This window comes from Onychomys torridus, chromosome 13 (assembly GCF_903995425.1).
Source record: "Onychomys torridus chromosome 13, mOncTor1.1, whole genome shotgun sequence".
NCBI classification, from domain to species: domain Eukaryota; kingdom Metazoa; phylum Chordata; class Mammalia; order Rodentia; family Cricetidae; genus Onychomys; species Onychomys torridus.
In genome coordinates this window covers 38314251-38445847 of record NC_050455.1, presented here as the reverse complement: position 1 = coordinate 38445847, position 131597 = coordinate 38314251, and the positions used below count along the sequence as shown (strand labels likewise).

The 131597-nt window shown below is 40.0% G+C and overlaps 1 protein-coding gene across 1 annotated transcript; it reads left to right on the top strand.

Annotated features, from left to right (window-relative positions):
• Positions 1–10992: 10992 nt before the first annotated feature.
• Dtwd2 (DTW domain containing 2) lies at positions 10993–72063 on the top strand. Its single transcript, XM_036205010.1, has 6 exons — positions 10993–11306; positions 35091–35181; positions 38336–38430; positions 38730–38922; positions 65541–65669; positions 71673–72063. The coding sequence occupies exons 1-6, from the start codon at positions 11107–11109 to the stop codon at positions 71841–71843; spliced, it is 879 nt and encodes a 292-aa protein (XP_036060903.1). The 5' UTR covers positions 10993–11106; the 3' UTR covers positions 71844–72063.
• The last annotated feature ends 59534 nt before the right edge of the window (positions 72064–131597 follow it).

Here is a 131597-nt window from a genome sequence, read left to right as displayed (position 1 = left end):
CAAAAATAAAAAACAGTATGAGAGATCAAGGCAGTATTCACCACCCCCAGCTCCCGGCCTCCCCAGATCCAAAAGTTCTATAAAAATATTTGCCATTAAGAATTACCTAGATAAACCCCAGACATAAACTTTTTAAAAACATCATAAACTTCATCAAAGAATTCAGGGAGTTTATAGAAGACACAAACAGCTCAATGAACTCAAAGATAATGGGTATAAAAAAAAAATAAATTGAGTGATGCTCCAGAAAACAGACAAAAAGGCTGACAGAAAGGATAAGGACAATCCAGAATTTGAAAATAGGATTCAAAAGAAAGAAATGTTGAAGGGAACTCATGCTGAAGTGAAAATAGAATTGAAAAATCCAATAAGTCAACTAGAAAACTCAGGGAACAGCTTTACAAGGAGAATGGATCAAGCAGAAGATAGACTCTTGAGACTCAGAGGATCTGGATGAAAGAAGCAGAGAATATGAAAAGTATAAAACCAAAACACAAGGAACAGTCAAGAAATGCTGGACACCATTAAAAGCCCAAACCTTTGAATTCTAGGCACAGATGAGGGAGAAGACTCCCAGGTCGATGGCAGAGACCAGATCATAAACAAGGTTATAGAAGAAAACTTCCCCAAACTAAGGAAAGACACAGCCATACAGATACAAGAAGCTCACAGAACACCAACTAGATAAGACCAGGAAATAACTGCCTGCCCCCCCCCCCCTCCAGCTCGTCATAGTTAAAACACTAAGTATGTGTAAAAATTAAAGTGTTTTGAAAGCTCCAAGAGAAAAAACACAAGTTATACATGTGGTAATATATTTCGTTCCCTAATAAAATTTGCCTGAAGATCAGAGAACAGAACAAGCTACTAGATTAAACCTAGAGGCCAGGCAGTGGTGACACACATCTTTAATTCTAGTACTTGGGAGATAGAGATCCATCTCTGAGTTCAAGGCCATCCTGGACTTCATGAGATTGACTCAGTCTGGGAAAGAAAACAGAGACAGGCAGTGGTGGCATACACCTTTAATCCCAGTACTGGGAAGCACACACGTCTTTAATCCCAGGAAGTGATGGCTGGGCAGAGAAGGTCTATAAGGTGTGAGGAGACAGGAACTAAAGGCCTTTTTGGCTGAGGAAGCTCATTTGGCTAGAGGCCTAATATTGGCTGAGGCTTTTTCAGGCTGAGGAGTTTTAGAGATAAGAAGTGGCCTGTTCCTTTGTCTCTCTGATCTTTCAGCATTTACCCCAATAACTGGCAATGGGATTTTTTTTTTTTTATTAAAAGACCATCTAGCAATTCAAGCAACATATATGTAAAAGGAAACCCCATCAGAGTAACAGCTAATTGCTCAATGGAAATAGAAAGCTATAAGAGCCTAGAGCTATACATTCCAGGTCCTCAAAGATCAGAACAGCCAACCCAGATGAATGTATCCAGGAAAACCATGTGCTATAGTTGAAGGAGAAAGAAAAACTTTTCCATGAAATAAACAGCTTAAAATTTATATTCAACAGGAAAAAAAAACCTAAGGAAAATAGAGGAAGCAATATTTCAGGCTGAAAACGGGAATGGGCATAGCCAAGAGATTGTAGAAATAAAACTAACAAAGCTTTAATTGCTGAAACATAAACTACCTCTGAGAACATAAACTACAGCACCAAAAATCAACAACACAATCACTCCAATCAGCACACAGCTTTCAAATAACTACTGTATTAATGGCCTCAATTCTCCAAGCAAAAGACACAGGATAGATGAATGGATCAAGAAACAAAACCCAAGATGGACATGGTGATGCATACCCTCAATCCTAGAACTCAGAAGGCAGAGGCAGGTGGATCTCTGTGAGTTTGAGGCCAGCCTGGTCTACCTAGTGAGTTTTAGGTACTTAGGGCTATATAGACTGTCTTAAAACAAAACAAAAAAACCAACTGACCAACCAATCAACCAACCAAACAAACCAAACCAAACAAAAAATGCACCTATCTGCTGTCTACAAGAAACACATTTAAGCTTTAAAACTAGGCACTGCCTTAGAGTGGAAGGACGAAGGAAAACACTCCCATCAAACAGGGTCCAGGAGGCAAGCAGCTGTCACTCTTGTAATAGCTGACAAAACTAAACTTCACGTGTCTAAAGAGACAAAGACGATACTTCATTTGATTCAAGGGAATAATTAATGAAGCAGACAGTCCCATCCTTCATATATGTGCAATAAACTTTGATGCATCCAATTTCATAAAAAGTTCACTTCTGCTGGAACTAAAGGCACAGATTAATATCAAACAGTAATAATATCATCAGTACCCCATTCTCTCCAATAGACAGGTCATCTGGACAAAAATAAGCAGAGAAACGTTAGAATGAAAGGGCATGATACATCGAAAATCAGGTGGCTGTAGGATGGTGGGCTTTTTTCTGGATCCTCAATTCTATTCTGTTGACTACTTTGTCTGTTTTTAGGACAGTACCGTGCTGTTTCCATTAGCTATGTAGTGTTACTTGAAATCTGGGATGGTGATACCTCCTGCAGTGTTTATTGTTCAGTATTCCTTTGGTTATTCTGGGTCTTTTGTGTCTCCATATGTTTTAAGATTAGGTTTTCAATTTCCTTCACAAATTGCACTGAAATTTTAATGAGGAGTGTGTTGAATCTGTGGATTGCTTTTGGTAACATGACCATTTTCACATTGGTTTAATGAACCTCTGATCATGGGAAGTCTTTCTATCTTCTGGCGTTTCCTCAGTTTCTTCTGTGTCCAAAAATAATTTCCACTGTACATATTTTTCCCTTCCTTGGTTAGACTCAGTCTGATTTTTGAGGCTATTGAGAATGGAATTGTTTCTCTCCTGCCCCCCCCCATCAGTTTGTTATTGGGATACAGGAAGGTTGTTGAGACTTTTGTGGGTTAACTTTTTAATCCTATTGCTTTGCTGAATGAGTTCCATTCTAGTGGACCATTCTAGTAGAGAATCATATCATCTGAAAATCAAAAACAGGGATGTTTTCCCCTTCATTTTTTTTAATTCAGACAGCATCTCATTACAGAATCCTGGATGATCTGGAGCTCACTATGTAGTCAAGGATGACCTTGTGGATCTCTGAGATCCAGAGACTGTCCAAATGCTGTGATTGAAGGTGTCAGCCACTATGTCTGGGTCCTTTCTTTTTTGTATCCTCTTTATCTCTTTCTCTTGTCTCATTGTTTAAGGTGAGGCTTCAAGGACTGTACTGAACAGGAGTGGAGAGAGTGGACAACCTTATCTTGCTTCAAGGTTTCATGGAAATGCTTTGTGTTTTTCTCTGCTTAGCAAGATGTTGGCTGTGGGCTTGTTGTATATTGCCTTTATTATTCTGAGGTCACTCCCATGTGTCCCTTGATTCTTTAGGACTTTTAACATGAAGGGACAAAGGACTTCGTCAAAGACTTTTTCTGTATCTAATGAAATATTCATGCCGTTTCTGTTCTAAAATAGCCGTAAGATATGGAATTTCCCCTGTGCTCATGGGCCTAAACCAGAGCCAAATTTGGTCCCATCTAGAGTCTGCTGCCTCCCCTGAAGCTGCTGGGGGCTGTGGAGCTCTTCAAGCATGGTACTTCTTACCCTGCTTCAGGACTGTCCATCATCTTCAGTTTCAGTCAAAATCACTGGGAGATAGGAACTTCCCAAGAGTTGGCAGAACTAGCCTGGAGTGAAATCCTGTCTCCATGATGGGTCTGCACCTTCTCTGAAGTTGCTGTAAGGTTCGCTTGTGGGTTTTACATTCTTCATCCTGTTTTAGTTCTTGGTTTTGTATGGTTTTGCTTTTTTTTTTTTTATTTTTTTTTTTTAAACCGGAGCTGAGGACCAAATCCAGGGCCTTGCACTTGCTAGGCAAGCGCTCTACCGCTGAGCTAAATCCCCAACCCCTGTTTTAGTTCTATGTACTGCAATAAATCATCTGCCAGAGCCATCTATTCTGTTTTTTTGATTGATCTTAATTATAATAGTGCCACACTCATTCCTATCTAGGAAGAGAACAAAATGCCCTCTGGAGTTGTTCAACAGGCAGTCTTCTCTAGAAGGGACCCATGGTTTTGAACTTTATCCATGCCCTGACTTGGGGAGCCTGCCCCCACATTTCCCCCCACCCCCATGGTATTCTTGAGCAGGAAGAATTGAAAAAATAAGTAGATAGAAATATATAAAGAGACAGTTAGAAACATAGGATAGCATTGGGAGGGCCTGGGTCAAAATCCACCAGCCCCTTCTGTCTCTACTAAAGGGCTTTTAAAAGAATGGCAATGAGTGGAGCAAAGACCCACCCCCCCAGCATAGCCAAGTGCAGGCCATCCCAAACACCTGCCAACCACACAAATGGTCAGTCCATCCCCTAATGCAGCCTTGCTGTGCAAAGCAAGCTCAGATCTCACTAGGAAGCTTTTTTGGGCTCCCACACCCTGAATTTCTGGAAAAGAAACAAAATGAAATCCTCTATTATTCCGTGTTTTACAAAAGGCTTTCTGAAAAGATGCATTCTTTCCCATATAATTTAAATAAGCCTCATGAAAGCACCCATTGTTTCCTTAAAAGGCCAGCATAATGCTCAAACCAGAGAATCCCTGATCTTCTCTTTCCCTTCCTGTTGGTCAGCACTATTATTTGTGTGTATGTGCTGAGTCTAAGCATGTGCATGGCTTGTATGCAGGTTCCCACATAAGCCAGAAGAGGGCATTAGATCTCCTGGAATGGGAGTTAAGGTAGAACCTGACTCCTCAGCAGGAGGAGCAAGTGCTTTTAATTGACAATATATTCTGGTCATGTTTTCCCTTCCTCCATCTCCTCCCAGGTCCACCCCACTTCCCCGCCCACTCAGCTCCACATCTTCTTTCTCTTTCTTTTAGAAAACAAACAGGCACATAAAAAGTGAACCCAAACAAACCAGAATAATGAATAAATAAGACAGCAGAAAAAGCACAAGAAAACACACACACATACACACACAAACCCCATAAAAACACAAAACCAGAAACCATAATACACAAGCAAAAGACCAATGAGATAGAAAAAAAGCCCGAACAAAGCAATATGAGACAAACAAGACAACCAACCAATGAAAACATTAGTGGGTTCATTTTATGTTGGCCATCTACTACATACAGTCAGGCATGAGACCTGCCCTAAGGGTGGTTTGTATAGCCAGTGAGAATTTCAGTGAGTTTATTTCAGAGAAGTAAACAATTTCTGCCTATTGGAGAAAACATTTTTCCTTTGCAATCCATTGTCAACGGGAGATAGCTTCTTAGATCATATCTACTCCCCCTTCTCAGTGCTAGGACCCAACCTGGCTTGAACGAGTGTAGGTTTGTGCATGCTGCCACAGTCTCCGAGTTCAGATGTGTGTTAGGCCTGTTGTGTCTGGAAGAAGCTGTTTCCTTGGAGTCCTCCATCTCCTCTGGCTCTTACAATCTTTCCGCTTCCTTTGCATAGCTCCCTATACCCTGAGGGGTGGGGTTTGATGAAGACATCCAATTTAGGATTGGGTGTTCCCAAGTCTCTCACTCTCTGAACATTGTCCTCTTGTGAGTTTCTGTGTAACTCCCCATCTACTGCATGATGAAGCTTCTCTGATAATGGTTGAGACAGATCTGGGTGCAGGTCCAGTGTGGCCTGTGCTCTTGGCTACTGAGCCGCTCTCTAACCTCCCAACTAATTTTTTTTCCATTGATGGACTGAACTTTAATTTCCATCATTTGTTTGTTCCTTGTCACAGACCTGTCTTGCTTGAATAACTGTTTCATAGTAATTCATCTAGCTATTTGTATTCTCTTTGAAGTTGCTGATCATTAAAATAATTCCCCAATTCTTGATCTGGCCTTTCATCTACTTTGAAAGCTTTTGATCAGTTACAGGAAAGTTAAGAACTTTTGGAGGGGTCATGTTAATTTGTTATTTTTCATATTTCTTATGTTTCCATGGTGATATTTATGGATTTATTGGATGTGATGGATCTCTCCCACTTGCCAGTTTATATAATATTTTGAAGTTTAGGAAATGTCTTAGTTCGGTTTCTATTACTGTGATAAAACACCCTTACCAAAAGCACCTTGGGGAGGTGAGGGTTTATTTCATCGTACACTTCACTGAAGGAAGTCAGGGCAGGAACTGAAGCAGAGATCACGGACTAACATTGCTTACCTGGTTATTACTCCTGGCTTGCTCAGCTTGTTTTCTTATACATCCCAGGATCAACTCCCCAGGGATGGTACCACCCACAGGGGGCTGGGTCCTCCCATATCAATCATCAATCAAGAAAATGCTCTACAAACTTGCCTATAGGCCCATCTTATGGAGGCATTTTTTTCAACTGAAGCTTGCTTTTCCCAAATGACCCTCGGTTGTGTCATAAAAGTAGGTGACACAATAGAGATAGACCCTATATGCTGGCGAGAGCCGACCTGCTTTTTTTCTAGAGTCAAGTTGTGCTAAACAACTTGGTTTGAGGAAAATGATCTGGCAGGGTGGCGACTGGACACATTTCAGACACAGGACATAGAGAGATGAATGGTTGTGCTCAGCTCTCTTTCTCCTTTTCATTCAGATCAGGATCAAGACATGGTGCCATTCATATTTTGGGTAGGGTTTTCCACCTCAGTTAAGCCAGTCTATACTATCCAGCCACAGGTGCCCACACAGTTGTCTCCTAGGTGACTTTAGATCTGTTGACAATATCTACCGCCACAGAAGTAGTATCAGAAACTTAGGGGAAAGAGAATCTTGACAGCAGTGGTCTAACTCAGAAGGACATGGACTGTTAGATCTTGGTGACAAGTTGGGTAAAAGGCATGAAGCTGTGAAGGAAGGCCTGACTCAGAAAACAAGAACAATCACAGGCTACAGGAAACAACTAAGTGCCCAGGAACTTGGGGTTTAAGAAAGAGAGGACCATCTTTCTATCATTTCCCAGGTTACTAAAGAACAATTTGTCAACATAGTCATGACAGTTGGACTTAAGGAAGTTGCATTAAATGTAAGCATCACTGTACTCATTACTAACTAACATAGAAAAAATCAGAACTAGTTCTTATGGAAAGAGCATCAGGAATGTGGAGTCAACAGGAATGGGTATCAGGGTATCAGGATGGAATAGACAAGAAGTGTCTTTCTGGTATAGTACTGGTAATGCTAAGAGAATTAGTAGATCTGGTATCTTTATTCATGTTCCATGTTCTTCCCAAAATACTGTTTTCACAGTTCTTGTGTGCAGTGCTTGTAAGCTACGAGAAAAGCATATCTTGACATTAGGTGACTATCATTTTTAATTAAAAAAATAATGATTTGTTTACTTTTATCTTATATGCATTGGTGTTTAGCCTGCATGTAAGTCCATATGAAGGTGTTGGATCCCTGGAACTGGAGTTATAGACAGTTGTGAGCTATCATATGGGTGCTTGAAATTAAACCTGGGTCCTCTGGAACAGCAGCCAGTGCTCTCAACCATGAGCCATCTCTTCAGCCTCTATATTTCATTTTTTACATGCAGTTTGTGTGACTATGAAACCACTAAATTTGGTGAGCATATATAAGGTGAACAGAATCTTGGTTCCCATGACATTTACCTTCAGTCATAACGTTTATGTGTATAACACTATATAGCTGAATGGAATCAAAGTTGCTAACTGACTTCAATACAGCAAAATATTCCTGGGTTATCTGAGTGGAAGAAGTGTTGAATAAAGACTGAGGGTTGTTCAGAGAGGGAAGTTCCTGAAAAGGCAGTAAAAAGTAGAATGATGAGCAAGAATCAACCCACAGTTACTGGCTTTGAAGATGGAGGAAAGGGGGCTCTGAGCCAAAGCACATGAGTAACTTCTAGAAGCTGGGCACAGCTGATAGCCCTGTAAGAAAATAACCCCAAGGAACCGAATCCTGCCAACAACCCACAGCCAGAAACACATTGTCATGGATCCTCCGAAAGAATGCAGCTTGACGTGAAAGCCATGCCAAAGCTCTGACACAGAGATGTTTAAGAGAATACACGTGTGTTTTATTAAACCACTACATTTGTGGCAGTTTGTTGCAGTAGCAATGGAAAACAAAATGTCAAAAATGTCCCATCTTTCTTTTTGTTCGAATCAAAGCTTATCCACTGTTGGCAGTTCCACCTCCTGGATCCGCAGGGTATGTAATTTTTGGCATTACTGAGGCCCTTGCTTGATGTGGTCCCCTCTTCCTCTCACATCAGTGGTATGATGATATTAAAGCTCCTTCAACAACCCCTATCATAGAAACTCTTGAGGGGAAGAAATATAAGAATCTGGTTATCTGCATAAAGAAACACCTAACTGCATTATCCTCTTGCTAGTAAGTTGTTTCTCTTTAAAAGACATTTTACTACCTGTCTTGGTCACTGTTCTATTGCTGTGAAGAGACTCTAGACTAAGGCGACTCTTCAAGAGGAAAGCTGGCTTACAGTTTCAGAGGTTTAGTCCATTATCACCACGGCAGGAAGCATGGCTGGCATCCATGGCACTGGGGCTGTCTCAAGAGTGCTGATCCTAATCCACAGGACTCAAAGCCCACCCCCAGAGATACACTTCCTCCAGCAAGGCCACGCCTACTCCAACAAGGCCGTCAATCCTAATCCTTCTCCAATAGTGCCACTCTCTGATGACTAAGAATTCATACAGATGAGCCTCTGGGGCCATTCTTACTCCAACGACCACTTCCCTTCTTTTGGTCCTAGTCTTTTCTAGGCAGGTTACTGCTAGCCTTGTGTTATCTTTGTGTGCTCCAAGATGGTGACTGCACACTTGGGTTTCCTCAGATGGCTCCAAGTCAGAGTTTGAAAACATGGGCATAAGGGTGTATATCCCACTTCCCTGAGGGCAATAGACACCTGTTTTTGATTGTGTCCTTCTTTCCCCCCTCCCCCACCAAAGAATTATTTGCTGATTAGTCTGTTTTGTTTTAGTGTTGCTGATTGAATCCCAGGTCTTGCTCACACAAAGGACACCTGTCTGTTACCACTATGTCAGTCCCTTGGGAGGTTTATGTATTTGTTTATTAACCATTTTTTATTCTAGTCAACCTCTGGGAAAAATGGATGTAGATGTAACTGTCTTGTTAAATAAGAAACACAGAGCCAATTGCAGAGTTAAAAGCCAAGAGGTCAGAGCAATAGTTAAGAGCTATAAACCTTACCCTTCACTGCTGCTTCTTTCCTTCCCTCAGCAAGAGCTACTTCTGTGTGTATTTCCTTTTTATAGACTTTGTTCTGCCTTCTCATTGGCTGTAAACCCAACCACATGACTTCCTCGTCACTGACCGTCTGTATAGACCTCCAGGTCTTCTATGGTTGGTATTGAGATTAAAGGCATGTGTCTCCATGTTGGCTGTATCCTTTAACACACAGAGATCCACCTAGCTCTGCATCCCAAGTGCTGGGATTAAAGGCGTGCACCACCACTGCCTGGCTTCTGCTATGGCTTGCTCTGACCCCAAGGCAACTTTATTAATATACAAATAAAATCACATTTCAGTACAAATAAAATATCACCACAAATGGACTTGTAGAGAGTTTTCTTTCAAAAATAGAGTCGAAGCAGGACTCGTTTGTGGCAATGGAAATAATCTACAAAAGAAACATGGAAAATTGAATGGGACAGAGGTAGAGACACAGATGAATGGCTGGATTCTGCATCCTTTGAAGGTCAGAGCAAGAGATATGGTGTGGGTTTACTGAGAAAGCATGGGTTTATGGTTGTTAGCACTCAGCTGTTCTCAGCAGATTTGACAGTGCAGAAAAACCTTACCCCACCTACTAGTGCTTTCCCTGTCTTGAAATGAAAGCGCAGGAATGTCCTTTCATTTAAACAGAGTCAACAGAATTGAATTTGGCCATTAAAAAATCGCTCGTCCTCCAATCTACACCTGTAGCCAGGATTTCATTATTTTCTGACTCACCCTCTTTCCTACAGATTCTGGGTTTTATTCACTTCCCAATTTAAGCACACGTATGTGCCAGTTTGTTTCTTATCTTACACCCACTCACCAAGTGGACTGTCCCACCCTTCCCCCTTCTTTTAAAGCTATCCCCAAATAAAAGAAGGATACTGTTTTCAGGGGGAAAAGAATTAAGAGTACTTTAAAATATAGCCCTGTATACCACTCCATTTTGTTTTTAGGTGACTGGAAATGGAAAATGGAATGCTAAAATAAATGATAAGAGCTGCGAAATTTATTTATTAGTTTTTACTGTTCCTAGTTACGTCCAGTCTATTTAGAGCATCAAGGCAGTTGTTACTGCAAAACAACTCAGAGGACTGATGAGAACCTAGTTTTTTGTTTAAATGTATATTGTTAGAATTAACATTAGTAAACATTAACAAATACAATCACTCATTTTCTGCAAGCAACATTTCTACCTCCGTTTATGGCTTTTAAAAGCAGAGCTGCCAGGGTTTTTTTTGTTGTTGTTGTTAACTGGATGTTGCGAGAACTTCGTTATGGTAGTGCTTGTTTGCAGTGTTTCCTCAACCACACAACGTGTACTGTAGCCATTGTTTGGCTTGGGGAGTTAAATACATCACCTAACAATCATTTGGTGTCAAATGTGAAATGGTATGTCCGATGGCTAGAAGAAACAAGAGTTCACACCGTCATTGGAGCAGTCCTGGGATCAGTTTCCAGTGGTTGCAACGGCTCCTTTGCAGCTTTTAGCCATCAAGGGCGCGAGGGACCTAAGGCTGAGCGTGCACTCGTCCTGAAATCCAGCACTGCTGCATAGAACCTCACGTTATCTTTTAGACACACAGAAATGCACTAAGACTCGGTGTCTGGGTGGCTTCTGGAGGTGACTCCTTTCCCGGTCCCAGGAAACCTATTCTTACCAGCCTAGCCACATAGCTCACGCCTTCCTTCCTGCCTATAGGTGAAGCACTCCCGTCCTGACCAATGGGCTCCTTTCTTTCTGCAACGGGGCGGGACTTCACGGCACCTCTGGGGCCCGCCCCTCACGTGACGTACGTGCGTGCGTGGCGCAGACCGCTTCCTTCAGCGCGTGGCGCCCCCCGGCGGCGGCGCTCCTCCAATGCGACGGCCTGACTCTTAACATCCAACATGGAGTCGCAGGAAGAGGCGCCAATGCTCGGCGAGTCTGTGCCTCGGCCTCCTGGGGCCTTGAGGTCGCCGACGCCGGACGGCAGCGCCCCGCTGGCGGCGGCTCCCGCAGGCGCCGAGGGGGACAGCGCGGGCGCCGACGGGCTGTGGGGACTGCCGGTGGAGCACGCCGAGCGTAGGCCCGAGTGCAGCCGCTGCCGGTGAGTGCGGGGGCCGGGGGCGGGGCTGGCGCCAGTGCGGCCCGGGAGCCGCGGCGCCCTCTGCCGGCCAGGCGGACTCGGACGTGCCTGCCACAGCAGGAAACCTTTCATCCAGGGCCATGATTATTTAACCTGCAAGACTTAGTGTTTTTTTTCTTTGTTGTTGCTGTTAGTTTGTTTTTTTTTTTTCAGACACGGTGTCTCTGTGTAACATAGCCCCGGCTGTCCTGGAACTCACTCTGTAGCCCAGGCTGGCCTCGAACTCACAGAGATCCCGCCTGCCTCTACCTCCCGAGTGCTGGGATTAAAGATGTGCACCACCACCGCCGCCTGCTTTTTATTGTTTAGGGTAAAAATTTAGGTATCCTGCAAATTTAACTTTTTGTACATCTAAAAAGCATATTGCTAAGGAAAATCGTTAATTTGTTCTTTCCTGTTTGCATAGAAAATGTGTTTAATCTTGAAAATGGTTTGTTCATGGTGAATGAGCAAAGCTGATTTGTAAATTGTTATGTAAGCTAATCATATGTTCAAAGTTGAGCAATAATATATGCCAAGAGGCATTTCCCCCTTAATCTTAATTAAATCTTTAATGAGTGACCAGTTAAAAATAAGACACATTAGAGTTTATTAAATGTTTGATTTACTTTCCCCTCCCCAAAAGAATTACAGTATTATACTCAGACATTTTCTTCAAATATCAAACCACATTAATTCCTTAAGTTAATTTGCCCCAAATTAATAATTTATAGTATTAGTATTGCCTATGGAATTAAGGACTATGTAATCAAGTAATATTCTAGTTTAAAATCTGGTATTATTTAAAAGGAGTTCTTAAGTTACAAAGTAATTGAGAAAAAGGTGTGTATGTGTGTGTACATATGCACACCTGCCAGGCATGAATATGGCAGAGAGAGGACAATTTTGTTTCTCTCTTTCCATCTTTAAGTGTGTTCCTGGGATCAAACTCAGGCCTATGGGCTTTTGTAGGAAGAGTGTTTAGCTGCTGACCGCACACTGGCCCCAAAGTTCCTTTTGTACATTTTTATTTAATGAGATAGCTTTGTGATTTTAATAGTGTTTTTTTTCTCTGTTTTAACACCACCACCCCCCCCCCCCGCGCGCATGCGTACATACACGTGTGTGGAGAATAGAGGAAAACCTTGATGTTGGTCCTCATTGTAGTCCTCTTTGAGGCAGGTTTCTTGCTTTGCTACTGCATATGCCAGGCTAAGGACTGTAAATGCATGTTTCCTGTCTTGACTGCCCGGTCCCAAATAACTACTCAGAGGCTTAATGTGTTACTTATAATTGCTCAGTCAATAGCTCAGGCTTGTTATTAACTAAATCTTACACTTGACCCATATTTCTGTCTATGCTTTGCCATGTGGATCATGGTTTGTTACCTCATTTTAAAAATAATTTATTTATTTTTATGTTGTGTACATTGGTGTTTTGCCTGCACATATGTCTGTAGGAGGGCATTGGATTCCCTGGAACAGGAGTTACAGACAGTGGTGAGCTGCCATGTGGGTGCTGGGAATTGAACCTGGGTCCTCTAGAAGAGCGAAGTACTCTTAACCACTGAACCATCTCTTCAGCTTTGTTACCTCATTTTTTTACACGTCCTGCTTGTTCCGTGGCTGGCTGCCCTTCCCCTTCCCATCATCCTTAGTTTGGCTGCCCTGCCTATACTTTAATAAAATCACCGTTTTATTAAACCAGTTTTAGTGACAAATCTTTACAGTGTACAGAAGGATTATTCCACAGCAAGGGGCCCCTGATCTGAGATTATACTCTCAGCTACAGAGCCTATCTTTTTGTAGGCTCGGGGGATTTGAACTCAGGTCATCCCCCTGAGTGGCAAGTGCTTTACCCATTGCCCTGTGTCTCCTGCCTCAGTGCTTTTGTTTTTTAGATACTGTCATTGTCAGATGCTTAGTGACAGGGATAGCTGCTCTGGCGCTAATGTTTCTGTTGCTGCTGCACATAGTAACAAACTGCACAAAGGAGCATATGGGCCCTTAGCTTTCTACTGTATGTGGGACATATTTGTAACAAGGTGTTTCTCTGCCGTTTCTAATGCATAGATTGTTTTTCATATCTTTGGCTGTGGCCATTTGTAATTATTTTGAGATGAACCATTTTTATTTATTGTTTTTTCAGTTCTCTTGCCAAGTGCTGGGATGACAGTTGTGTCCTACCACGCCCAGCTCGTTATTGCCCACGTTAAGGTCAGGCTCATATCTGCTGAATCCTTTTCCTTCCTACGACCAGATTCTTACTTCTCTTGATGGCTCTTCCTTTTTCAGTTAGAAAGGCAGATTTGAAGGTGGTACTGGCATGTATTTACTTTTTTCCTCTGCTGAGGGTTTTTTTTTTTCCTTTTCTTTAATTTTTAAAAAAAATTGTGTTTGAAGCCTAATGAAAAGATGGGGAGAAAGGACATTGAGATGGAGTGAATAGAAGTTTCAGGACCATTCAAGGAAAAAAAAATTCAGAAAAAAAATATATCAGTACAGCAATAAAGGATGAAAAAGTGTTCTTCCTCTTGGAGTATACCAAGAGCAAGCCCACATTTGAAATCTCCCCTCTCTCCCTGTGTCTTCCATCTGCCCATTTGTCTTCTGTCTGTTGTCTGTGTCTGAAGTCTGTCCCTAACAAAGGGCTTTTCTCAATATTTATTGAATAGCACAAAAAAACATGGAATGGGAAAAAAAATGAGGAATGCTTTTTTACAGAAAATTTTAGCAGAATCTTACAAGGAAATGAATTATTTTACTGACCTCAAATGACCCAGAGTAATACTTAAAACCACAGAGAGATGTTATTAAACTATATCTACATGTTGCTTCCATATGGTAGATACTGTTTTTTATAAAATTACTTTTAACCTGTTGGCTGATTTCAATAAATGATTCCTCCTCCTCCCCCATCTCTGTCTCTGTCTCTCTGTCTCTGTCTCTCTTTCTCTCTCTCTCACACACACAACTATTCTGAGGCATGGAAGAATGCATAGTTTAATATTAAAGATCAGAGTTTAGCTTATGTTGTAAAAACTGATTGCTTGTGAAGTTCAAGGCAGAGTTAGGTTCTAAGGGTTATATTGTTTTTTGAAAGGCAAGTTAACAGAGTGAATATATAGTAGGGAAACAGATTAAGTATATAGTTTTAAATGGTCTCAGGGCATATTATTAACTTGGTTGCAAGATCTGGCAAAATTTTATTTCTGAAAAGCAAGAGATATTTTCAGAAAAAGCTATTCCAACAAACAAAATAAAAATAGGTATGCAATAAGCCCACTGGCCTTGCAAAAAGGATTAGAAAAATCAGCTCAATAGAAACATATCTGGTTTGTTTGTTTATATGGGTAAGTTTCTTGGCAGATTTACCTTAGTTTTTGCGTTGGGATAACATATTTAAGAACATATTCATCATTTTAACTGTGTTGTAAGTTTGCATCCTGTGGTAGTTTGGATGAGAATGGTCCCCATAGTCTCATATATTAATGTGTGGTTCCCAGTTGGTGGATGTTTAGGATTAGGAGGTGTGGTATTGTTGGAGGAGGTGTGTCACCGGGGGTGGGCGTTGAGGTTTCAAAAGCTCACACCAGGCCCAGTCTCTCTCTTTCTCTGTCTGCTGCTTGTGGATTAGTTGTAAGCCCTCAGCTACTGCTCCATTGCCATGCCTGCCTGCCTGCTGCCTTTCTCTGCAGTGTGATGGTCTTGGACTTTACCCCTCAGGAACAGTAAGCATGCCTCCAGTTAAATATTTTCTTTTGTAAACTGCCTTGATCATGGTGTCTCTTCACTGCAATAGAACAGTGACTAAGACACATTTTGTGGCATTTAGATTTGTAGTGTTATCATAGTCATCAGCACTATATGAACCCAAAACCTTTTCATCATCTTAATATAGATTCTGTGTCTCAGGTTTCTTTTGCTGTAATGGAACACCATGACTAAAAGCAGCTGGCAGGGCAGAGCATGGGCTTATTTCAGCTTACACTTCCAGGTAATATCTATCACTGTAGTAAATTAGGGCAGGAACTCAAGCAGGTCAGGAACCTAGAGGCAGGAGCTGATGCAGCGTCCATAGAGGAGTGCTGCTTACTGGCTTGCTCCTCACAGCTTGCTCACTCTGCTTTCTTATACATCCCAGGGCCCACTCCCCAGCTGTAGCACCACCTACAGTAGACTGGCTCCTTCCACATCAACCTCAAATCTAGAAAATTCCACACAGACTTGCCTACAGGCCAATCTAATGGAGGTATTTTCTTTTTGGTTTTTGTGTTTTGGTTTTTCAAGACAGGGTTTCTCTGTGTGTAGCCCTGACTATCCTGGAACTCACTCAGGAGACCAGGCTGGGCACTCACTCTGTAGGCCAGGCTGGCCTTAAACTTATAGAGATCCGCCTGCCTCTGCCTCCTGAGTGCCGGGATTAAAGGTGTGCGCCACCACCACTGGCTTAATGGAGGCATTTATTTTCTTTCTTTCTTTCTTTCTTTCTTTCTTTCTTTCTTTCTTTCTTTCTTTCTTTCCTCCTTTCCTCCTTTCCTCCTTTCCTCCTTTCCTCCTTTCCTCCTTTCCTCCTTTCTTTCTTTCTTTCTTTCTTTCTTTCTTTCTTTCTTTCTTTCTTTCTTTTCCTTCCTTCCTCCCTCCCTCCCTCCCTCCCTCCCTCCCTCCTTCCTTCCTTCCTTCCTTTTTTTCTTTTTGGTTTTTTTGAGACAGGTTTTTTCTGTGTAGTTTTGGTGCCTGTCCTAGAGCTCACTCTGTAGACCACGTTGGTCTTGAACTCACAGAGATCTGCCTGGCTCTGCCTCCTGAGTACTGGGTTTAAAGGCATGTGCCACCACTGCCAGGCCAGTGGAGGCATTTTCTAATGGAGGCATTTTCCCAATTGAAATTCCTTTTCCCAAATGACCGAGGCTTGTGTCAAGTTAACAAAACACAAACCAGCATACTATCTCTAGTAATTTTCCATTTACCCCTCTCGAGGACTCTAGTAATTTTACTTTTTCTTTTTGACTCTGACAAAAAAGCAAAAATTCAAGATATATATATCATATATATATATGATATATATATATGATATATATCATATATATGATCTTATATAATGCTTTAATGCATGTGACATTCTAAAATGTTTGAATCAGCATATTTCCGCAAACACTTCTTTATGACGGAAACTTTTAAACTCCTTTCTTCTCGTATTTGAAATGCACAATACATCATCATTATTATCTTCTCATGGTTCTTAGAGCTTTACTTGTGCTTTATGATTTTGATGCTTTTGAAGGACACTGGTCAGTTACTTTGTAGAATGTTGTTTAATTTGGGTTTGGCTCATGCTTTCTCATGACTAGTATCAGGTTATACATTTTTTGAAAGGATAACAGCTGCAGAGCAGTGTGTCCTTGGCACATCACATTACAGTTTCATAACGGGGATGTTTATTTAAAAAGAACTGTGTGTGCAGGTGCAGGTGCAGGTGGGTGTACCTGCTGAGTGTTTGTGAAGGTCAGAGGACAAGGCAGCTGTCTTCCTCTACCTCATGGGTTCTGGGGATCAAACACAGATTAGCAGGCTTGGCGGAAAGTGCCTTTATCTGCTGAGCCATCTCACTGGCCCACGGGCTACTTGAAAATAATTAAATGCATAAGGATGTTCTGCTTGGCTGTATTTCTGCACACCATGTGACTGACTGTGCCTATCTGCCTGGTTCCTGAGGGGGCCAGAAGAGGGCATCAGATGGTATCTGGAACTTGAGTTACAATTGTGAGTTGCCACATGGGTGCTGGGAATTGAACCCAGGTCCTCTGGAAGAGCATCAGATTCCCTTAGTTAATGAGCCATCTTTCCAGCCCCATTGTTACCTTTATTTATAAATTTTAGTTTACATTTTTCACATTTAATTTATATGTATTTGTTAAAACACTGCAAAGATTATTAGAATTGATGGTTTAATTTGAAAATTAAACTTATTCATAAAATTTTTAGTCTTTTGAAGTAGCAGCTTAAAATAAAACAGGTAAACAAAAATATTTTCTTTCTTCCTATTCTTATTTTAGCTATTTTCTTTCTTTCTTTCTTTCTTTCTTTCTTTCTTTCTTTCTTTCTTTCTTTCTTTCTTCCTTCCTTCCTTCCTTCCTTCCTTCCTTCCTTCCTTTTTTTTTTTTGCTATTTTTTTTCTATTTTGAAAAATTTTGGTTACTTTCTAAAAAAGTCCTGTCCCACCAGAAGTCTTCCTGGGCAGTACCACCCCAGGACCATTCATCTACTGTGTGAGCAGAGCCTCTGGAATTCTTCCCCAGGACTTGTCCCGGCCTTTCTCAGAGAGTGTTACTCTTTTCAGAAATGTCCACATGTTGACTAGCCTCTTCTTCCCCCTCCTCCTCTGCTTCTTTTTCCTCCTTCAATCATGGATTTCCTTAACAGTAGAGAAAGTATCCTAACAGTTCTCTTAGTGGAAACCTTTGTTAGGTACTTCCTTGGGGCTTTTCAAGAAGTGTTTTTAGTTATTTTGCAACAGAATGACCAACACAGAAGTTGGTCTCAACTGTTTGGCTACAGAATCCAGAAAGTAAGTATAAATTGAAGACTTGATACTTGGGTTTGAAATCACCAGGCATCACATAGCAAAGTTGCCTCCCAGTGGGCCAGCAGTGGTGATAATTCCTGATTCTCTGTATGCTACTTTTTGTCTCACTGATAGGGTAGCTGAGAAAACCAACTTAAAAGGGGAAGACTGATTTGGTTTACTGTTTTTAGAACTTTCATGGTCATTTTGTTCTTTTGCTTCTGGGCTTGTAAGTGGTGAGACATAACTTAATGGCTAAGAGAGCAAAGTGGCTGCTTCATGGTGGGTGGGAGGCAGAGAGAGAAGCCAAGAGAAATGGGCTGGAGACTAGAAAAGTCTTTCAGAGTCATTACCACCCCGCCCCATCCCTGTAGCCGGAATTTCTCCAGTCCCACTCTGCCCCCCCCCCCAAGGTCCCGCAGCCATTTATAAAATAATCACTCAGAGGCTTATATCCATTACCAACCGTATGGCTTGTGGCAGGCTTCTTGCTAACTGGCTCTTTTATCTTAAATTACCCTTTTCTATTAATCTATGTATTGTCGTGTGTGCTGCCCCTCTCCTTCTCCTCTCACTGTCTCTCCTGGGTTTTCCCTCCTGGCTCCATCCTGCCCCTCCATAGGCCAATGCAGCTTGACGTATCAACCAATCAGAGCAGCACATACTCACAGTGTACAGAAAGACATCCCCCAGCCTCCTTTGTCCACCTGGGCCACTCAGGATACAGTGACCTCTCTAAAGTCCATCAGCTGGCAACTAACCCTTTATATATTCACCCTCAAACCATAACCCTTTTCTCCCTGGTGATTAGTATGTGGGATATAAGTGACACCAGTTGAGCATGATCATAATGGGGCCCATCTTCTTTTTCATCTTAGCTTTCACTTTTTATTTATTATACTTTTATTTTTGACATAGACTTTCTCTGAGTAGCCCCAGATATCCTGGAAGTTTCTCTGTAGACCAGGCTGGCCTCGAATTCATAGAGACTTGCCTGCCTCTGCCTCCCAAGTCTGAGATTAAAGGCGTGCATCACCACTGCCCTGCTGTGGACCCATCATCTAATGCCTCTGTAGCCCTTGACAAATGGGATCTGTCCAAAACAGAGACTGTTGGAATTTCTGTAAGGACAGCCAGTGGTCTGTTACAGTTATGAATGAATTCTGCATGACTCTCTTGGTTTCCATACTTAGTGTTTCTTAATTATGCCCCCTCCTCCTCCAGAGGAGGAGAAAGCTGAACATTGCTGGATCTTTTAATGGGACATAAGGGAACACCTCATCATGTCTCATGACAGCCATTACCTACTCTCATATGCCAAATAACTGTCCACTGACTTAAGAACAATAACAAAAGACATTATTTTATGTGTCTAGCTGGTTTGCCTGCATGTCTACCTGTACATCATGTCTGTGCCTGGTGCCTTTGGAAGCCAGAAGGGTGCATCAGGCCCCCTGGAACTGGAGTGATACACATTGTGAGCTTACTAGGTGAGATCTGGGAATTGACTCCAGTCCTCTGGAAGAACAACCAGTGCTCTTCAATATTGAGCCATCTGTTCAGCCCATCTTCTTGGCTTCCCTACCAAGTAGACTTTAAATCTAAAGATTGAACCCAGGGCCTCATGCATGCTAGGCAAGTGCCCTCCACTTGCTACACCTACAGCTTTTTTCTTAAACTTGTAATTTGCTTTTGTAAATTTTCCAGAGTATTAAAGACACAGCCAAATCCTGCTGTATATCTAGGAATTTAAGTGGCATCATGGAATTTTGATACTCTTAAATTAGTTTTCTTGGCAGGAATCCTGGTGACTTCTTTAATCTGTGGTTGACATCATTGTGAGTTTTGGCAGAGGAAATGCCAATCTGTGTATAAAGCACAATACAAGTGGAGGATGAAGTATTATGAGACACCTGTCCCAGGAATCATGGCTTCCTGGGCTGCCATTGCAAACCATCACAACTTGGAAACTGAAAACAACAGAAATTTGTTCTCATATTTTGGGAGTCAAGAGTTGGAGCTTAAGTTGTCACTGGTGCTTATCTGTCTGAGATCTTGGGGGAGAGCTGTTCATTGTTTTTGTCTTCTGGCTGTAGGCAGTTCTTAATGCTGTTAGATAGTGGCCCTCCCCTCTTTCATCCGATCTGCCCTTTCCTTATAGCAGCCATTCTAAGACATCCTAGACTGATCCCATTCTAAGATTCTTAATTGCATCCGCAAAGGGATGATATTCAAATACCACCGCATTCAGAGGTATTAGGGGTTTAGGACTTTTACATGTCTTTTTAAGGGACATTGTTTAACCCACACACTGTACTATTTATATCTCTCAGGATATTCTGGTAAGATTTTAGAACATCAACATTTTTACCTTTTTTAAGGGTAATATTTTCTCTTAGTTCAGATTTTTATTGCTGTGAACCACGACAACTCACATAAAGAAACGTAACTGGGATGGCTCACTAGCAGTTTCAGAGGTTCAGTCCATTGTCATCATGACGGGGGGCATGGCAGCATGCAGGCAGATGTGGTGCTGGACCTGAGAGTCCTACAACTCACAGGCAACAGGAAGTCGACCTATAGTCACACTGACGGAAGCTTGAGTAAAAGAGGCCCCAAAGCCCACCCCCACAGTGATACGCTTCCTCCATCAAGGCCACACCTCCTAATAGTGCCATCCACTCCCTTTGAGGGCCACCACATATTTGTACTAAGCAATCATGAGAGATGAGATCTTTGTTCCAACAAAGAGGAGGTTTGTATACCATTTAAAATCAGTGATTCCACAAGCTCTTTGTTTCTCCTCTGTAACATAACCCACTGATCACTCACTTTATTCTTGTAAGACTTACGGAGAAGGGGGGACTGCTGTGAGTATTTGTGAGCACCACAAATACTACACTTTGCTTCTAACTTAGAACCCTCACCTCTTCTGTTAGACTTATTGGCCTCCAATGGGGTAAAATACTTTCAAACTTGGCCAGGAGGCTTTTGTGTTGTCAGATTCTTAGGTGCTGTAATTCCTTGGGCAGAACACTCTTGGAATTTGGTCCAGAGCATGTGACTTAGACAGAGAAAGGACTTTACCCCTTGTCTAACTCAACTGTTACCATCGGAGGATCAAAAGGATAGCCCCAAGCCCAGAATAAAAGAGGGTGAGAATGGCCAATTTTGTCTCCAGGAACAGCTGCCCAGCTGGGGATAGACAGAAGGCAGAGAAGGCCTCTGAGTGTTGGACCCAGTGCTGCTTAGTGACTCAGGTCCTAACAAGTGTAGCTCAGTCCATGTCTTAGAATCTAGGTAGATGTGACTCAGTAGTGTTTTCTCTTGAGAGTTCAACAGTCCACTCACTTCATCGCTGTAGCCTTCTGGGAAGCAGGGTTTAGACTCTAGCTTGTTCTTCAGTCATATCTCTAACACAACTCAGACGTTGTGTTCTGCACATGTTTGTCGTATGGCACCTTTCACTAAGCCAGACACTGGCAGAACGAAGATGAATGAACTTGGCTGTTACCATAGGAGCCTCCAGAGGAGAAGCACATAAGGTAGTGATTGTGTGCAGCGCGAAGGATGAGGTTGAGGAGCACAAAGCAGGCTGGAGGGACTTACTGCCTCCAGCTTCACAAGAACCAAGCTGCTTAAGCTACTCCTTGTTTCTTGTTTTTTGCTCACCGACATTACTGTGTGATTTTCTCAGTTATGTGCTAATGGTTCCCAGCTCGCATTTCGTTAGCAGTCCACCTCCCTTTTGTTCTTTTCCTGGAGATCTGGCCTTGTATTTTAGGTAAAGGCAGGGGTTCAAACTCCTGAGTCTACTGCCCAAAGGCCAGCAGCTTAATCCCAGCCAGCTGGTTTGTATCTTTCTCTGCCACTCGGTACATATCCCCACCTTGTTATCCAGAACTGTTCCTCCTAAACAGTTACTTTATGTTTGACTCTTTTCCTTTGTTCTGTTATTTTTTTTTCCTTTGAGAATCTCTTTCCTTCTCTCTACTATATGAAATCCTGCTCTATCTCAGGGTCCAACTTAATTGCCATGAAAGCTGTTTCTATCCTTTCTGTTTTTTTTTTTTTTCCAAATTTAAACTAACTCGCCCCTCCCCCTCCCTCTGTATTCTTTCTTTCTTTGCATATATGTGAATAATGTGTGTGTGTGTGTGTGTGTGTGTGTGTGTGGGTGTGTGTGTGTGTTATGTATATGTGTGTTCATGTCTGTGAGTGTGGGTATGTAGGAGCTACAGTGCATGTGTCAGAGGTCAGGGGACAACCTTGGGTGCGGGTCCTCACCTGTTGTTCTGAGACAGGGTCTTGTTTGCTGTTGTGTAGTCAAGGCTAGCTGACTGCACTTTTCCAAGGATTCTCCTGTCTTTCCTCCCCTCTCCCCTTAGGAGCACTGGGATTATAGATGTGTGGTACTGTGCCAGGCTTTGTGTGGGTTCTGTGATTCTAAACTCAAGTCTTCTTTTTTCATAGCAAGTGCTTCTACACACTGAGCCGTCTCAGCCCTTGAATGGTTTCTGTAACTCCTGTTCTCGCTACTGTACTGTTTACTTCCTTCATCTATTCTGATATCCAACCTCATATCCTCAATTACTCTTAGCCATTTTATACCTGTTTTATGGATGCCTGGGCACTGACCTTTTTCTTCTGGCTCTCTTGCAGTGTCTAGGGTTGATTTCCAGCTGTTTTGGTTCTAGTGGTATCCGTGGTAGGACCTAAAACAGTTCACATAAAGTTGTACCTTAAAGCTTGACGAACATTAGACCTATGGACTTCATACAGTGTACTGATTAAAGGCATCTATTCTGGAGTGAGAGCTGTTGTAGCCTCTGCTGTATTCTTGAGGAAGTTATTAACCTGTGTGGGCCTCTGGTTTCTACCTGGAGACTCGGACGGTGACACTACCTCCTCTGACAGGCAGAACATTTGCATTGTACCTGTAACGTAAAGTGTGTGCAGATGTGAAGTCCTCCCTCTATTGCCCCTTCCTCCTCTCTTCTTTTACTTCCTACCCCTCCCTTTTCCTCTGTGAAATATCACTCTTATTATCATTGGTAAATTAGTGCTTTGGCTGGAATTCAACCTTTTAATTGCCAGGGTATTCTCTCCCCACCCCCCCCCCCCCAAATCCAGAGGCTAAGGGAACATTATGAATTTGTGTTAACCTGCAGATCAGTTACCCCTTCTTGGAGGTGTCACCTGCGGCTCAGTGGGTCTTCATTTAACGCAGATGTTGAGTTGGTCAGAACTACTTAGACAAACAAACAAACAAAAGCACTTTTGGGTGAGATGGCTTCAAATCTATGGGTTAATTATTACATTAAGTTCTCATGCAGTAAACTAACACTAAACTAAGCCTTAAGAGAGACTCTAAAAAAAAAAAAATCAATTCCCTTTATTATTATTTTATTTTTTTAGGAAATAGGCATGTAAATAAAATTAGGAAAATAATAAAAACTTCCTATTTAAAAATATAGGCCACTTTTGGAAAAGAGAAGATGAAAGGATAAGCATAAAAATCAAAGTGTTTTCTAGTAACACGATCCTCTCACTCTATGCTGGTCTTTGGAAAATAGCTTTTCTTTTAACTTTCGGCTCCTTGCTGGTGAGGATGGATATTTCTCCCTTTAATTAGCCCAAGGGAGGGGACCTGGGCTTCTGCTGTATATGTACACAGAAGGAGGCTTGCTTTGTGTCATGTATGGGCTGCAGATGTGGCTCAGGGGCACCACTTTAGCATGCACACACAGAGCCTAGCTTTGATACTCAGTACTAGAAGAAAATAAAGAACAGTTTTTTGGGGTGTGGGATGAGGCATGTATATTTAAAAAAAAAAATCCCGTCATTATTTATTCAGTATCTAGTATCTGATAAATAATGAACACTTGATGGAAAATTAAATATGGAAGACAACGTATAAGTAATATTAAAAATTATGGAAGTATAGAAGAAGCATTTGTGGAGGGGCACTGATTAATTTCCTCCCAGGACGGCTACTTGCCATCTTCTTTGTTTCCTGCCTTAGGCATCAAAACCCGGTATTGTGGATGCTTGCTTACTAGGTGAAAGCTCTCTCTTACTCACATCCATCCTCCAGACTGTCCCTTCCATCCATCCATCCCCACTACTGTCTGTATATCATCCATCTATTTCTCTTAAAAGAGCAGAAAGGAAAGCCTAGCTAACTGATCAGAATAACTGATAATAAAGTCCTCAGCCCCTTTTTGGTTTCTGTTTCTGTATTTCAGTGTGGTGGTGGGGGGCTTTGTATAGTTGTTGTGGTAGTTTGAATGAGAATGGCGCCCACAGGCTCATGTGTTTAAATAATTGGTCCCCAATTGACAGAACAGTTTGGAAGGATTAGGAGGCGTGGCCTTGTTAGAGGAGCTACTGTATTACTGGGGGCAGACTCTGCCATTCCCATTGTCTCTGCCTCATGGTTTCATTTCAACACATGAGCTCTCAGCTACTGTTCCAGTATCTGCCTGCTGCTGTGCTCCCTGCTGTGAAGGTCATGGACTCTAAGCCTCTGGGACCACAAGCTCAAATGAAATGCTTTCTTCTATGACTTGGATCTGATAGTAAGAACAAACTGATCTCCACGGCTTTTAATGGAAGTTTCGTGGATCACATTCCATAGATGATTAAAAAAATTAGTATCTATTTCTAATACATATATTTATTTGTAATTACATACATTTTATTTATTAATACTACATGTGTCTCATAAACATACATAACATTGATATTTAAAAGGACGAAATAATGAGGAAATAATCTGTTGAAAATATATTTCCCAGTAATGATAGTAAAATGTTATCATTTATTGTAGTTAGGTGAGGCCTACGGTAACCAAGAGTAAGATGCGCGTTCACAGTGCATACACTTACTTCTCTACAGCTGTAGGCATGCCTTCTAGGCAGGTGTTGGAAAATCTCAAGATACTTTCCTCTCTTTGTGGAGTTTCTACCTGTCTTACAACAGTAAATTTTTTGTCTTAAAATATGTTTTAAGGGCTGGGCGGTGTTGGTGCATGCCTTTAACCCCAGCACTCGGGAGGCAGAGCCAGGCGGATCTCTGTGAGTTCGAGGCCAGCTTGGGCTACCAAGTGAGTTCCAGGAAAGGCACCAAAGCTACATAGAGAAACCCTGTCTCAAAAAACCAAAAAAAAAAAAAAGTTTTAAATTGAAAGAGTATTTTTATATCACCCCCTGCCCCCATTTCCTACGCCTAGTCCCTCTCAGGTATCTTCCCTCCAACCCTTCCCACTGCCCTCCCACTTCCAGGTTCGTAGCCTTTTTTCCTTTGATTATTATTGTTTATGTATGTATGTATGTATGTATGTATGTTTGTATGTTTGTATACAAGTATATAAGTGCAACTTGCTGAGTTCATTTTATTGTTTGTGTGTATATGGTTTCAGAGCTGAACACTGCATTGGACACCAAAAAAGGGGCTCTTTCCTAGGAAAGGCTAATTCTCTTCCCAGAACTCATTGTCTGTGGTTCTTTGTCTATGGATGGGGCCCTATGAAAAATTCCCCCTTCTACATTAATGTGTCCACTGATGCAGCCATTGTCCCAGTCCTGTTTATGCAGCCATTTCTAGTAGGGGCTCTTTCACAGCTGACTTCTTGGTGTTCTGGCTCTTATAGTACTTCTGCACATTCTTCTTCAATGTTTTCTAAGCCACGATATAGGAGCTATGATATAGATGTGTCTGTCGGGGCTGGGCTCCCATAATCTTGTTCTCTCCATGTTCTGTCCATTTCTGGCTTTCTATAATGATTTCCATTTGGTGTAAAGAGAGTCTTCTGTGATGAGGAGTATGCACTTATCTGTGGCTATAAGAATAAGTTTTAGAATATGGTAAGGAATTATGCTTTTTTAGCAAATGGCAGAAGTAGATTCTTTTCTCATGTCTATGACCTCACTAGCTGACTAGGTTTCCAGTACTAGGCTTGATTTCTCCCCTGTTGAGTGGACCTTAAGTCTAATTAGACAGCTTACAATAGTAATTTTTTTCTTTTTCTGTTTTTTCTCAACTCCTAAAGTCAGTTATAAAAGAATCCAGTAAGAAAAACAGCTGGGGGGGGGTGTATAATAGAATATTATAGTTACTTAAATATGAACTAGTCATACATGGAAGAGGTTACCTATGTATTGGATGAAAATTTTAATATGTTAAACATTTATACAGGTGTATTCTTTTCGTTGGTCAAGCTGAGTGTGTAGTTTAGAAAGAAGTCGAATAGCTAGCATTCATCTTCCAAATCGTTCTAGTTTCTTTACAAGACAGCAAGAAGAAGAGTGGGGGGCTGGAGAGAAGGCTCAGTGATTAATTGTGCATGTTGCTCTTCCAGGGGAATTGGATTTGGTTCTAGTACTCTAGTGCTCACAACTGCCTATAACTCCAGTACCAAGAGAACTGATGCCCTCATCTGTCCTCTTGGGCACCTGCATACAGATTACATGCAGATATGCAAGCATGTGCACACACATGGATAAAAGTGAATAAATCTAAAACAAAACAAAACAAAACAAAACAAAACAAAACAAAAAACAGCAGAGGGCACTGTGGGATTTAGTTTTCTAAAGCCTGTTTTAAAATGAGAAAGTTGTTGCCATTTTTGTGTGTGCTGTGTTATAGACTTCAGTTAATGTGGTAAAGAGCTGTGGAGTTCTTAACTTTCTCCCACTTTGAGAACATTAAAAGAAAACTGTTGTGTTTTGGAAAATTAGAGTTAAACTAATTTTTTTTGTAGGTTTGTGTGGTTTGATATATTGTATATCCTAATAAACTTATCTGAGGGTTAGAGAACAGAACAGCTACTAGATAGACATAGAGGCCAGAAAATGGTGGCACACACACCTTTAATTTTATCACTCAGGAGGCAGAGATCCATCTGAATCTCCGTGAGTTCAAGGCCACACTGGAAACAGAATCAGGCATGGTGTCACACACCTTTAATCCTAGTACTTGAGATCTCTTGTCTTGCTTGGGAAAGACACACATCTTTAATCCCAGGAAGTGATGACAGGAAGCAGAAAGGTCTATAAGGCGTGAGGACCAGGAACTAGAGGCTTTTAAACTTTTAGGCTTTCAGCAGCAGTTCAGTTGAGATCCATTCTGGTGAGGACTCAGAGGCTTTCAGTCTGAAGTTTTGTGGAAACAGGAACTGATGAGCAGTTGTCGAGGTGAGGTTGGCTGTGACTTGTTCTGTTTCTCCGATCTTTCAGAATTCACCCCAATAGTTGGCACTGTCTATAAGACTGTTTAAGATTCGTGTTATAGGTTGGCATTTGTGTCTCTGTAGTGAGTAAAAATCCTTTAAAATAGTAATGATTCTAAATCTATTCATTTATCTTTATAGTTTACTTTTACTTATGGGAGATGATCTTGATTAAAATCAGTACTGTAATAGGAAAAAGCTTTCAGTGACTAGTATACAAGTGACTTAATTAGGTTGTGAAGATATTTTTGTAGGTCCTAGCATCTCAGATCTATGTCAGATACAACACTATTATCCCACAGACTGTGGGAGTGTGTGTGCTTGGAGTGATGGATTACCCTGCTACTGCCTCCTTCACTAAGGAAGCCAGTCAGTCTGTGTCTGACAGGTGGCCTACTATTCATTCCTACGTCTCTAGTGAGAAACAAAGAAAAAGCTTATTTCATTCAGTTCCCTTAGGGAAATTCCTTGTAGTTTCCATTCATATTTTAGGAATATAATTACAATTTATTGGGTTATATAGATTTTTAAAGAAGATAAACCCCAATGAGTGGAAAAACAATAATGTGTTTACAATGCATTATAAAAGTAGTGAATGGAAAAATTCAGTTCTTTGGTCATTCTGTTATAGTTAGATGTGTAGTGCATATTAACATAAGAATTGATTGAATTTATTATTTAATACATTTATGCAGTTATGGATTTTTGTTTAATGTATTATCCATCCAAAATATAATATAAAATAACTTTCAGGTTTAAGTTTAGATATATAGAGTTTTTATTCTTTATTTTTCAGATATTCAGAGTGAAGATGGTTACTCTTCACTTACTATTGTATTAAGAGGTAGTTTTACGGCTGAACAATTAGTCACCATTACAGCATGCACTGCAGAGAGGAGAGTGTTTAAGATAACAGACACAAATTCCCGTTATAAGTAACTCGCTAAATAGATAGCAAAAGGATAAGATGTTGTAAAGAGCTGTAGTTTGGGGCTGGAGAGATGGCTCAGTTATTGAAGTGCTTGCACGAGAGCATGAGAACCCAAGTTTGGTCCGCAGAGCCCCGTGAAAAGCTAGTTGTAGCTGGGAGGGATGGTGCACAGCTTTAATCCCAGCACTGCTGATGCAGATGCAGGTGGACCTCTGTGAGCTGAAGGCCAGCTGGGTCTACACAGAGTTCTGGGATAGCTAGGACTACATAGAGACACCCTGTGTCAAAACAAAACCACAACCAAACAAGCAAGCAAAACAAACAGACACCAAAGCTAGGTGTGTTGGCACATGCTACTTTCAAGCCCTGGGGAAATGGAGATAGGAGGACCCTTAGGCTTTCTGGGCAACTTGGCAAGGTCCAAGCTGATGGAGACCATGTCTCAAAAACCAGTGTGGATAGCTCCTGAGGAATGATGCCTTAAGTTGTCAACTTTACTCCATGTGAATATGTATACTCTTGCATGTGCACCTGCACACATATGTGCTCACACATACATTCACACAAAACAACTAAATAGTTAGAAATTGTAATTAGAATTAGGTTATTAGAGACTAATGTTAAATACATTAGTAATGATGTTTTATGAGGTTATCAAAGCATGAGGCAAAGCAATTAATTTTAGCCTAAATCATGCTTATAGTGTTTACTCAAAATACTTAGCTGTTTTCTTCATTAACAGTTTTGCCTCTTACATCCTACCACTTATTACGTTGGTCATAGACTATTCAAATGGAGATCAGAAATACGGGTTTTATTTATAATAGAAATGGATTATTTAAGTACTGTGGAGAACATGAAGGAGGTATGAAATACGATGTGTAAGAAAATGAAAGGATGGGATAGGAAATTGTGGAGGAGAAGAAAAGCATCTCAGAGTGGAGGTAAGAGGGAATGTGCAGATATTCCTTCGTACACTAAGCATCATTTGAGATCCTGCTATGCCAGTGTTAGAAACAACAACACAAAGAGGAGGCCAAACCTTGTCCTGTAGCCAACACTGGAGCAAAACCCTGCATTATATTAATATGATCTCTGTTGGTGATCAGGTATATGAAGGGAAATCAGGATAAGGGGCTGAAAAGCAATAATATGAGAATCAATGGATTATTTTAGAATGGTGTATTGGAGCAGATAAGATAAAGAATCAAGTCCTAGAGATAGGTGGGGTTAGTGAAACGTTCTGGAAAATAGACAGCTATGGCTCCCCGACAGCCTTTGGTTTTTCTGTATTTCTCTGTGTGGCCCTGATTGTCCTGGAACTCACTCTGTAGACCAAGCTGGCCTTGAACTCAGAGATCTGCCTGTCTCTGCCTCCCAAAGTGCTGGTATTAAAGTTGTGCGCCAGTACTGCGTGGCTATAGGCCATTCTTGATACCAGAAACATACAGGACAAGAGTGACAGCTTGCATCAGAGCTGGCCTAGGTATTTCTTTTTTGCCATGATCTTTGTGGTGGTCTAGCATAGCAGTTGGGCTCAGGAGCAAGGCAACTTATACACAGCACAGCTATAGATGATAGCTTCATACCCACAGGAACTAACAGCTCATAACTAGCAAGTTTCTAGGCTCCATATTAGGGAAGCACAAAGTATGGTGTGTTGATCAGGTCTTTATAGTTTTCCAGGCAATATGCATTCTATCAGTTGTGGGTTGTTTTAGTCATATGCAGGTTGCCTAGTGATAGAGTTGTCAGGGCAGCTGAACTGGTTGGCTAGGAAAGGTCATATTTTCATGAAGAAAAAATGGTTTCACTGGTTTGTTCGTTCACTGTTCTGTTGTTTGTTCTTTGGTAACTGCTTCTTTAAAAATTCAAAAGGCTTTGACAGTCTTCAGATGCAGGGATGGATAAGTTGGCAGCATTTAGACAGGAATGCATTCAAGTCATTCAGTGGGAAAGAAAATCCTGCAGAGGTGCATGCTTATAGGGAAGTGCATCTGAGACCATCCTCTGTTATCCATCCCCATCTGCAGCATCAATATCACCCACCAACCACCAACTTGTCAGAAATACAAATTCACAGGACTACTCTGTCAGAAGCTCGGTGAGGTGATGGTTAGGCTCAGCAATCTAGCTTGATGAGCCTCTTAGGTGATGGTGATGCAAGCTAATATTTATGACATCACAAATAGCAAATAGGAAGTAGAGAGCATACTCAAAGTCCACCCTCAATGACATACTTTCTCCAAACAGCCATCAGCTGGGGACCAAATATTCGAATGTCCAAGACTTACTGGGGGACATTTCATTCAGATCATCATATTTCACTTCCTGGTCCTCATAGTATTATAGCAAAATGAAGAAATAGTTGCAAATAGGGAGTGTTCTAGAGCATACATGTAGTTCTGGTTAGATACCATCTTTAAAGTAATGTACTAAGTAGTGTACGGATTGATGGCTTAAATTGACCAGGGATCTTACCAGTTCCAGAGAACCAATTTTATTAATAGACTTTTAGAGCATACTTGGTAAATGTTCTTAATGGTTCCTCAAATAGGAAGATAACTTGATTTTTGTACTTAGTTGTATTTAATATTCAATTTTTCAAAGCTAAATTTTAAAAAGGCTACAGTACTTTGGTTCAACTTATTTTTTATAAAATTAGTCTCATGTAACATTTTCACTGAGTTCTTTGAGGGAGTGTTTATAAAAGGCAGCTTGAGTAAGTTGATTTCACAGTGCCACTAAGAAAGTTTAGTGATGCCAAGGTTTTTTAAAGGTCTAAAAATGTCCATAAGAATTGAAATAAAACCTAATAATAAATGCTGCACAACACAGCTGATGATAGTTATAAAAATGTAGTGTAATTGATGATTCATTTACTAAATATTTGAAATGAATACTCACTACTATGGCAGCACAGGGTGCTATAATATTAGGATTTTATTTATAAAATACTAAAGTTAATGTTTGTAAAATCATAGCTGTTCTTTAGCCAAAATTTGTATGTTTATTAAAAATTTCCAAATTGAATTCTACCTTACCTATTGGATTACAGTTAGAGTCTAACTTTAAATTGTCTGATGTTATGCTAGAGAAAACAAACCAAACCAAAAAAAAAAAAAAAACAAAACAAAGCAAAAAATTATGTATTTTATGTATTATGTTTTGCCCTCATGTATGTCTGTGTTCCGCTTGCACGCCTGGAAGAGGGCATCAGATCCCCTGCTACTCTAGTTAAGGATGATTGTGAGCTGCCATGGGGGTGCTGGTAATTCAACTTGGTTCCTCTGCAAGAGCAACAAGTGCTCTTGATCGCTGAGCCAGTTCTTCAGCCCAAGATGGTGTGTTTTTCTCCCTGAGCAAGGTACCATCTAGATCAGAGCTTCTTAACCCCCTTCCCATGATTGGGGTTGGAGAGATAGGTTGGTGGCTAAGAACACCTGCTCTCTCTCCAGGTTTCCCAGAACCCACATGGTAGATTGCAGCCTTTGTAATTCTAGCTCCAGGGAGTCCAGTGGCCCCTTCTGATTTCCAGGGGCACCGCATACACACGATGTACATACATACATATAGCCAGAAATACATAAAATAAAAATAAATCATTAAAAACGATTTATTTACTCCCCTTGTTACTCCTCTTTTTTACTTAAAATTTTATGCACCTTGAACATATAATATAGCTATACAAATCAAACATTTACTGATAATATATCAAGAACTTTATTTTAAAACAATTCTTTGGAATATATCCAAATTTATCATTTCTTAAAATGAAAGCAAATCTACATACTAATGAGATGGAAGTGTTTGCTTTTACATAAAGAATTAAGTCTTAGCTGAATATTTGATACTGTAGAACACGCGGCATTTTCAGTATTTTTCAGAGTGGATAAATACTTTTAATTTTATAATTATCACTATGAAATATGCATGAATAATACACAGTATAAAATGGTAAAAGTATGTTTGGAAATGATTGGAAATTCTGTTCTAATTTCCTGACAAAATTATTATTTTTTAAATTTGAGACAGTGTCTCTTGTGTCCCAGGCTAATCTTAAACTTTAACTTTCTATGTAGCTGAGGTTGACCTTGAATTACTGATTTTCCTGTTTTCATTCTCCTAGTGCTAGAATTAAAGGCACGTGCCACCATGTTGCATGCTGAAATTCATTTAGTGATCTTTATATAAGACACATGCCAGCAGCTCAGACAGCACTTTTTACAAAAATCAAGTGTAGCTGAAGTTTTCTCTAAGTCTTGTCCAGCCCCACAGACCCCACAGCTGCTTATGAAATAATTACTCAGTAGCTTATATTAATTAAAACTGCTTGGCTGTTACCTCAGGCCTACCACTGACTAGGTTTTACTTAAACTCAGCACATTTCTGTTAATCTGTATGTTGCCACGTGTTCCCTGGCTATACCTGTGTGCGGTTACATGCTGCTCCCCTCTTCCTGGCTCAGCCTTCCACTTCCCAGCATTCTCCTTGTCTGTTTATCCCATCTATACTTCCTGCCTGGCTACTGGCCAATCCGTGTTTTATTTATCAACCAATCAGTACAACACATTCACAGCATACAGAATATCCCACAGCAATCAAGCATTGTAATACAATATTAATTTAATACTTTAAGTGCTGAGGGATGATGATAAAGTATTGTTTGTTTTCAGTAATTAAATCATTAAGTTTCTATAAGAACAACAAACTTCATATATACAGTAAAAGCACTGCATTTCCTAACATATGGTAGTCTGAAATTGAGCCAGGATGTTTTAAAGAGCAAAGGTTTGTTGGTGCTGTATGGTTTAATAGCATGTGCATGCAAAGTTTGCATATTATATGTTCAGAACCAAGGCTGTAGGGAAAACACATGCAATGATATTCAGGCAGGTGCTGCTAGGCACACCTCAGATTTGTTACATGTTTGATTTTGTTGCTTTTTGCTCATTGTACCATCAGAACCCTTTGCTGTTGACAGATTTTTTGTGACTCACTCATTGAGATACTTGACCTCACAGTGGTTTGTGACTCATAGCCTGAGAAGCTGGCATCTAGATAATGTCTTTAGCAGGAGTAGAAAGAGTTGGTTGCTATAATAGCTATTTCAACCCATTTGCCCACACTCTGTAGTTTAGCATAAACATTTCTTACCTTGTGTTACATTACATGAGTAGAGGTAAGATCTGACAGTGATCAGTCCTGTACGTGTACTGAGGGTTTTCACTTGTTTACTGCAAGAACACATGGCAGTGTCACTTGCCAATATAGCCATAAACACGCCTCAAATCATTTTTGGTTTTTGTATTTTTTCTTTGAAATTGTTTATTCACCTCACCTTGACCTTTTGCTTATTGGATGATTTGGTTTTCTATTTTTGCCGTTCTTTATAGATTATAGATATTAATTTCCAGTCACATGTTTAGTTCTTGAAGATTTGTTCTGTAGTCTCAGTCTTTACTCTGCTTATCATTTCCTTTGCTGTTGAGAAGCCTTTTAATTTCATGTAATCCCAGTTGTCAGCTGTCAGCTCTTGGGTCATTTCCTGGGCTATTTAAGTCCTTTTCAGAGGGCCCTTACATATGCTTCTGTTTCCTCTAGCACTTTGATTCTCCGGTTTAATGAGGGTCTTTGATGTATTTGAATTGTTTTGTATGGGAACAAAGAAACAGATTTGCTTTCATTCTTAAAATGTCAGTGTCCTGTTTAGTACCCCTGTTTGTTGAAGAGTGCTATCTTTTTTTCCCAATGTATATTTCTGGCTCCTTTGTCAAAGATTGGGTGGCTGTTGACATGTGAGTTTATTTATGGGTTCTGTATTCTGTTCTTTTGGTCAGTGTATTTGTTTTTGCACCACTACAATGCTGATTGTGTTACTGTGCCTTTGTAATATAGTTGGAGATCCAGAATTGTGATACCTTTGATGTTGCCTTTTCTGTTTAAGATTGCTGTGGTTGGGACTGGAGAGATGGTTCAGCAGTTAATAGCACTTGTTCTTTTTTTTTTTGGTCTTTGGTTTTTCTTGCTGTCTTGAACTGCTCTGTTGACAAGACTGAGATCTGCCCGCCTCTGCCTTGTAGTGCTGGGATTAAAGACGTGTGCCACCACTGCCTGGCTACTGTATCTTCTTAATTAATTACTTCTCCTACTAATATGTGGTGGCCTAAACTCTACTGGCTAATTTGGTTTGGGTTTTCTTTTACCAGATATCAGCCATGATTTTGGTTTCTGTTCTTTGACACATTGCTTTTAATCTTTGCCTCTCGGTCTGTGGATGTCTTTCCAGTGGGGTATGTGTTTTGGAGACGAGATAATTAGATCTAGTTTTTATCCGGCTATCCAGTCCACGTCTCTTTACCTGTGAGTTGAACCCATTTACATGTAAGGTTGTTAGTGAGAGGTATTTATTTACCGAGTCCTGCTGTTTCTTGTCTCTGCTTGGCTGGGTTATTGTTTTTTATTTTCTCACCTGCTAAGATTAGCGGTTTCCTGGTTTATTGTTATAGACAAGTTGTTTGCCTTCCTAGCTTTCCTTTGTTTATTTTTTCTCTCCTGAAATTTATTTCCTGTGCTCTTAGGATCTGAGACTGTATTTTTTGATGCCTCTGGGTCCATTTTTTTTTTTTTTTTGTCATAACTTCTGTTCTTGATGTTCAATGAAAGATGTATTGCTCCATGAATGAAAAGGCCCTAGTGACTCAATAACTATTTTTCCATTAAAGACAACTAATATTTATTGAAATTCTTTAATATTAGCCAGTGTGTCTTGTAGTGGATTAAACCTGTGGCCTTGTAAGCACTAAACAAGTACTGCCAAGTCCAGAATTTCTGTGGATGGGGAAAATGTACTTAAATCTCCTTCATAATTTCCATGTCTAAAATGTCTCAATAGATCCATTAATGGGTTTCATTTGGAAAGTATGTAGTTTTTCCAAACCTCTTTAGATATAAAATTGTCATGATGTTGATGTATTTGGATGTTGTTATATCACATTTTAAAAATTCACTGCTTCTCTTTGCTTTTCTTACTCTTTAGCCGGCCCCAGAAAGTGTGCTTGTGTCCATATCTACCAGTGCACCCACTCCAAATCTCTACCCGTTTGTACATCATTCAGCATCCAGCAGAGGTGAGTTAATGTTTGTAAGTGATATGTCTTACCCATGTAAACATGCTCATTCCTCCTGGCTGCATAGTGTTTCAGAAAAACCATTATTGATAAGTATTTACTTTTTAAGGAAGAAAGCTTTATTATTTATTATCATCTGTTAGATGATAATAGAGAGTCACATACTTGAGACAATGTTTCATACAATTCTATTGTAAGGTAGAGATTTAGAACTCCAGCAGATTTGTATGATGTAAAGATGTAAATAAAGAGCTGAGAAAAATGACTGCTTTTAAAGCGCGGGTCATAGTCTTGGCTTCCTGATAGCTTTTCTTGCTAGAGTATATACTGACTTTGGCATTTTACTCTTACAAGATGGATATGCAAGTAAAATTTTCTTTCTGTTAGGTGGCTAGAACAAACACTTTTACTTTGTACTGTGCTGTCTCGAAGGCTTTTTAGCTAATGCTCTTCTATTCTGTTTAGTATTAGATATGTGCCAGTGTATATGTGTGTCTGTGAGTTTTGATTTGTGATGAGGTGATGTAAGGAAACCATAGGATATTATAAATTAGTTAATACAAAACTAGACAGTGCATGATGTAAACGGAATCAGTGGTAACCCAAGTGAGAAATCTTTTACCTCTTTTTAAAAAACTTTGTATAGCTTATTCAAAGATACAACAAAGATGTAAAATAAATTAGTCCTTTCTGTTTTCTGAATGATGAATACTATTTCTTTGCAAGTTATTTGTTGACAAGTCTTTTTCCAGACTTGACAGCAGGCTCTTATGATTCTGGCAATTTTGTCACTGGATTAATTTACCGCAGTTAAAATTGTAATACTTTACAACCTACATTTACAGAAAACAGTAGAGCTCTGGTTATAGAGGATTAAAACCTGAATTTTTGGTAAATATAGTTTCCATGTTATAGTGCAGATATGGTACTTTTCCATTGTTAATGTTGTTCTAGGGTATTAGATGGCCTTCAAAATGTAGTTATAAAATTTTATTTGTGGTGATTTTTATATTTTGAAATCTCTTACAGTTTTTTTTTTTAAACCACAGTTAATCCTCAATTTAGATGACCTATTTAAAATTGTATCTACTATGGATGTATTTTATGAATAGACAAGTACATCCAAATTGATTTTCCCTATCAGTAAAGGAACTTTCTGGTCTTCACCTAGTTCACTAATACTAGGCTGCTTGTGTGTAACTTTAGCACACTACTTTGCATAAACAGATTTGACAGTTTCATGGTTCTCCCATAAAAATGAGGTTGAGAACTCTTTGGATAGGTTCGAGGAGGGAGATGTGGAGAGAGGTGTCGTAGAGAGGATTGCATGGAAGTGATGTGATGGACATTGCAAGGAGTAGGTTTATGAATGGAGACAGTTGTCTAAAACAAGAAGTTATCCCAAAAATAAGAAAAAAAGAAGCTTTAAAAGGAAGAAGTGTTCTACTAAATTGCATGGCCTTGTGAACAGTGTATATTTAGCTATATATATATATATATATATATATATATATATATATATATATATATATACACACACACACACACACACACACACACACACACACTGTTTATTGATTTTTCTATAACCATTATCAGATATGAGAGTTAGCTGCAAGGTAAGAGTTCAGAATGTTAATTTGTTATGAGATGCTGTACTTGTAAAGTTAAGGATCAGGGTTCTAGAGCAAGGTTGTCCAAGTTTCAGATACTTACTGGCTATGTACAGTCTGTGATCCTGTGCAAGTTAATACGTCTCTCTGGGCTTCAGTCTCCTCATTGGTATTATTGACATAATCAAAGTTTCATTTTTTAACTGATTTGTTGTGAAAAATAAACGGGTATTTATATAATTCTATCTATATGTCACACTTGGAATTGTCTGTGTTACTGTTAGCTATGATGGTGATCATTTGTAGTTTGTAAGTAATATAGAAAATTCAAAAATCAAAATTGTAACACACATTATAGGAAATATGGAAATAATTCCTAGAAAAGGCTAAGAGTTAAAGTGATTGCTTCTCGGAAGTGGTGCTGGGGAGTATACCTGGGAAAGTTATGGCGTTTTAAATCTTTGTGACTGTTTAATTTGACATATATACATGTATTACTTAACAAAAGTTTGGAAAGCAAAGGTCTCCATAGTGAAAAGAAGGGAAACACTAGTCTATGAAACACTGGCAAATTTCCCTAGCCCCTTCTAAGGCACAGTGGCTAACTGCTTGCCTCCATAGGACTAACGGTAGAGCTGTGGTAACAAGAAAACCTGTTCTTAGCAGGGGAAGCTAGGATGCCGAAGAAATCCACGGATGGTGGTCAGCTTTGTGCTTGGTTCTTCTGACTCCTGAAAGTGCAGCCCACTCCATGGGAGGGAGAGAAAGCTTTCTGGAGTAGGCAGTTCCACTGGGCATTAAAGTTGTGCAAGAAAACTACTTCCCTTTCCCTCATTTGTTATTTAGTAATTTGCAGGTAACACTGTGGAGACTTGTGTATTTTGGAGGACAGTCTAGTATTTGTTTTGTTGCTTAGGTTGTTCCCCTTGCTGTTAGTAAGTCTCTAAACTTGTGGCTCTGTCGTTTGCACTGCCTTTGTTTTCTTTTTGGCGCATGTTGCTGCTTTTTTGGTATCGAGATATAGGCTATCATCTGCAAGCGGACATGTTCAAAATGTAATTACTGTTGAAATAAAAAGCTCATCAGAATAAATTATTCAGTTTAACACAAATTTATATGCATTTATAATTTATAATTCATTTAGTTTATTACTGATATTTATTAATTAAACATAGAAGTAGATTTCATTGTGGGATTACATACATATGTATAAAGTATTTTCCCCCTATAATTTATAATTCTAACCATTAGCCTGTAAGTGTATCTAAATAAGTTTAAAAAATGTGCTTGTGTTATGCTTAATACTGATAAGTTAGAAAACTGTTACTGCTTCTTAGAGTCTGGTCTTGAGTAAAAGATTTGTAAAATATATAAAGTTATAAAGCAAATGTTTCTCAGAAGGGTTTTTCTTTCTGCAGTGCTGATGCTGACACTCAGTTCCCTGTATCTGATGAGCAAGCATTTATTACTCAATTCCAGAAAAGTTTTAAAAGAGTTCCCCTGGGTAGTAACTAACTCCCTGTTCTATTTTTTCATTGAAGGAAAGCAAAGTGTTGCGCACAGTCCCTCTGCTAGCGGCATGCCTTCCCCCTGACAAGTGCACTGTAAAGATCGGCCGCCGCTTCAGTGAAGAGCGGTGAGTGAGCTGACTGGCGGGCAGGTGGGGCTAGTTCTTTCCTTCATAGAGGTTTCTTTGGGAGGGTAAAAATTATCTCACTGGCCATTGGCTAGGAAAGCCTTGGCAGGAAATGATGAAGAGGAAAGTGGAAGAACTCTGGCTGAGGAGACAGCATGCCAATCACCAGATTCAGAGGCTTCTGTCATTTGATTAGACAGATTCGTTGAGAGGGAGCTTTGCTTAGGCATTCACTAAGTGTAGTAAAACTTTTGTTTTCCCCACACCTAATACAGATATCTTAAAAATTATTGTTTTAGAGATATTGAACTTTCAACTGTTTGCCGGGACTCTGGTACATTAATATTATATCCAGGGGCTGAAGCTACTAATTTGGAAGAATTTATATTAGATTCTCCTGTCTATCCTTCCACAATCATCCTCATTGATGGTACATGGAGCCAGGCTAAGGACATTTTCTATAAGAATTCCTTGTTCCGACTTCCCAAACAGGTAAACTAATACTTTAACAAAGAATAACTACAATTGTATAATTACTTGCTATATACACACACATATATATTTACCATATACTCTAGTAATATGAATTAAATAGTATTTATGTGTATGCTGTAAGTACATATACTTACATTTGTATATAGAGCAAATTTCAAATGTGTCATCTCTTTTTATATATATAAGTGATTTTGTTAAGAAATGTTATATTTAAATAGTTACTTATTAGTAATGATTAAACTTTTTGCAAGGTACTTTATTTAAATATCATGGTTCATCCTTCATTTTTCATGTTAAAAGCTTTTTTTTTAACATTGTGTGTGTGTGCGCGCATGTTTGCGTGTGTGTATGTGTGTATGTGTTATGTGTGTGCGTGTGCGCGTGTGTGTATGTGTGTATGCGTGTATGTGCACGCATGCGTGTGTGTATGTGTGTATGCGTGTATGTGCACGCATGCGTGTGTGTATATGTGTATGTGTTATGCATGTGCGTGTGCGCGTGTGTGTGTGTGTGTGTGTGTGTGTGTGTGTGTGTGTGTGTGTGTGTGTGTGTGTACATACAGCTCCTGGGTTCTGGGAATAGAACTCAGGTTGTCAGTCTTGGTGGGAAGTGCCCTTACCTTCTGAGCCATCTCCCTAGTCCCGATCTTCAGATTTGATATAATTTGTTGTAATCAAAGATTTTGAAGTATTGAACCATGTTTGTGTTTTTTGGGTGAACTTTCCTGACTGTTCACATTTTTGTATTCATCTGGAACTTGGATTTTGTGTAATATATTGAGCTGTAATACACATGGTTTCCATATTTTTTCCCTGGCAAGTTTGGGTACTAAAGTTATTCTGATTTCACAGGATAAATTGAAGAAATATTTCTCTGTGGCCTACATTAGTTACCTATAGAATTAGATCCTTCATAAAAATTAGAAGGAATGAATTGGTAAAGCCATCTGCTCTAGTCTGCTCTGGTCACTTAAAAAAAGTGGCTTTTAAATCCTTCAAACTCTTCTGTGGAGACTTCAAACTTTCTGTTTACATTTGGCCTTCCTTTCTCTATTTCTCTAGGGGATTCTCTCCTCCAAGTGAGCAGTATATAAATTGTTAAACAGTTAGCTTGTCCTGAATGAGTTCTTTCTTGTTTCTAATAATACTTACTCAGATACACACCTACATATACACACATACACAGATGAAGGCATACTTTTTCTCTCAAGGTTTCTCTATTTTATGAGCTTTCAAAAGCTTTTATATTGTTTATAATTGCTGTTATATTTTGTTTTCACTTCAGTAATTTTATCTTGATCCATTTTTCAGTTGTATTTTTAATTGACATAATACTTGCACATGTTCATGGAGTACCTATGATTCTCTGGGGCATGTATACATTGGCTTAATGATGAAATGAGTGTCATTATCTCAGGTGTTCCTTATCTCTTTGGACTGAGAACATTTCCTCATGCAGCTATTGTTTCTTCGTGGTAAGAACATTCAGATTTGATTTCCAGCCATTAGAAGATTGGCTGTTGTTGACTGGAGTCACTGTGCTGTGTGACAGAGCCTGAGAGCTCACTCCTTCCTTCTCACTCTTAACTTTGTTCATTGGCCTCTTTCCCTCCCTTTCTTTGCCCATTATTATTTTACCTCGGATTCTGTGATAAACTTTTTTAGGCTTCACAGGAGTTGATCATAATGTGTGACTGGTGGTTTCACTTAGGATGGTGTTGTCAAGGTTCACCCACGTTCCCCCAGATGACAGGGTTTCATTCTTCTTTGTGACTGACTCATATTTCACTATACATACATACATACATACATACATACATACATACATACATACATACATACATTCACACACACACACACACACACACACACACACACACACACACACACGAAACTGTCTTTCTTCCCTGGATAGTAGTCTTTGGAGAATTTTCTCTGCTGTGGCTTGGTTGCCACAAAGTCCCTTAATTTGTGTGTATCTTGCTCAGTTTTTAAAGCTAACATTATTGGGTATAGTGCTTTTGGTTCATAGTTATTTGCTTTCTGAGGTTGTAATATTTCACTTCATATTTTCTGGCTTTGTAGAGTTGCTGATATAAGGTCTAGTTGTTATGGTGTTTCTGCTTTTGTCTGTAACTTGACAATTTTTCTCACACTACTTTTAGCATTGTTTCTTTGTATTTTTGACAAGCTATCTTGACTGTGATATATCATGGAATGTTCTTCTCTGATTCTGTCTGTGGTTCTTCTGTGTTTTGATGTGTACTTTTTTCTCTAGGTTTGGGAATTTTTCTCTATATTTTCATTATAACTTCTGCTGTATCTCTGTTCCTTCTTTTATCCCATGAATTCTTAGGTCTGGATTCTTGAATATATCCCAGACTTCTTGGAAATATTGGCTGTCTAAAGTAATTTTGCTCATGTATGTATGATATATATGGCTTCCAGTTTGAGGGAGCTGGGAGATTGGGGATAGACTGAGGTGGGTAGTTGTGCCACATTTTTTTTTTGTGGTGTTTTGCACCTCGGTGGAATGAATTTATGTTACATTTTTAAACTTCCTCTTCTTTCATCTCTTTGGTTGTTTTGTATTCTGTGAGTCCTTCTAAAGGGTTAGATTTTGTTTTCTGTTGCTATTTATGCGGAGTTGCAGTGGTTGCATTTTTTATTGGCAGACCTTGGTTTGTGTAGCTATAGTAGATCCTTTTACATTATACTTGCTGTGTTCCGAGACATCAGTTGGGGTACTAGTTAGAGAAGGTGTGGTGTGGTTGTTTTTTTTTTTTTTTTTTTTAAGAGCTGGATGTGTTAGTATTTGGGTAGCAAAGTGCAGAATCAATGGGGAAAGGAAGAGAGGCCATCCAGTGTGTTTGAGAAGCTGTGTGTGGGTGAAGGTATGAGAGGCAGTAAGGGAGGACAATTACAGATGTGAAAAGATTAGGGGGGTGTAGAAAAATGAAAATTGCTTGATTAAGGACAATTCTGGTGAGATAGAGATTAAAACTTGCTGCGTTAATAACTAATGTACAAATTTACAATAATTACATAAAAAGTAAAAACTGGAGAAGTAAAACTACAAAAATGTTAGAGAAAAAGATAAAAGCAAAAACAAAGATAGAACCAACCAAAATAAAAACAGACAAAGAAGCCAGGCGGTGGTGGTATACACCTTTAATCCCTGCACTTGGGAGGGAGAGCCAGGCGGATCTCTATGAGTTTGAGACCAGCCTGGTCTACAGAGCAAGCTCTAGGACAGGCATCAAAACTACACAGAGAAACCCTGCCTTGAAAAAACAAAAACAAACAAACAAACAAAAAGACAAAGAATGAAAACCTACAAATAAACCAGCCACCCAACTTGCTGACAAACCACAAAAGCACACTGAAGAAGCAGCTAGGTGTGGTGACATACATCTTTCATGCCAGCGCTCAAGAGACAGAAGTAGGTGGACCTCTGTGCATTCAAGTCCATCCTCATCTACACAGCGAGTCCATGGCCAGCCAAGTGAGCCTTGTCCTGAAAAACCAAAACCAACTATGCTAGCTAGTTTAATGTCAATTCCACATAACTGATAGTCATCTTGAGAGGATGGAACTTTGAGAAAATACCTCCAGACAATCAGGGTGTAAGCAGACAAGCCTGTAGGACATTTTCTTAATTAGTGATTGATAGGGGTAAGGTCCAGTCTGTTGTGGGTCATGCCACTCTTGGGCTGGTGGTCCTGGATTCTATAAGAAAGCAGGCTAATGACTTGAATTTGTGGGAGCTCACAGACTCTGTATGGACAGCTAGGGAGCCGGCATGGGACTGACCTAGGCATGTGGGTGACAGTTATGTAGCTTGGTCTTTTGTGGGGCCCCTAGCAGTGGGCCCAGTACCTGTCCCTGGTCTTTGGAACCTATTTTATATAGTGGGGTGCCTTTTTCAGTCTTGATGCAAAGGGGAGGAGCTTGTTCCTGCCTCAGCTTGATATGCCATGCTTTGTTGATTCCCAAGAGAGACCTTATCCCATTTGATGGAGAGGGAGGAGGAGTGGATGGAGGGGGTGGGGAGTGGGGGGGGGGTGGGGGGGTGGCAGGGAGGTAAAAGGGAGGTGGGGGGAGGGAATTGGAGGAAGAGGAGGGAGGAGAAACTGTGGTTGGTAAATAAAATAAAGGAAAAAAAAAAAAAAAGAAAAGAATCAGAAAGCCAAGATGACCAAGCCAGTAAGCATCACTGCTCCATGGTCTCTGCATCAGCTCCTGCCTCCAGGTTTCTATCCTGCTTATCCTTACTTCCTTCAGTGATGAATGTGATGTGGAAATATAAACCAAATCCTTCCCAAGTTGCTTTTGGGTTAGTATACCCTAACTAGAATAGAAATTGGTACCAGGCTAGTGGGATATTGCTGTGACAGACCTGGCCATGTTTTGGGAGGATTATGGATGGGCTTTGGAAGTTGGGATAGAAGTCATTGAGTGTTGAGACACTGGGCTCTTCTGTTGGAGCTTGGAAGATTAAGAGGGCTGAGAGCAGTGCAGATGGAGGCCTGGCTTCAGAAGTCTCAGAGCAAAGCAAAGACTGCCAGGGCATGTGTGTGAACAATTTATGGTGTTTGCTTAGTTGGAGCTGAAGAGTTGGCTGTGATTAACAGAATGGGGATTGCATTGAATCTGTAGATTGTTTGTGGTAGGATGGCCGTTTTTACTATATTAATCTGACTGATCCGTGGGTATGGCAGATCTTTCTCCATCTTCTGATATCTTCAATTTCTTCAGTGTCTTAAAGTTTCTTTTTATACAAGCCTTTTATTTACTTGGTTAGAGCTACACCAATATATTTTATATTATTAGAGGTTATTTGTGAGAAGTGTTGTTTCCCTGGTTTCTTTCTCAGTCCATTTGCCCTTTGTATATAGGAGGGCTACTGATTTTTTTTTTTTTTAGTTAACTTTGTATCCATATTTTGCTAAAAATGTTTGTCAGCTGTAGGAGTCTCCCCATGGAATTTTTAGGGACACAGACACATACACATGCTCACACACATACACATACATACTATCATATCATCTGCAAATAAAGATACTTCGACTTTTTCCTTTCCAATTTGTATCCCCTTGATCCTGTTGTCTTATTGCTCTGTGACTTCAAGCACTATAATGAATAGGTATGAAGAGAGTGGACAACCTTGTCTTGTTCCTGATAATTAGTGGAATTGCTTTGAGTTTCTCTTCATTTAAGTTGGTGTTGGCTATTGGCTTGCTATAAACTGCCATTATTATGTGGAGGAATGTCTCTTGTATCCATAATCTCTTTAGGACATTTATTATTAAGGTGGTGTTAAATGTTGTCAAAGGCTTTTTCTGCATCCAATAAGATGATCATGTGGTTTTTCTACCAGTTTGTTTATATAGTAGATTATAGTTACTGACTTTTATATATTGAATCATCCCTGCATTTCTGGGATGAAGCCTACTTGATCATGGTGGATAATCTTTTTGATGTGTTCTTAGATTGTTTGTGTTTTATTGAGAATCTTTGCATCTTTGTTCATATGGGAAAATGATCTGTAATTCTCTTTCTTTGTTGGGTCTTCATGTGGTTTAGGTATCGGGGTACCTGTAGCCTCATTAAATGAATTAGACCATGTTTTTTCTGTTTCTGTTTTATGAAAAAATGTGAGGACTATTGGCATTAACTCTTCATTGAAAGTCTGTTATAATTCTGTGCTAAAACCACGTGGGCCTGGACTTTTTTTGGTTTGGAGACTTAATTACTGCTTATATTTCAGTAGGGGTTATAGGTCTGTTCAATTACTTATCTGATCTTGATTTAACTCTGGTAAATGGTATGTATTGAGAAAATTATCCATTTCTTTTAGAAAATTATCATTTTCTTTTAGATTTTCCAGTTTGGTGGAATATAGGTTTTTAAAATATGTCCTTATGGTTCTCTGGATTTCCTTGGTGTCTGTTGTTACGACTCCCTTTTCATCTCAATGTTAATTTGGACATTCTCACCCTGCCCTTTAGTTAATGAATACGAGTTTGTCAATCTTATTGATTTTCTCAAAGAATCAACTCTTTGTTTCATTGATTCATTGTATTGTTTGTTTCTATTTTATTGATTTCAGCCCTGAGTTTGATTATTTCTTGCAACCTACTCCTTTTGGGTGTGATTTCTTCTTTTTGTTCTAGAGCTTTCAGGTGTGCTATTAAGTTACTAGTATGAGATTTCTCCAATTTTTTTTTAGATAGACCCTTAGTGCTGTGAACTTACCTCTTAGAACTGCTTTCATTATGTCCCATTAGTTTGGGTATGTTGTATATTTATTTCTATTAAATTCTAGAAAGTCTTTAGTTTCTTTCTTAATTTATATCTTGGCTCATTTCTTTTTCCATTTAGTAGTGAGTTGTTCAGTTTCCATGAGTTTGCAAGCTTTCTGATGTTTCTGTTGCTGTTGTTATCCAGCTTTAGTCCATGGTGGTCAGATAGAATGCAGGGTATTATTTCAGTTTTCTTGTATCTGTTGAGACTTGTTTTGTGTCAGAGCATGTGGTCAATTTTGTAGAAAGTTCCATGAGGTGCAGAGTAGAAGGTATATTCTTTTGTGTTTGGGGAAAACCTTCTGTAAATATGTTAGGTCCATTTGGTTTATAGCATCTGTTAGCTACAGTATTCCTTTTTGTCTGGATGACCTGTCCATGAGTGAGAGTGGGGTACTGAAGTCTCCCACTATTAATGTGTGAGAGTCAATATGTAATTTAAGCTGTAGTAGTGTTTCTTCTATGAACTTGGGTTTCCTTGTGTTTGGTGCATAGAAGTTAAGAACTACAATGTCCTTTTGGTGAATTTTTCTTTTGATGAGTATGTAGTGTCCTTCCCCTTCCCTATCTCTTTGGATTAGTTGTGGTTTGAGATCTATTTTATCAGATATTAAAATGGCTATACCAGCTTGCTTCTTATGTCAGTTTACTTGGAATATCTTTTTCCATCTTTTCCCCCTGAGGTGATGTCTATTCGTGATGTTAAGGTGTGTTTCTTGGATGCAGCAGAAGGATGGATCCTGTTTCATATCCATTCTGTTATTCTGTGTCTTTTGTGGGGGAATTGAGACCAGTGATATTGAGAAATATCAGTATCACTGAGCAGCGTTTATTGATTCTTGTTATTGTGTTGTTTGCTTTCTGTCTCTGTCGGTGTGTGTGTGTGTGTGTGTGTGTGTGTGTGTGTGTGTGTGTGTGTGAGAGAGAGAGAGAGAGAGAGAGAGAGAGAGAGAGAGAGAGAGAGAGAGGGAGGGATCTCCTTTAATTGCTGGTGTGGGATTATTTATTTCCTGTGTTTTCTTGGATGTTGTTATCATCCTTAGGTTAGAGTTTTCCTTCTCCTGCCTTCTGGGGGGGGCTGGGTTAATAGACATTACTTAAAGTTTTTTCATGGAATGTCTTATTTTCTCCTTGTGTTGTGATTGAAAGTTTTCAGGGTCTAGTAGTCTGGGGTGGCATCTGTGGTCTCTTAGTGTGCATAGAATATCTTTCCAGGACTTTCTGGCTTTTAGAGTCTCTGTTGAAAAGTCAAATAGGTCTGCCTTTATATGTTATGTGGTATTTTTCCTTACAGCTTTTAATATTCTTTCTTTGTTCTTTGTGTTTAATGTTTTGATTATTATGTGCTGAGAGAACTTTGTTTTCTTGTCTACTTGGTGTTCTTGTACCTTAATAGGAATCTCCTCCTTCAGGTTAGGGAAAGTTTCTTCTATGATTTTGTTGAAAATATTTTCTGTGCTTTTTAACCTGGGTTTCCTCTCCTTTCTCTATTCTTATTATTCCTGTATTTAGTCTTTTCATAGTGTCCCAGATTTCCTGGGTGTTTTGTGCCAGCGTTTTCTAGATTTAATATTATTTTGACCAAAGTATCCATTTCTTCTGTTGAGTCTTTAATGCCTAAGACTCTTTTCCATCTCTTATGTTCTGTTGGTGAGACTTCCGTCCGAGGTTCTGTTTGAGTTCCCCAATTTTTTATTTCCGGATTTCCCTCAGTTTGGATTTTATTGATCCTGTTTCCATTTTCAGGTCTTGAAGTGTTTTCCATTTCTTTCCACTATTTGTTTATGATTTCAGAGCTTTCTTTAAGTGATTTATTAATTTCCTCTTTGTGGAGTACTACTATATTCATAGAGGCTGTCTTAAGGTTCTTTTCATGTGCTTCAGCTATGTTGCAATACTCAGTCCTGCTGTGGTAGCTGGGCTCTAGTGGTAACATACTGTCCTGGCTGTTACTGTAGTCATTTCTACATACTACCTTTTGATCATTTATATTATGAGTCTGAATGCTGTTTGAGGGTACTAATTACATGAATATTTACAAATATGGAGCTATGGCTGGATTCCTGGGAGGAACCTTCTTTAGTTAGCCTGTGACATCTTTTTATCACTTTTCTGGATTTTTTTTTTTTTTTTTCTTTTCAGTACAGGGTTTCCTTGTGTAGCCTTGGCTGTCTTAGAACTAGCTCTGTACTATAGATCAGTCTGGGCCTCAAACTCACAAAGATCAGCCTGTCTTTATCTTCTAGAATGCTGGGATGCTACCACTGCCAAGCTTGATTTCTTTTCTTGTTTTTGTGTATTTACTTTTTTGTTTTTACATCCTGACTACAGTTACCCCTTCCTCATCTCCTCCTATTAACACCCCCACCCCATTCGCTGTTTTGTTTCTCTTCAGAAAAGGGCAGGCCTCCCATGGATATCAACCAAGGATGGCATATCAGATTGTAGTGAGACTAGGCACCTCCTCTTCTATTAATGTTGGACGAGGCAACTGGGTAGGAGGAAAGGGTCCTAGAAGTAGGACCAGAGTCAGAGACACCTGCTTGTGTGATTTTTTTCTTTTTTTACTTTTATTGATTCTTTGTGTATCCCGATCCCACTCACCCCCCCTTATCCTCTTTACTCTCCCTCTACCCTTACACCCTCCCCTCCTAAAAAAACCCAAATTTAAAAGAAAAGAAAGCAAAAAACAAAGCCAAACAAAGAAACAAACGAAACAAAAGAATCTTACCGTAGAGCTGTGGTGTGGCCCGTTGAGACACAATTAGCCCTTCAGTCCATTCATCCTTACTTGCAAGTGTTCACTGCTCTGGCTCGAGCCTCTGGCTTCTTCGACAGCACTAACAACGTGCTCTCATTGGGGCTCCTCTTGGAGAGCCTGGTGCCCTGTGTCATGGAGACCCTGCTGTTTTGAATCTGTAGGTTTGTCCTTTTCATATGCTCCAACAATTCATAGATAGGTACATGTTGGGGTGAGTTAACTCCTAGCCCAGGTTCTGGTAGCTGGGTTGGTCAGCTCCCTAGCTAGCTTTCCCTCATCATCACTACCTGGGTGAGCTCTCCAGCGCTGCATCAGCTAGCTCACCCAGTGCAGCCCACAGCAAGGAGCAGGGCCAGTGCTCCTGCTCTCCAGCCCTCTCCTGATTGCTTTAGGGGCATATGAGGAAGGTCAGTGTTGGCTCTCCTGTTTTCATACAGGACTGGCTCACCTGTGACCCTGACAATTGGGTCAGTTTTAGCATGCTGCCCAGGTAGGAATCAGGACCTGATGTCCTATGTGCTGTAGTTGGTGTAGGGCAGGGCTGGTTCTCACAGTCTTGTGACCCCGAGGTCAGCTCCTTTTCCTGCCACAGGCAGCAAAAGATGGAGGACATCTTTCTCTTGCCCATGTCACCGCATGGCAGTTGAGGTGTAGGGGCAGAAAGGTCAGCTCTGTTGCTCTCATGCCCTCAGTCTGGCTCATCTGCACTCCTGACCACAGGGTCAGCTCTAGTGTGCTGCCCAGACGGGAAGCAGAGGTTGCTTTCTTGTGCGCTGCAGCTGGTGAGGGTCAGGACTAGCCCTCTTGCTCTTGTGACCCCAAGGCCAGCTCTCTCATCTGCCACAGGAGGTAATGGGTGAGGGGGGGTGGGTACATCTTTCCTTCACCCATGCCACCACATGGTAGATGAGGGTGGGGAGGGTCAGCTCTCCTGATCTCATTCCCTCAGGGTCAGTTCTAGTGCTTCCCAGGCAAGGTGGGTGCCCCCGGTGAGGGATTGTCCTGAGGAGAAGGGCCATCTTGCCTGTTGTAATATCCAGCAAGGGGTTAGGACCAGCCATTCCAAGGCCAGTTAAGGGTGAGGCTGGCTACTGAGCCCTTCACTGGCCACAGCATTGTTTCAATGATCCCTGTGCTAGCACAGGCCATGGACATCACCCCAGACCCCCACTGCAGCAGGACCATGGACCCAGACATGACTCTTGGCAGCCACATGGTCCATAGGCATCAACATGACCCCTGGTGGTTGGCCAGACCCCAGGTACTTGCAGAGCCCTTGGTGGCAACTGGAGCCATGGACACCACCCCAGATTCTAGCTTCCACAGACCCAGATGTGGCCCTAGGCAATAGCCTGTGCCCAGAAGTCTCCATAGTTCCAGGTGGTAGCACTAGTCACCCAGATCAGCATGGCCCAGGGAATGGCAGTCTTCAGACACTGACATGGTCTGAGGTGGCTGATCAGAACCTGGTCATCCGCATGGCCCTCAGTGACAACAGGAGCCCTGGACATCAACTCAAATCCTGGCTGCTATAGGGCCACAGACCCAGGCATGGCCCTCTGCAGCAGCCCTGGCCTGGATGACACCCAGTGCCCCTGGTGACAGCACAGACCACTTAGATCAGGATGTCTCTGGTGGCAGCATGGCCCCTGGACACCTTCATGGCCATAGATTGTGGCCCAGAACTTGGTCATCTATGTGGCCTTTGGTGGCAACATGAGCTATAGACATCAATACAAACCCTGGCTGTGGTCCTAGGCAGTAGCCTGGGCTTAGATGTCACCATGGTCCCAGGTAGCAGCACAGGCCATCCAAGCTGGCACGGTCCCCACAGCAGTGTGGCTCTCGGACACCAACATGGCCTGAGATGGCAGCCTAGACCTCTGGTATTGGCATGGTCTTTGATGGTCTCAGGAGCCACAGATATCAACACAGACCCTGGATGTGGCAGGGCCATAGACCCAGACATAGCCCTTAGCTGTGGCCCTAGTTTGGTCAATACCATGACTCCAGTTGACAGCCTTGGCAATGTAAATTGGCCTGGTGCCAGCAGCTCAGCCTTCAGATGCCAACAGTGCCCAGACCACTGACCTCCACATGGGCTCTGGTGTCAACATGGACCAGGGACATCAACAGAAACCTCAACCATGGTAGAACCATGGACCCAGACATGGTCCTCAGTTGTCACTGCGGCCCCATGTCACTGTTCAGGTGACCCAGATTGGCAACAGTTTGGCCCTTGGATACCAACATGGCCCCAGGTGGTGGCTCAGACCACAGGCCCTGTACAGTCCCCCAGTGACAACAGGAGTGACAGATATCAAGTCAGGCCCCCTCAGCTGCTCAAAGGCCCCAGATCAAGACCTTAGTCATAGCCCAGGTCCAGACATCTCCCTGGACTCAGGTAGCCTGCTGACCATTCGCACCAGCCTGTTCCTCACTTCCCTCACATCTCCGAATCTGCTTCTCTTTCCCTACCCACAAACCATTCCACCTCTCCCTCTCTTCCACCTCTCCACCTTGTACTATCTCAAAACAATGGTGCCCAACCACTCAGTGCCAGGGCTCTTGGTGGGAGTCACAGGTGGTGCTTGGTTGTGTACTGCCCACCCCAGCTACAAGGGATGGTACAGAGCTGTTGCCTTTCCTCACTCCCATGCCCAGGCCTGGAAACCTCAGGCAGTACTTGGTATAATGGCTCCAAGTCTGGGAGGTTGGTGGGGCATCTGTGTCCATCACAGATTCAGGCGTGGGTAGAGCTGGTGGCTCCTGGGTGATTGTGGCCACCACAGATCCAGAAGTCTGGTAGGGTGGGGTGCCATCTGTGTCCATCACTTGCATTCTTTATGTTTATGTTTCATTGTATTTTTTTTTTTTGTTGTTGTTGTTGGTAGATTACTAAATCCATGAGAAGAGAAACTGTGGTCTTCTTATGTTGTCTTTAATAAATATTTTATTTGCATTAATGGGAATTGAGTCTAAGATCTCCTCCAGGCTAGGCAACTGCTGGATCACTGAGATATATTTTTAGCCCCTGTGGTAGTTTAAATGTAATTGATCCCCTTAACCTCATAGACAATGGTATTATTAGGAAGTGTGGCTTTGTTGAAGTAGGTATGGCCTTATTGGAGGAAATGTGTTACTGTGAAGGTGGGCTTTGAGGTCTCATATGCTCAGGCTATGCCCAGTATTGCAGATCACTTCCTGTTGCATGCAGGATCAAGATGTAGCTCCTCCTCTGTTTTCATCTCCTTCTCCAGCACCATGTGTGCCTGTATGCTACCATGTCCCACCATGATGATAATGGACTAAACCTCTGAAAATGTAAGCCACCCAATTAAATGTTTTCTTTTATAAGAGTTGCCATGATCATGGTGTCTCTTCACAGCAATTGAAACCCTAACTAAGACAGAAATTGGTACCAGGGACTGGGGTATTGTTGTGTTAGGTCTGACCATGTGTTTTTTTGGAGGAATTTGGACTTTTATACTTGGGATAGGAAAGCAGTAGAATGCTTTAAGCACTGCTTAATCAGCCATACTGGTAGGAGCATGAAAGACAATGGTTCTGGGAATGATTTGAACTGTAGGGGACTGGTTCAAGAGGTTTCAGAGGAGAAGAATTTTAGTATGTTGCCTAGAAATCATTCTTATGATAGTTTGGTGAAGGACGTGGCTGCCTTTTGCCCTTGTCTGAAGAATGTCTGAAGCTAAAGTGAAGAATTTTGAATTCTGTTGGCAGAGAAAATCTCAAAACATCCTAGTATAGACTCTGTTGTGTGGTTATTAGTGGTAACTCAAATGAAAAGGAACAGCTGAGTACCATGAAGTAGAATGGAGATAACACCTATGTTTAAGGAGATAAACAGATTAAGATATGGAATAAAGAAAGTGGTGACTTCATGGCAAGATTCCACCCAGCTAACTTTCCAACTTGTGAAAAGGAATTGAAGAAAAGCTTAGAGCCAGGTGTGGTGGTGCATTTCTTTAATACCAGTACTTGGAAGGCAGAGGCTGAGAGATATCTGAGATTGAGGCCAGCCTGGTTTACAGAGCAAATTTATGGAAAGCCAAGCCTAGACAGCAAAGGAAACTATTGAAAACAGAAAGCTGGTGAATATGTAATTGAACAAGGGGGTCATGGTCTAGGCCCCCTTCACCGCCCCCACAAGCAGAAGAACTTGGCAGCTTTGGCTATGTGGTTTTGGCTTTATAGTTAAAGACAGAAGAAGGGGTTACAGAATTTGCCTCCACACCAAGGAAAGCAGCTAAGGTCTGGAGTGTCCCTGAATGGAGGCCTAGAGAGGCCATTGTATAAAGCTGTGAAGTTGAAGCCTGGATTGCCTTGGAGACCCCAAGATAATGTAGATGACATAGCCATTGAATACCTGCTGAGGAAAGGTGCTCACAGGAAGTGGAACCAGTATTGGTGAAATTATTAAGGCCACTCCATGTAGTTAAAAGGGAGGTTTATTTTGTGGGGTAACTTACAAATGAAGGGATAGGTAGGTTGTAGGGTCTGACAAAGGTATGGTGCAGTCTGGCAGTGTTCTCTGGAGAACTCTGCTCAGTCTACTTCCAGAGTCCAGGGTCCAGGCACCAAAAGATCTTGGGTCTTCAGGGTCCTCTCTCAGCCCTGCCTTGTAGGCATGACCATTGCCAAAGCCTCAATTGGGGTTGGAACTTTCAGGCCAAGGCTGGAATGGCTACCCACTACAAACCAGCCCAAGAGAAAGAAGTATGTTGCAGTCAACAAATCTAAAAGGAGTTGGAGATCTCAAGAGTGTTTTGACATCATACATGGAGATGCAGAATTTGGAGTTCACCCAGATAGTTTTGGGCCTTGCATTGGTCCAGTGTTTCCTCACTGTACTCCCTTCCCTATGTTTTGGAATGGTAATGTGCTATTATTTGTTGGAAGTATGTGATCTGGTTTTTTACTTTATTTTATAGGGGATTACAGTTAAGAGATTTCATGAATCTCAGAAGAAATTTTGAACTTGGACTTTGAAACATTGTTGAGACTGTAATAGACTATGCAAACTTTTGATGTTGAACTAAATGCATTTTGCATTATGCTGTTGTTACAAACTTATGGGGGCCAGGGAGTGGAATGTAGTGGTTTGAAAGAAAATGGCCCCCAAAGGGAGTGGTGTTGGGATAATAGAAGTTAGACTTGAGGACAGCCTAGTGAAGCATTAAACTTAAAAAGTCATAAAATAGTTAATTTACTTCATTTATATTTATTTTTAATATATATTTGGCTTGTACCTTTTTAATGCTCTTTTGCTTTTTATCTTCTTACAAAATAAGAAAAATCTATATTAGCAGCCCAATTGGCAGTTTATGTTGGTCATGTTATTTTGTTTTCATTAAATTTATAATCATCAAATTATTTTTATATTATGTGGCATCCTTTGAATAATTACAATTATATTTTATTTCATAATTGCATTTTCTGCAGTCATTTAAATTATGCTTAATTTATTGTTTACTCTTGTGTTGCTTTTGTATTTCGGTCACAAAACAACCCAACCTAAACAAGGGTGAAAGATTGATTCCAGGTTCTCGGTTGCCTGGAATCATTGCTTTACTACTGTGGGCCTGGTCGGCTGAGTATCATGATGGCAGGTGTGCAGGGAAGGCTGGCTATTAAGAAATTAATTGTTTAATATTTTATTAGTAGCATGAAGATAGATCATATCAAGGTTTACCTAGGAGACTACAATTAAGAATTAATTTTCAAACATTAATTTTACTCTGAGGTTTTCTGTAGTGATGCATATTTTAAAAAGACTGTGACTTACCACTTTTTAATTTGATGCTGATTTCTGTGAATTGCTTTTAATTTCCTCACACGAGTGTGAGAAATGCTGTTTTGTCCCGCCCACATTGTTCTTCCAATGCCTGTGTTAGTGTTGGTTGTCCTCTTTGCCTGTTGGTGCCTGTGCAGAGAGCACCTGACACAGCAGGGCTGAGACTGCTCAGAAGCATGCACTGATGGACGCTTCCCTGAAGAGATGAGTTGTGCATTGTGCTCTAACGCTAGTACACACAGTGTGCTACCAGACATGCACCAGTCTCCCCAGGGAATCTAAAATTTTGGTATGTGTGAGGAAGGGGTCAGAGAGAACAGCAAAATGGTGCAAAGCAGGTTTTATTTGAAGGTCATTGGGTTTGTGGTCTTTGAGCTAATACAAGCTATTTAGAATAACTGGGAACTAGATGCCCTTGCTTGAGGCATTTAACCAGTTGGAGGTAGATGAGGGAGGTGTTGGTTTTCCTGATAAATAGAAACACATCTGTAGGCTTCTGTTTACTCAATAACAATCCTGTTTACCTGTTCAGAGATCTTCTATTGAGGACCCTGTGGTGGCCCACAGAGGCTATCTAGTGAGACCTTACTAAGGGTCAGAGAATCTGAGCTTGCTTTACCCAGCAGGATTGCTTAATGGAATGATTTGGCCATGGGCATGTTTACCAGGTGTTTGGGAGGGTCTACACTTGGCTGTATAGTATGCTTTAATCTTGCAAGGGGGAAGTCTTTTGCTTCTCCCCTTGGCATATTATATATATAAAGCCCTTTTGAACAAACCTCTGGGTGGCTGGTTATTGGCCCAGGGCCCTCCCAAAGCTATCCTGTGTCTTTGTCTTTCTCCTCATTGTCTAGATCTATCATCCTACCTAATATTTCCTTATTCCTTTCTCCTCCACCCAAGAACCTTTCGATAGATGGGAACAGGTTAGAGCTGGACTCTGGCAGACTCCCACAGGTCCTTGCCTTTTGGGGGCTCTATTTGGACCTTACTGTAATTCCTTTCATCTCTTCCCCAACTGCCTTTTTCAAATTTTAAGGAACATCTTTCACTCTTTGAATGATTCTGTGTTCGTGTTATTTGTATTTTTGGTTGTCTTATTAATATACAACATTATCTCTGGCTCTGGTGTTTCTAAGATAAGCAATATTCAGATTATATACTCATTATAGAGTGTCTATTTTATTTTATCTTTTTAAATCTCAACCTTTTTAGGTTCATTTTTTTTCATTTGGAAATAAAAATCTGGCCAGCATATAGAATTAAGGGCTAACATGCACCATAATGTTTGTTTTCAAGAATAACTATGAAGGGAAGAATTCTTTTTATAGAAATATTACAGGTTCTTATGACAAAAATGGGCTGTACTTAATATAGAAACATTTTCGACATATGATGAGAAATATTTCTTGTTTACTCACTCATTTGTAGCTCCTGAGAGTCTTTGTAGCCTTTCCTCTGAAGAACATGGAGAATCTTCAAGTCTTATACACATTCTTTACAGATATAAATTCATTCACTGCCCCATGTGAGTGTTGGTTGGTTTATTTTTAGTACTTGTGTCTGTACTTTAGTATTTATAATGAAATGACAACTTTATGGAGGTATTAGTACATGTTAGAAAATGATTTTCATCAATTTTATTTCATTCTTTAAATAAATTTTGAGGAGTTATAAATAAATACTGCTAATTACTTCATGTCATTATAAATTGAAACTCTGGGAACTTAAGCTTGAGAAAGCAGAAACTGGAATGAGAAAAAGGGTCTTTTGACTTCAAATCTCTCTGCCAGTCTTAATCTTTCCGAGGTGTCTCTTTGGTTTTTAGGGGCAGCTATGTGTCCATCTCTGTCCTGAGATTAAATTTGTTTTGTTTCTTTTTTTCCTTCACTTTGTCTTAGTTGAGGCAGCAGGGTACTTGACTTGCATTGGAGTTTGGATGATCTTAGTTTTGTATTTGGAGACCTGGGTGAAGCAGAACACTCATGGTTGAATCTGTGTTCCTTCATTTGTAATACTGTCTCTGGGTGAATTAATTTTAGCCCTGAACTCTGAGTTCACAATCTGCTTATGTCACTAGTGTCTTAGGTCACAGTACTCCACCCACTTGTTCAAGAAGTAGCACAATGGACTGACTCCCTCTAACTCTTCTTACCTGTCCTCGTCACTAGCTAGAGTGATTTTTGGCTGACCACTCCTTAGGTGTCACTGAAGACCTTGGAATAAGAAGTTTAGGTCACCTGCTTTAGGTGCAACTGGACAATCACACTCATTCATTCTTCCCCTTCCTTTCCTCAGTAGTGTATATTTACATTGGGGTTCTTAATGCTCTTTCATTTATGTATGCCACTTCATTATGATAATCCTAAACTATTAATTAGATACAGAATTGTTTGCACATAATGTTTTCCATTCATTTTTTTGCACTATTCTTGTTTAAACAACACTGATAATTCAGAATCTCTTAAAATCAATAATTCTCAATCTTGCATTTGTAGGAGCAGCTAAGACCTGCCAGTCATTTCCAGATAGATGGCAAGTTAAGTGAGGGTATGCATATTATTTTCCAGAATTAGAACATAGATTGAAATAAAGAAAGAGGTGGTTGGAGATTTATCTCAGTGGTAAGTACTTGCCTAGCAAGCACAAGACCCTAGGTTTGGTCCTCAGCTCTGAAAAAGGAAGGGAGAAAGGGAGAAAGGGAGGGAGAAAGGGAGAAAGGGAGGGAGGGAAGGAGGGAAGAGAGAGAGAGAGAGAGAGAGAGAGAGAGAGAGAGAGAGAGAGAGAGAGAGAGAGAAAATGAATTTAAGATTGGCTTTGAGAAACTGAAGTACTTAATGTAAGGGAGAGCATACACTGTAAAGGACACTGTGAATGTGCAGCCTGATGGATAGAAGGAACCAGGGGACTTGACAGCAGAGCAAATATATATATTTCATTATAGTTTCATTACAGTTGAACGCTGCTGTCAGATCAGTTAAAATGAGGACAGAAGTGTCGTCAGTTTTAATGACATGATAGTTGCTGCAGTGTTGTTTTAGTAAGAACAGTTTTAACGGAGTACAGAGATGGAGCCCACACAATCTGGCTTCAGAGGCAGTTGGACATGAGCTAACATAGAACACCGATATGGACAGTTTGGAGAGGAAAGGAAGGAAGTAGAAGCTGGTGGAATTGTGAGACTGGTGGGGGGGAGGTGTGTTACTACTTTATCCAAATAGGAGAGGCTTAAGCTTGTTTTTAAGTCAGTATGAAGGATTTAGTTAAAAGAGATCAAGGTAAGAAAAGGAATGTTTGATAGCATGATAGTATGTTTCTCAGAGAGTAGAAAGGATGAATGGAGGTGGTTTGAACATTTTCTTTTACAAGTGTTTTGGGTCACATGCATCTATTTTTTTTTTTTGGAGTAAATAAATACCTAAAAGTGAACTTTGTTTCTTATTTAGCTCTTTTCTTGGTTTTAGTCATTCTAACTGCAGTAGCTTATCCCTCATTGTGGTTTGATTTGCATTTGTGGTTTGATTGTGCCCCCATTATGATCACAGATGCCAAACATCCTTTTGTTTTTCTTCAAGTGTCTATCTAGCCTTTCCTCCTTGGGGGAGAATTTTTATTATTGAGATGCAAGACTTTTAAATATATCTACAAAGCACTTGTTAGATTTTTGTATCACAAATACTTATTTCAGTCTCAGACTTGCTTTGCACTTATTAATATTGATTTCTTAATTTTAATGAAGGCCAGTTTGCCCCATTATTAAGGTTTATATTATGATAATGTATTTTGATTAGCACTGAGCTATATTGTTTTGTGTTCTTGTTTATATAAAATTTGTGGATAATAGTGTGTGTATATGTGTGTGTATGTGTGTACATGATGTGTCACTGTGTGTCTGTAGAAGTAAGAAGGCAACTTCTGAGAGTTGGTTTTTTCTCTCTACTGCATCCTGGGGTCCTGTGGATCAAACTCAGATTATTAGGCTTGGCAGCAAGTGCCATTCATTACTTAGTAAGCCATATTGTCAGTCTCATTTTGTTTATTTATTAAATATTAGTGCCTTGATCCTATGTATCTTGTGAATTGCAGTCATACCTGAAAGGGTTTAGTAATGTGAGATGACTTGGCATTTGTTTTTAATCAACTGTAACTTTTAGAGAGCCATATTATTTTCTGATGATACATAAGCCTCTGACTGTCTACATTTTTGGAGGAGTACATTATTCAGAAATGTTTTGCATATCCACAATGAAAATAAGCTGTGCGCAGCAGTGTATGCGCTGTAGACCTCCATGCAACAGCTGTCACAGCTGGCAGCGTCATCCTAGAGAAGTACTGCATTAAATTGGTCCAGTGGACACAATTAATTCAGAAAAAGGAGCTATTTGCATGACAGGCATGGTTGGCATAGTTAGGCAGCTGGTATGATTATGTTCCTCAATTATGGGGCATGGTGGATAAAATTGTTTATGAAAAGATGAGGAGTGTATAGTATGAACAGATGGCTAAGAATACCCAACTCTCTAAGAATACCTTGCCATATTACTAGTAATTTTTTAAAGAATTGGAAATTTTTTTATATAGTTTGAGAAATACACTGAATACAAATGGAAGAAATTTATACAATAAACTGATTAAGAAGAAAAATGACATTAAAATGTATTTCATTGCTTTTAGAAATTACTAATGAATTTCATTGTTGGTTGGTTATAATAACCATGCAAGCAGCCTTTTCATTTCATAACTTTCATACTATTTACTGTAAAATACAACACTTTAAAACATTTTTCTTTTGTAGCCCATACAGTTTTCTGTCTCTCAGAACACACAAATGCACACACATGCACGCACGAACGCACGCATGCACGCACGCACGCATGTGCACATTCATAGATGCACATTCACAAATGCAGCCTGTATAAGCCACATTTTATGTACTTTTTACTGATTCTTAACCACTTTTTAGTATGCTCTGAGGCTACTAAAGGTTCTTGCTAAGTATGTATGTCCCAAATCAACTTAAAAGCAGTTCTTGCTTTTCAGATTTATTGAACCAAAAGCAGATAGGTTATATTCTATAATTTATGGGAAGAATGAAAAATTTACCATTTTCTAAAGGTTTAGTCTGAATCTGTGAGATAAAATTAGACAACTTTATGTCTCATCAGTGTTGGAGCATCTGTTTTAAAGTGATCAGTGTTTCTAGCCTAGATTAAAGCTAGGGAAGGAATGTTTATTCTTAAGTTCAGATTCAGATCCAAATGTATTTCAGAAGTTCTAAATGGTCAAGAATGAGTGTGTGTTAAGCTTTTGAGATGAATAGTTTGAGGACTGAAGGGGATGTATTTAACTTTTCATTAGCACTGTAGGGAAGTCGTGGATCTTGGAGGAGAATCATCACCTTACTAAACCAACACAATCCCTACCTACATTCTAAATATTTGTCCTGAAATTGACAGATGATTGTATTTTTCACCCCTCATTAAGGAAACTTCTCTTTGCAACAGATGGAGACCATTGTATAAAGCCACAGCCCATTAAAATGCTGTCATGGAGCCCAGTCTCAACTGATATGTCTGTAATATAACTCCTACACCTGAGGTTCAGGGATCATTGCAGAAAGGGGAGTGGAAAGATAGTAGGAGCCAGCGGAATAGGAAAAGAACATCAGTAGACATTCCGAAGTGGACTGGATGTGTGTGTGTGGGAGGCAGTATCATGAGGTCTCAAACCTACACAAAGAACTATAGGCAGTTCAGGAATGCTGAGAGCAGGAGACTGGGAGAGAAAGTCTTCCCCAGGGAGAGCACACCAATTGGTTATTCAGTACCAAATGGTCATATAGCGCGCACACGTAACCACATGACATGAGCAGGTTGTATTTATATGTTTAGGAACACACACCCACCACCACCACACCAACAACAACAAGAAAACAAATAGAGGCCATGAGTTTGAAAGAGAGCAAGAAAGGTACAACACACGTGGGAGGGTTTGGAGGGAGGAAAGGGAAGGGGGAAGTGATATATTATTATTTCAAGAAATAAAATTGTTAAATTTTCATTAGCAATGTAGTAGTCAGGTGTCACTGAATGACTTTTTCAAACCGTACACACACACACACACACACACACACACACACACACACACACACACATATACACACATATATAAATTTACAAGGGTTATGAGATTAACAAGGGAAACAACAACATATTTTTGGAACCTAGCAATTAATAGGGGCATTTAATTTTTTTTTTTTTTTTTTTTTTTTTGAGACAGGGCTTCTTTGTGTAGCTTTGCACCTTTACTGGAACTCACTCTGTAGCCCAGGCTGGCCTCGAACTCACAGAGATAAACTTTTTATTTTATTGTTTCTTTTTTTTTTTTTTCCTTGACAGGGTTTCACTGTATGTCCTTGGCTGTCCTGGAAATCATTCTGTAGATCAAGCTGGCCTTGAACTCAGAGATCTGCTTGCCACTGCCTCTCCCAGGTGCTGGATTAAAGGCGTGTGCCACTACTGCCCAGCAATGGGGACATTTTTATAAATGAGCCTTATAACTACTAGGGACATAGCACTGTTCAGTTTTTCTATAATGTATCTTCTAGAAACTAAGAATTAGGTAGGCAAAAAATCTTTGTCTTTGTTTTTTAGAAGAGTATATGCTTCTCCTTTGCCACCAGTATTTTCTGTGGTCTTTTTAAATTGTAGTTTTATTTATTTATTTATTTTTAAGACAGGGTTTCTTTGTGTAGCTTTTGGAGCCTGTCCTGGAACTCAATCTGTAGACCAGGCTGGCTTCAAACTCACAGAGATCCACTTGTGCTGGGATTTAAGGCATGTGCCACCACCGCCCGACTTGTAGTTTGATTTTAAAAGGAATTTGTTTAGTTACACCATTATCTATTTTGATAATCTTACTCCGTTTGGGTAAAAGGGCTAGATTAAAAATATATTTTCTAGTAAGTTTTGAATACTACTTTTGGATTTTGGATTTGAGGTGTGTTTAGGCTTGCAGATACTAGTTTAAATTGTTTTTCAGCCTAGAGAGCAAAAAACAAAATCAAGTAAACAATGATCCCTAATAATTTTTCAGTCATCTTAAGTATAAGTTGGCTAATAAAATACGTATTTAAAAATACACTTAAGACTTGATCTGTTTCCTAGTTGTTAGAATTCTTCCTCAAGTAGCTGCTGTTAAGTCATCTTAAGTATAAGTTGGCTAATAAAATATGTGTTTAAAAATACACTTAAGACTTGATCTGTTTCCTAGTTGTTAGAATTCTTCCTCAAGTAGCTGCCGTTATGTCCTTGTATCTTCTGATCTTTCTAGATTTCCAGTTCCTCTTGGATTAGAGTCATATATATTAGTACTAGTGAATACTTGATCATTTGCTATTTTACATGCATGTTTACATTCAACAGAACTCTAAATTCATTATAGTATACCCTTTTCCTGTGCTTTATGTTACATAAGCAGTTGACCTGAACTTTTAGATGGATTGTTCAGGAAACAAAATAAAAGTGCTTGTATTGGTAGAAAAGATTTAAATGTAGCTTTTAGTTCTTTAATAATATAAGAAACAAACTTTCTGAACAGAACACTGATGGCACAAACACTAAGAACAACAACTAATAAATGGGACATCATGAAACTGAGAAGCTTCTCTACAGCCAAGGACCCCATTGACGATTTAGACAAAGCAGCAGGCTATATAATGGGAAAAGACTTTTACCAGCTACACATCTGACAGAGGGCTAATACCCAAAATATATAAAGAACTCGAAAAACTGGACATCAAGAAAACAAACAACTCAATTTAAAAATGGGGTGTAGATCTAAACAGAATTCTCCAAAGATGAAAGACAGATGGCTCTGAAACACTTAAAGAAGTGTTCAACATCCTTAGTCATTAGGGAATGTAAATCAAAGCTACTTTAACATTTTTGTCTTACACCCATCATAGTGGCCAAAAGTAGTAAAAAAGTGACAGCACATGCTGGTGAGAATGCAGAGTAAGGAGAACACTCATTCATTGCTGGTGGGAGTACAAGTGTGTACAGCCACTATGGATATCAGTGTGATGGTTCCTCAAGAACCTAGGAATTGATCTACCTCAAGATCTAGCCATACCACTTTTGAGCATACACCCAAAAGATATTCCTAACTTGCTCAGCTGTATTCATTTATGCCCTATTCATACATAATAGTCAGAAATTGGAAACAGCCGAGATCAGTGGATGAATGGGTAGAGAAAATGTATATTTACATAATGGAATATTATTCAGCTGTTAAAAAATGAAATCATGAAATTCACAGGCAAATGGATGGAGCTAGAGAAACTCATCCTGAGTAAGGTAACTCAGACTCAGAAACACAGATATGCTATGCATTCACTTTTATGTGGATGTTACCTGTTAAGTCTTCAAAAAGCATGCTATAATCCCTAGAACCACAGAGGTTAGGTATAGAGTAAGAGTCTAGTGGGGAGGGCTGAATCTCCCTACAAAGAGAAAATGGGTAGATGTAGTGGGGGCCTGGAATCAGAAAATCAAACAGGAAGGCAGAGTTAAGAGGGGTTGCAGGAGGGAATATAGGGAGAGACAGTTAAAACTAAGGGCCATCAAGTAGGTGGTATGAAAACCTAATATAGTAGATGCTTCCTGAAATTTATTCATGTATGAAGGTGATTTAATGAAATGGCTGAATAGCAGGGGAGATGGAGTGCAAACTGGACAGCTCTCATCACCAAATGAAGCTCTTAGTACTGGGAATGGGTTATATCTAATTGAGTTGTTGGCCACAGGGACCCCAAACAATATAGGCTATTGCCAAGGTAATTGGTAGGTCTCCAAAAACTGATGATAGGGTCCTCCTATTGCTGAAGACAAAACTTACACAATTCATTGAACATGGAGAAATCAAGTTGGTTCCTACAGAATAGTGTTCCTCGTACTGAGAGGTACTCTGCACACCACCAATGGAGAAAGGTAAACACCAACCTAGCTACAAAGCCTGTCACCTACAGGAATGACCTGCCTGCAAGATATATTGGTACAATGGTGGCATAAAGCTTATGGACATAACCAGTATCTCATTGGATTTAAGATCTACTCCATGAGCTGGAACCCATCCCCAACAGTGCTCAGGTGGCCAAGAACTTAAGACTGGATAGGTCAGGGACCTAAAGGAAAACCAAATACCACTGTCCTGCTAAAGGAATAGTGCAATGAAATGACTCCTATTGACTTCCTGCTATACTCATAGACCAGTGCCTTGTTCAGCCATCAGCAGAGCAGCTTCTTCCTGCAATAGATGGGAACAGTTACAGAGATCCAGAGACAGACAATGTGCAATTGGTATACTCAGCCTTAAACAGATGCCTTCATCAAATCCCTCCCCATCTGGGCTCAGGGAACCCCATGATAAAGGAGGAGGAAAGAGTATAAGAGCCAGAGGGGATGACACCAAGGAAACTCCTGAATATGATAGGACAGATGTGTATATGAACTCACAGAGCCTGAGGCAGAATACATAGGACGTGCAGAGGGCTGCATCAGATTGAGTTCCAGCACAAAGAGAAGCAGTCTTAAGCCCCTGTCACTAACCCAGAAGCTATCTCCAAATGATAACCACTCACAAATGAATTAAACTTATTTTGAACATGTAAACACAGAACATTTACATGGAAGTTCACAATGTAGGAATTTACCCCCAAAACTGAGAGGTTAAAACTTATATATGGAAGTCATCAAATGTATTCTTCATACAGTTAATGTAAATGCTGTGACATCCTCTCTCAGGAAAGAAATTCTGAATCATATACATGAAAAGCTCAATCCCCTGCATTTTCTTATGATTTTCTAATTGATACTATATAGTTAAAAAGTATTGAGGAACAGAATTTTTCTTTTTAAATGCCTGAACAGATAACGTATTTTTTCTCCACACTGAGTTTTGCTAGTATGAGATTTTAATTTAGTCAAAGAAGTAACATGTTTATTTTTATTTATTTTTTATTGTTTTTTTTTCCAGTAACCCTCCACACACACCACATACCATACCACACAACACACACACACACACACACACACACACACACACACACACACACACATACGTTTAAATCTTTATCCTGCATATGGGAGAAAACATGATGTATTTGTTTTCTAGGCCTTTTTTTGCTTAACATAATGATTTTCATTTGCATCTGTTTTTCCTACAAATGTCATGATTCTATTTTTTTAAGCTGCATAAACTTCCATTGTATATATATACACCACATTTTAAGTATACAGTAAGTCCTTTGTTTTACATTGAAATTCTTATTTTTTCCTTTTATTGAAAATAGATTTTTCTTACATAATATATACAGTTTCCCCTCCCTCTACTCCTCCCATTTCCTCCCCATTTTCTTTACCATTCAGATCTTTCTCTTTCTCTCCTATTAGAAACAAACAGGCTTCTAAAGGATAATAAAATATAGTAAGATAAAACGAAAACAAACACGTTGAAATAGGACAAAACAAACAGAAAGAGAAGAGCCCGAGAAAAGGCCCAAGAAACATGTCAACACAGAGACCCACTCATTCACACACTCAAGAATCCCATAAAAGCACTTAAATGAAAACCATAATATATACAGAAGGGATCTCTAGGGTAAAAAGAGAGAAAAAATATAAATAAAATAAAACAAAATGTAATATTTTATAAAACCAAACCAAAACAAAAAACCCTGACACAATATTATGAGACAAGTAACTTCCAAAGGTGCCATGGAGTTCATTTTCTGTTGGCCATCTACTACTGGGCATGCAGCCTGCATTTAAGAGTCTTTTTTTCCCCCTCAGTGAGACTCCCTTGGAGAAAATGAAAATTTCATTTGCAAACAGTTATCACTTAGAGATAGCCTCTGGATTATCATTGGGGGGGCATATGTCTACTTCTTTCAGTCCTAGGACCCTAACATGCAGACCTGTGCAGGCCCTGTGCATGCTGCCTCAGTCTGTAATACAGTTCATATGTGTGTGGATCCTGTGATTCTTTAGAGGGCTTTGTTTCCTTGGAGTCCTCCATCCCTTCTGGCTCTTATACTCTTTCTGCCTCCACTTCCCACAGGGTTCCCTGAGCTCTTAGGGGATAGATTCAGTGGAGACATCTTGTTTAGGGTTGAGTGTTCCATGGTCTCACTCTTTGTATACTGTCTGTCTATGGGCCTCTATGTTTGGATAATGGTGTTAGTTTTTTGGGGGGAACATAAAGGGAAGGTAATACTCAAGCCTGAGTTGAGGGCTTCCTGCATGCCCAGCAAGGGCTGTACCACTGAGCTGTATCCCCAGCCTCCTGTTAATTTTATTATTATTTTTTTATTTTAGCTACTCATTGGGTCATTTGAGTGCTATGCCAAGGACCTGTTTGCTATTCTTATGTATTCTTTTGTGAAGTGTGTCTTCACTTTTGTCTTCACTGGAGGGTGCTACTGGTGTCATTTGGGGTATATAGAAATCTGAATGTATTTTGGGTATCTTTTCTTTGTCAGATATCTTTTTGTAGCTAGACTCTTGCTTCTGCTATCCAACAGTAACAACTAAAGGATATGTGCCTATGTGACTTATATACTTAATATTTCTAAAGTTGCAATTTTAGGTGGAAGGTGAATGGGATTTAAAATATATGTTTCATAGTTTTAAATTTAAGATGAAAATTATATTTTATTGCTTTGCTTTTGGTTTCAGGTGCAGTTAAAAACCAGCATTTGTAGTCAGTATGTAATTCGGATGCAACCCACTAGCAGGTGCCTTTCTACCCTAGAATGTGCTGCTGCTGCTCTTTCCATCTTGGAGAAAAATAACTATATACAAGAGGTATGTGGAAGTCAGAGTTTCTTAAAAGTAGGGTTGAATGTTATTGAGAAAATTTAGACATGCGTCACTTGTAAATTGTGTAAGTCACGTGAAAAGTGGAGTATATCTGCAGTAGATATTTATGGACTTTCATAATCTTCTTCCTCTCTGGTATTTTACTGTGTTGGTTTAATCATTCCAGATTGCATTATTTAAATATTCCCACTAAGCTGTGCAAACAACATTTTTAATTTGCTAAATTGCATGTGAGTAGCACAGCGCTCAATGGAGTTTTTTGGCTAGATTTTTCCTTTAGTGTTCTCTACTTCTTTTTTAAGTAGTTTGTATTCTCTGGTGATCAGCTTTTTCCTTTTTAATTAAAAGAACATTCTCTAGCAATATTACTTGTTTGCATTGGTGCCTTTATTTGAGGAGATATGCTAATATTCTGTTTACTTTATTAAACTTGCTTAGAGTGTAAAATAGGTACTTATATGGATAGAATATGAAAAAGATTTAACCTACAATCAACATTATATTTAATTCTCATAAAATTCTAGTGATTACATATATAACTAATAATTATCAGCAGAGAATAACATTTCATTGAGCTTAGTAATATCTCAGTTTTTGGGGACATGTTAGAAACTTCATATTTATAGCAAAAGAAAAGTCTAGTAAAAATAACTTTTAAGGTGGGTTATGAAAAATAAGTGAACTGTGGGGCCTGCTGACAGTCAGCTGGGTAGCTGGGTAGAGACGTGCAGATTGAAGAGACACTGAAGAAGACAGAAAAGAGTCGAGAGGTCTGCTGGTCAATGCTGGACAGCCCCGAGTTGATTTCCCAGCCAGTTTATATACAGTTTTGAAGGACAGAGGTAGAACAATGCACATCACGGGCATTCAACCACTATCTGTCCTGCCTTGTGTCAAGCAGCTGGCAGTTTCTTTTCTATCTCAATATACCTCTGCCTGGCATCAGCAGCCTGCATCTAGCTAGATAGTGTGTTCCTTCTTGTGGGCTAATCAGGTCTTTCTCACAGCCCTTCAAGGAGACTCTGTGGGCTAATCAGAACTTTCTCACAGCCTTGGAGCAAACAAGTTTGAACTCTATTGACTCAGAATAGACTTCAGATTCAAGCTGGGAAACTGAGTTAGTTGTGGGCTCCCACAGTGAACTATTACTTCTTACTCAGAAAACAAATGTCAGAGGATGACAGGTAACAGATAGTTGGTAACTCCTTCCTCACACATGGCACCACACAGGCATGCCTGCACATAGACAGCTCTCTCCTGCCTCATCTTCCTCTCACTGTACAGTATCATTACTGGGATGAGACAATACCTTAGCCATGAAGGAAATTTCTGCAGTGATTAAAACCTAACCAGAGTAACTGGAAGTTGTAAAGACGTGAATCCTGAAGAAAACGACAACAACAAAAATATCTCCAGAGTTTGCAGAGCAGTCAAGGAGTGTGGGGAGCCAGGATTGAGAGCTTTGCTCTTCCCAGGGCCTTGAGCTTTTGATGGAAGTTGTTTCATGATGAGGCTTCCTTTGGATCTGGACTGTTCAGCTAAACACTTCCACTCCCCATGTGGTCTTTGAGAAGAACACTTCCCAGCACTCCTGGTTCTGTGCATTGAATGACCAGGGCGCCCCAGACACTTCTCTTCTTCCTTTACTGTGACTTTTTCCTATCTGTGTAACTTTATTTCCATCTGTTCACCACTTTTCCTTCTTGATGAAACCAGAAACATTCAGGGATGACATTGATTCCTACTAGATTATATGTGATGGTTAGTGATATGATACCTTAAAAATAAGAGGAATCTTTATCATGACCACACAAGACTTGAATAACCTATGTAGTAAGTATATCATCTGAGAATAAGCAATGGCTAAAGTATAGAGTTGTGATGGGACCCCACATGTCCTGAACTATTCCTTATGGATGGATTGAACATAAACTTTCATAGTAACAGTAAGGGCCTAGAACTTTTATTCTGCTTACTTTGGCCTTCAGGAATAATCACATCATAGTGGCCAGTAGAGAAACAGTGTCTGACAATCATCCGTGACTTCAGTGATTCTAATATACTTGGTAGGAGCATGAACAGGAGACCCGTGTAATAAAACATCTCAAGTTACTTATTATAGAAAATAAATTTGCTTCCAGTTAATAGTATAAGCTGTTTTACTGGAAGTGAACCCTAAAGCCAATCTGTTAAAAATTAGTTTAAAAAATTAAATAGCACACTTTGTGGAACACAGTTCCTATCTTCTGTGACAGTGGGTATATTAGTTCTTCCTTGGGAGGAAAGCTATAGTGTATTTCTCCTAGAAAACTTTGAGATCTTGGAAAACAGTTAAATATTGTATGGCTTATAGACATCAGGCTCCTCAGAATAAACAGATTTAATGTAACATTGCTTTTCAGTCTTTTGCTTCAGCCCCATCCTGTATGCTGGGGCAACTTTCAATCACAGGAAGTAGCTGGATGTGAGAGGCTGTGAGGGTATGGCTCCTGGAGCAGAAGTACAGGCTTTGAAGTCAGTTTGAATCGCAACTTCGTCACCTGTTGTCAGCATGGCTTGCCAGGGGCAGTTGCATAATCTCTTTTTGTACTTGCTTTTCCTTTTAAACTTGTATAAAAATGGTTACCTAGGCTGGGGATGTAGCTCAGTGAGAAAGGACTCACCTAATGTGTTCAGTCTCCATTGCCTTACTATTGTAAAATTAAGTGAGGTGTATTAATTGCTACCATTGTAGCACCTTTGACTTTCTATGCATCTCCAATTTTGATAGATCAATGAAAGTTTTAAACTACAACTTGATAGATTTTATTAGTCTACTGCAGTGTTTACCAGGGAGCCTTCACCTTCAGGTTTATTTTTGCTTCAAGGTCTTCCTTTATGTGGGAAGTTTTACCTTACAGAATTTCAAAGTGTAAAAAGCTTTTAGCTGCATGTAAATTTAAGAACTTTAGCTCTGTCCAGCAAGCTGTGACAACACACATGAAGACAAAAGGATCCACATAACACTTATTTTCCCCAAGTAAACACTTAGACACAAACTTGTTTTATAAATAGGATTTTCTTATGTACTCTGACTCAAATCTGATATTTTTCTTTATATTAGAAGCATTATCATTTATTGGACATCAGGTAGTGGTTTCAACACTATAATTGATGGGGTCTAATATATCACCTCACTGTTATGATAATAACTCTTTTAGGTAGACTTTATTTACCTCTCTTGAAGCACATAACTAATATATGATAGCATCATCAAGTAGGCTTCAGTCAATTAAAATGGCATGGAATGGCAATGCTTTAGTGCCTCTCTGCATGCTGCTTGTCCAGTGGGAGTGCCAGGAGGGCTTCTAGAGGCTCATGCAGGTGCTTAGGGACCCAGGGTTATGGAAAACTATCCACTTTCATAAAGAAGAGGCCAGAGAAATGGTAAATTCTGCATTACTTATAATACTTTTACCCAAAGACAACACACAGTACTTGAGCTCCTCAGATTTCATTAACTAAGTCTACTTGATCTATGTTGCTGTGATAAATTACTCTGACCATAAGCAAGGAAGGAGTTTATTTTAACTTAAAAATTGCAGTCCATCACTAAGGAAAGTTAAGACAGAAATTCAAGTAGGAATTTGGAGCAGAAACCATGGAAGAATGCTTCTATGCTGGCTCACACACAGGCTCAAGATTAACAAGTTTTCTTATACATCTCAGTACCACCTGCCTAAAGAATGGTGTCACCCACAGTGGGCTGGGCCCTCCTCTATCAATTAACATCTACCACAGACCTATCATTAGGGTAATGTGATCTGGAGAATTCCCCAATTGATACTCCCTTCTCAGATAACTCTAGGCTGTGTCAAATTGACAATTAAAACTAAGTAGGACAGTGACTATGCCTAACTTCAAAAAATGTAAACTGATCATTTACCAAGACAAAAGTTACTTTATTATTAGTGACCGCAACAGAGATTAAATGAGAATCTGGTTTAGATCTTTCTGTTACTTAAGTAAATTTGATAGAACCTTATCTTTGGGATGTCAAAGTTGGAGGTGTTTGACCATAATATTAGCATTGTTCTGTGAAAGTAAATGTCAGAACATGAAGATACTTTTAAGTTGCTTCTATCTGTATATAGTCGTATCCAGTTTCCTAGAGACCTATCGTGTTTTAACGTTCAGTCTGTCCATTGAGTTGACTATTAAGTAACATTAATACATTTTTCTAGTTCCTTTCCTGTCTTTCTTATTAAAAGAAACAATGAAAACATATGTGATGGGCTTTCTACAATAGTGAAAACATACCTAATGGACTTTGAACAATAATGTTGTGTTCAGGTTTCCAAAATACTTGTCTGTTTTTTCTTATTGGTGTATATCAAAAAGGGATTGTGTGTGACAGCATTTAAAAACAAAAGTAGTGGTTAAATCAATTTTTAAAAAAACTTCTGTAAGTGCATCATGCGATAGTGGGCAGTCCTGAGTTTTAAATGCAGTTTGGAAAGGACATCAAGAACCCATATTATGGTGCTGGAGATACGGCTCAGCAGTTAAGAAGAGCACTGGATGTTCCGTTAGAAGACCCAGCTTTAATTCTCAGCATCCACATGACAGCTTATAGCTGTCTGGACCTTCAATTCCAGGGGATCTGATGACATTTTCTGGTGCACAGACATACATGTAGGCGAAATACCCATACACATGAACAAACACAAAAAGCCTACATTTTTCTGTCTGTCCATTATCTTCTGTGATTGGCTTTAATTGTCACATTTATTACTGACTGATCATGATAGTTGCCCCACCTCTAATAATCATATTCTTGACAGGAAAGGGGGGGGGGCAAAAAAAAGCCTATGCTACCTAAACCTCTTGGCTTTGAGTGCCTCTAAAAGCCCATTCCAAGTGACTTTTAGTTACCTCTCATTACTCATTGTTTTATTAGTAGATGGGCACAGTGCTTTCATGAATACAATTTGGGTTCTATTAATAACAATAAAAATAAATGGTAGGGAGAAGCAATTATCAGGGCCTGCCATAATGTTTGATATTTCATTGTAAAGTAAAGCCCCTTTATATTTTATTTATAAAATATACCTTATATTTTGTATATGTGGGGGAATAAATTTTCACACAGACCCTTTGTCAATTTTTTCCCGAGGCAGGGTTTCACTGTGTAGTGCTGGCTGTCCTGTCACTCACTCTGTATAGACCAGGCTGGCTTTGAACTCAGACATCCTCCTGTTTCTGCCTCCCAACTGCTGGGCTTGAAGGCATGTGCCACTACTGCCTGGTTCAATTTTTTCCTTTTTAAAAATTATTCTTTAATGGCCTTTTCAACCAAAACCTTTGCTATTCTTACATACAAGGAATCTGACCCAAAAATGTGTTTAAAATACGATTTAATCTTGTTTTAGCTTTTGAACTTGAGTAACCTTACATACAGCATGTGTTCCAGTTGTATGACAGCCATCTCTATTAACTCACATGTGAAGCCAGGTAACACACCAGTATTATTTGCTTGGCTCTGCAGAAACTTATTTTAGGCAGGGCATAAAATTACAGTATCTCAAGTGTACCTTGTGTGGCTCTGTCACCTCTGTGTCTTCCATGGATTGATGTGAGGAAGACTTTGTTGTCACCATGGAATTGTTTGTGTCAGTGATTGAAATTCAGCTAATGTGGTGTACCTATCTATCTGAATGTTTCCTTTAATCAGCTTGTTAACTAATTAAATTATAATGACACATTTTCATGTCTATCTAAATAGTGTATAAAACTTAAGTCAGACTCTATTTCCTATATGGAAAATCAATATAAATCCTTTTATTAGAATCTGTGAATTTAGAGATAATTATGAAGCATAGAGTAGTTATTACTTTTCACAGTCAAAAGCAGTAATAAAAAAGAACATGTAATTGTATTTGAAAGAAAAATATAGATAGAATACAAGTTGCCACAAATACGTTTTTAGTATCTTTTTTTTCTTAACAGACTTTGCTTCGCCCTCTTCAAGCGTTATGTTCTTTCCAGCTTCAGCACGGTGCTCAGATTCGCCTCAGCAAGGAATATCTTCTGAAAAACGGATTATATCCTAAGCCAATGCCAAAGAACAAACGCAAACTCAGGAAGATGGAGCTGTTGATGAACAGTGTTAAAATTTAGCCCAGTGTCCCCGTGGTGCTCCTTCACCTGTCTTTAGCTGACAAGACTTTGTAAATATTCCCCCAGTTTAGGCTTGAGGGCTTTGACTCCGAAGAAGGAATGCTGGCAGGCACTTGTGCAGAAAGAGTTGGTCTGCTAAACAGCATCATGCAGCACACTTCCACCCACTCTGAAAAGCAGTCTTTTGTTTTGTTTTGTTTCTTGTTTTTTTGGGCCAGGTTTCTCCATGTAGTCTGTAGACCAGGCTGGTCTCAAACTCATAGATCCACTTTCCTCTGCCTCCTGAGTGATCAAAGGTGTGCTCCACCACCATACAGATACTGTATTTGTTTTTTAAATATGTGCTTCTAATACATTGTTTTAGATCTCTTCAAAATACAATTAGTTGTTGGTCTAGAGTGAAGAGCATGTATAAAATGAAGCAGCTCTGCGTGGGAGCAGTGTTGTTTCCATCAGCGTTTGTGGATACCTAGGTACATAGAGATCAGTGATGGCATATGCCCTGCATTAGTGTCAGCTTTACTGTGAAGTAAGTGGCAAAAGAGGGTTACTTGTCTTGTTAACTAGTGTAAAGGAAGAGGGAAACTTGACTGTTTAGGCTTGAATGTGGATTCCGTGCATGTAATTGTCTGGATCCCTGTGGAGTGCTTTAACTTTGAAATTGCCTACGTTCTCACTGGGAGCTCCTTTGCCTCAGTTTTAGTTTTTCAGTGTTCATTTAACAAGTTTACTTTTTGTGGTAAGAGGTTTTTGATGAAGTTTCTGTGTGGAAATGGCTGAAGTAGAGTATAATACAGTTGTCATTTTGAGAACATACTTCTGTAAGTAGCTTTACTTAAAATTTTTTAAGAGCAAAAGCTTTCAATATGAAAGATCAAATTTCTCACCCTATTAGGAGAATATTTGCTGAGATTTTGTATAGAATAAGAGAAGTTTATATACTCTATATTTATATTCAATTTATAGTTAAGAAAACACTTTGGCAAGATCAGGGTGTTTCATTTTGACCGTTGTTCCTGATTACTACAGTTCCTTGAATCCAGTGTTAAATGGAAGGAAAAATCAAGCATGCAGTTTAGTGGTGATTTTGATAAATACCTGTGTGTGACACGCATATACACCAGTTTTTGATGTTTTTCATGCTCATTTGTTTATTATTGGCTCAGATTAGACACTCATTAATAGCTTGGCTGGTCCCAATTAGAATGCTAACAAATATGTAGCAAGTTATATCAAAATATTTTAAAAATTTTAAAATTTAGATTTGTGACTTCAATTGCTGACTTATATTTGCATTTAAAAATAAGTAGGACTTTTATAACCTAAATGTCTAGTATCAATTATTTGTGTAATAATGAAAAAAATAGTATAATGTATAATTGTTTCTTAAGGAATGAGTTGAAATCATCTTCCAGTAATTTTTATGTTGGAATTAAATTTCACAAAGTTCCATTGAGTGTTATTATTGCTTTTTAAGAAAAATCAAACAAATGATACCATTTATATTTCCAAACTTTAATTTGTGTTTACCATTTAGAATAACTTCTATGTTTTAAATATATTAACTACTTAAATGCTTAACATTTATTACTTTGGCTGTGTGTGTGTGTATGTGTGTGTGCATTTACTTAAAGAAGATGTATCTAGATAGAGGGAAGATGGCACCTTTGAGACACTTGGCATTTTGCTACACTGGTGAATCTAACACAGCATCAGATGCCTAGCTGCAGGGACGAGCGCCATGGAAAGTCAGGAGTGAGCATTAGACAGAGATGACAGACAGAAGTTAAGATTCGTAGAAGGCAACAAAGGCGTGCCTTCCTCAGCTCCACAGACTCTTAAGTAGCATTTGTCAAAACTGTAGTTTAAGACAGGATCTCTGCAATGTTCAGTCTCCATCTGCACAGCAAGTAGACAGGGGAGAAGAACCCTATGTTCTTCTTAGTTCATACTCTGGTGCTGTGGGGTCATCTTAGTCATCAAGTCTTATGGTCAAACTTTTTGAACAAGGGGAGAGGAAACCTCTGCATTCTTTTATCTTTAATCATCAAAATCCTTCTGGCTGAGTGAGTGGCCACTCTTGAGAATCAGTTTAACCCCAGAAGCTGGCTGTAACTTGGACATTGATTCATGAACCATTAGTGTGGTACCTTTTGCTGGCCATGCTTTGAGGAAAGTGTTAGGTGATTATGTTAGGACAGGCAGCATTCCTTTGAGAAAAGGGAGATTGCCTGTGTGTGCATATAGTTGGGAAGGAGGGAAACTGGTGTGTCTAGGGCAGCTGTTTTCAACCTGTGGGTCGTGCATTGGGAAGTGTTGAACGACCCTTTCACAGGGGTTGCCTAAGGCCATCGGAAAATACAGATATTTACATCATGATTCATAACTGTAGCAAAATTACAATTATCAAGTAACATTGAAAATAACTTTATGGTTGGGGGTCGGCACAACATGAGGAATTATATTAAAGGGTCACAGCATTAGGAAGGTTGAGGACCACTGGTCTAGGTATGCAGAATCTCTGGTTTCCTATTGTCACTGCATGTAGCATGAATCTTCAAAGTTCTTCTTAATAAAAACAAACCTGGAGCTGGGTATTGGAGTGGATGCTAGAAGATCAGAGAGACAGAACAGGCCACAGCTAACCTCATCTGGCCAACTTCTCAGCTGATCTTATTTCCTCAGACTGGAAGCCTCTGTGTCCTCATATCCGAATGGCTCTCAGTTGAACTGCTTCTCGAAAGCCTGAAAGCTTTCCAGCTCTAGTTCCTGGTCCTCACACCTTAAATACCTTTCTGCCTCCTGCCATCACTTCCTGGGATTAAAGGCTTGAGTCACCATGTCTGGCTGTTTCCAGTGTGGCCTTGAACTCACAGAGATCCAGATGGGTTTCTGCCTCTGGAATGCTAGGATTAAAGGTGTGTGTGCCATCATTTTCTAGCTTCTGTATCTAGTGGCTGTTCTGTTCTCTTACCCCAGATAAGTTTATTAGGGTACACAATGTTTGTGGAACACAGTATCACCACTACTGCAGGCAATACTCTTTCTAAATTCTTGATTTTTTTTTTTTTTTTTACAAAATAATTTAAAATAAACTCAGTGGGAACCTAGAGACAATTCATTAGGGTTAGAGAGAGAAAACAATAGAGTAGGTAAGCTGGAGATCTTGACAGCTGATGGATGAGGGAAATGGGAAGAGGAGAAAGATAGGAAGTTGTATTTCTATACATTCACCAAGGTGAAGTCAGCTTTATCCCAGAAATGTAGGGATAATCCAACATACATAAATCAATAAGTATAATACATAAATAGATACAATGACAGGAACCACATGATCATCTTATTACATGAATAAAAAGCCTTTTGACAAAATCCAAAAATCCCTTTGTGGTACATGTCCTGAAGAATATAGGGATACAGGGGACATAGCTCAACATAATAAAGGCTACCTAGTAGATAACAGAGGATAACAAGTCCAGTGCCAGGAATGGGTTACCACCTTTTGGAGTTGTTGGCCAGGGAGGTCTCAGAGACCTCCAGATATTATATGCTGTTGACAGTGCTCTTGGTTCTGCTCCAGAATTTGATGAGGAGACCCTATTGCTGAAGACGCCATACACTTGAATCATAGAAGATGGAGAAACCAAGTTGGTACTGACCTGGCAGCTCTGTCTCTACTGCCTAGCTTTCATAGTGCCAGAAGATGTATGCATACTACTAGAGGGGAAGAGTAATCATCAGTTTCATCCAGCTGTAACACTGGCCTGGCAAGATATGCCCAATGGTGTAATAGTGGCTTGAACATCAATGGAATAACTAACCACTTTCTGGTTGGGTTTAAACTCAATTCTTCACAAGGAAATTCATACCTGGCAACATTATTAAAGCCAAGAATCTTGGCTAGAAAAGCTTTAGGGGAGAACCTACTCCTATTACTATACTAAATGTGTATAGCATTAAACTTACTCCTAAAGACTTATCATTATAGATTAGTGTCTCTTCATAAATGTTATCAGAAAAACTGCTTTTTCCAGAAGATCATGATTATTAACACAGAGAACCATTGCTGGTCTAGGTGTTGAAAATATGAGATTGCAGAATGCTCACCCCTAAATGGCACATCTGTCTCACATACCCTCCTTTCAAGGCTCAGGGCTTGTTGCAGAAGAGGGGGCAGAAAGATTGTCAGAGCCAGAGATGGTGGATGATAGTGTTTTCTAGATGTAACATAAACTTGCAGTGCGTGTGACAGTATGCTCGTGGAAGCTGAAGCCAGACTAAATCCAGCAGAGACGGGAGATGGGATGAAGTCTTCCTTTAGCCGAAGAGCTCTTAGGAATTGGCAGCTTCGAGGAGATGGGAATTCAATTTTCTTTGTGTGGGACCTTGCAGGTCAGCCACACTCCAGTGCATTCAAGAATATGTGGGCCGCAGAAATTGGACTCTGTGGATTTTTTTTTTTTAAATGACAGTGTTAAGTGAGTAATGAAGAGGGGTAGGTTGCGGAGGAGTTGAGGGAGGGAGGTTAAGTGCATAAAATTCTTAAAGAACTGATGAGACACGAGGAAAAGAGCATAGATGAGCATGATGCTATACACCTGTCATGCCAGCACTGGGGAGGGGAACTGGAGACACAGCCTTGTGTCTTGCTGGCCAGCAGAACTGGTATGCTGTGTGACTCTTTCTATTAAAAAAAGAAAAAATTAGATAAAACACAGAACATGGTTGAGGAAAACACTCAGCATTGATTTCCGACCTTAACACATGCATTTGCACAATAACACCCCTCCCCACCAGATTACTCTTCTTTTAGGGTGATAGGGGCCTTGGGCATTAGAGTATTCTACCTTTTCAGGCCAATCAAGGAAAATATATTTAACCTTAATATTATTTGGGTTAGTCTTGTAGATGGAAGAGGATTTCCATGTGTGACCTAGAATTTAGCATTCCACACTGCGCCCCTTCTTCCTCCGGCTCACACATTCTTTTAACGTTCTCTAAGCCTTGGAGCAGCAACCAATTGTGGTTGAGCATTCAGCCATCACTTGTCATCAGCACTTTGATCAGTTAAGAGTCTCTGCAGTCACTCTCGCCTCCTTGAAAAGGAAGCTCCTCTGACCAAGGTGACATCACCACTAATCTGTGGGCACAGGAAGGTCACATGATGGTCATAGCATGTGCACTTAGGAAAACAGCAGCTATAGCTTCCTGCCAAGGGCCTGTGACCTCTCCAGCCACAGACATTTGAGCAGTACCAGACAAGAATTCCCTTCTGTGGAGTAGGCCTCAATTCCAGTCAGAAGGTGATTGGTTACTCCCATAACAGATGTGTCACAATTAGGGCTCACCTTGTCTGGCTGCTCAGTATCATAGCACACAACTCCTAAGACAGTGCTTCCTTGGCAGTCTGCAGAGCACCTTCTAGCACTGTGAGGGTTGGCTGTTGGGAGGAAGCTTCCAACCTAGTTCCAACTTGATTTCTCTGAGTCATGCAGCCAGAGCATCCCGTAACTTAGGCAATTGGGTTTTACCATCCAGTTCTGCTGGGTAAGCAACAGCAGTAGCGATCATTGTATTGTTTGGGGGACCTTAGAGGCCTGGCTGACCAACCACTCAGGAAGGGAGCTCACTCCTGGCACTGGTATTTTTATTAGTAACTATGGCAGCTTTATCCTCTCCCACAAGGCACCTCTGTTTTTTGGTTGTTGTTGTTTTGGTTTAATTTTTAATTAGCTTTCCTATTATATGGTTTCCTTACCACTTTAAAAATAATATATCATGAGTTTTGGTTGATCTTAACCCATCCCTTTCTGTCCTTTCATCTTTCTGCCCCAATCTCCCTGCTCCAATTTTTATTTTGCGTTTGAATATCTAGTTTGTTTTTAAACTGTTGCTATTGGTGCTGTCTGCATTTTTTCCCTCTAATTTGTAGTGGGGGTTAAGATCCAAGAGAAGACTGCCCACTAAGAAAACACCTGTAAAAAAGTATAGATATTTATAAGTTAGAAACACAAGAAATACATGGCTTCTCCTAAAGCGTGTAACTTAAATAATCAGTCTAAAGGAAATGAAAGTATTCAACTGTCAGACAAAGAAACATTTTTTTAAAAATGAGCAGTGCCTAAATGAGGATTCTGCTAAATGAAGGAAGTTAATGCAAGACATGTGTGAGAAATCCAGCAGACACAGAAATTCTAAAATATAAACTTAAATAAATAAAAAAGAGCAATAATAACCAAGCAAAATTCTTAAAAATGAATTTCTCTAAAAATAAACTAAAACTTTGTAGTTGGCAGCAGGCTAGTGAGATGGCTCAGCAGGTAAAGGCACTTGTTGCTTGAGTTCTATTCCTAAAACCTACATGTGGAGAGGGTGACTGATCCCACAAATTTTCTTCTGAACTCTACGCCTGTGCTCTGTCATGCATGTGTGTGCACACCTACCCCACCACACTCCCCCAAAAAATGAAAAAAAAAAAATACAACCCTGCATATTTCCGTGGAAAATATTACCAATAGATTAGACCAAGTAAAGAATATTAAACATACTCATTTAGCAATAAAGAACAACAACAAATAAAAACAGCAACCATGAATACAATTCAAGAATTCTGGGACATGATTAAGACATGAAACCTAAGGATTGATAGGTAAATGATAAGTTGAAATACAAACTGAAAGCATGGAAGACCTATGATATGAAATTGTAGAAGAAATTTCCTGACATATACAGGGAAAAGATGTGGACATTTAAATATAGAAGGCATTTGGAACTGAAATAGAAATGACAAAAAGGAACTCCAGGTCACAGAGTTAAAATGCTGTATTAGGAAGAGCCCTGCAGACTGCAAAAGGGACGTGCCAGTTTCCAAAGCCCAACTCAGCAGAGACCCCCTCAGCAGAAACCTCCAAAGTAGTATCCCTCAAAGTAGGATACACCAGAATGACATTTCAAGTCCTGAGAGTAAAGACCTACCAACCAAAATTGCCCAAATAATATCCAGCAAAGTTATCTTTTTAAATCAATGGAGAAATAAACACCTCCCCAAATAAGCACGAACTAAAGCAATTCATGAACACAAGTATTGCAGAAAACACTGGAAGGGATCCTACATACAGAAGAGGAAGAAACGGTGACAAGCATGATGTCAAGGAACAAATTTCACGAATAGATGAGTGGATGAAATTTAGGAAAGAAAGAAACACGTTCAACCCAGTAAACCAGCCAACTCCTAAAATGCTTAAGTAAGAAAGAAAGAAACACAGTATTTGTATTAAGCAGAAGAGATTTACATGGGTCAGCTTATCTTTCTCAATAATGCTAGATGTAAATGATCTTAAAACTCCAACCCAAAGATGCAGATTGGATTATGAAAACGCGATCCAGCTGGTGGTTTTCAAGAAAGCAGAGGATAGGGGAGAGAGGGATGGGGTAAGATCAACCAAAACTAGTGATGTATCACTATTTTTTAAGTCCTAAGAAAAACAGATACTAACTAATCTAAAAATGAAAACCTCACAGCGGAGAGGTGACGGTAGGTGACTGTAGGCCTGCAGTATGCTCACAGTTATACTCAGGTGATGTTCCCCCTGCTGTTCTTTGTACCCTTTTGCTACCCAAGCTGAGTCTCCTGTAGTGTGAGCTCTTCACATGCCACTGTCCTGCCCTCCCTAACTCCATAACTGCCTCTTGCCCTCAAACTATGGCAAATGAATGCCAGGCTTCCTAGATTGTAATTATTACTTATCAATTGCCTAGAATACTTCAGTCTATAATAGGTTCCATCTCAAGATGGCAGCCAGTCATAGCCCTCAGCAATATGGGGAATAAAAGAAATGAATTACCCCTTCACTGCTGTCTTACCACAGGGAAAGATCCACTCTCTTTCCTGAGCCTCCCTTCCCATTTGGATCATGGCTTGTGAGAACCATGGACTTAATCCATGTGCAGGACTCATGGTGCCTTCATCAGGATCACTGGGATTCCCTTTAGGACAAGTGTTTTGCTTCCCCTCTCTGTACCCACATAGCTAGGTTGCTGCCCCCCTTTTATTTCTCTACATTTCTTAGCTATCCTCTTACCCACATAGTGATTTTTCTGTTTGTTTTTGTTCTTTAAAATATTTTTATTAATTCTTTGAGAACTTCATGCAATGTATTGTGTTCATATTCACTCTTCTCACCTTAACTCTCTCAGACCTACTCACAGCTTCATGTCCTTTCTCTTTTAAAATACTTAAAAAAATTTTTGAAATGAAAATATAATTACATCATTTTACCCTTTACCTTTCCTTTCTCCAAGCCCACCTATATAAGCCCACCTTGCTCTCTCTAACAATTAAAGAAAAAGAGACCCTTTCGTGATGTTTTATGTCACTCTTTCTCCTTTGTAACAATCTTACCTCACAACATCTCCATTCCCAGCCACTGCATCACATGGAGGCAGCCTCAAGTTCACCATCACCTTTCCCCATAACTACATCAAAAATATACTAAAGATGAAATAGACATTTTCAGTGGAATAAATGAGAATCCATGTCCAGCAGAAACTCTGAAGGGTGTTGCTTTTGTCAGTTTGGCACAAACTAGAGTCGTCTGGAAGGAGGGGACCTCGACTGAGGAATTGCCTCTATCATATTGGCTTGTGGGTATGTCTGTGGGGCATTCTCTTAATTAATGGTCAATGTGGGAATGTCCAGCCCAATGTGGACAGTGCTACCCCCAAGGACGTGGTTCTGCCTGGAGTGTTAAGGAAGCAGGCTGATCAAACCATGGAAAGCAAGCCAGTAAGCAGCATTCCTCTGTGGTCTGTATTGAAGTTTTAAATAAGTTCTTGCCTTGAGTTCTTGCTTTGGCTTCATGAAGGAGACCACAGCAGGGGTTTCCTCCTGGACCCCAGATTAGGCACAAACCACACCCAAACACCTGTTTTCACAGAGAGATCCTTTATTAATCTGGGAAGAAAAATTCAAGTGGCTGCTTCCCGACTCAGGCAGAAAAACAGCAGCAAATGACCTTGAAGGTGTAATTTAAGAGAAAAGCTGTGTTAGAATGGGCTAGGATGCAGTGGTAAAGGAGATAGAGGATGAGGGAGAGGGGACAGGAGTATTTTTCCCAGAGGGACAAAGGACTGTCTCTGGATAGAGAGGAGACGGATGTGGTCCATAGTCAAATGGTGATTTATAAAGGTAAAATAGGAAACCCCGTGTTAGGATGAGATGTTTAATTTTAATTGGGTATGTTAATTAGGTGAGCCAAAGGGGCTTCTGATTGCTTAACTTCAATATTTCAAGAGCTGGACCTTGGTAGTCAGTCTCAGTAGGAGGAAGTGGCCAAATAAGAGAATAGACCTTGGTGGCTAGCTTTAGTAATGCATTCTGTTTTTAGCCAGGCACAGGGAAAGGGATAGAAGGGCAAGGCCTGCCAGAGCCATGCTCGCCATGCTCAAGCTGGCCAGAGTCCCTTCACTTCCTTTGATGATGGACTGTAAGCAGAAATAAACTCTTTCCCAATTTGGTTTTGTTTAACATTTTATCATAGCAACAGAGAACAAAATGGAACATGATTCTTAAGGAAAAAAAATAAGAATAAAAAATATAAAATATAAAAAAAGAATGAAAGGACAAAGAAAATGAATCTACAACAGGAAACAGCATTACACTTTCCTATAGCAAAGCACTTAAAATGCTGATATCAAAATATAACTATAAGTAATAGGGGGTATTTTAGTGTAGTTAATATTAAAGCAATTGACTTCTTTCTTTTAGGAAACACGCATGCCATGACCCACATGTCATGGCCATAGGATAATTTGCAGCAGTCAATTCTCTGATTCCACAGTGTAGGAATCAGACTCAAGTCACCAGGCTTGGTGGCATGTACCTTACTCACTGGGCCACCTTGCGGGCCACTTGTGGGAGAGAGGAAGCCAGAGGGGTAGAGGACATCAGTAGAACATGACCCACAGCAGAGACTGAGGCAACATCACCAAGCTTGCAAGGGTCTGAGCTAGGCTCTCTACATATATCTATGGTTGTGTAGCTTGGTGTTCTTGTGGGAGTGGGGCTGTCTCTGACTCTTTTGCCTACTCTTGGGACCCTTTTCCTCTTACTGGATTGCCTTGTTCAGGCTTGCTATGAGGGATTTGTGCCTAGTCTTATTGTAACTTGCTAGACTGTGTCCGTTTGATATTCCTGGGAGGCCTCTTCTTTTCTGAAAGGAAATGGAGGAGGAGAGTAGGTCTGGGGGAGAGGGGAGGTGGTGGTGGGGACTAGGAGGAGTATGGGGAGAGGAAACTGTGGTCAAGATGTAATATTTGAGAGAAGAATTTATAAAAAGGAAGAATGGGAAATGATTTAAAGTGAAATAGTAAAAAAAAGCTTGTTATAGAAATAAACTACAGCAAATAATAGCACAAACATTTCTAAAACGTATAAATGAAGCTAGGCTTTGAATATAGTATGATATTAACTCACAGAAGACAATATAATGTCAGGAAGTGTAGTGCAATCCTTCTGGTTGCTGGACATAATGCAGTAGACATTAACCACACATGGCTATTTCAACTAATTTAAAAGTCAATTTAATCAATGAGTGTCCATGTGAAACTGGCCATATTTCATCCATTCCACAGTCATATATGGCCACTGTTCTGAGAAACACATGTATATAGAGATTATTTCTGCAGCCAGAGGAATTTCCCTCAAATAGCCACTAAAAGCCAATAATTCAAGGAGGTATAAAGTAAAAATCAACAGAGGAAATAACAAAATACTAAGACATTTAACCCTAGGGATTCAAGGAAAGGACGGGGTGAATAATAGATAATAAAAAAGCAAACAAGTAGATTACAACAAAGCATATGTTCTTGTCACCACAATCAAGTACCTGAGGGACAAGCAGAATAAGGGTCTGGCTCATGGTCTCAGAGGGTTGACACTGGGTGTGTGGTCCTATACAATGAGGCAGAGTGTCAAGGCAGCAGCAGATGTATGTACTAGAGGTTGTAAATTCACTTCTTGCCAAACAGAAGGACTACAGAGGAGGCCAAGACAAGATACATCTTCCAGGAGCATGCTCTGAGTGACATTCCCTCCACTTGGGCTCCACCTTAACTTTTACCACTTTCCAATAATGCCGTAGTATTATGAACCTGTTAAGTGTTGTATGACACTAAACATCTGCTAGATAGGGAACCAATGACAGACCTAAGCTTGAATTCTACTAAATTCCAGCTTGGTGAGCCAGTGAGTTTTATTGGGGCTACTTACAGGTATATACATATGCGATAACTAACAGGAATATTGATGAGGGATTGCTTGCAGGAGCAGAAATGACTAAAAACAGTTACATCACACACACACAAAAACCCATCCAACACTGATGTCGGCTCAGGAAAGCTGGAAACCTGGAGCACACTGCACAACCTACAGATAACTCAACAGATTGGAGAATGTCTTTCCAGGTAGCTCAGGTGGTCGGTGCCTCTTCTAGGTAGCTTAGCTAGTTGGAGAGAGTCTCCCAGGAGTCCCTGCTGCACGGATATTCTCGGAGGTGGAGGCGAGGGTGGGACTAGTGAATCTGCTCAGTTTCAGGGCCTTCCTAAAGCCTCTGAGTTGTTTCCTTCTTGAGCTTCAAGAGCACCCCTGGAGGATGGAATGTTTCACCACCCTGCTAGAACATCCTATTATTTCACCTCTCTCTAAACATCTTGTGTCTTCACGAGATTCCCTCCAAGATGGAAGATATTCATCTTAGAGCAAACTATGGGCCTGGAGAGAGAGAGCCCAGTGGTGAAGAGCACTAGCTGTTCTTCCAGAGGACCCAGATTCTGTTCCCAGTATGCCTATAGTGGCCCACTTTTAACCATTTTTAACTCCAGTCCCGGAGAATCTGATGCCTTCTCCAGCCCCTCCCTGTAGGCATTGCACATTGCCTGCACATGGTGCAGAGCCATGAGCAGGCGAAACACACAAACACATGAAAATTAATGAAAGCTAATCTTGGAGAAAATCACTACACAGCTTCAAGGAGTAAACATCAGTGTGCATGGTGTAATCCTGTCTGAAGATGTCCTCTTGATAGCCCCAGTATTGTGGTTCACTGAGCGCCTAAGTCAGAGTTTCTCAACCTGTGGATCATGACCCATTTGGGGGTTAAACAACCCTTTCACAGGTATATTACGATTCATAACAATAGTAAAATTACATATATGTGGTAGAAATGAAATTAATTTTATAGTTGGGGGTCACCACTACATGTGGAGCTGTATTAAAGAGTCACAACATTAGGAGGGTGTGGTGGTATTGTGTTCCCCAAAATATTGTGCACCCTAGTAAACTTATTTGGGGTCAGAGACAGAACAGCCACAATATTAAACATAGAGGATAGGCAGTGGTAGCACATGCATTCCAGAGGCAGAAATCCATCGGTTTAAGGATACAGCCAAGCATAGTGACTCATGCCTTTAATCCCAGGGAGTGATGATAGAAAACAGAAAGATATATAAGGCATGAGGACCAGAAACTAGAAGCATTTGACTGGTTAAGCTTTTAGGCTTTGAGCAGCAGTTCAGCTGAGACCCATTTGGATGAGGACACAGAGGCTTCCAGTCTGAGGAAACAGGATCAGCTGAGGAATTGGCAAGGTGAGGTAGCTGTAGCTTATTTTGCTTTTCTGATCTTCCAGCATTCACCCCAATAACTGGCCTCAGGTTTGTTTTTATTAATAAGAACTTTTAAGATTCCTGCTACAGGAGGGTTAAGAACCACTGTCCTCAGTGATTGTTTATTCAGTTTGACAACTGAGATCAGCTACCACACTCAGCTACTTTGTGAAATTATAAATGATCTCATTGAAGGACAGAATTTGCCAGGTGGGGTTAAAAAGTGAGTTTCAACTGTGTACAGTTTAGAGCAGGCACCAGACATTTATACAGAAAAAGAACTTGTTAAAGATATCATATAAACCCAAAGAAAATTGATGTTTCTGTACTAATCTCACATAAAATAGACTTCCAAGATATCAAGCCTAAAGAGGATCATTTCATTAAGATACGCTTCTAAACAAGTGAAACAAAATTTGCTAGAACCAAGGGGAAAATATAAAGTTTTAATTTATTGGTGGAGTTTATTTCTACATGCCTCCTTTAGTATTTGGTAAAACTATTAGTAAGGCTGTAACTGTTTTGAACACCACAGTTCACCACTTTGACATAATTAACTGTGGTGTATTACCCTGCAAAACTCAAAGTATGCAGGCCTTTAAACAGTAAGGTAGACTGTCTCTGAGTCTTAGAAGAATTCCTGATAAACAATAAGGAATGGAAAGCCTATGGACTATGTTTCTGTCACAAGCAGCACACTTCAAATAATTTCAGGGTCAATAAAATCACAAGGAAAATTAGTATTTTCAAATAAGCTGTAATGAAAATTTATGAGATTTGGTTAAAGCAGGCCTTAATGGAAGTTTGTGGCTTTAAATTTTCATCTTAGAAAAGTACAGAAGAAATGATACGATTTGGTGTGGATGAACACTCCAGAACTTGTTAAAATTGAATGGTGATTATAGCAATATTTGGGTGAGAACCTTCAATACATACTTAAACATTGTAGATTCATCCTTGTGGGTTGGATGGGTATCATTATCGAAAGGCCAGTTTGACTCCTTATGGCCCTACTCCTTCATCTTCAACTATAGGGTGATGGAGAAAGAAGGCTCTTGCTCAGTGCCACTCCGTTGTTATGAGTTTTCTAGTTTTTAATATATGTAAAGGAAGAAGTATGTGAGTTGTTTTTATTTTAATTTTTTATTATTATTATTATTATTATTATTATTATTATTATTATTATTGAGACAAGGTTTCTCTGTGTAGCTTTGGAGCCTTTCCTGGAACTTACGTAGCCCAGGCTGGCCTCGAACTCAGAGATGCCCCTCCCTCTGCCTCTCGAGTGCTGGGATTAAAGGTGTGCACCACCACCACTTGTCTTGAGTTATTTTTTAAGTAAATTACTGTACCTATGGTATTCTGTTTTAGCAATATAAAAATCAGGAGAATATGATCTGTGGCTTGATCTTGTATTAGGCTTTAGTCACAGCACCAGGCCAGTATTGGTGTTATGGAAAAGGGACTAATTATAATAACTGTACCTTACACAATTATGACTGGAACTGAAAACATGAAGGTTCAAAAGTGGGAGGAGAGGATCAGAAAGGGAGTTACCACCTAGTCTTCCTGAAGTACTGGCCAGCCAGGTAGGCAAGAAAAATCCTGAATATCTGAAAAGACAAGTATATTTGGCCACATGTAAAGATGTGGCAGAAACCCCTAAGGCAGCATGGCCTCTGACCGGTACTATGTGTGTGAGCTCTCCATCAGCCACCCGCAGTGGCCCGGGACAGCTGTTGACAGGTGTGCATGAAGAAAAGCGTCGAGTTAGAAGCCAGAGGCTGCTCAGCTGCACTCCATCCGCTGGCTCCATTATCTGATGATGGTTAAAGACTGAGAGGTACTACTTTATTTCCACCTCTCAGCTCTCAAGTGCCTCCTTTAGGCGAACCCCAACACAGAACCTAGAGAAAACAGATTCCTGGGAAGTAGCTTCCAGTTTAATCAAGTAAACGCTGTAGTAGCTGTGTGTACGTCCCTCCCTCCCCCCACTAGGCATTCTATACACGGGTCTTTTAACCAAATGTTACTTTCTATTAAGGATAAAATCATGCTTCTACTCCCTGTGATGTAGATATCTGTAAAACAACTGAAAATATGCTAGCTCCTCTCGACAGTAGTATATACAGCATGCTGTGGTGTCACTTTATCTATCTTGGCGTGGTGTTTATTTCTCTCTCAGCCAGGTCTCTTGGTTAGCTTTAATCTTCTGTAACTTAAACACACTGAAGTGTAAGAGTACGTAATAAATCACCATGAGGGTAGCTTCCATTTGGTAAAAAAAACTATACTTACATCAAACTAACATAATTATTATAGTTCTTTTTGTAACTATTATAGTACTCTTGTGTAACTGAGCATACTCATTTATTTATATCCCCCTCCTAAACATTCAACAGTTTATGTGCCTTCAGCAAGCACTCAGCTACTCATATTTTTTTCCCCATGGTAAGATAACCTTTAACTTTAATTCTTGAATCGGGTCACAGCTTGGGGAGGTGATATGAGAAGAGACTAAAATCCATAAATTGTTGTCATCTCAGCTACTCAGTTACTGAGATCCCTCTGTACTCAAGTTGCTTTTGGTGATAATTCACAAACAGCTTCACATTTAGTTATGAACTGTTTCATAACAAAACACCTCAAACTTGATGCCCTAAAGCAACCACCATTTACTTGGTCATTATTTTACTCTCTGACCCCAAGAGATTGACTTCTGTTGGGTTCTTTCTGTTTGTTTGTTTTTTGAGACAGGGTTTCTCTGTGTAGTTTTGGTGCCTGCCCTGTAGACCAGGCTGGCCTTGAACTCACAGAGATTCACCTGGCTTGGCTTCCCAAGTGCTGGAATTAAAGGCATGCGCCACTGCCACCTGGCCATGTTGGGTTCTTGTAGTCTCTCGTCATCCTTTTTCACAGGACCCATCAGAAATTAAGAGAAACACCTCTGGACATCCTTCACGTTAGTCAGTCCTCACAGCCTCATTTTGTGCTTGGCAACCTACCTTCCCTTGGTGATCAGGATTAGCCAGTCAGTACTGTACCCTCCTCTCTGCCTATTGTTTTCCTGGCATGAGGAGCCAATAGAGCTAGGTAGAAGTCTCAGCTTCCAGTTGAATGAATCACTGTTATGTTCCTTGTTGGATGCATCCCTGCTTTGGAAACAAACAAACAAATCTCTGTACCCAACTGTTTCTAGAACCACCAGGACAGGAAACAAGAATTGTGCTTGTTGATAAGACTTCAATGAGGAGTGAGTCCCATTTCTACTTTCTGGTCCCTGGAGCTATGATGCCTAAGCACAGGAGGTGTGCCATCATGTATTAACTGCTCGTTCAGAATGTGTACCACATCGTGCAGGATATTATCTCAGCCCTCTGGTTACCCCACAGTATGCCAGAATGAGTTTTCAATTGGTCAACATTTTATCAGACCAGCTGCTTCGGAGTGATGAAAAATGTAGAACCAGTGCATTAATTCTATATCTACAAGAACCTGCTTCCAGGCTCTATTTGCTTAAAATTAGTTGTTTGGTCCTAAATGATGATGATGCATGGGATATGATGAGGATGAATTGCTATGATATGATGGGATTTCTCTAAGTTCTTCAATTTTAGTGTTGACAGAAGCACTGTGGGCAGGACAGACAAGTCCACATCTGCAGGAAATGCTTATGCTATTGCATTTTCTATGATAGAAATGGTTCATTATAATCAATCCGGCACTACATATATGGCTGATTCAGCCAAGAAATGGTACTGGACTCCCTTTGTTTCTGTAATTGGCTTTTAGGGCAGTCAGCAGTGACTGTGGTCAGCAAATAGAAATTCATGTTGATGAGCCCATATATAACCTCATCCTGGTGTCTATTGTCAAATTTTGTTTGAGCCAGTTGGTCAAGTGTTAGCATAGTCACATGGGAAGAAGTCTACTATCCACACGTTTGTGTCATCCTGTCTACCCAGTTATTAAGATCCTCCTCTGATGAAGTTGCTCTTGAAGTTCACATTTAGTTACAAACTGCTTTATAGTAAGTCCTCTTGAATCTGATGCTCATTAATTCTTTTCTGGGCTCAGCTAGAATTATCTCAAGTAGACACTTTCTGTTAGTGCCCTGGTATTATCCATGCAGCTCTAGTAATCTAGAGGCATGGCTATTTCCAGATGATCCAAGATGGCTTTATGTGCATGTCTTTCACCTTAGCATGAATGGATAAAACATTCTGGACCTCTTCCCAGGTGGCTGTTCTAATGGGATAGTCAGACAATTATTTGACATGATGCTTTAGGTTCCCCAAAGAGTAAATGCAGAAGCTTATATGACTCTTGTGGACTAGGTCCTAGAACCCACACAATATAATTCCTACTATATAATATTCATGCATGTTATGAGGTCAGCTGAGTGTTAAAGTACAGAGATGAGTAAACTATCTTCATGAACTAATTAGCATTGTGAACAAAAGCTTGAAGCTGTGTCTTTAGAGGTGGATTGACTATTGAGAATTTCAGTATTGTGGAGAGATTAGAATGTTATAGGTCAAGAGGCTAATTAACTTACCTTGGGCTAATTTTAGTCCCTGGAGCCATTCCTTGCCCAAATCTGTAGTGGAACTTCCTGTGACCAATAGATAAAAACTTTCCAGATCTATTGGCTTAGCAGACCAATGGTTTACACCAACCCAAAAGCTAAGAAATGGCATCAGATGGCATTTTAGGCCTATAGAAGAGATTCTGCCATCTCCCTGTAGCTGCCTCTCTGATGTACCCACCAATGTATTTTAAACTTACCTTGATTTATGATGTTCCCTGTTCTGTAAAATTACAAAAACTTCATGCACCTGCTTCCATGTTGGAGCATGGAATTTGGGGTAACCTAAATCTGTGTTCCTGGGTCATGGTCACCCAAAATGGCTTGAGAATAAACAATTCCTCATTGTCTTTAAGGTAAGAGCTGTGTGTGTGTGTGTGTGTGTGTGTGTGTGTGTGTGTGTGTGTGTGTTGAGAGCATACACATATATTTCTATTTAATCTTTTATGATTTCATATTCTAACATATAATTTTAAATGCAATAGTATGAAAATCACATTTTAATTTCTTGCTGCCCTCTACCACCTTGTTCAAGATGTTTCACTACAATCATTCTTTGAACTTCTTGTTGGTATTTTACTCTTTTTTTGGGGGGCACCACCCAGCTCCCAGATAAATTCACACATGGTGGCTTATTATTACCTGGCCTTCACTTGGCTTAGTTTCTAGCCAGCTATCTTTAACTTAAATTATCCCATTCTCTTACTTCTGTTAATCTTACTCTTTACTCCATGGCTTTTCGTGTAGCTGGGTGGCCGGCCCCTGGTGTCCTCCTCCTTCTCTGGCTACTTCTTTTCCTTCTCCCATCTCTTGTCTTTTCTCCTTTTCCTCCCAGATTTCTCCCTCTATATATTCTTTCTGCCTGCCAGACCTGCCTGTCCTTTCTCCTGCCTTGCCATTGGCCATTCAGCTCTTTATTAGACCATCAGGTGTTTTACACAGGCACAGTAACACAGCTTCACAGAGTTAAACAAATGGAACATAAACAAAAGTAGCATACCCTAAAATAACATTCTGCTACATGAACTCCCAGGGCTTTGCTTGATCCCTGTGCTTGGCAACCCACTTTCCCTTGATGATCAGGAATTATTTATTTATTTATTTGTGTGTGAGTGTGTGGTGTCTGTGGGCACATGCATGCCAAAGAGTGCACATAGAGGTCGAAGGACAATTTTGTGGAGTTGGTTCTCTACTTTTTACATGTGTTCTAGGGAAGGAACTGAAGTCATCAGGTTTATTATGCAGCAAGCAATGTCCATCAGATTGTGGTTTTCTTAATTTTATAATCATCCCATTATTCATTCAACAAATATATGCTTAGCAATATCTGATGTTGCACACTCTTTTAGGCACTGGGAATACAGCCCTATGCATGCAGAAAACTCACCAATATTCTGAAGTTGTTTGCCCATTTGAACCACACCATCAAGCAAAACTGTAACTCCGAGGGAGACCTAGGATCACTGTTCTTCACACCTCTTCCAAAGACCCAAGTGTTCTGAAAAAGCTTTTAAAAGATGACACTGAAAAATTGAATACATGATAATCATAAAAAAGTAACCGATCACACTTTTCTGATCACTATTTACCATTTTTATTTTCTGTTGCTTTTCGGAAGGGCCCTTTCTACTTGTTTCTTCTTCGACGACGCTCCTGTCATTAAAATGCTTCTGTTGAGTTCGTGTGTGTGTGTGTGTGTGTGTGTGTGTGTGTGTGTGTGTGAGTGAGAGAGAGAGAGAGAGAGAGAGAGAGAGAGAGAGAGAGAGAGAGAGACTCAGTGAATTTCCTCTTGCCTGAATTAGAAGCAGCACTGTGAAAAAAGGGAATAGAGACCACAGAACCAAAGTATCCCCACTACTGAGATTTAGAGTATACTTTACTTGAGACCTACACAGCACGTATAAAAAGGCAGACTTGCCTTCCCAGGCCTGGGCAGTTCTGGACAAGACAACCTTCCTACATGAGAGATTTATACCCAAAGTAACTTATAACTGTCAAAGTCAGACAGCCAAAGTAATGTTAAATCATAACTTTTGAGGCAAGCTCATTCCCAAAAGGAAGAGTTCAGATCTGAATTATATATCATAGATATTGTCACCAAATTTAATGTTAGGAAAAAAAAAAACATTCCATTTCCTCAGAGATGGCATGAGAAAAAAAGAAATCATAGAGAGGCTACAGGAGTCTTAGGGAAGAGGAGGAATAGAAGGTGGGATTATATCTAACATTTGAGATGGCTCTCAGTAGTATAAGGATAAAAATCACACAGATACTCACTCTGAAAACCACACATTTTTTTTTCCTAAAAGAAGGAAAAAGTTCCTAGATGCTTGTTCACCCCGAGCATCTACTCAGTACTTTCTGTACATCTAAATATCTAAAAAAAGCAAACAGTGTTGCTCCTTTGCCTGCGATCTATTGTTCTTTCAATTAAAGACCATGCTGTTGCATCACTACTCCCTAGACAATCTTTAATACTGTCTGGATCTGCATAGGGAAGGCTTCAACAACAGTAGCATTGTTAGGTTGAAATGCTCATCTCCATCCATGGGATTTAGTATTTGCTTCCTTAACATTGCTTTAGAAACCCTGTCACAGCTATACCCTCTTTGCATGGGAGATAGAATCCAATTTCTCTGTCTGAGCACAGGATACTGTTCTCCACACATGGGGAATCTCTGTCAGATGTGAAGCAAAGCTTCATTAGATGTTTCTTATAAAGGAAATTAATTCTGTATTCTGACTCTGCTTCACCAAATAGCAACAGAATATAGTTTAGAAAGGGCTTTTATGTTGACAGGGTCTTACTGCAGAGAGGTGGTTCCAGTTTGCTTGCTGATTTGTACAGGAATATCTCTTGCTTGGTACATAATTTAGGTAAGATGGTGGCAAGGGATTGGACTGACCAGTGATTCCAGTGAGGAAATCATGTAGGAACTAAAATATTCTATGTAAAATGTATGATATTCTTAATGCTCCTATTTAATATTTAATAAGCCCAATCCCAAGGGTTAGTCTTTGAAACACAAGTTCAGCTACCTGACTGGCATTTCTCTAAGCCATAATTAGAGCTGTCGAAACTAGTTCTTTCAAAACAGAGGAAGGAGCTCAAGCTTGTGTTGTCTGTAGCTGTGCCAGCATCATTTGATGTGGACACAATGTTCCCCCAAAAGGCAAAGACAAACATGCTTTCTGGTAACAAGAGCACACACTTCCAGGAACACATACAAACCAAAGGAAGTGGGGGTATTTCTCAAGGCTAATATTGAGATCTTTGCTCTTAATCACTTAGATATTTGTGAATTAGCATGCTTAGCTACAAATATAGGAAGAACCATATTAAAAAAAAAACCTTTAAAACTATGTCAGAGGCTTCAAACTGTTGAAACATGGAAGAGAAAATTGTCTTATATATAATTCCACACAATTATTGATTTTTGGTCATTGTATAGCTAACAGACCTGATTTCGTTTTCTTTTAAATCTCAGAACTACCTGAATTGTGAAAGTGAAGAAAGGCACAAAATGACTCATAAGTCGTAGGGACATGATGGTGCTTCAGACAGGGAAGATATCTAATGCTCTTGAGGTCTCACCTCTACAGCCAGTCTGCAGAAGAGCTAGCCCCCTCCCGAGTCAGTCCTTCATGAAACACTTATGGCAGGGAACTTTATTGAAATCATTGAAGTGTTTTCAGCAAGTGCATTTGCCTCTCTACTGCCCGGGCAGCAAGGTCTCCCCCAGAGCAAGGGGACTGAGAGGCTGTGGTGCACATTACGGTGCTTTGAGAGTCTTTTTGGAATGTCACCCAGAAACAGGACTACAGTTTCCCCATGTTATAGACAAGAAAGTGATCTCTTGATTGTTAATTGAGATATATCCAAAATAATAAAAACATAAATTAAATTGTATTGGTAAAGTGCAGCGAAGGAACTATTGCTTGTTTCTTTTGAGTTAAAGAGAAAACCCAGGTGCGGGGCAAGTGATCCTCTACTTCCAGTCCAGCCTGCCTGCCCTCCTCCTGTGCACTCAATCAACAATTGTCATCCCAAATATAAACACTTGGCAACATTTGTGTGCCAGGCCTCATTTACAAAACATGAATTCTTCAAGGAGGATTCTACTTACTTGAAAGAAAAAGTCACCATTTATATTATTTACAAGTCTAGCATTTGAACATTATATTTCAGAGTTTTGGAGTTTTTTTTGCCAATTGCTTTCTTTAAGGTTTTTCTTTTTTCTTTTTTCTTTTTTTTTTTTTTTTTTTTTGAGCTGAGAACCCAGGGCCTTGCACTTGCTAGGCAAGCGCTCTACCACTGAGCTAAATCCCCAACCCTGCTTTCTTTAATTTTAATGTTTTCAGCTACACAAAATTTCTTTGGGAAAAAAAAAAATCTGTTTTTTTTCTTTTGTCCTAAAAGTCTATTTAAAAATAGCAAACTTTTCCATGGTACTTAAAATATTTATCTTATTTATTTGTGTGTGTGTGTGTGTGTGTGTGTGTGTGTGTGTGTGTGTGTGTTTAGGAGGAATTCAGATAGAATTGGTACTTGAGAGATTCAACTGCATATAGAGTTGAAATGCCAAGGGTGCCTCCTGCCAATATTTAGATACATGTACAACCTTGACTGACATTTGTAGTTTTGAATGTCTTTAAAGGAATTTTAATGTTAGGTAATTGATCTAATCAGTAAGGATTGCCCAAACAGTCAGGCACATCATTTTCATTGACCTTTTAAAGACTATCTGAATGTGAAGTGGTTCCCAAGAGACAAATGGGGCTGAGCTTCTAATATATTGTAGGGAAGGGACTTTTAGTCTTTGTGGTTATTACAGCATCTGCTGAAGTGCCCAAACAGGCACAGAAGTACTGTTTGCTTCTAATTTCTAATTTCAAACAGACCATTAAATTGTGTTGCATTTCGGAATCACCAGTTGCCTTCTATGATGAAATTAATCTACTTTGAACTCATACAAGTTTTCCTTGTGAAATACTCTAAAATGATAAATTTCTATAAAATTACCCTCATGTATAACTTGATGACATGAAAATATACTAGCTAGCTGTCTTACTTAGAGTTTCTGTTGCTGTGATGAAACACCATGACCATAGCAACTCTTGTAACAGAAAACATTTAATTGTGGCTGGCTTACAGTTCAGAGGTGTAGTCCATTATCATCACGGCAGGAAACATGGTGGCATGCAGGTGGACATGGTGCTGGAGATGTAGTTGAGAGTTCTACATCTGGATCGGCAGGCAGCAGGAAGAGAGAGAGAGAGAGCCACTGGGTCTGGCTTGGGCCCTTGAAACCTCAAAGCCCACCCTCAGTGACATAGTTCCCCCAGCAAGGCCACATCTACTGCAAAAAGGCTACATGTCCTAATGCTTTCAAATAGTGCCACTCCCCATGAACCTATGGAGGCCATTTTCATTCAGACCACCACCTTAGCTTACTTTGTTGATCACAGAACAAATTAAAGTACCAATAAGACAGTGGTAGAAAAGTGAAATAATATATTTTAAAATGAGTGTATTGGGGACAAAAACAAAACATATTATTAGGAATGCTAGATGCCAATATTTAAAATTTTTATTCAAAATGTGGGTTCTTGAAAAGAAGGTATGTTAGACACATAAACCTCACAGATGCTAGACTATGTTTATGGAGATTTAAAACCTAATATTTCTGGCTATTTTGAATACAGTAGCAATGATCATGATCAATCAAGTATCTATCTCTGTAGTAGGATGAAGCATCCTTTGGGTATATACCCGAGTAGTAGAACTGGATCTTGAAGTAGATAGATTCAATTCCCAGGTTCCTGAGGAATTACCACACTGATTTCCATGTTGTACAAGTGCACACCCCCACCAACAAGGAGAAAATGTTCGCCTATTCTCACATCCTAACCAGCATGAACTGAACTGTCACTTATTTTATTGCTCCTGGTCATTCTTAGATGAAATCTCAAGATAGTTTTAATTTATATTTTCCTGATGGCTAATGATGTTGAATGTTTCTCTAAACCTAAGGATTACTTCTGTCCTACCTACCTACCTACCTACCTACATACACACACATACATACATACACACACACACACACACACACACACACACACACACACACATACCTGCACACACATGCATACCTTCTGTGGTGGTTTGAAAAAAAATGGCCCCCAAAGGGAGGGGCACTAATGGGAGGTGTGGCCTTGTTGGAGTAGGTGTGGCCTTGCTGGAGGAAGTATGTTACTGAAGGAGTGAGCTTTGAGTTCTCCTATGCTTAACCTACCTACACCCAGTGAAATAGACCACTTTCTGTTGCCTGTCAGTTAAGATATACAGACTCTCAGCTCCTTCTCTAGCACTATGTAAGCTTGTACACTACCTTGTTACACCATGATGATAATGGACTATACTATACCTCTGAAAATGTAAGCCACCCAAATTAAATGTTTTCCTTTATAAGAGTTGCTGTGGTCATGATTTCTCTTCACAGCAACTAAGACAGAAGTTGGTATGAGAAACTGAGGCATTGATGTGATAGGCCTGACCATGGTTTTGTTTGGAGGAATTTGGGCTTTGTTATTTTGGGTTAAGAAAGCAGTGGGATGCTTTAAGCATTGTTTAACGGGCCATATTAATAAGAGCATGGAAGACAATGTTTCTGAAAATTGTTTGAATTGTGGGGGCTGGCTGAAGAGGTTCAAAGGAGAAGAATTTTACTATGTTGCCTAGAGATAATTCTTGTGATATTTTGGTGAAGAAAGTGGCTGCCTTTTGCCCTTGTCTGAAGCATCTGCATGAGGCTAAAGTTAAGAGACTTGGATTAATTCCATTGGCAGAGGAAATTTCAAAACAACCTAATATTTAAAACAGCCTAATAAGAACCAGTATTCTTGCTTATAAAGATTTATAATGAAAAGGAACAAGCTTAGGAGGAAAGGAGTATCAGAAAGTGGAATGGAGCCAAGTCCTGTGTTCAAGGAGATAAAAAGATAAACAAATATACAGATAAACAAATGGAATAAAGGGAGTGGTGACCTCAGGTCAAGATCCCACCCAGCTAAGTTTCCAACTTGTGAAAAGGAATTAAAGAAGAGGATGTGGTGGTGCACACTGTTAATCCCAGCACTCGGAAGGCAGTGGCTGTTTGAGTTTGAGGCCAGCCTGGTCTACAGAACAAGTTTTAGAACAGCAAAGCTTAGGCAGTGAAAACTATCAAGATCAGAAAATTGGGGAAGTTGTAACTGAATGAGGGGACCATGTTCCAGCCCAAGTAAACAGCAGAACTTGGCAGCTTCAGCCACATGGTTCTGAAGTCATGGATAGAGGAAAGGGGCTATGAAATTTACCTCCTTGACTAAGGAAAGCTGCTGAGGCCAAGCATGTGTCAGGGGTGTCCCTGAATGGAGGCCTAGAGAGGCCATTGCATAAAGCTGTGAGGTTGAAGCCTGGATTACCTTGGAGACCCCAAGATGCTGGAGATGCCAGAGCCATGGGATACCTGGCAAAGAAAGCTGCTGACAGGGAATGTAACCAGCCCAAGAGAAAGAAATGTGTTGCAGTCAACAAAGCTGGAAGGAGCTGGAGATCTGGAGAGCATTTTGACATCAGACATGAAGAAGCAGAGTTTGGAGTTTGTCCAGCTGGTTTTTGGTCCAGTACTTCTTTGCTATGCTCCCTTCCCTATGTTTTGAAATGGTAATGTATATTCTACACTACTATATGTTGGAATTATATATTTGCTTTCTTATTTTGATTTTATAGTGGATTACAGTTAAGAGATTGCATGAATCTCAGAATAGACTTTGAACTTTAGACTTTTAAATAAGTCTGAGACTGTTAAAAACTATGAGGACTTTTGAAGTGGACTGAATGCATTTTTGCATTATGATAAGGCTATAAGCCCTTGGGTACCAGGGAGTGGAATGTGGTGGCTTGAAAGAAAATGACCCTCAAAGGGAGTGCACTAATGGGAGGTGTGGCCTTGTTGGAGTAGGTGTGGCCTTATTGAAGGAAATGTGTCATTGTGTGAGTGGGCTTTGAGTTTTCAGATGCTCAAGCAAAGCCTAGTAGCTTACTCTCTTTTCCTGCTCTTGGCAATACAGATATAGAACTCTCAGCTTCCTCTTCAGCCCCACATCTACCTGCATGCCATCATGCTTCCCTCCATGATGACAATGGATTAAACCTCTGAACTTCATTTGAAGTCTCCTATGCTCAAGCTACACCCAGTGAGGTAGACTGCTTTCTGTTGCCTGTGAGTCAAGATGTAAGGACTCTCAGCTACTTCTCTAGCACCATGTCTGCCTTCACACCACCATGTTGTACTATGATGATAATGGACTAAACCTCTGAAAATGTCAGTCACCCCAATTAAATGTTTTTCTTTTATAAGAGTTGCCGTGGTCATGATGTTTCATCCCAGCAATAGAAACCCTAACTAAGACACCTTCCCTCTCCACCTGGCTTATATGCCAAATGTTCACCAGCTGTGCTGGTTCATTTTTGTCAGTTTAACACACACTAGAGTCATTCTGGAAAAATGGAATCTCAACCAAGGAATTGTCTCTACCAGATTGGCTTGTGGGCATATCTGTGGGGGCATTTTCTTGATTAATGAGTGATGTGGGAGAGCCCACACTGCTGTGGAGGGGAGCCACCTTGGGGTAGGAGGTGCTGAATTGTATGAAAAAGCAAGCTGTGCAAGTCATGAAGAGCAAGTGAATAAGTAACATTCTTCCAAAAAGCTTAATGAAATGTCTATGCATGTGCGGCCTTTCTGCTGGAGAGCTTTATTTTAAATTTGTGAACAGTTTAAGTGGGCAGTTTCTTCTCCCACTCCAGAAGAGCAAAACCATGTCACTTCTTATGAACAGCTCCATGTCCCCAGAGAGAATTTTCACCTCTTGTGCAGATTGGAGTAAATGTGACAGATGTTATTGTATTAGCTGAATCGAGAATAGGGGCTAATGGCTTCACCTTTCTGATTGTGGAATTCAGTTTACTCTCTTTTTACCCCCTTGACTCACTCAACCATGTGAGCCATCCTAGAAAGCAAACTCCTGGTCTTCTGCCAGAGTTGTCATTAGGTTGTGGTGTGAGGGACATCTCTTAGCTGCGTGCAATGAAGATGAAATTCCTCAACTAATCTGCATATTTCCAGCTGACAAACTTGTATACCATGTCTCTTGTTCCAAATTCTTTTTACAAATCTCAGTTGTAAATTGACATGCTCCTTTCTCTGACTGTTTCATTTCTCAATTATCACATCACCACAGCAGGCAAGATTTTCTACTTATTCTTGCATATAACTTGCAATATGAAAATATTTGTATGAATTTTTTCATTTAATAAATATACAAATGTGTATTTATTTCAAGGAATTCTCTTTTTTTTTTTTTTTTTTTGGTGTCTTGAGACAGGGTTTCTCTGTGTAGCTCTGTAGACCAAGCTGGCCTCAAACTCACAGAGATCCACCTGCCTCTGCCTTCTGAGTGCTGGGATTAAAGGCGTGCGCCACCACCACCTGGCTGGGAATTTTTAAAATACGGATTGAGACACTGGATCATGAGCAGATAGGAAATATTCATTTCAGGGACATACAAAAATTGTTAAAAATTTTTGCATATGAAGACAGGAATTGGCATGATTCTTCCATTAATTAGCAATATCAAAATTTTGCAGGAACACAACACAATAAAACAAAAACAAACACACTAATCACATGAATTTCTGGAAATATGCCCCTGAATATATATTTTATGACTCATATTTAGCATCAATTTTGAGGAGAATTTTTTATGATTAGAAATATCCAGAATAAAATGTACTGCTTTCAATTAAACCTTAACAGTATTTTTACCATATTCCTTGTATTAAGTTTTAATGTTTGAGAAATTCTGGACATGAAGTTTCTCTTCAGAGTGATATATTGGAGTAAATAGTTTTTTTTTTTTTTTTTTTTTCAGAGCTGAGGACCAGACCCAGGGCCTTGCGCTTGCTAGGCAAGTGCTCTACCACTGAGCTAAATTCCCAACCCCTGGAGTAAATAGTTTTAAGTCCCTCCTAAATCTAATATTCTAACATTTGAAGTAGAATTTAAGGTATAAAGTACCATAGAAAAGTTATTTTGAAAATGCAAGCCAGGTTGTAGGATGGCAGTTATTTGTGCAATGAATTGGTAGTGGTAGCTTCATCTTTACTGACTATAGCTAGATTTTTGTCTCACCAACATGACTACAGATGATTCCTCACAAGGACTTTACACACCCCCTTGGAACTTAAAAAAAATCAAGTGTCTGTGTTGCTGTCAAACTCAGCTTCTTAACTGTAGGTTGAACTTCATATGGGCTTGTAATTAAATCTCAGGTCAAGAAATATTTTTCAATAGTAAAAGTTTCTGAATATGTAGTGATAAAAAATTCATCCAAAAGGAAGTGTATAATGAATCTTGAGGTGCTTCTGCTTGTGTGCCCTTATGCTGCATTATGTAACTACAGTGTAGCCTTTCATCTGAACACAGGATGTTGTTCACTGTAGGTGTGTTGCCAGCATGAGACCTGCACAAGATAAAGCCAGCCAAATTCCCAGCATGGAAGGGGGAGGATTCCAGAGGCACCGCCTTTTGCTGAGGAGCTGTTGGCAGTTTGTGGTTACTGAGGGAGGGATGTGGCTGATAATAGGTTGCCATGGTTTTGTGGATGTCCTCACACCTGTGCCCATATGAACAGCACTGATTGGACTTGGGGTTATTAATAGCAATAAAAAAAGCATGAAGTTGGGAGGTAGTTAGTGTGGAGGCAGTAGGAGGAGTTGAAGAGAGGTGTAGTGGTAGACAGATAAGATCAAAATACATTGTATAAAGTTTTCAAAGAATAAATAAAAATATACACATGCTGTCTTAGTTTAATAAAAATTTATTAAAATGAATATTGGTTTGGAGTTAGGAAAAATTTTCCATCAGGATCTGAAACAATCCTCAGCATATTTCTGTCATTTTGTAGCAGATATTTATGTGAAGAAACATTCTCAGGATTGATTGTTGTAAAATATAAATACCAATCTGAAATCTGCTGAAGATGCTGTGCATCCCAGTATTAAATAATCAGCCAAGACTTTATGTAAAAATAAGGAAGCACATTCATCTCATTAATATGCAAATTTATTTTAATATTTAAGAGATGGTAAATTTATTTGTTTTCCAAAGAATTGTTTTAAAATAAATCTCTTTATGGCCTATCATCAATAAGTATTTGATTTATATGTCTATTTTATATACTTATATACCTTTATATACTTATATACATAAAAATTTCTTGGGCAAAAGGGTCATGAGTGGAGAGAACAAAATCAATCCGTTTCACAGGCTGTCTTTCAAGTGGAATGAAAGAACTTAGACATCTGGCTTTGGTAGTATAATTGGTCTTAATTTGGGGACAGCTTAGGCTTATGAACACACATGAGTCAGTTTGGCACAGAGTAAAAATCAACTTATTGAGTTTACATAAGACAGGCATTTAACTGTTGCTGGTAGCCATGTTGCAGGAACAACAGGTGACAATTGAAGTTCTAGGTGTCAGCCTACCAGAAGAAAAACTCTTTGATGGGTATAACCTCATAAGCAAGGCCATGAGGCTGCAAACTCCAGAATGTCGTTTGCTTCTGTTGTGCTTTTACATGTTGCTGCTGCAATCTTTCCCTGTCATCTGGCATGGGTATATGGATGTGGACAGTCTCCCATTGCTTTTATTGTAGTGTGTTTATCTCATGAAAACATCCTGATCTACTGGTCATTTATATCTGTGGATTGTCAGGAAGATGATTCCTCCTTAAACTGTATTATCTAATTGATACAGAGTTTTGATGAATAAAAATAAATACTAGGATATGTTTCATAGCTAAGGCCCATGAGTGCCATGAGGCCTATGAGTTCCATTTACAAGGTGCTTTAGATCACAGGTCAGATTTATGATTCAGGAAAACATTTGAGTTCAGGAACCAGACTGCCTCAAATTCCTTTAATCTTAATGCTGAGAAAGGCAGTCACAGGTTTCATGTATACCATTAGCTGATACAAAGCTTCAAACTAGCTATAGATTAGACCAGAGGCCTTGCTAATGGTTTTTAAGATAAACAATCCCAGAAAAGCAGTCTATAGTTCACAAGGACGTAGCTGAGCTATCTGGCTAGGTCGTAAATACAAAACAGCTCAATTATTGCTAGCTGGAAAATGATTAATTCCTTGTACCTACTCCTGACCTCAAATTTTGAAAACAAATTCTAACTAGTCAGGGCTACAGAAAATAATTTGACTCTTTAGCCCCTAAAAAGTGCTACAGGTTTCTTTTGATAGGAGTTGCACACAGAGCAGAAAGTACATTTTAAGACTTGGAACATCATGGTGCCATGGTATATTGGAAAGTGCTGGCTGAGCTGATGCTGAAAGATTTACAGTAACTCTGGAATGTTGATCTGAGCCTGAGCTAGAGAATCTATGACATTCTGGGTGTCTCCATGTCTCAAGACTTGAGCTAGCACTCCCCTGGACTCAGAGATGGTAGGGGCACCCAAATTTACAACTCCTGATTGTAGGGTGATAGTTCAAAATGTTTACATAGTCATGCGTTAGTTTAAACTGCCTTTTCCCTTTCTAGGAGATTGTAGGTCATAAAGGTCGAAGTGGATAATACACTAAGATATGGTGTAAGTACACAATTTTCTTGTTTTCTTGGAGTCTCCAGAAGTTTAAGTTTGTGATTCCTTTAAAATTCCCTGTAAGATTACCTCTCAAGATAGATAATAAAGTAATTGATTCTTTACTTATAACTTCTATTTACAGACTGTCAATAAAATGGTTGGCTGAGAAAATATGTTCCTTGTTTGCTCATGATAGGCTACTTAGATATATTGTATGAGAGTTGTTGGGATGACTCTGTTTTTAAACATGTCTTTATTTATGGAATGTGACCTCTGTATTGCCTGAAAGTTTTTATTGGTGTATATAAGCAGTGAGGAAGAGAGAACAATGAAAGAATAAAGAAAGGAACCATCAAGTGAGTGTATGAGTGTCTTCATTTCCTACCCCTCAGACAGAAAAGTCTTAGCTCCGCTGATGCTGTAGATTTCCCTTTGTGCCCTGTGTGCTGCCTTGGGGCTGGTTCCCACAGGCAGTGATCGACTGTCTTGGAAAAAAACAAAAACAAAAATAAAAACTGGGCCTGTCTTCTCTTACTGATGCTGCTTTCCTTCTGTACCTGATTAGACACTGTCTCTTGTAGTTGATTAGGTGCTGACTGTTGTTCTGTTGACTCTCACTAATTTTTGAAGTGGTATGTCATTCTTTATCTGAAACAAGAGGGAGACAACTGTGTAAATATTAACACCTGGTGATCTTGAATGGGTCTCTGTCTCTTCTGGGGTGAGTTCATAATGTGTCTCTGTATGCAGGGCCAGGCCTAGAGCTTGCTAGCTTGTGTGTTTTTCAAGCCTGGACTGCAAGTTGTGCCTGTCCCTTTTGTACACAGCATAGATAGTTTTACAGTCTGTATTAGCACAAATATCTACAATAAAAAAATTGATTTTGGTTTCCTCATGATTCTTTTACTTTTTTCATTATGTCCTTGCTAATGTAGAATTTTGCCACTAGGTAGAAGTGGAGATTAATTAGATAATTGGTCTTGCAAGATAAGGATCAGATGATACTGCCTTGGCTTGCTTTTAGTATTTGAATATCTAGTGTTGTGGTTTGAGAAAAGTGACACTAATGGGAGTGGCACTATTAGGAAGTGTGGCCTTATTGGAAAAGGTGTGGCTTTATTGGAGGAGCTGTGTCACTGGAGTTGGGCTTTGAGGGCGCAGATGTTCAATCCTGGTCCAGTGTCTCATTCTCTTCTTGCTGCCTGCCAATCCAGAAGTAGAACTCTCAGGTACCTCTCCAACACCATGTCTGCCTGTGTGCCACCATGCTTCCCACCATGGTGACAATGGACCTCTGAACCTATAAATAAGCCCCTGTTAAATGCTTTCTTTTACAGGAGCTGCTGTGGTCATGGGGTCCCTCCACAGCAAGAGAAACCCTAACTAGGACAGCAGTTGGTACCAGGAGTGGGGTATTTCTGTGATAGGCTGGACCATGCTTTTGTTTGGAGAAATATGGAACACTTTGGGACTTTGGACTAGAAAAGCACCTGGATACTTTAAATGGGGCTTAATTGGCCATATTAGTAGGAGCATGGCCATACTAGTGGTGCAGAGGGTGATTTGAATGGTGGGGGCCTGGCTCAAGAGGCCTCAGAGGAGAGGAATATTAGTATGTGTCCTAGAGACCATTCTGATGATATTTTGGCAAAGAATGTGGCTGCTTTTAGCCCTTGTCCAAAAAATCTGCCTGAGGCTAAATTGAAGATTTATAGATCAACAGCTTTGACAGAGGACATCTCAAAACAGCCTAACATTGTCTGTGTCATGTGGTTATTAGTGGCCAGTCTTATACAGATCTGTAATGAAAAGGAGCAAGCTGAGCAAGGACAAATACAGAATGTACAGTTTGAGGAGAAAAAGGGCACCAGGAAGTTTAACAAATCTACACATATGTACTAGACATTCTATGGATGCAGAGTAGTTAGTGTATGTGAGAGCACAACAGACTTCTTTTGACTCTCCCCTAAGACATCTTTAAATGGGAAACTAATAACATGTTTCATCTTAGCTGAGCCTAAGCAGCTTGACTCTTCCATTTATCCTCAGTATCTACCTTCTCTTACTGAGTAACTCCTGCACAGGCTCCTCATCAGTCTGTTTGACGTCCCAACCTGTAAGTTTTATTGTTCCCTCTACTTCTAGATTCTCTCTTCTTAGTCTGTCAGATTATCTTTCAAGATAAAACTCATGTATTTCCTTTCCCATGTATTCTCTGAATAACCAAAGTAGGAAAGTCCTGGCTCTGACTCACTATTAGATATTATGTCATATCATATATCTTATCATAGTATGCAGTTACTTTCACTAGCATGCAAGGCTTTTGCTCAGGAATTTAGACACCAAGCACCCAATAAATATTCACTGAAAGCCTAGAATGTGTTTGTTTCAGTCAGTGTTCTGTAGCTGTGAAGAGACCATGACCCTGACAAGTCTTATAAAAGAAAGTGTTTAACTGGGCCTGCCTTACAGTTTCAGAGGTTTAGTCTATCATTCTCATACCAGGGGCCATGGCATGAGGTCCATGCAGGAAGATATGGTGCTGGAGAAGAAATTGCTGCGAGTTCTATATCTGGATTCACAGGCTACAGGAAAAGACTTTGGGATTGGCTTGGGCTTTTGAAACCTCAAAGCCCATCCCCAGTGTCATACTTTCTCCAACAAGTCCATATAAGGCCATACCTCCTATCCCTCTCAAGTAGTGCCATTCCCTGATGACCAACCATTCAAATGCATGTGGCTATGGGGGCCATTCCTATTTAAATCTGTAGTCAGATGTTTCTCTCCCACCTGCCAGTTCCCAAATAACCACTCAGAGGCTTAATATTACTTCTAAATGCTCGATCAATAGCTCAGGCTTGTTACTAGCTAACTCCTACACTTAAATTAACCCATATTTCTTATGTATATTTTGCCACATGGCTCATGCCTTGTTATCTTATTTTGTATTCATCCTGCTTCCTCGGCGGCTGGTTGGCATCTCCCTGTTTCTGCCCTTCTTCATCCCAGGATCCTGTTTGATTGTCCCTCCTAACTTTATCCTGCCTTGCTATAGGCCAATCGGCTTATCTATTAATGAGAGTAATACATATTCAGAATTCTTCCACAGCATAAACCACCATACTATTATATCAGTTAGTGATTTCTGTATAACAAACCACCCAAATGTATGTGTGAAACAATTCTGATTCTGTCAGTCTCATTTGATCTTCAGGAGCTCACTTGGGGCTTGATTATCTGATGGGACCTTACTCATGTGTCTGATGTCCCAGTCCAATTAAATAGTTGGGATGATGACACTTTTCTCTCCTTGTGCTCCCCCATTCCTTCCCCCCACCCCATCTTCACACAGTGGTGAACACATCCCTGTGGAATGCTGTTCATAAAGTTTCTGCTATGTCAAGCTTGCTGATGTTTCCTTGGCTAAAGCTGGTAATATTGGTCAGACTCAGATTCAATGTGGGCGTGGACTGTGTGAAAGTTTAGATGACAGCATTCATTTCAGGGCCACTGGTGTGGTTTATGAACTAGCTCATTCAGCTAATATACAACATCCCTTTAAAACATTTTGGTTATTTTTTTTCTCCAGAAAGTTTTCCATGTCTTGCTATTGTTTTTAATTGCACATAGAGAAATCCATTGCCTCTGCTATACTCATCAAGAACTTGAGCAGTATATTCATTTATACTCTATCTTTCTCCAAGACACTTCAAGCTATGACTTGGAAATAGGAAGCACAGGGTCACCTTGGAACCTTTAACTGAACAACATACAGGATTTAATACATGTTGCTTCCTGGATCAGGTCTGTGCTTATTCATGGTACTAATATAAAATAAATATATTTCTTTGCAAAATCCAGTTTGGAAAAGATAAAAACAAAAACCCCAGTGTTGTGTGTTGGGATGGGTTCAGAGAGGACATTATTATAGGCAGGAGAAATGAGATGGTTGCAACTGTTCTGAAAAGTAATTTGGCAGTGTGTATTGAAATCTCAGAAAGTTCCTGTGGAGTCAAATCCAACAATTCCAGCTCTAGAAAATCATTTGAAAGGAATAATAAGAGAATGTCATGTATAATGATGTTTACTGCAAGAATGTTTATACAGACAAAAGTGAGAAAGTATACAGATAGGGATATAGAATAGTTCTATAATGGAATATTATATAATCAATAATAGTCTATGGACTGAAAGTCTAATTACTTTTCAAAATTGCTCATAATATAAAATATAAGTAACTCAAAGGTATAAAGAAGATTAATTCAATTCTATGCAACTTTTGGTATGGGCAGGTGTGTGTGTGAGTGTGTGTGTGTGTGTGTGTGTGTGTGTGTGTGTGTGTGTGTGTGTGTGTGTGTATGTGTGTGTGTATGTGTGTATTTTCAGTGATCAACAATTCTGAAGGGCAAATTCTGTTTTATCTTGGGACTCAGTGGAAAGGAAGGAAGGACTTCCTCACTTTGCTGACAGATTGGTGAGGAAGAAGAGCCATGCTGATCAGTGTTGACTCCAACTGGGATGATGGGTAGATTTACCTTGGAACAAGACTAAGTATAAAATATTGTTAATTTGAATGGACAAGAGGGAGGAGGAGTGTTTTTACTGGGAGATAATTATAGGTATGAGCGTAGAAGGAATAAGTCAAGTAAAGTTAAAGGGCTTTACAATTTTCTGCTAAATACACTCACACATTATCTTTTTATTCTTGACAAAAGACTGTTAGAACTATGTAAGTTACTTACAATTATTTTAAATGCTGATCTGAAATATCTCTGAATCTGACATGGTGTTGACACAAAACATGGTTGTCAGAGTCATAAAGCTACCTTTATGTGATTTTAGAGAAATTAAATTTAGCACAATGTGTTTGAGCAAAGAAAGACTTGTGAATCAGACAGCACTCAGGCCTGGAAATTTCAGAGAGGTTGGTTCAGCAGCATGAGCCATGAGTTCAGGGAACTAGACAGTTAAATGTTTGACTTGGTAAGCTGGATAAGTGGATTGCCTGAAAATCACCCATTTCTTACAAAAATAAACTTTTAAGCAAGGTTGTAGCTTGTTTTGTAGAAACTCAAAGTATGTAGGCAGCCTTCTCCTTACTTATTTTAAACACACACACCCTTAGTTTTTTTTTTTTTTTTTTTTTTTAGCTGAGGATCGAACCCAGGGCCTTGCACTTGCTAGGCAAGCGCTCTACCACTGAGCTAAATCCCCAACCCGCACACCCTTAGTTTTATACAATTGTATTAAAGATTGAGGGAAATAAAATTAAGTACGTGATAATTGTAAATATTTTTATTTTGCTGTTAATTTGCCTGCAGTTAGAAAAATCCTTCCACATACAAAAAAGAGACACCGTAAAAACCTAGTACATCAATGGCAAAGTAATTTTGTCAGCAGAGAAAGTGTTCTGCTTCTTGGCTAGGGTCAGGATAACTACAGTGTTAATTACTCAAGTGTCTTCATTGGGTGTGTCCAGTGTAGAAGTAATACCTTAGGCCAGACACATGACACATTTACATGAGTCTAGTTTTTATCCTACACAGACATTTCTGAGTACATATGAGATTGAGAGCATAGGTAGCTAGATCTTCAGAATGAGTTGGCTGTGTCACCTCAACCCTCTGCCCATGGTCTATAAGACAAGAACTAGTTCACTAAAATTCTTTGTCAGGCATTAGTGTTGGTAAGCTAACCTAAGCAATGCCCTGGACATGGACTCATGCTGTGTGCTGACAAAATCCTATTGCTGCTTTCCAGGGAGTGTAGGCTATATATGTGGTTCATGAAGGCTTGCCTGAGAAGCTTCCTAGCAATTGGTTGTATGACCCATTTTGGGAGCACACACACTTGAATGCATGGGCATGTTACATTTTCTTAAGAAAGCAATGATATTGGCTTTATAGAATATTTCCCATTTTTGCATTTTTCTTAGAAACCTTTGAAGGAGTTATACCTTCACTTTTTCCCCCCATATTTAGTACTTAGCTCAGTGTTAGCATAGAATATGTACTTGGTATTTATTACAAATATATACCTTAATATGACTATCAGCCACATTTAAACATATAAACAAGGGTAAGTATAGATACCTTTTAGAACATCCACTCTTTAGGATTATTTATACTCTGTACATATTATTCGAATAGTCAAATAACTACATTTACAAAGTGCAGTCCAGTCTTCTCATCCTTGTGCAGTTGTTTGTTGAGTAGTAGTATGACATGATATGACTTCATCTTGTTTAACAATGTATTAGGCTGGGGCTGGGGCTCAGTTTATAGAGTGCTTGCTTGCCAAACATGCCTGAAGCTCTGAGTTGAATCACTAGACCCACCTAAACTGGGCGTGGTGGTACACACTTGTAATTCTAGCACTTGGGAGGTAGAGGCAGGAGAATTAGAAGTTTAAGGTTATCTTCAACTACATATGGAGGCCAACCTAAGTTATACACACACACACACACACACACACACACACACACACACACACACACACACAGAGAGAGAGAGAGAGAGAGAGAGAGAGAGAGAGAGAGAGAGAGAGAGAGAGAGAGATGTGCTAAGGCATCAATACCTTGATGCCCTGTTCTGTCAAAGCATCACACATGAGACATGGCAGGATTGGGTGGGTATAACCCAGTGTTGCTGAGGGAAGGAGTGGGTCTGTCTATATAAATCTTATATCTATTCCAATGACATTTCCTACTGGGATAACGTTTACCCTACCATAAAAAAAAATTTCTCAGAATGGATGCATTGTGGGCTCAAAGGAGCACAGGTATTGGCATTTTCTCTCCTTCATAAAGCAGATTGAAGCAGATGGGGAAGAAAGGTAAATACCTGTGACCTCCTTTAAACTGGCATCTGTGAAGTCATTGGGAATGAAATGAGGCTTACAGCAGAGTCCTCTGGGAGCCCCTCAGGTTTTCCTTTCCCGGGATGGGATAGACCCCGGTTTCTTTCTCAGCATCTCTTCGGTGCCCTCAAGGGGAAAACTGCTAATCAGTTTAGATACAAAGGATGGTCTCCACGTGAACTGTGCACACCTCTCAATTGTCATTTTCTTATAACTGCTGAATGATATTTCCTCAGCTTCAGCTACTGGCCCTACCTCTGGGGAATGGGGTCACTGGTGAGGTCAGCACAGAAACAAGGAGACATTCTTGGCTGTGGTAGGTACTTGATGCTCATTCAAAAGGGAACACTGTGAAAGTTTTGTCCTTCTCAAGGTATGTGAGGAAGGCTGTGCAGAGAGAAGAAACTGCCCTGGCTGGTCCAAGGGAAGTGAGGCTGACCTTGTAGATGACCTGAACTGCTGTGTTAGCAGATGGCAACCTAAAACATGGCAGTCATCTTTCTTTAGCTTGAGTCCATCATCATGTTAAAATTACATCTTCATATTTAATACATAGTTTACTTAGTGTAATATACAGCAAATGTAATGTTGCTAGTCACTTAGATTTATCCCTAAAAACAATTTGTTAATTATTTGCTATTTTAAACCTACCATGTTAGTTCATTGCAATTATCATGAATTTTAAAAAAGATTTAGTTTTATTTTTTACTTACGTGAATGTGTGTTTTCCTGTGTGAGTATATGCCATCAGATCTGCTGGCACTGGAGTTAATGGTGGCTGTGAGCTGACCAATGTGCTTGTGAGGAATTGAACTCTGGTTTTCTGCAAGGGCAGCAAATGCTCTTTACCACTATGCCATTGCTCACCACCACCAGCACACCACCCTAAGTAAAGATTTTATTCTAGAAGAAATATTACCAATGTAGTGGGCTTCAGTAAAAACACGTTAAGAAGCTTTTAAGAAAAAAAAATTAAGGAGAATTTTAGTGAGAAAAAAAGGAAGACAAATTCAGTGAGGAAAGAACAATCCCTGTGTTGGGGTCAAAAGAGGACTTGAAACTGTCTGTTGTGCCTCAGGTTACAGCTGCAGAAGTCCTAACTGCAGGAAGGACCTGTAACTCCCGAGGTTTAGCACAGAGGGACAGCAGATCTTGAAATACAAGTAGAAAGTATTCCAGGTGAAGAATTCATTCCTTATTGACAGGTCACATCTCACTTAGCTAAAATCATTCCAAATTGAGATTTTTTTTTAATGGTTGTCAACAGAAAACCCACCCGAGTTTAGCTGAGCAGGAGGAAAATGTAATGACAGTTGGCAAGAGAAGGTACTAGTAGGTCTGATTGATTCGGGGGTTCAGTGGAATCACCAGGCTCCTGGTCACTCTTGCTTCCTCTGCATTGACTTCCCTGAGGTCAGTAGTACTGTTCCTGTCATACAGCCACACTGTTCTCTGCCTCCTTTTCAGGTTACCTATAACATATGTGGGGTTTCTCTGGAACTTATTAGAGCTATATTCACCTAGAACATTAACTGTGGTGTAGAGAAACGCTAGGCATTGGCTGAATTAAGTCTAGGCCATTGACTCTTCTAAGGGGTAGAGTAGGGCTTGTCTAAACCACCCATTAAGCTGAAAGAAAGAGAAAATATTAAATGAAAACCAAATGAATAAAAAATCATAGAAGTGTTGGGTTTGGTGATATGTGTGAGTTCAAGGCTAGCCTGGGTAATCTTGTGAGACTGTCTCAAAATAAAACGATAATGAAAGAAGAAGGTTAGGGTTGTATCTCAGTGGTTCAACACTTGCTGAGCACATGGCTCAATTTCTAGCCCTGGAAACAAGAAGTCATAATGGAAAGGGAAAAGAACTAACAATACTATCACAGTCTACCACATATACTAAATGTTAGTTTACTTAAAAATGTAACTTATTTGTGATAGGGTCTTGCTATGGAGCCCAGAGTGTCTCAAACTCAAGACCTTCCTTTCTGAAACTTTAGAGTGCTGAGAATAGAGGCATCCTTAGACCCCCCTGGCCTTGCTAATTACCCTGTCTTTTAAACCACATTATTAAAAAGGAATTAATATTTTATTATTGATTCAGTATAGAAGAATCAATAAAAGTTAGTATTCTTAATACTTACAGATTATCAAATTTCTATGCTGACCTCTGTGAAGGTAATCATAGTTAATCTTCTCTTCATACAGCATTTTCTAAAAATGTATGTTAAGGTGGAGTGTATTAATTAGAAAGTTTACTTTTCATCCTGTCTCTTCCTCATCTCAGTCCTAGGTACTGCAGTGGATATCTCACAGGCAGTACTCAGCTTGGTGTGCCTTCGATGTGAGCACACTCGGTGCAGTGGAATGACCTTTTTATATCTGTGACAGATTTTACTATATGAATCCTTCAAGGATGCAATGAAATATAATACTCCACAAACTGATATGATTACAAACAACATACTTCTGTTACAGTTCTGGAAGCTGGGAAGCTCAAGATCAAGGCAAGGGTAATTGTGCTGTCTGGTGAGGGCACAATTCCTTGCTCATAGGTGACATCTTCTGGCTGTGTTCTCACTGGTGGGAGAGATGAAGGAACCTACTGGAGCTTATTTTGTAAGAACACTGGTCCCTGGAATGAAGGCCCAGCCCTCACGATCTAATTGTCTTTGAGAAGAGCTATCTCCTTATGCCACTGTCTTGGATGTTAACATTCAATGTATAGATTTGGGGAATTAAGAAGTATTCAGGCAATAACTTCTTTAGGAATAAATAAGTCAGGATCATGTTCTGGCAGGTAGGATGGGATGAGAAGACCTTGCCCAATAACCCTTATCACCTCATTGATTTGGGTAGGGTCCCTATGCTTTCTCACCCTATCTCTTGGCTTTATATCTGAGGGGGGCTGTGATAGACAATTGTCAGGTGGGTGATTTTCTAATCCTTTGCCATTGCTTTTGAACTACATTATATATTATTTCATTCTCTCTCTCTCTCTCTCTCTCTCTCTCTCTCTCTCTCTCTCTGTGTGTGTGTGTGTGTGTGTGTGTGTGTGTGTGTGTGTTTGTGTGCCTGCCCTCATACCATGGTAATCATTATGTGAGATTCAGAGGTTAACTTGTGGGTCATGGTTGAACTCAGGTTGTTAGACTTGGTGGTAAGCACCATTACCTGATAAACCATTTCTCTAGGCCCTCTTGTTTTTTCTTTCTCTCTTTCTTTCTTTCTTTCTTTCTTTCTTTCTTTCTCTCTTTCTTTTTCTTTCTTTCTTTCTCTCTTTCTCTTTTTCTTTCTTTCTTTCTTTCTTTCTTTCTTTCTTTCTTTCTTTCTTTCTTTCTTTCTTTCTGTCTGTCTTCCTGTCTTTCTTTCTTCCTTCCTTCCTTCCTTCCTTCCTTCCTTCCTTCCTTTTTAAAGACAGGGTCTCATGCAGCTAACAGTAGTTCTGAATTTTCTATGTTTTCAAGGATTAAGGGACTTAGTCAACGTACTGGCAATCCATGTTATTCCCTTCTTTTTCTCTTATTTGATGTGAGATACTTGTAGCCTATTCGTATATGAATTTTCCTGGCATGTTAAGTTTTTTTACTAGCAAAGCAGAAGGCACTTGCCATGTGAAACTTGATTTCACTGTTTAACATTTAACAAGGGACATGCCCAGGTCTAGATGGAAACATTTAAATAAATTCAGCTGTTAGAAGAATGGCAACCAAGGAAGACAAAGGTTGTGAGACATAACTGGAGGTAATTTGCCTAAATCATTCATTCATTTTCATCCTTTCCTAGCAACTGAGCCTTAACTGTGAGCTTTTCACTTTAGTTTTAATTCCTGAAGACTTTGAAGCACTCAGCCATTTAAAGGAAGCGATGCTGCTTCTGATCTCATGGCATGGACCACAGCTAGCTGCCACTACTGGAAATGAATGTTGTTTCTGGAGTTTGGGCCTTATCAATGAATCAATATGCTTCAGTAGTCCACTGTATTGGCTTTCCTCAAGGATGTAAGCAGTTTGAAAGGAAACACTTCAGGGCCATGCATATTTAAGGTAAAGAAGTGGTATCCTCAGGTGAAGTTTTAGGCAAGTCTGTTTTGTGGTAGGGTTAGTAGTGAGGAAGCATGCTTCTCTTCCAAGAAGACCTATTTTTTTTTAAATGTTTTGTCTTACTCTTTTAGTAGTGTGTGGGAAACCCTCCTTATAGCCAAGATAGCTGGATGTTTCTTTTGAGCTCTCTCTGTTCAGGGCTTGGCTGAATTCACAACTGCCACCAGTTCCTGGAATGATTTCTTTGGAACACAGACCTGCTTCAGGTTTGATTTTCTTATTGTCCCTATCTTCTTGACCACCCTAAAGCCACATTTTCTCTGCTTGTTTGGGACAAAACCTTTGGCATTCCATTTGGACTTGCCCCAGAGATGCCATGTCTGGACTATGGACTAACGTGAGTATTAACTCCTCCCAGGGTCACTGATTCTTCTTCCAGGATTGCTAGTTTCAGTACTCCCTTTACTCTGGTCCCAGTTTTCCACTTCCCAGTGGAAATCCTTTAGTGGCTGCACTGATCTGTAGATGCTGTGGGTAGTGGAATTGGGATATAGAGTAGAGCAAGTGAATAGACCACAAAAGGCAGTTTTTGTTTTTCCAAAAAGGAAGATTCATGGTTTGAACCTTGGTTACCTCAAGACATACTCATCCTACTTCATTATAGATGTATCTCCCCACCCCACCCCCCACCACTCGCTGTCTTCATTTTTCTTAGATGAAAAGCCATCCCTCCTAGGATAGGATTCCAGGTTCTTTATCATCCTGGGTAATTCTCTTACACCAAAGTCCATTTTATTAATGTCTCCCTGAAAATCTGGTTTCCAAAGAAAGGAAACAAAGGCAACCCAAGAGTTTGCACAAGCATCTGATCATCTGTGCCTGCTTTTCTTCACCTTGTCAACAAAGATGCCTTGTGAGACGTTCTAAAAATGCCGTGCTGAAGTCTGAAGGAAGGGAAGCTAGTTGATGTAAAATAAGCAGCGAGCACTCTCTTAGGGTTTCTATTGCTGCGATGAAACACCATGACCAAAGCAACTCGGGGAGGAAAGGGTTTGTTTGACTTACTCTACCACAGTACTGTTCATCACCAAAGGAAGCCAGGACAGGAACTCAAGCACGGCGGAAACTTGGAGACAGGAGCTGATGCAGAACGATGCCATTGGCTTGCTCCTCATGGCTTGATCAGCCTGCACTCTTATAGAACCCAGGACCACTAGCCCAGAGGTGGCCCCACCCCTGGTGGGCTGGGCACTCCCCCACTGATCACTATTAAGGAAATGTCCGACAGGTTTCCCTTCAGCCTGATATGGAGACATTTTCTCAACTGATGCTCCCTCCGCTCATTACTATAGCTTGTGTCAAGGTTACATAAGTCGAGACAGCACAAGTGCATCCGGGGCTGCATTTCCACATTACAACTTAAATGTGAACAGAATTACTTATTTTCTTTCTTTTACATTTCTTCCTTTCATTTTCTCTTTCTTTCTCCCTCCCTCCCTCCCTCCCTCCCTTCCTTTCTTTTCTTTTGGAGACAAAGCTCCATTATGTAGTCCAGGTTGGTTTAGAACCCACTTAGTAGTTGCTGCTGGCCTCAAACTCATGGCAATCCTCCTGCTTCATCCTCAATACTAGTCCTTTGCAGGCATGTGTTATCATGTCTGGCAAGTATTTTTTAGTCTCCTAAGTTGTGCCATATTGTCTCAATACCACATTCTGTCTGGAAATAGGAAAATAAAATCTAAAACATGCCAGGCCTCTCATCTGTTTTGAAATGTCCTATGTTGGGATAACTTGAATATTTAGAATGGACATTCATTCAGATTCAAGATTCACACTTTGAACTTGGAAAGAACAATTCTTTCCTGAAGAAGATTTGCTCTCCCACATTCTGCTCTCTGAGGTGCCATGTGGGCACCATAAAGAGCATCTTCTAAGAGATGAGTTCAAGGGGCTAATCCTTGCTGAGGTCCCTGTGCTGTTTGGGGGGTCTTCTGTGGTCACTTCTTCCTTATCTGTGCCAGTCTTTGAGTAGTTGGTGTCTGCTGCTGGAGGTCTGTGGCTGATAAACTGTGTCATGGATCATGGTTGAAAAACTCTACTTGCAATAAATCATGCCTCTTTCACTCACTGTTGTGGGAATCTGTTCCTTTCAACCAATGACCTTCAGGCTATCTGGCCCAATGCGTGTGGCTCTTTCTGGGTACATGACCATTAAAGCTGAGGAGGGGGTGCGATTGCTCTCTCTTGGGTGATTGGAGACCTGACAGTTGGTTCCCTTCACCCCTGGGCAGAATGGAGGACAATGATGGTTATATACTTTGTTCTGTATCCTTGAGTGTATTATCCCCATTTTATACCTTAATACATTCTTGATATCCTTTAACAGACTCTTGTGGATTCACATTACAACTCACTCTAGCAGGGTCCAGGTAAAAAGTAAAAGATAGCAGCTAGGTGTGGTGGTGCACACCTTTAATCCCAGTATTCAGGAGACAGAGGCCAGTGGATCTCTGAGTTCTGTCCAAGGTAGCCTGGTCTACATAGTGAGTTCCAGGACAGCCAGGGCTATGAAGGAACCCTGTATCAAAAAATAAAAAATAAAAAAGTAGACAATGGAAGCATCTGATCATTGTGTGGGAATGAATGAATAAGTGAATGAATGACACATTTTAGTGTGTAGCCAGTGCAGCAGGTTCATAGGCTGGACTTCTAACTCTGAGTGCATGACAAAGTGGGCATTTGGAGGTGTAATTAGGTCATGAGAGGAAAGCACTTGTGAGGTGGATTGGCATTCTTAGGAAAGGAGTTTCGGAAGCCCTGATGCCCTATCTCTCTCTTCCTGCCATCTAGAAATATAAGGACTCAGCAGCCTCACCTGAGAGAAGCCCTGTGTCAGAACATGACCATGATGACACTTGATCTCAAATTTCCAGTCCTCATGAAATAAATGCCTATAAACTATTTATTCTGTTACTTTCTTGTAACGGCCAGAACAAAGTCACCCAGAAGATCTGGAATAGCTACTGTGACTACCACTCAGAAAATGGCTTTTGCTAGAGTGGCACCCAAGCCCCTGGCTGGTTGCAGCCAGGAGTTTGGAGGTAGGAGGGCTTTGTCCGTGCAAGCACAGCTACGTTGTAGTTATACTGTAACCGCCACCCACAAATTATGTTTTAGGATCTTGGTTTAAAAAATGCAGATGTCTCTCAAAACAAGTGTGAAGGTTGCAGTCTGCTGTGTCTGAGAAAATCCATGGCTGTAGGGAGTGACAGCACTGTGGGGCTGAGTGGACAGCCCCTGCTCTGGGGACAGAACTGAGTTCATTTCTGCTTGCTTCCATTACATCTTGCCAAAGTCACTAAACTACTCAGAGCTTCAATTTCATCCTCAAGAAAACAGGGGTAAAAATGTCTATGTGATTAAGAAAACAATGCTCATTAAGTCATGTTATAATAATAAACAATAGCATCTTCTAAGCAAAAATACTTGTCTAATATTCCAAACAGAAAGCAGTTTGCTCGCTGCACCATGGACCGTCTTCATAAAATATGCATTTTCCTACAATATGGCCGTTTTTCTTTGAGACACGTCTCTTTTGTCCTTGGAGGGATGAATTTCACATTCTTCCGGAAGACCCCCGGGGCTCTCCTGAACACACTTATGTTCCTTCCCTCAGGGATCCTAGGTCATCCTGGCCCCTGTTTCACTGCCATGATGACTGGGTCCGGGGAGGACCAGCAGAGACTCCCTTCTGTGCTTTGCCAATGTCAACTCTGAGGATATACTTTCTAGGAAGCCAAATGTTTTTCAAATCAGAAGCAGAAGGATTTAGTATGGGGAGTTGGGACCCACATTGCTGTCAAGAGAGAGACAGTAACCTGACCCCTTCTCCATGGGCCTTCATGTGTGCCCTGAAGGACTTCACCTCCATATCAGGCTCGAAGCCTTCCTGCCCTGGTCCTCCTCTTCAAATCCTCTCAGCCACATCCCAGGTGGCTCTCTATCCTCTGTGTGACTGGATTGCAGGCAGTGTGCTCCTGTTCTGGGGAGGATTCTATTCTCTGTGGAAGGCTTTTGCTAGTAGGCTTCAAGTGCTCTTGCTGCATTAACTTACAATGTAACTTCTATAGCCAATGGGACAAAACATTACAGCAAAGAGGAACATAGCAGACTGGCTAAGGAAACCGGGACTCAAACCCGAGTTGGGTGGGCGTGGTTTCCTCTTTGTCTTGGGACAAAGCAGCTCCAAATTGTGACTTAACCTGCTTTTTACGAACCTCTCTCTGCCTGATGTCTCTGGAGCTTGCATGACTTGAGATGGAAGGAAGCAAAGGTTAGTTATCTAGTGTTTCTCCAGTAGAATTTAGGGGCTTGTGTATGCCACATAAGTACTCACCACTGAGTCAGACTCCTAGCCCCACAATCTTTCATTCTCATAGAATTCTCAAGCTTTTGGTATCAAGAAGTATTCTTGGTTTTTCTCGTATGGAGAAGCAGTTATCTCAAAGAATTATGGGTGTTTTAAAAGTAAGTTTAAAAGCCCCTTCATTGGGGCTCTCTATAGTGTGTAGCGATATCTAGATAACCCACCACTTCTCCTTCTCTAAGTGGCGGTGATTCTTTTCACTGAGAAAAATAAGGTCTGGATGGCAAGGGGCATGCAATACATCCAGTGACCAGAAGGTGGCACTAGTAGTATTTCTAAGGTGCTGCAGAAGTTTAGGTATAGGATGCTGCACTTGCTCTCTTCCAATTGTCTCAGAGTGAAACAACTGTTTTGTTAACCCCATGTTACAAAGAGGTGTGTGTGTGTGTGTGCGTGTGCGTGTGTGTGTGTGCGTGTGTGTGTGCGCGCGCGCGTGTTGGAGCCTCATTTCCTTCAGTTGTTGCTTACAGTGAAGACAAAGGCAGGAAGGTTTTGTTTGTTGAGGTTTGCTTCGTGCACTTAGGATCCTTGCTAGTCTCTGAAGCTTCAACACAAGCAGCCCCCAGTTCTCTGGGAGATGAGCCCTCGTTTGTTTAGCAGCTGCTCTCCCCACTTCCTTCACCAACTTGGGATTGTTACAAAGGCGTGGAGCATGGATGGGATTTTCCTCTAGCAAGCCTCTTGCTTCTTAATACTTTTAAGAGTCTCTGTATAGGTTTACTCTAGAAAGGACCAAGTCACCGCTGCCTTTGCATAGCAAATGGACTGCTTCATGAATAAGTAACCCTGTCCATAGTTTTAATAGTAACCCAGCTTACTTAAAAAAGACCTTGAAAGCTGCAGGTAGAAACTCCAGAAGAACTAAGCAAGCCTGTCAACGCCATCTTCTTCAGCAGAGGACAGTTTGTCCAGAGGAAGTGGTTGGAAGAAACCTTACTCAGAGTAGGAGAAACCCACCATCGTAGCCACTTGCTTACAGCTTCCTGAGGCAATTTACCCATAAGGACCTAAGCAGCAAGTACCTTAGGCTCCGTGGGGCAGAGGCCTCAGCTGCTGCTCCTAAACTCTGCTATTTGAGCTTGAAGGCAGCCACAGGTACCACACACATGAATGGACATCTCTTTGCTCCAACAATCCTCTCTTTACGGAAATAGACCACAGGCTGGGTTGAGGTTATGGCCTAGTGTTCACAGATCCCGGAAGTAGAGGAAGTGAAACTTTCCTCTTCCTGCTCCAAGCCATCAAGTTTTTGATCCTCCTGGTTTCTAGGCTGTCGCGGAGGCTTGTCCAAATCAATGGTTTTTGCCTTACTGGGTTCCCCACTCTGCCAGGAGCATACAATACCATGCGGTGTCTCTTTCTGTTGAGGCAGCGGGACTAGTTGCTAATAGCAGACTATGTGATCCACACTACTCTCTAGTCCTTCACAGGAAAGGTGTGCTGAGCCCCACCTTAAAGTCACACTGAGATGAAACCCCTCCTTCTCCATCTTTTCTTTAAAAACCACAGTGATACTTTGTTCTGCTGTCCACATCTGGCAGCAGCTTCTGCTGTGTCCAGCCTACCACAGAAGGCCTAAAATCTCCACTAGTCCATTCCTATTGAAAGCAAAGAAAAAAAATATGGGAACTCCTTATGAAGTTTTTTTAAAAATATTTTTATTTTATAATTAATTAATTTCACATATCAACCACGGATTCCCCCATCCCCCCCTGCCCCCCCAATCCACCTCCCATTACCACCTCCTCCAAGGCAAGGTCTCCCCTGAGAGCTAATTTAAAAAGAGTGAAAAGCTAAAAGGGGGTTCTGTTGCTTGATCAGAAGTACCCTGCATGAGTAGACGATAGTGGTGGTCTAGAAGACCTGGTCCGTAATAATGGCTAACCCCTACCTTCTAGGTCCTAAGTAAAATGAGCAAGGGGTTCAGCTAGGCCCCTTGGGCTTAAGCTGAACACACAACCACTTCTACTAACCACAAAGTCAACCCAAGAGGAAGGGCGGCGATATTCCCAAAGACTTTTCTGTGGAGATTTTCTTTTCCTAAGGCCAAGTTTGGGTCCCCAAAGAATTCCTGTGGATACAAAGAAAAGGAACCCCTCAATAAACTCACTGTCATTTCTCTCCTTTGGGGAGGGGGTGCCTGTTTTTCCTAGGAGTTGAGGGTGTGATGTTGGAGCAACATCCACTCTTGCCGGCCACCCTGAGCGCCTACACCATGAGTGAAAGAACAGTTAAGGCCAGACAAAGACTTCAGTCTGGCCAGGCCAGAAGGGTGGTTTTGTTCTCTTTCTGCTTACCTAAATCCCCTCTAACAGGAAGCGGTTCCGGTTGAAACAAGGTGAGGAGAGGTGTATGAGTTAGAGCATGTCCCCACCTTAACACTTTAATCAGCTCTAAGCTTTGGCCTTATTTGAGGGTAAGGTAGAGACAAACTAAATATTGGTTGAAGTTTCCTTCTTTCTTTTTAAGTAAATAGAACTGAGTCTTAGAAATGCAGAGTGCTAGGTGTGGTGGCGCATGCCTTCAATCCCAGCACTCAGGAGGCAGAGGCAGGTGGATCTCTGTGAATTTGAGGCTAGCCTGGGTTACATAATGAGTTCCAGGACATCCTGGGCTATGTAGAGAGACCCAACCTCCCCACTCCCCCCCACCCACCAAAAAAAAAAAAAAAAAAAAAAAAAAAAAAAAAAAATAAATGTAAAAAGTACTATTTGTGTAAGTCAAAATGTCTGAACCTTTAGTAATAGGGTCAAGATGACATTAAGGAAAGTATTACTTAGACAACTTAGCTAGGAATAGCTACTAACAACTCCCACATCAGATTCAGCTACCAATGAGTTGGCTGGCTTCAATCAGCCTGTATTATGTATGTATAGCTCTGATAAAGATTCTATGCAGAGATAATAATTACATAATAAGGGCATAATCTGTTTTTCAAGCTAACGGCAGGGGGAAGGGGGAGACCTTGAGACCTTCCTTCTCCAAATGGGGTCATGTTTACATGGTATTCCTTTACCATCTCCATTACTGCAGAAGGCCTCCTGAAGGTTGAAGGTGATCGAGAAACTGGCCCGTGTGTCTTCAAAAGCCAGAAATCAGAAGGAAAGGGACAATGCTGACTTTCCCATGCTTGTCCTTGTCCCCTTAGCCTCCAGATGGCACCCACGGCTCAGTATAATGTCACTCTGTAATCACATATAAAGGGTTGAGTGTTCCAAGAGAAGTCTGATACAAGTCACAGTTCTAATGGATGTAAATTGCCTTGTACCCCAAGGAAAGACATTTCAAGCTTATGGGATACATCTGTAGTGTGAACTCCCAACAAGCCTCATGCAACCCTCCTCCTTCTCATGAAGTTTTCTCCCTTGATTTATTCTGTCTTCTTTTATTGGGAGCCAGGAGTGGGGGGGGGTCCCTATATAGATCAGGCTGGCCTTGAACTCAGAGAGATCTGCCTGCATCTGTCTCCTGAGTGCTGGCATTAAATGTGAATGCTTCTGCACCCATGAGAAGGCCTTGTATCTTCCTGACCATCCCTATTTTCTGCCTTCCACAAAGGCTCTGGAACAAAACTGCCTGCCTCCTCTTACCTCTGGAGGACTGTCTGGATATCTTTCTAAGTTTCTGGGCCTGGTGTAAAATATAATGTGGAATCCTCTATTGAAAATATATTTATGAGAGGGGCTGCAGAGATTGCTGAGTGGTAAAGAGTGCATACTGCTTTTGCAGAGGACTGGGTTAAGTTCCTGGCCCCCATATGATGGCTCACAACTACAAGTAAATCTGGTTTCAGGGGATCTGATACCATCTGCTGAACTGCATAAACTCTGGCATGTGTGTGATGCACATATATACACTCAGGCACACACCCCCCCCACATTTTGATGAGAACATCAGAGCACTAACTAACAAGAGGCCATTCTGAGCATGGAGCCCTCTGTGGCTGCTGCTGTGTTTGTGCCCATGAAGCTAGCTTTATTCTTTTGTGAGAATGGGAGCCCTGCTGCTACCTTCTTTTTGTTCCCTGTTTTATTTGCCTGTTTTTTTTTTTCTTCTACAACAAAGCACTTGAGGAAAGATAGCTTTGTATAGAAAATATGTTTGCTTACACTCACTCTTCATAACAGGATGGTCCAGGCTCTGGTGAGGGCTTTCTCAGGGCCACATCACTTAATGGCAGATGGCAAAGGTAGGCTCACACATGGGAGAAAGAAAGCACATGACCAGACAAGAGAGATCATGACCAGAGAGCTCTTGTATGGGAAGATGGCAGGAGGAACCATGTTTTGTTTTTGTTTTGTTTTGTTTTGTTTTGTAACAATCTTCTCACAATAATTAACTAGGATCCCATGAGACTGACCTTAATCTGTTTTGAGAGCACAATTCCCAGTGACCCAAGGCCCCTCCTTCCTGTAGGCCTCACCCTTTAAAGATCCATCACATCCCACGCACTCATGATATAGACCTTTGTGGGGGACACTTATCCCTTACCTGAACCATTGTACCTGGATGTGGAGGGTACTTTCCAAATCATCAGTTTTCCTTAGAGATACTGCACTCAAGCACATCTCCATGGAAAAACACTTACCTACTGGTGTGGCTCTGATTTTACTCTACAGGAACATGCACAGCTCGGACAGGGCAAGGCTTCACTTGAGCTTTTACCTTCTCTGTGAATCTGACAGAATCCCAAACAGAAAAACACTCCAGCTTCTAATTCTTCTTTCTTGTTTAAGGTATGGTATTGGTGCCAGTTGATTTCTGGTTTTTTTTTTTTTTTAGGCAGGGTGTTGCTGTGTAGCCTAGGCTACTCTGAAATTCTCTGTTTAAACCGGGATGACCTTAAACTTACAGAGATCTGTGTGCTTCTGCCTTCTAAGTTCTGAGATTAAAGGTATGTACCACCATGCCTGGTTCTGACTGGCTTATTTGTATTTATTCTTTCTCTAATAGAGGAAGAAGAATTGAAAGTTCTCAGTTCCGTGTGTGTGTGTGTGTGTGTGTGTGTGTGTGTGCGCGCGAGCGCGCGCGCGCATTTGTGTTAAAATCTTCTCTTTCAAACTTAAGTACATAGTTGAGTGTCGTTAACTGTATTTGTAAGGGCAGGCCTCACCACTATTCATCTCCAGAACTTTCCCATCATCTAACTCTAATTGCTTTCCTCGCATCGATTCCCTTGAACCAGAAGCCCTTGGAAGGCCGAGAACATGATTCACCCATTTTTCAATTTCCTTTCAGCCTTTCTATAGTAGATACTCAAAATACATCCAGAACTGCATTTATATTCAGTGGATGGAGACAGAGGAGGAAGCTATTTTGTGAAGACCTGTGGAAATGACTGCATGCACATACTGCAGTGAGTACTGCCTGCTTTGTGCATTGCTGTATCCTTCATGATGTCCTTCTAAGCTTCTGCTTCTCTTGGGGTAAAAGCTGGTACAATGAATTAGCTACCACGTTTGAGTTATTTAACATTGTATTTTCCAAGGTTATCTAGGGACAGAAGCCTCTGTCATCTTGTGTTTATATCACGTACCACAGCCCAGAGTCTCAAAATCAGTTCAACAGAAGGCAGAGGAGTAGGAGAAGGCACACCAGGAAGTGGTACACATTGCTTTTCATTTGCTTCCTGTCCTAAAAACCAAACCTAGAATTGGTGGCATCACTGTTATCCATATTTCTTAGAGAAATCTAGTCAAATCTTTCAATGTAATGAAGGGTGGTAACTGTAGTTTTATTTTTGTCCAGAACCATCTTCAGTGACAACTGTGTCTTACAGAAGAATTTCAGGTGGGCAATTCTTCCCTGTCATATTATAATAGAAAAGTAACCTGGTTAGCCTCCTTCTCTCAGCTAGTTACCTGACCAGCCCATTAAGTTGGTCAGCCACATGGTTATTAGCTCTCACCCAAGTTCCATTAATGATTCTTGGGAAATAAGTCCATTTAAATACACATGGATGGGATCCCCATTCTCTAAAAGAATTACAGCAAAGAAGCAATCTTCATATCAGACTTTACTCATGCTTCACTCGTGATTCACTTCACCCTAATTAGGCAAGCGAGCATATGTGATGACCAGAAACAAAAGTCTTTTTTAATAGTGGGGATGCTAACAAAATTTTATCCTGGGCAAATCTAGTAGTTATTATGATTATTAATAATTATCATTATTAATTATTTTTATAGTCATTAATATTCCACAAGTGGATTAGCCAGTAGCTAGTATTTTTGAGTATTTACTGTTTAGGAGACATTGAGCTAACTGTTATGCAAACAAAATTTTATTTAACATTCCCGATAATTCAATGAGTATGTTCTATAGCCATTGCAATTGAGAAATTTATGTGTAAGAGAAATATAATTTTCAGATGACTTAAGTAAAATTTGACTTTACTAGAAAAACATGACAAAGCCCAAATCAAAAGGAGAAAACAATTTTATTTTGAGACAGGATTTCACCATATAGCCCTGGTTAGCCTGGAAGACATACACTTATCTCTATCTTTCAAGTGCTGGGACTAAAGGCATGGGCCACCCTGCCTAGTCACCTTAACCTTTCTTAACGTGAAAGAGTAGTCTGTGCAAATTGTCTTTGGGCCCAGAACTTTAGATAAAGATCAGATAAGCCAGGCCTCAGAAGAGTTCCGAGGATCCAGGTGGGAGGAACTAAGGGATCAGCCACAACTTTCCTCAAGAGAGGGGGTGGGACACTCTGCCAGGTCTATCAAGGACATACACAAAGAGGAAGAATTCACTGCCACTCAAGCATCCAAACCCTGCTAATAGTAAGATTGGTAAGTAGTAGGGACATGTTTCAACTCCCAAGGGGAGTCCAACGTACTGAATAAAGTAACAGATTTGGAGACAGACCTTTGTGGAAAGCCTAGATCATGTAGCAGCTGGTGTGCAAACTTGTTGAGCCTCAGCCTTCCCTGTTAAAAAAACAAATGAATACAGGACGGTGGTGACTGGCTATCAAGACTATTGTGAGGACTCACAGCATGCTGCTCCAAGGGGAGGAATAACGGGAAGAAAACTATAGCTTCCCATAAAACAGATAAACCTCCAGGCCCAACTATGGTGTACAGCGTATAAGACATGAGTTTAAACCTTTGCAACCCCAGGTTCTTTAGAATTACGTGGTAGACAGGATGATAGGTAAGTCCATCTAACAGGAGCCCTGCATGGACTTCTGTTCAACACACTCACTGATAGTTCTAGCAGGCCCTAGTTTTGCAGATTTTGAGAAAATCTACCAAAACTATTAAACAATTATATGTCTGCTCCCACCCCTATAATGCCCCCCCCCAATTCCTGTCTCTTCATGGCTTTGTAGATCACCTTGCTTCTGTCAGTTAATAAACATAAGTATTCCCTCTGGCTTTTAAAGTGAGAGGATTTCTTTTTCTTTCTTTCTTTTTATTTTCAACATAACGTTTTTATTGATTCTCTGGGAATTTCACATCTTGTACCCTGATTGTGCTCAGTTCCCAGTCCTTCTATTTCCACCTCACCCTCGTGACCTCCCCCCACTTAAAAAAAAGTCCACTTTGTGTAAGCTACATACTCACTGGAGCATGGTCAAACTCTCAGTGGCCTGCCCCTTCAATAGAACTGAGTCCTTCCCCTCCCACACCCCTACCAGAAGCCATCAACCGTGGAGAGCCACTCTTCAGCATCTCCAACACTTTTTAAGGGTTCTCTTTAATGGCTTCCTGTCTAGGCTGTTACTTTTTGGGGGCGGGGTTTGGGGGTTGGGGTATGGGTTGTTACAGAAGCCTTCCATGTCTCTCCTTCTCAACTGTGTGTCTGGAGTCATTGATATCACAGCAAGTGTAGTCTCCTTACTCTTCACAGTCAGCAGGAGCATGGATCATGGCTTTCTGCATGTTTTCTGGTGACAGCAGTGACCATGGCCCCCAGCTGCAGTAGGACCACAGATCCAGCCAGACAAGACCCTCAGAGGTAGCCTGGACCATGGACATCAACATGGACTCAGATGGTAGTGCAGGCCACCCACATCAATATGGCCCCTGGTGGCAGCCCAGCACACAGACATCAACATGAGTTCAGGCTGCATCACAGACCATGGACATCTGCATGGTCTTCAGTGGTTGATTATACAGGTCACAGACATCAACACATACCCTCCAAACACCAAACACCAAAACCAAAAAATGCAAGAACAAATCTAATTGTGCTGATTGTTATTATTTTTTTGTCAACTTTGCACAAGCTGGGGTCATCTGGGAATGTGGAACCAAATGATAAAATGCTTCCATTGGATTGTCCTGTAGACAAGCCTGAGGATCACCATTTTGATTAATGATTGATGTGGTAGGGCTGAGACCATGATGGTAAGTGCCACTCTCCTGATCAGGTTGGTACTGAGCTGTATGAGAAAGCAAACTGAGAACGCCATGGGGCACAAGCCAGTAATTAGTTATACTATAGAGTCACAATAGCAATACAGCATGATGCTAGCCTAAAGACAGATGTGTAGCCTGAAGGAATACAGTGTAAGACTCCAAGATTTACCCATACAGTCACAGCTTTAGTGGCCTGGAAGTCCAGCTCCCAAGCCACTACCAAGGGTTACTCAGAGAAGACTTCTCAAGAGTGAGGACTTAGAAAATTTTCTTATCTATAATAAATTCACACACAATCTGAGGATCGTTTTCTTTCATTCTTCTTCAGCTCTGATTCTTTTTTACAGCTCTAATCTTTTCTAAGTTCTAACTCATACTAGTCCCAATTCCTTCTAAGTTCTAATCCTTTTCAGATCTTCTCTCTCTCTCTGTGATATACACACTTTACAACAAACTTTTTGTAATATAAAAAGTTACAAAGGCCCTATCTGAGGGGGGTGAGTGACCATAGCAACACCCATTTTCAAGGTTCCTGGTGTAAGACTGACCTGAAGCTGAGGGCACAGTGCCCAGTGAGACAAGCGGCAGAGGGAGCTGCAGAGAGAGGGTCAGCTCTTTATCAATCAGGCTTAGCAAGCAAAGAATTGGCATCATATCTTAGGTTGATTTGTGCAAATAACCTCGGTTCTACAATAGACCTCTGGGGAAATGTCCTTGTGTATTTTTTGTGGAGGTTAACCAAAGGCCTCAGCCTTTGCAGAGGTGTTTAGTTTAGTTGAAATAGCTCTAAAGTTGTGAGTGAGCCAATTGTAAGTAGCAATTCTTAGACAGGGCAGGGCAGAAACCGTTATTTTCTTATGTTTGTCTGAGTAGAGAAACAAGACAGGCTTCTAAGTGACTTACAGTCCTTGTGGAACAATGGATCTAATTATGAAGCATATTCTAGTATATTTCTATTTATCAAAATTATACAGCTCAATGAGAAGTCATCTTCCTGACTATCCACAAACATATGTGCCCATAAGATTGAGATGTAATCATGGGATAACATGTACACATCACACGAAAATGCATTATAATAAGGAGACACCACAGCTGTGTTTGCACATGTGAAATTACAGACAGAAGCAACAGTTTTGGAGTCAGTACTCCATAAGCCTTGCTTGATGGGGTAACCCCATCAGAGAATATTCACCTGGTGGGTTGACACTTGAGTTATCAGCTGCTAACTGTTGTATGTGTGCCATGACACACAGCCACCTGATTTTCAACAAAACTTATGAGTTTTTACATCCTATATTCAGGAATTGACAAATGAGATATTATATGACATTAAAAGCTTCTTTTTTTTTTTTTAAACAGCAAAAGGAACTACTGCTAGAGTGAAGAGCCAACCTATAGAATGAAAGGAAATACACTTATTTGTCAAGAGATTAGTGTTCAGAAGTTATGAGAAATTTAAAAAGTCACCAAAAGATATAAATTAATAAAAAATAGGCATATGAACAAAACATTTTTCAAATGAAAAAATATTCAACATTTTTCATCATTGGGGAATTACAAATAGAAATTATTTGAATTTTAATCTCACCTCAGTCAGAATGATTATCATCAAGAAAACAAGCAAGAGAAAATGCTGGCAAGGGATGTGCAGGAAAAGAACCCACTGTTGATGGGAAGGTAAATTGTTATAGCTACTATGGAAGTCAGTACAGAGGTTCCCCGTCATATCTAAAAATAGAACTGTCTCCCTCAGTCCTATATTATACCCAAAGGAATCAAAGTCAACTTGCTATACACATGCCTACCTATCCCTGTTTATTGGGGCATTGTTTATTTACAATGGCTACATTGTGAAAAATCCTTAGGTCTCCATGAATAGCTATAGAAATGTGTGGTATATATACACAATGAAGTACCATTCAGCCATGAAAAACAAATCATGCTTGCACAAAAGTGAAGTGGGCTCTAGAGCTAATCTGAGAGAAGTTGGTTACTTTCATGATAGTCATGCCACATGTTATTTTTATTTAAAACAATATAAGAAGTAAACAATTTATATGTACAATCATGACATATATGAATTAATGATATGTAACTTAGAGAATTATATATTTAATCATAATAACTTTTTTGATTTTTCTTTCTCCAATTTCAGAATATCAAAACTGTTAAGATATCTTTACATTTTCTAAGCTGTCAATGCTTACTGACAGAGTCCTGGATATACTGCCCTCAAAGTATTGCCCTTTGACACTGGAGAAAACCTTAGAAGCAGAAATTTCTTAGGACCCTTCTGCTGTCAATCAGGTCATGAAAATTATTGACCTGCCTCTGAAGCAAACCATAAGACCTTTGTTGCTAGATGCCCACCTTATACACTGTATTCATGGAGAAGAGGACAATATAATTAAAAAGGCCTGTTAAATTCCCTCCAATTTATTGACATTATATCAGGAAAGCTTGGTCCAAACATACTTTTTCATATCCATCATCTTCTCCAGACCTCTGCAATTAAAATATGTAGGTTTCTCTGTTTCCTTCAATCTTCATTTCTAAAACCTCTCATGTCATAAAAGATACATTAAATGAATTTATTATACTTTTCTCTTTATTTTTATTTTTACAGGTCCCTGCTATGAGTTCAGTAATGGGTATGTAAGAAATCTTTCTTCTACAGCAAGAACACAAAGATTAGATCTTGTAGTTTATAAAATGAAGTCTAACAAAAATAATAAGTTTGTGGCATTCCCCACAATTTAATTAACTCCACACCATTATTATTTTTGGTTTATCAAATTTGTAGCCAAAATTCCTGATGAATTTAAAAGAAGCTTAGTCTTCCAAGGTTAACTAAATATTATTAAAACGTGTTAACATGTGTTTCAGTGTTGATATGTCATTCAAATTAAAAAGTACACATGCTAAAAACAAACAGTAGAAAATTAACTGTCTAGAAATTATGTTGGTAGTTATTAAGATCTCGGTCAACAAGAAACAATTGTACTTGACTTTATCAAATAAATTAAAAATCCCAGGGCTTGTTACTAGTGATGATAGACTCTCCTTACCTGGGTCATTACCAGTCACATCCTCAAAAGTTGATCTTATACTTAAATAAGGAATTCAGTTCTTTTCACCATTTCGCTGTTATTTTGTTTAACAATTGACCAGAGCCTTAGAACATACAAAGTGTTTCTGTTTATTAATTATATCTTTCTAAAACCTTCTATTGTAGGTTAAAAATGGAAATAAGAGTCCTGAACTAACATAAGAGAATTGCTATCAGAAACCAAACTACCAACAATACAGGGACTTTATCAATGAATACTGCTGTGATATCTAGATTTCATGTGATACAAAGGAGAACAGTTGTGTTATCTGGGTCTGGGTTCCCAGGATAATTTGAGTGACAGAGCAGAGGATAATATACCTAAGGTCACCAGAATGAGATTAGTCAGATACTATATCCCTGGACAAGTATAAACAAGATTTCTTTGGTGCCTCCATTTTTACAGCTAAGGAATCTAGGATCCAGAAAGTCTAAGAACTTGTAAAATTCCCTGTTTGAGTGGCAGGCTGGGGAGTTGTCTGATGCAATTTTTTTCTGTCCATTCTTTGCTTTTAAATTGTACACACTTACAACATGTCCAGAATTAATGAAGACACATCGGTTGCTCCAGACAGACTGGGAAGGACATTGCTGGGGGGCATCATGGCTTCTGGAGGTTGGTCTGAATGTTTTTGAGAACTTGACTATGACTCAGAGAAGAGACTTAAGGTGTAAGACAGAGAAACCTTAATTGAAATTTGTGACTAAATTTCATGGTCTCTTTTTGTGACCATGAAATGATCAGGGAATGGAATGGAGGTTCCCTCATACTTTTCTTGAGGATTTCCAAGGATGCTCTGCCTAGTAGGCCAGTCTGACCCTCTTTCACATGAACTTGATTTGAGTACAAAGGGAGTTTTGTACTTCCTTTTGCCCATCATGACAATGACAAGGCATCTTAAGGCCAAAAGACCAAAATCATTCATGTCACTCATTATCACTAGAACTATGGTACCAACATTATGTTAAGTTTCTAGGGGCACTGAAAGAAGTCTCAGCAGATAGTGCTGACATCTTTTATATTATGAAGATGATGATGAACAGCATTATCATCATCATCAGTGAACACTTTCCCTGCACTAGCTGCAATCCAGTTCTGTTCTAAGCATGTTCTCCATTTAAACTCACTGAGTTCTTATGATAATCTAAAGACATCCTATGATGAGGGCCTTACCCAGGTCAAGCAGGTAGAGAAAGGGGGAATTGAGACCCTAAATCTGTAGTCTTAGCCATGATGCTATCTTGATTCCCATGTAGAGTCCAACGTCTTGAACTTGGTGGTCATGACCACACGTGGTATAAAATAACTGAATGTGGACGTCTTGAAAAAAATTGGTAACAGTAAAAAGTTTCTGAATGCACAACAATCCAAAGTTAATGTAAAACCAAATGTGACAGGTCTGAGGTGTTTCTGTCAGTGATTGCCCACATTGTGTCATTAGCATTCACTGCAGCCTTGGTTCTGAACACTGGGCATCGTGTAAGTACTTGAACACTTTGCACTGGGCAAGCCATTGTTCAGTGAACAATGCCTGAGACACTTTGGCTCAGATTCAAGGTTATTCTATGTTATGAATTGGAGTGTTTTTCTTGTGCAATGTTTTCTGCTTTTCTAATGGTGTAGTTATAGAAAGACTCAATATTTTTCTACTGTCACTTCTCAGTATCTAAGAATCCAAATGTATTTTTAGATTTCATTGAGCTGGAAATGTTTAGTTTTAAATTTTGATTTCTGAGTTATATATTGGCTTGAGTTTCTTAAGATTTTAAAATGGATTTTATTTTAGGATTAGGACAGAAATTTTTAACATTCCTGAAATGTTTCGAAACATATTTCTTCCATTTTGAGCTATGTATTTATGCAAATCATTGACAATTATAAAATCAAAATATCAGTCAACTCTGAAAGACACTGAGGTTGCTGTATGTTTGACAATATCAATATTCAGCCAAGTTTAATTCTTTATGCAAAAATAAGCACGTCTATTTCATTAGCTTGCAAATTGTTTTCATCTTTAATAAATGGCAAAATTATATATAGAAAATAATTATTTGAAAAACAAAATTCCTTCTGATTGGGTACCAGCAAATGTTAGATTTGCACACACTTTTTTCATGCACCTATGAACCCGGGGTTCGTCTAAAATTTTCTTGGACAAAAAGAGGTTGTAAGTGAAAAAGTTTAACAAGCCCTTATTCATATGTGTTTGTTTTTAACCATTTATTTACTTACTTTTGAGGTGCTAGATTGGAGCCAGGGTTCATAGTGCTTTCTGTGTCAGTGTATTATAACCCCAGTCTAGGGAGATTTTTAAGTCAAAGTCAGGAAAGTGCTGCTGTTATTACCTGTTTTCAAGTACATGTTGTAGCATAAGCCTTAAGTTTAAAGTATTTTTCTTTAAAGTAGTTATTTTCATTATATGAATTAATTAGATAATTTGTGTGTGTGTGTGTGTGTGTGTGTGTGTGTGTGTGTGTGTGTGTGTGTATGTGCTTACCACTGTGCCTGTGTGGAGGTTAAAATGTTAAAAGACAGCTTCAGGATATCCATCTTCTTGGCCCCAAAATAGTTATTTTAAGTTGAGACTATAATTTAAAATATTTCTCTTCATTTTTATGTAGCAACAATGCACTGTTTATAAGAAATAACTGTCTTCTGCAATTCACCATCTTACCAAATTTCTTGGACCCCATCTCATAGTCCTTTCCTCTTCCAAATAAAAGGTAGAAACTTGTCTGTCTCTCATCTTCAAGACTCAGCTGGGTTTTCATTTCTTGTTTCTAGATCTACACCTATTTTAATGCAGAAGTGTACATATCTATATTTATACTAATTCAAAATTAATGTAACTTGAAAATGAGGTATTTGAATCTCTATTTTTTGTTATTGTTTTTAACATCTTCTCACAAAATCAACTTAAGGAAGCTAAAGTATATTAACTTGTACTCTAGTTTGCTTTCTATGGCTGTGATAAACATCATAACTGA

Coding starts and splice junctions, on each gene's coding strand:
- Dtwd2 (XM_036205010.1), top strand. CDS start 11,107: ATGGAGTCGCAGGAAGAGGCGCCAATGCTCGGCGAGTCTGTGCCTCGG. Junction 11,307..35,090: donor CCCGAGTGCAGCCGCTGCCG/GTGAGTGCGGGG, acceptor CTTACTCTTTAG/CCGGCCCCAGAAAGTGTGCT. Junction 65,670..71,672: donor AAAATAACTATATACAAGAG/GTATGTGGAAGT, acceptor TTTTCTTAACAG/ACTTTGCTTCGCCCTCTTCA.